The 125416-nt window shown below is 35.5% G+C and overlaps 6 protein-coding genes and 1 long non-coding RNA gene across 13 annotated transcripts; 4 read left to right on the forward strand and 3 right to left on the reverse strand.

The window, feature by feature from the left end:
* Positions 1–6401: 6401 nt before the first annotated feature.
* LOC149923465 (protein Wnt-4-like) lies at positions 6402–66360 on the forward strand. 2 transcript variants are annotated; one of them, XM_090159863.1, is made up of 4 exons: positions 6402–6576; positions 26457–26692; positions 31522–31802; positions 65126–66360. In XM_090159863.1, exons 1-4 carry the CDS (start codon positions 6473–6475, stop codon positions 65591–65593), a joined length of 1089 nt encoding a protein of 362 aa, XP_090015989.1. In that variant the 5' UTR covers positions 6402–6472; the 3' UTR covers positions 65594–66360. The 2 variants fall into 2 exon arrangements, with proteins under 2 accessions (XP_090015989.1, XP_090015990.1); XM_090159864.1 differs by lacking the exon at positions 6402–6576 and adding an exon at positions 24038–24067.
* Positions 66361–75393: 9033 nt separating this feature from the next.
* Positions 75394–77226, reverse strand: LOC149923466 (peptidyl-prolyl cis-trans isomerase H). 2 transcript variants are annotated; one of them, XM_090161140.1, is made up of 8 exons: positions 77156–77226; positions 76335–76439; positions 76199–76263; positions 76075–76143; positions 75927–75969; positions 75757–75852; positions 75605–75692; positions 75394–75544 (listed from the first exon to the last, which is right to left on the reverse strand). In XM_090161140.1, the coding sequence occupies exons 2-8, from the start codon at positions 76413–76415 to the stop codon at positions 75435–75437; spliced, it is 552 nt and encodes a 183-aa protein (XP_090017266.1). In that variant the 5' UTR covers positions 76416–76439; positions 77156–77226; the 3' UTR covers positions 75394–75434. The 2 variants fall into 2 exon arrangements, with proteins under 2 accessions (XP_090017266.1, XP_090017265.1); XM_090161139.1 differs by lacking the exon at positions 77156–77226 and adding an exon at positions 76772–76890.
* Positions 76842–80456, forward strand: LOC149923467 (protein RCC2 homolog). The gene is made up of 10 exons (XM_090161138.1): positions 76842–77114; positions 77601–77691; positions 77790–77930; positions 78008–78139; positions 78210–78298; positions 78420–78534; positions 78603–78769; positions 78828–79008; positions 79073–79251; positions 79989–80456. The coding sequence occupies exons 1-10, from the start codon at positions 76842–76844 to the stop codon at positions 80160–80162; spliced, it is 1542 nt and encodes a 513-aa protein (XP_090017264.1). The 3' UTR covers positions 80163–80456.
* Positions 80450–87577, reverse strand: LOC149923468 (NFX1-type zinc finger-containing protein 1-like). 2 transcript variants are annotated; one of them, XM_090161137.1, is made up of 9 exons: positions 87481–87577; positions 85130–87396; positions 82956–85056; positions 82556–82898; positions 82261–82490; positions 82111–82184; positions 81837–82051; positions 80981–81762; positions 80450–80908 (listed from the first exon to the last, which is right to left on the reverse strand). In XM_090161137.1, the coding sequence occupies exons 1-9, from the start codon at positions 87498–87500 to the stop codon at positions 80803–80805; spliced, it is 6138 nt and encodes a 2045-aa protein (XP_090017263.1). In that variant the 5' UTR covers positions 87501–87577; the 3' UTR covers positions 80450–80802. The 2 variants fall into 2 exon arrangements, with proteins under 2 accessions (XP_090017263.1, XP_090017262.1); XM_090161136.1 differs by having other exon boundaries at positions 80974–81762.
* Positions 87578–89106: 1529 nt separating this feature from the next.
* On the reverse strand, positions 89107–90765 carry LOC149923469 (uncharacterized). 2 transcript variants are annotated; one of them, XR_016476876.1, is made up of 4 exons: positions 90677–90765; positions 90472–90603; positions 90250–90371; positions 89107–89969 (listed from the first exon to the last, which is right to left on the reverse strand). It is a non-coding gene; the product is annotated as an uncharacterized LOC149923469 (long non-coding RNA). The 2 variants fall into 2 exon arrangements; XR_016476875.1 differs by lacking the exon at positions 89107–89969 and adding an exon at positions 90089–90176.
* A 362-nt stretch (positions 90766–91127) lies between these two features.
* LOC149923470 (uncharacterized) lies at positions 91128–94893 on the forward strand. 3 transcript variants are annotated; one of them, XM_090160176.1, is made up of 8 exons: positions 91217–91781; positions 91866–91983; positions 92064–92563; positions 92627–92860; positions 92917–93000; positions 93063–94417; positions 94485–94618; positions 94692–94893. In XM_090160176.1, exons 3-6 carry the CDS (start codon positions 92267–92269, stop codon positions 93969–93971), a joined length of 1524 nt encoding a protein of 507 aa, XP_090016302.1. In that variant the 5' UTR covers positions 91217–91781; positions 91866–91983; positions 92064–92266; the 3' UTR covers positions 93972–94417; positions 94485–94618; positions 94692–94893. The 3 variants fall into 3 exon arrangements, with proteins under 3 accessions (XP_090016303.1, XP_090016302.1, XP_090016301.1); XM_090160175.1 differs by having other exon boundaries at positions 94485–94893; XM_090160177.1 differs by lacking the exons at positions 91217–91781; positions 91866–91983 and adding an exon at positions 91128–91179 and having other exon boundaries at positions 92368–92563; positions 94485–94893.
* Positions 94894–110991: 16098 nt separating this feature from the next.
* On the forward strand, positions 110992–112735 carry LOC149923471 (UPF0415 protein C7orf25 homolog). The gene is made up of 6 exons (XM_090160170.1): positions 110992–111218; positions 111298–111544; positions 111605–112135; positions 112200–112384; positions 112451–112531; positions 112602–112735. The coding sequence occupies exons 1-6, from the start codon at positions 111054–111056 to the stop codon at positions 112677–112679; spliced, it is 1287 nt and encodes a 428-aa protein (XP_090016296.1). The 5' UTR covers positions 110992–111053; the 3' UTR covers positions 112680–112735.
* The last annotated feature ends 12681 nt before the right edge of the window (positions 112736–125416 follow it).

The following is a 125416-nucleotide window of genomic DNA, read 5'->3' on the forward strand; positions in this document are numbered from 1 at the left end:
AATTAAATTGAAATTAATTAATTATATTTAAACTAGTCTGAAAAATAATTTAATTGAAATTAAATAATTGAATTGAAATTAAATAATTGAATTGAAATTAAATAATTGAATTGAAATTAATTAATTATATTTAAACTAGTGTGCAAATAATTAAATTTAAAATTATTAATTATATTTCAACTAATCTGCAAATAATTAAATCGAAATTAACTAATTATACTTAAATTAATATGAAAATAACTAAATTGAAATTAACTAATTTTATTTAAATTAATATGAAAATAATTAAGATGAAATTAATTAATTGTATTTAAATTAATATAAAATAATTAAAATGAAATTAATTAATTATATACAAATTATACGAAAATAATTAAATTGAAATTAATTAATTATTTTTAAATTGATATGAAAATAATTAAATTGAAATTATATAGTTAGTATTTAAATTTATGTGCAAATAATTAAAATGCAATTAATTTATTACATTTAAATTAATTTGACAATAATGAAATTGAAATTAATTAATTATATTTAAAATGATATGAAAACAACGAAATTGAAATTAATTAATTATATTTAAAATGATATGAAAATAATGAAATTGAAAATAATTAATTATATTTATACTATCTGCAAATAATTAAATTGAAATTATATTTAAATAAATGAATAAATAAATATTTTTTTAATTCTTAAAACACTAAATGAATATGTATTGGCGTATCATAATTGTTTTTTAAATAACAAAAATCTGTTATTTTTTAGGATTCCTTTTATTTAATTAAAAGACAAAGTTGAAATATAGCAAAATTATGATGAGGCAAAAGAACGAGATGCAAATATTTAATAAGAACGCCAGAATAATATCAAGAACCTATGTATGCCACCAAGAACGTACGAACCGAAGCAAGAAGTACTACATGATTAAGGTTGAAAATATCAACAGGAACGTGTTTTAAAACCATTTTTCATCACGCGATTAAATAAATTAAATCGGTAAATTTATCTTCTATTAAAGGAGTCAAATTGAACTTTTACCTAGATAGATAAAAGAAACGTTTTTACTACCGATACTAGATGGCGCTGTGCAATTATTAAAATAGATGGTTACCGTTAGTGGGCCTGGAAGGTAGACTAGAACGTTCTTAATACCCTAAATAGCTTCATGATAATATTAACTACGTGTAAATACTAAGCGTTGTCTTATTCAAACAACGTCAGCACGCGTCCAAAATGGGTTAAGTTGACACAGGTGTGTCGCTTATCCTTTCAATGTGAAATAATTACGTATCGTATACAATAGAATCCCAAAATAGAATCCCACAATTCACATAAATAATAGTTAAGCAGACCGCTCTAGAAGTTTGATAAACAAAGTCTTTTAGAAATTTAGAAATCTAAGTCCAATATTTTAGATCTTTGAATCCAGTGACGGATCAACTACCACCCGGACCCCGAGGCTTGAGCTTTATCAGGGCCCTTCCTTACTATTTTATACGGGCACCCGATTTTTGACAAATTTAGGGCCTTTAAGTTTAAGCCTGTTATGTTCCGATAATGTTTGAAACGTCGGCATAAATTTAGTGTTGTAACAAGCTGTTCCATAAACTGTTAGTGTTGTAACAAGCTGTTCCATAAACTGTTAGTGTTGTAACAATTAAGCTGTTCCATAAACTGTTAGTGTTGTAACAATTAAGCTGTTCCATAAACTGTTAGTGTTGTAACAAGCTGTTCCATAAACTGTTAGTGTTGTAACAAGCTGTTCCATAAACTGTTAGTGTTGTAACAAGCTGTTTCATAAACTGTTAGTGTTGTAACAAGCTGTTCCATAAACTGTTAGTGTTGTAACAAGCTGTTCCATAAACTGTTAGTGTTGTAACAATTAAGCTGTTCCATAAACTGTTAGTGTTGTAACAAGCTGTTCCATAAACTGTTAGTGTTGTAACAAGCTGTTTCATAAACTGTTAGTGTTGTAACAAGCTGTTCCATAAACTGTTAGTGTTGTAACAAGCTGTTCCATAAACTGTTAGTGTTGTAACAATTAAGCTGTTCCATAAACTGTTAGTGTTGTAACAAGCTGTTCCATAAACAGTTAGTGTTGTAACAAGCTGTTCCATAAACTGTTAGTGTTGTAACAATTAAGCTGTTCCATAAACTGTTAGTGTTGTAACAAGTTGTTCCATAAACTGTTAGTGTTGTAACAAGCTGTTCCATAAACAGCTAGTGTTGCCTAAGCTGTTCCATAAACAGCTAGTGTTGCCTAAGCTGTTCCATAAACAGTGTTGATTCCGCTGTTCCATAAACAGTGTTGTTTAAGCTGTTCCATAAAGTATTGTTTAAGCTGTTCCATAAACAGTGTTGTTTAAGCTGTTCCATAAACAGTGTTGTTTGAGCTGTTCCATAAACAGTGTTGTTTGAGCTGTTCCATAAACAGTGTTGTTTAAGCTGTTCCATAAACAGTGTTGTTTAAGCTGTTCCATAAACAGTGTTGTTTAAGCTGTTCCATAAAGTATTGTTTAAGCTGTTCCATAAACAGTGTGTTTAAGCTGTTCCATAAACAGTGTTGTTTGAGCTGTTCCATAAACAGTATTGTTTGAGCTGTTCCATAAACAGTATTGTTTGAGCTGTTCCATAAACAGTGTTGTTTGAGCTGTTCCATAAACAGTGTTGTTTAAGCTGTTCCATAAACAGTGTTGTTTAAGCTGTTCCATAAACAGTGTTGTTTAAGCTGTTCCATAAACAGTGTTGTTTAAGCTGTTCCATAAACAGTGTTGTTTGAGCTGTTCCATAAACAGTGTTGTTTGAGCTGTTCCATAAACAGTGTTGTTTAAGCTGTTCCATAAACAGTGTTGTTTAAGCTGTTCCATAAACAGTGTTGTTTAAGCTGTTCCATAAACAGTGTTGTTTAAGCTGTTTCATAAACAGTGTTGACTGGCGCCCTCTAGTGTCTACATTTTAATTAATATTTTCTTTAAGATATAATTTATTATTATTATTTATTACTATAATTATAAATTATAATACTTCAGTAAAAATTTTGAATCTTCAATCAGACTAAGGAAAAATATCCCACTTTTGCATTTTCTAGATGGCGCTACGACTCGATTTCTTAGGGCGTTTCCATTCTGAAAAGTATTACATCATGGCATAGTTCTTAGTTACTTCAAAGCGTTCATGTTTAGATGGAGACTTTTCTCTTGTACAATTCACTAAAATTGAACACTTTATTATCCTATATCAAACTATTCGCTTGTTCTATTGGAAGAGGGCAATTGGGATCATTTGGGATACACTTGGTACTAAATTGTCCTTTTGTAGCAAAGAGAATAAAGATATTTTTGAATCAAGAAGATTCAACTAGTCATTTAGTCAAGGGGTCCGACATTTGTAAATTTTGGGATTTTGAAACTCAAAAGTGATTTCAGAAAACAGAAACTGTTTTAAGATTCGTGTTAATATCTGGGTTTTTTTAAGCTGATTTTGAGATTTTGGAATTTATTTTTGTCCAGATTTCAGGATTTTCAAACTCATTTCAAGATTTCTAAAATGATTTTTACTTTAGAGCGTACGGGATTTTTACGAATGATGATCCCCTTGCAATTAGCATTTAACGTCAGAGCAAAGTCGTACTTGGTCGCATAAGACCCAACACAAAGTGAATTTATATAACAGACTAAAATTCAGACCAATCAGACCAATCAGACGTAGTCGTTTCTTATTTACACCGATTGCAGCTACTCTTTCAAAATCTTTTACCCCAAACGCCGCAAATAATGCTTCGATCCGAATTTCAGAGTTTCAGGGGGAAGAATACAGTAAAAGCCTCTTTTTCGTTCAAGCTGAACGTTTCTGTTTTAACGATTACATAATTGAATTATATTTTTCTTATTAGGCTGAACCTTCCTCTAGTGCTTAAAATAATTTTGATAATTATAATATTAATAGTTAACGAGATATAAGGTCCTAACTAAAGGGTAGCTTGGGCGCTTGCCCAACTTGTTTAGCTCCGGGGGTCCGAATTAAAACGTAATAACTTAATTACTTTTTAATTTAAAATTGTCAAAATTATTTTAGTCACTAAACAAGAGGCTGTTCTACACTTAAATATTAATTTTATAAGTTAAAATACAAAATTAAAAGAGTTCAGCTTGAAATAGCGCGAAAGTAGACAATGGTCACTATTCCAAATTCATCGTAAACCGATAGATATAATTAATTATTTTACACATTTTAAATTCCTTTTGAAATTTTAATTTCTGTTAATTTGATTCTTTTTCTACGACACTATATATACTAAACGTATATGAGTCAAAAACTGTTCGGCTAACGGAACCTGGTCGGAATAATTAAAGTTCAAATTCAAATTCAAATTTTATTTGATGAAATATATTAGTTGGTTACAATGTTTGAGATATGCCCAATCTTAAAAGACTTTTAGGCCTGGACACTGGCTGTGTCCATTTAATTTTAGTTGAATTAATTACAGTGTTTAAAGGATCATATTTCCCTGATTAGTTTTTATATATTTTTTTAATGTCAATATATTTTGCATAGACGTTGGAAGCGAATTATATAGTTGAGCTCCAGTATAAAAAATTGAGTTTAGTTTTTTTGTTGTATTCGCTGATAAAGGCCTAGGTTTTTTTCTGCCTGTCCCCCTTTAAATTAACTTAGTGGAGCACAAATACCCTGGTGGTAGGCCAACCGCTGAACATGTTGGCCTAATTTAAAGGGGGACAGGCAGAAGAAAACCTAGGTTTTTTGACCGTGAATTATAGTTTTTTTCCGAGCCAAAGTAAATAAAATCAAATACTCGAGTTAATGAATCAGATTCAGTTTAAAATCAGATTGCTGCGGGAGGATAGTATAAAAGGTTAACCTGATCTGACTATAATCTGATTACCTTTGAATATCTGAAAAGTCGGAGTAGGCGAATAATTTCCACCAAACGTCGTTAATTCAGTGGAAGCTAATTGATTTGCTTTGTAATATTTAATTGGACGCGAATTTCCAACAAACTAACTAATCATGCATTTTTAGTTTGTAAAATATCAAAATTACACTGCATAGGAATATGTACTAATTAATAAATCATTCCGCCAATCAAAAGTTACTTTCCAAACAAAAGGTAGCGCGAATTAGCAGACAATTATTCAATTTAGTTTCTTATTTCTTTAACCGGAAGTATTCGACAGCGAAAACTATCGCTACGTCCCCTTTGGTTCGCCATTGAAACCTAGATAGGTAGCGGCTAAAGCAGACGTTAATAGTTTTTCCTCATCGTTATTCGTAAATTGGACTTCATAAATATTGATACTCGCATTTTAATATCATTATTGCATCGTTGGCTTATATTTTGATACGTTTATTTAAGAAAAAACGTGTTTATGACTTTTAATTTGTCGGTAGCAGACGCTAGATCATAGGCGCTACCTCGGAGAAGCTAGCAACGTTACGCCATCTAGACTCGTTTCGGTCGCGAATAGCTAACATTAAAACATCGCATTACATTTTAAAGCTAAAGTTGTTAGTCCTTTTTCACTCGTGAAAACTAATTAATATTTAGTCTTCGTTAAGCCTGTACGTTTAACCTCAACGCACTCCAGACGTTTGCGTTCTAACATCAAGAATACCTAGCTTAAACTCGTATCTTTATTCCGAAATGTATTTTTAAAATCTCCAACAAACGAAATCAATTTGGTGAGAATTGAGCGTGGCAATCCCTTCCAACAGAGCCCGTCTCGAAAACATCGGGACCCGGGCGAGGATCCGATTGGCCGGCGAACTTTGAAGGCAACACCTCCCCCTGCTCTGGAACACTTTTCGCCGAAAAAAAGAACTGAAAAGAGTGTAGCGCCACGATCTCTCTCCGCCGAAACTTTTAGTTCCCCAGATCTTGAAAAAAGTCACGCGAGGCGGCCGCTCCGAGTTCAGTTCCGCGTAAGGTCCACCGTGTCCACTCTGTTCCGCGAAAGTGCCGGACCATGCCCGATGTCGCTATCGCATTCGTTTTAAACAACTAATTTCACATCCACCGTATTTTAAGGAAAATTTCAATAAATTTAAATCGGATTTATTAAATTATTTTCGACCGAAGTAGAGTGGGGATGATATAAAATAGGAGCGTTTGTCTATAAATAAAAGGACCGCAGATGGTCTATTTGAAGAATCGACAATGAAACGGCCGTGTTTCCATCGCGGCTCCGGAAACGGATATCGGTGCCCGAACGCGACCAGTCGATTTAAATAACCAGCCCAAACTTGTCGCGGATAAGGTCGACACAAACCTACACGCGATCTCCGCACGTGGCTACCCCTATTATTGAGTATTTCTTTTCCAACGGCGTTTTCGATATAAATTGTTTCAGTGACGATATGAACCGCGTTGAGCTCGAGCGCGATCTAATTCATTAAAACGAATTTCTTTGACGACGTCTCTCATGTAGTGGAAAAAAAGACAACGTTTAGGATGGAACTGTTATGTAAAACGCCTCTTTCCAGGCGTTTTCTGTTTGTGGGATTTACTTTGTTGTTGCTGGTGGCGTTGGAGAGCGTCAAAGGAATACGATGGTTGTAAGTAGCCTTTGTTTCGTTTCGCTGCCGAACGCGTTCTTTTTACTATAGATGTTTCCTTGTTTTTGATGGGCGTGAAAGTTGAGGTGGCCTGGGTGGACAAGGTGGTATTACACCGTTGAACGGTCCTTTTTAAAAGGGTGTATGCCGAGATGGTGTTCTTTGATTGAAAAGTTTCGTAATAACCGCGACGGAGACTTCGTTACGCTTGTCTGATTTTTGGTTTGAGGCAAATAAGGGGTAGCGGTAGATTTAAGATTAATCAATTGATTATTTCGCGGGGGTGTCAGGATTGTATTGTTCCGTCGTAAATTTAAAGTACGTGCGCTTGATCGCGTCGATAAGACAATCTACGCCTTTGCTAAAGTTGAAAGTATCAGGTGCTTGTCAGAAATGTCCGTGTTTCAAATATTGGAGAATAATGCGTTATTAATTTCGTTAATTAATTCAAAATATACAAATATGCTTCTTACGTTTTATAATTAAGTTTAGAAGTATATAATATATTTAATTTAAACAGACATTATTAATAATATATTTAGTTTTAACGAAAAATAATGATAAATTTATTTTTAACGAATATTATTAATAATATATTTATTTTTAACGAATATTATTAATAATATATTTAGTTTTAACAAATAATAATGATATATTTATTTTTAACGAATATTATTATTATTGATAATATATTTAGTTATTAATAATATATTTAGTTAATAATAATATATTTAGTGAATAATAATATATTTAGTGAATAATAATATATTTAGTTAATAATAATATATTTAGTTAATAATAATATATTTAGTTAATAATAATATATTTAGTTAATTATAATATATTTAGTTAATTATAATATATTTAGTTAATAATAATATATTTAGTTAATAATAATATATTTAGTTAATAATAATATATTTAGTTCTTAATAAAAATTAGTGATATATTTTAGGAGTGTGGTATTCAATCAAAAAGTTAAGGTCATACTGCATCAAGCTATTGCGTAATAAGCTGCTTAATTAATTTGTATAACGGTGTATAAGTTAATTAAGAGAATCAGCTAATCTGTTTTCCTTTGAAGTACGTTTGCCATCTACTCCAAAATAAATTAATCGACTGTTTGAACTTAATCTTTCCAAAATCACGTACCTTAAAACCAATTATTCTGTTTATTTCAATGACCAAATGAAAATTTCTTTCTGAAACGCGCAGTAAAATATATTGTAAGACCGTACGAAACTATTTTGAATATTTTAAGACAATCCCAAACTATTTTGAATATTTTAAGACCGTCCAAAACTGTTAAGAATATCTTAAGACATTCCAAAACCGTTAAGAATATTTTATGACAGTACCAAACTGTTTAGACTATTTTAAGACAGTCTAAACTGTTGAAAATATTTTAAGACAGTTCCAAGCTGTTGAAAATATTTTAAGACAGTTCGAAACTGTTAAGAATATTTTAAGACAGTTCGAAACTGTTAAGAATATCTTAAGACAATCCCAAACTGTTGAAAATATTTTAAGACAGTTCCAAACTGTTAAGAATATTTTAAGACAATCCCAAACTATTTTGAATATTTTAAGACAGTCCAAAACTGTGAAGAATATCTTAAAACATTCCAAAACTGTTTAGAAGACAGTACCAAACTGTTAAGAATATTTTAAGACAATCCCAAACTATTTTGAATATTTTAAGACAGTCCAAAACTGTGAAGAATATCTTAAGACAATCCCAAACTATTTTGAATATTTTAAGACAGTCCAAAACTGTGAAGAATATCTTAAGACAATTCCAAACTATTTTGAATATTTTAAGACAGTCCAAAACTGTGAAGAATATCTTAAAACATTCCAAAACTGTTTAGAAGACAGTACCAAACTGTTAAGAATATTTTAAGACAATCCCAAACTATTTTGAATATTTTAAGACAGTCCAAAACTGTGAAGAATATCTTAAGACAATCCCAAACTATTTTGAATATTTTAAGACAGTCCAAAACTGTGAAGAATATCTTAAGACAATTCCAAACTATTTTGAATATTTTAAGACAGTCCAAAACTGTGAAGAATATCTTAAAACATTCCAAAACTGTTTAGAATATTTTAAGACAGTACCAAACTGTTAAGAATATTTTAAGACAATCCCAAACTATTTTGAATATTTTAAGACAGTCCAAAACTGTGAAGAATATCTTAAGACAATTCCAAACTTTTAAGAATATTTTAAGACAGTCTAAACTGTTGAAAATATTTTAAGACAGTCTCAATCTGTTGAAAATATTTCCACAGCTATGAAAGCAAACGCACGAGTTGAGAAAATGACCTGGGAAAAAATCTTTCTCATTTTGAGAACGAACGTTCAGAGAAAAATGACTAATATCGGGAAGAAAGTGAGTAATCCAATATCAACCGCTCGCTGTATTTGTATTAAACATTGTTTTTATACGAAGCCACTACAAGCTTTATCCATAAGTTATTACATATTTGATATCGATTTTATTATTAATATATAATATATAAAAGTCGGTACCACGAAATCGTTAACGCATATATTTTTAGAGGTTCGATTGATTTTGTTCGTGACGTCTCTTAAGAAGGTTTCGCCAAGAAATTGCCTTAAGATGGCAGTCACGACTCGAAGGCGGGGAATCAAGGGGAAGGAAAGAGGGGGTCATCTTTAGCCTTCCACTATAGATAAGATGACGTCACGCGTATTTCTCCCCCGCGTCGTCTGCTAGAGTTTTGGTCGGCGCGTGGAATGCGAATAAGGATTTCAATTTATATAGGAAGGTATTTTGAATGAAAGAAAGAATTTACGATCCAGCTAGACACTTTTTTCATGGCCCTAACCTGTCTTTCCACGTATATTCGGCGAAAAATAAAATGATATAAAAACGAAGAAGCGAAATGAAAGAGTTACTTTGGCTTCTGCGCGATCCGCTTGATGATATTCGCCCTTGTAATAAAATCACTTCGATATTTGGAATATTTATCCCCGCATCAAGCGTTGAATCTAATATTTACCTTATTTTTCGCTTCAAAAATAAAAGTTGAAAATGTGCGGATTGAGAATTCAGGTTTTAAAAAGATTATAAAACCATTAATTTAACTAAAACGTGTTATTATTTGTATTTAATTTTACAGAAAAAATATTTCAACATACTAGAATTTAGATACTATGCTTTGATTTTAGCCAAGATAATTATTTTTTCGAAATCATCTTTACCGTATTGATGCTGAAACATTCAGTGGGGTGGCGGAGTGGTTAGCACTTTCGCCTCGTAGCAAGAGGAGCCGGGTTCGTTCCGAGCTTGGGGCACTGGGTAGAAGCTAGGATAAACTCCTTCTTCGTTGAAAGTCGTCACCCCACTGGTTACAGGATTACAGGGGCTTAGCCCCGAGCCCTTCAGTTTCCCCTTTCCATAAGAACTTGTCAACCTTAAAGGGAATATAACCTGCAAAGCAATCTTTATGGAAGACCCCTTCAATTTTTCAAACTTCCCTCTACAGTGGCGCCAAACATTTTTAAAGAGAAAGGCAAGAGCGGCCAGAGCTGCAAGCGTTGGTGTTCCACACCAAATACCTGAGGTTATATTCCTTTTAATAGTAAGTGTAAGGAACTGTTGGCTCACGTGGCATGAAGGGCTTTCCACCACCCTCCTACGCATTGTAACCCGGCCAACGGAATTAATGGCTTTAAAAGTCGCTTGATGCCTAAGGTGGTACCTTGGGCTTAGCCTAGCTGATTACATTTTACATTTTTATCTTACCAAGTTTATTGTTAAATTTAAAAATAATTAATTTTTCTAATTCATCTATATATTTGACGCTAAAAGATTTTACACTTTGACTAAGCTCATTGCTAAATTTAAAATAAATATATATACAAATATATATATATGTGTTTATATTCTGAGTCATCTACACATAAATGCTTTTAGTTTTTCTACAATTATATATTACAGAATTATGCCAAAAACTAAACAGCAAAGAAAGATATATCAATTGATGTCTAATATAATATGTACTCCAACCGATTCCAAGTTCTTAAGCTCCTTTAATTTGAATGAAATAACGCAACTTCCTTTACTTATAATAAAGTATATTAATCACAATTGCAAGTACATCTTTATAAATGTTCCCTAAATTGAGAGGGTTGCGTTGAGTCAAAAAAATCCCTCGATCTGTAAAGCCAAGAATTTATTCGGGATAACAGATTATAGGCCTGCTCGCTCCGTGATTTCCCGAGGAAAAACCACGCCCCTTTGCTTTTCTTAGCGTAATCTTACGCCCTCTCTCCTTCGTAAGGGGGAAAACACTCCGGTACTGTCGCGTAGGCGGAGACTATCTCGAGGGTATCGTGAAAACGGAGACTACAGTTAAGCTCGATATTCTCCGTAAACCCGTACGCATTCTTGGTAAAGTCATAGAACAAAAGCCCACGCCTCTACAATTTTTAAGTCTCTCTTCTTTTTAGCGGCTTCCATCCCCCCCCCCCCCCCCTTCGTGGTCGGCGAATACAGTGTATTGTAAACCTCTTTTGATTCCGCGCAATAATCGGGCCAACTAACGCGCTTTCAAAAGATACCGCTTTTTCCCCAAAGACAAGCATCTAACGAAAAATATATTGAAGAGTCGGCGCTGTTATCAGCTCCATTCACGAATTCCCAACACCCGAACTTTCGGCAACATCACGATTTTGATTGCGAATAATAGTTTCGGGATATTATTTCTACCAGTAATTTTAGCCAAGCAACCATTGTCTACGCGGATGAGATAACCACGCGGGTCATTCTAGCGGGTCATCGCTGTTTTCGGGGGTTTGTTTTTCGGCTGTAACAACGCTCGCTTGACGTATCCGTTCCCGTTGGGGTCATGTCGACTTTGCTCTCTCTGAAATGTAGGCGGGATGGGAATCTCAGCGCGTTTTCGAATGACGTGGGTGGATTTGGATTATTCATATATGGGCCGGGTTTGGACGTCGACGTATATAACGCCTTATTAAACGTATTACAATACTTGTTTTTTTTGTAACTTTCGAGGCTATTCAATCAATTGAAAAGATGTTAGCTCAGCTTGCTTGTTAAACCAGTTGTTTTCTGACGGCTTATTTTTTCAGCCTGGTCGTAAATATAGTTTATCATTTTTTTAAAAATCAAATCGTGTTTGGAATTTGCAAAAGGTCGCATCTTTTTTCGTTTAATCTTTGTACTCCCTCGCGAACAAATATTTAAATAAGTTTGATCCGAATCAAATAATTTGTTACTTATTATTTCTAAAAAATCTCCATAATTTTAATATTTCCTGGTTTAAAAAGATTTGTCTATTCACGCAATAATACCAATCGTTAGATTTTTCAATATAATTATTTATTTTTATAAAATCTTCCAAAATTTTAAATTTTCAGGTTTAAAAATATTTAATTGACTTTTCATTCAATAATAACAATAGTCAGATTTTTCAATATATTTATATTTATAAAAACTTCTTAAATTAAAATTTTCCAGGTTTATATATATTTCATTGACTTTTCATGTAATAATATAGCAATAGCTATATTTTTAAATATATATTTATTTTTATTTATAAAAATCTTAAAAATTGCTTTATTTACATTACTACCGCAACTCGTACCGAATTGGTTGAAATGATATAATTTTATTTTAATATATCTTTATTATAAGATTAATAATATTACCTAGATTTTAAAATATATTTAACTTTAATTAGAAAAATCTTCCTAGTTTTAATATTGTTGGACGTGATGGACTTGTTTAAAAATTAGTTAATTTACTCGTTATATATTAATTTCTAACTAAATTTATTTTTTATTAATAATCATAATATAAAAGTTTTCAAATATATTTTTTATTAATAATCATAATATAAAAGTTTTCAAATATATTTTTATTAATAATAATATCAAAATTTTCAAATATATTTTTTATTAATAATAATAATATCAAAGGTTTTAAATATATTTATTTTTATTAATAAAAATTTTCAAATATATTTATTCAAATTTCTATTTATAATCAAAAATATCTTTCACCTATTTGGTATTAACCAAAACAAAACGGGATATAACCACACTTACGTCGTTAGTTCCGGAACTAGAACCAAGTTATTAAAATGTTTGCGGATGTAAAGTCTCTGAATAATACTGAACTGACGGAAAGTTGTAGCCTCAAAATATGAAATACTATAGGTGGATTTTCACGTGACGTCATTATCCGTAAGGTTGATAGCGTCGTACCTTCCCAAATCAGACCCTACCTTCGAGTCAGGGCTGCTACCTTCGCGAGAGGTGGGAATATAATATTTTTCCTTTATCGTGGCGTAAGTGGCTGTAAAAGACGTCATTCATATGACAAGAAGATCTCAAAACGTTCTCTAGCATTAACGTCTCAAATTAAGAAGTAACACTGCGGGGTCAGCGTCGTTCGCATTGTCTATTTGAGAGGGTCACTCCAATCGTTACCAGATGGTAAGGGAAACCGCATAAAGAACCGTTGGTCATACAAAAAATTTACTCTCGTAAAAAAGTTAAATTTTACTCTGCTAAAATAACTGACTATATTTAATTTATTATAAATATTTAATTTTTGTTCCATGGTAAATTATTTAAAATTTGTAAATATTTTAAAAAGGACTGCTACTTCATGGAGTTTTTTTAAAAACATAATTTATTTAAAATTTGGGAGCGTTCGGACCGCGGTCCTTCCATGAAGTAGCAGTTCTTTTTAAAATATTTACAAATTTTATATTTAATTTATATTTTATTAACTTATGCACAAGTAACCAAATATAACAGACTGATTAATCCAGAACTAGAAAACGTGTAGGGAAACTTGTAGCTGAGTGTAGACGTAGCTTTATTGTGTACAAACTATACTAGTAGACGTTCTCGGGTTCACGTTTTTGGAGGGTGGCTTAACCCGTCTATTCCTAGTATAGAGTAATATCGGCGTGACGTATGTCGACGTCATCCATGCATGCTTTTTCCTATAGGTTAAAAAAACTACCATAAAATAGTGGCCATATCCCAAAGCTACAGAGCGATACTACTCTATGCTGTTTCTAGAAAAATTAAATAGTATTAAAAGTTAATATCCATCTAAGCAATAAAATAAAAAGCTCAAATTTCCACCAAATCGCATCTTGACCTATCATTTACAGCGCGTATTACAAAATTTCAAGGTGTAGAGATATTTACATATTGATAAATCATAGTGTTGTTAATTTTCCGGAAAAATAAAATGCGGAAAATTTTCCGCAAATCGGAAAAATAAAAAATTGAAACAAATTACTTTTTAAGGGTTATTAATGTTTTTAACTTTTTATCGATATAAACATTAACATACTACAAAACATTAATAGTGTTACATCGTTAATCAATTTAAAGCTAGTCTAGAGGTTTAGTTTTATTTTCAGATTCGAAAAAATTAGGTGAAAATTCCGCTTTATTTAAAGTTGCAAACAATATATTAGACTAATCATGGAATGAAAAAATACGGAATATTTTCCGTAAAAAAGGCCTTGGTCATCTACCGACTTACAACGCTTCACCGATGAAATAGTATTGGAAAATCAATACCATAGATAGATAGATAAATACTGAAGAGAAACGTTATATATATATTATCTTCCAAGGTGTATATTGACAAATATTAAAAATATTTAGTAAAAATCAACGGTAGCAGTATTAGTAGTAGTATCATATACTTCTGATAGTATCTGCTTGGAAAAAAACTGCCGTAGAAGGTTCGGTGATAAGTACAGAAGTGACGTATTTATAAATGCCGGTAATTACATCGCGAAAAATAATTTTTTGAAAAATTGCCATTTTTGTTTTCTCACGGTGCGTTGAAATGGGGAATTCAAGTTTATGTTATCCTTTACGGCGAAATAATTACTCATATTCCGCGGTTGCGTTAGCCAGTCAAAATAACTCTAGAATTTCGTTTTCGCGGGAAACAGAGGCGGCCATTGTATTTGGTTCTTCATCGTTCATTTAATTCGTGGGTTGCAGCCGAATCTCGCTGGTATGTCTGCCCTTTGAAAATAAACAGTTACCCGCTAATTATAAGCGCGTATACGTACCCTTGTATTTCGAGCGAGCTGTCACTACTTTCTCGTGCCACCGCGATTCGGTTGTTATATTAGTACGCGTAGGGCAGTAGAGACGCCTCGTGGTTGGTGGAACAGCGTCACGTGGTCGTCTGCGGATCGTAGACGAGCGATTCGCGACGGTCCTTCAGTGTTTATCGTCTCACAAATTAGCGTTGGTCTCGCCACCCAGTGCGATTTCGCTTGTTGACGAGAGTCCAGGAAACGGAATAGCCTTGTCTTCCTCGAAAGCCTCCGTGCTCCACTAAGAACCATTTCAAACCCACGAACCACGTCGTCCGGGACTATCTCCAGGTGGCGGGCTTGTTTACGTTATTATTAAAGAACATATGAAATTAAATTCGTGCTTTTTTATAAAGATGATTTTATTCGCTAGTAAACTTTTAATTGGTAAATTACTATGTATCTACAGTAAATGTGCAGTTATGTGTACAGTAAATGTGCCGTATTGTGTACAGTAAATGTGCCATAATATGTACAGTAAATGTGAAGTAATAAGTACAGTAAAATTGTAATAATGAGTACAGTAAATGTGCCGCAATATGCGCAGTTATATGCACGATAAATGTGCAGTAATATATCCAATAAATGTACAGTAATATGAAAAGTAAATGTACAGTAATATGAGAAGTAAATGCACAGTAAATGAGCAGTAATATTCCCAGTAAATGCATAGTAAATGTGACAAGTAAATGTTCAGTAATATGACAAGTAAATGCAGAGTAAATGAGCAGTAATGTGCGCAGTAAATTTTGCAGCAATATACCCAGTAATGTGCACAGTAAATTTGCAACAATATACCCAGTAAATGCACAGTAAATGATCAGTAATGTGCACAGTAAAGGCAGAAGTCTATGATTATTTATGCATCGTATAATATAAAATAGTGGACGTGTAATTCGAAAATATACTACACTTTGATCTAAGTTGAACAGTAAAAAACCTTTATTATTAAATACATCAAAAAACGACTTTTACCAAGTCCTCCGTTTTGTTGTTGCAAAGGGTACAACACTTGAATATTTGTCAAACTACCAAGAACCCCTGCCCCCTATTATGAAATTGCGCAAAAAAACTATTTTATATAACATCCTGTTTAAACGTTTTATTTGGGTTTATCAAAAACGTTTTAACAGAATTACCCCAAATACTACACATCGAAGAAAGGTATGTCAAATTATGTATAACTAAAACTTTAACCTTTTTTGGAGAAATCTAGCGTTAGTTACAAAAGAGAGGAAAATATTTCGACTAATCCTCGATCTCTCGACCAAATAAAGGAGTTTTCATTTTCGACCCTATCCTTGTTTCCACCTGATTTAGTTCCCAAAAGATTCGCCCCCTCCGCAAACTTTCCCTTAGTTCTCGCGTAACCGTGATGGTGTAATTCTAACGTGCAGTTATCAAATTTGGAAACCCGCGAAATGGATCGAGTGCAGAAAGGGATCTGATTGATTTGAGGTTTGTCTCCGCGGGGAATCATTCCGTTTTGATGGCGACCTGTACGGCCATCCATCATCTGGCGAAAAAACGCGTAATTGCGATCGAGCCCACAAATTGGGCGAGAGTGTCTGTGTGCACTACAAGGTGTACTATGTTTCACACGCCTCATTCACGCGGCTGGCCTGTACCGTGATGGGCACGCTCCTCTCATTTTGAACGGTTTTTGGCATATTGGACGCGAAAATATATTTCCAAATGGAAATGAAGCGAGCGCCAATTTAGCCTCTCAAAAACATCGACCACTGAGGAACCCCAATTTAGCCTCTCAAAAAACAGAAACAAAAAAAAAATAAACAATTTGGCCTCTCAAAAACATAGAAAACAGAAAAACCCCAATTTAGCCTCTCAAAAACATCGAATACAGAATAACCCCGATTTAGCCTCTCAAAAACAACGAAAACAATGGAACTCCAATTTCACTTCTCAAAAATTCTATAATCAAAAAAACCCCAATTTATCCTCTCAAAAACATCGAATACAGAATAACCCCGATTTAGCCTCTCAAAAACAACGAAAACAATGGAACTCCAATTTCACTTCTCAAAAATTCTATAATCAAAAAAACCCCAATTTAGCCTCTCAAAAACATCGAATACAGAATAACCCCGATTTAGCCTCTCAAAAACAACGAAAACAATGGAACTCCAATTTCACTTCTCAAAAATTCTATAATCAAAAAAACCCCAATTTAGCCTCTCAAAAACATCGAATACAGAATAACCCCGATTTAGCCTCTCAAAAACAACGAAAACAATGGAACTCCAATTTCACTTCTCAAAAATTCTATAATCAAAAAAACCCCAATTTAGCCTCTCAAAAACATCGAATACAGAATAACCCCGATTTAGCCTCTCAAAAACAACGAAAACAATGGAACTCCAATTTCACTTCTCAAAAATTCTATAATCAAAAAAACCCCAATTTAGCCTCTCAAAAACATCGAATACAGAATAACCCCGATTTAGCCTCTCAAAAACAACGAAAACAATGGAACTCCAATTTCACTTCTCAAAAATTCTATAATCAAAAAAACCCCAATTTAGCCTCTCAAAAACATCGAATACAGAATAACCCCGATTTAGCCTCTCAAAAACAACGAAAACAATGGAACTCCAATTTCACTTCTCAAAAATTCTATAATCAAAAAAACCCCAATTTAGCCTCTCAAAAACATCGAATACAGAATAACCCCGATTTAGCCTCTCAAAAACAACGAAAACAATGGAACTCCAATTTCACTTCTCAAAAATTCTATAATCAAAAAAACCCCAATTTAGCCTCTCAAAAACATCGAATACAGAATAACCCCGATTTAGCCTCTCAAAAACAACGAAAACAATGGAACTCCAATTTCACTTCTCAAAAATTCTATAATCAAAAAAACCCCAATTTAGCCTCTCAAAAACATCGAATACAGAATAACCCCGATTTAGCCTCTCAAAAACAACGAAAACAATGGAACTCCAATTTCACTTCTCAAAAATTCTATAATCAAAAAAACCCCAATTTAGCCTCTCAAAAACATCGAATACAGAATAACCCCGATTTAGCCTCTCAAAAACAACGAAAACAATGGAACTCCAATTTCACTTCTCAAAAATTCTATAATCAAAAAAACCCCAATTTAGCCTCTCAAAAACATCGAATACAGAATAACCCCGATTTAGCCTCTCAAAAACAACGAAAACAATGGAACTCCAATTTCACTTCTCAAAAATTCTATAATCAAAAAAACCCCAATTTAGCCTCTCAAAAACATCGAATACAGAATAACCCCGATTTAGCCTCTCAAAAACAACGAAAACAATGGAACTCCAATTTCACTTCTCAAAAATTCTATAATCAAAAAAACCCCAATTTAGCCTCTCAAAAACATCGAATACAGAATAACCCCGATTTAGCCTCTCAAAAACAACGAAAACAATGGAACTCCAATTTCACTTCTCAAAAATTCTATAATCAAAAAAACCCCAATTTAGCCTCTCAAAAACATCGAATACAGAATAACCCCGATTTAGCCTCTCAAAAACAACGAAAACAATGGAACTCCAATTTCACTTCTCAAAAATTCTATAATCAAAAAAACCCCAATTTAGCCTCTCAAAAACATCGAATACAGAATAACCCCGATTTAGCCTCTCAAAAACAACGAAAACAATGGAACTCCAATTTCACTTCTCAAAAATTCTATAATCAAAAAAACCCCAATTTAGCCTCTCAAAAACATCGAATACAGAATAACCCCGATTTAGCCTCTCAAAAACAACGAAAACAATGGAACTCCAATTTCACTTCTCAAAAATTCTATAATCAAAAAAACCCCAATTTATCCTCTCAAAAACATCGAATACAGAATAACCCCGATTTAGCCTCTCAAAAACAACGAAAACAATGGAACTCCAATTTCACTTCTCAAAAATTCTATAATCAAAAAAACCCCAATTTAGCCTCTCAAAAACATCGAATACAGAATAACCCCGATTTAGCCTCTCAAAAACAACGAAAACAATGGAACTCCAATTTCACTTCTCAAAAATTCTATAATCAAAAAAACCCCAATTTAGCCTCTCAAAAACATCGAATACAGAATAACCCCGATTTAGCCTCTCAAAAACAACGAAAACAATGGAACTCCAATTTCACTTCTCAAAAATTCTATAATCAAAAAAACCCCAATTTAGCCTCTCAAAAACATCGAATACAGAATAACCCCGATTTAGCCTCTCAAAAACAACGAAAACAATGGAACTCCAATTTCACTTCTCAAAAATTCTATAATCAAAAAAACCCCAATTTAGCCTCTCAAAAACATCGAATACAGAATAACCCCGATTTAGCCTCTCAAAAACAACGAAAACAATGGAACTCCAATTTCACTTCTCAAAAATTCTATAATCAAAAAAACCCCAATTTAGCCTCTCAAAAACATCGAATACAGAATAACCCCGATTTAGCCTCTCAAAAACAACGAAAACAATGGAACTCCAATTTCACTTCTCAAAAATTCTATAATCAAAAAAACCCCAATTTAGCCTCTCAAAAACATCGAATACAGAATAACCCCGATTTAGCCTCTCAAAAACAACGAAAACAATGGAACTCCAATTTCACTTCTCAAAAATTCTATAATCAAAAAAACCCCAATTTAGCCTCTCAAAAACATCGAATACAGAATAACCCCGATTTAGCCTCTCAAAAACAACGAAAACAATGGAACTCCAATTTCACTTCTCAAAAATTCTATAATCAAAAAAACCCCAATTTAGCCTCTCAAAAACATCGAATACAGAATAACCCCGATTTAGCCTCTCAAAAACAACGAAAACAATGGAACTCCAATTTCACTTCTCAAAAATTCTATAATCAAAAAAACCCCAATTTAGCCTCTCAAAAACATCGAATACAGAATAACCCCGATTTAGCCTCTCAAAAACAACGAAAACAATGGAACTCCAATTTCACTTCTCAAAAATTCTATAATCAAAAAAACCCCAATTTATCCTCTCAAAAACATCGAATACAGAATAACCCCGATTTAGCCTCTCAAAAACAACGAAAACAATGGAACTATAATTTCCCCTCTCAAAAACATCGAAAACAGAAACACCCCAATTTAGACTCTCAAAAACAACGAAAACAATGGAACCCCAATTTAACCTCTCAAAAATCCTAGAAACGGAAAAAGCCCAACTAAGCCTCTCAAAAACCTTAAAAACAAAGGAGCCCCAACTTAGCCTCTCAAAATCATAGAAAACAGAAAAGCGCTAATTTAGCCTCTCAAAATCATCGAAAACAGAAAAGCCCTAATTTAGACTCTCAAAAACACCAAAAACAAAGGAGCCCCAATTTCGCCTCTCAAAAACATCGAAAACAATGGAGCCCCAATTTAGCTTCTCAAAAACATCGAAAACATAAAAACCCTAATTTAGACTCAAAATACCTCGAAAACCGAGGAGCCCTAATTTCGCCTCTAAAAATTTCGCGACCGTGAGCGGAAATGACACAAGCGGGTGCGAGCTGAGCGTTTGTCCATGATGAAAGTGCCCATAACTGTTCTTGTCCGTCTAATTTGCAAGCGATAGTTTTTCGGGAATCCGCGGTGTGATAGATTCGCCAAAATTATTCATGATAAGAAATTCAATTTTTTCCTAAATTTGGTTAAAAACAAGCCAGGACTTTTGGTAGAAAATAATACTATTAAAAAATGCGCTTATATCAAATTTAAGTGAGTCGCCATAATACGAAAATGATCCACACGGGGACTAACTTTTGGCAGGCACAACAATGGGATTATTAATGTTCTTTTATGGTAATCTGCTATACTATTTGCGGTATGAAATTTAGGTTTAGCCTGTTAAATTTATTTGTGTCGAGGAGTGTCCAAACTATACCACTTTTAAAGGTCAATTAGTTTGACCACCAGACTTGTCCAACTAATTAGCAGTGAATTGAGCAGTGTGAACAGCAAACGTTGGTGCATTTTTTGGTGGACCAACACGAATTTGTTTTGGGTAGGTTAGAGGATAGCGCCGCCGATCAAACGCCGCCGCCGCCGATTATTTAGATAACGCCGAAACGCCGCCGCCGATAAATTTAATTTCGGCAGCGCCGCCGCCGCCGAAACATTTTCATTTCGCCGCCGAATTAATTTCCATTATTAAAGTATAATAATTACGTTTTGAGATCTAAACTACATAGATTTTTCTTTTGGTAGTGCTACGATTCCTAGGCTGTTGGGTGCACCTTACTAGCGTTATAAAATTAAAAATAATTAATAATTTCCAAAAGATCTGGCACCACTGCACCGCGCGCACCAAGATTTTCTGCAGCAGATAGCTGGGGTAGGAGAGAGAGAAACTAAAATGGCTTTGGAGTTGCCTCGCCTCGTATTTTGTAATAAGTACAGAAACGAATCAGCTGCATTGGCTGCATTCAGCAATAACTATTCTATTACATTTTAAAAATTCCTTTGATACAACTAGTTTTGATGACGATAAAACCGTCATCGACTGGGAAGTGACGTCAATAACGTCATATCCTTGCAACAAGGTATCATTATGAAATAATTCTTTCAGGCACACTTCTGATTAAATAAGTTACATCTGATAGTATGTAACCAAAGTTACCTCTTCTTTGTTTTGGAAACAAGTGGTTCCTATTTTAATAAAATACATTCTATTAAACATGTATTTTTTAAATGTGTTTAACAATTTAAGTTCTAGCGGTCTATTAAAAGGCTGGCGCTATTTCTGAGGGGGGGGGGCAGTTTTTCCCCTTAGGCGCCGCCGCCGCCGATTTTTTTCAACGCCACCGATTATTTTCTGAAAATCGGCGCGCCACGCCGCCGCCGAACTAATTATCGTTCCCGCCGCCGCCGTTGAAAATTGGTTCGGCGCTATGCTCTAGGGTAGGTGACCCAATTTTTGGGTGTAAAATTTGTTTTCGATTGACAACTATTTTGAAATTCACCAAAAAAAATAATCTATTCCGTAACGTCACGTTCGATTACTATTTACATAAGTGTATAATATTGTTGCATAAGTGTGACACTTCCTATTCTTCACATTCAAAAGTTTTACTGAGAGCTATTCACAAGACAGACTACATTACGGGCTTCGCCACCGTTTTGCGTCCGCTTGCTAACGCGTCACACGTAGCCTTTGACGGCGCCTCGCAAGTCGGAGATTTTCTTCTGGTGATGACGTCACTCCGTTACTAGCTCTCAGTTAAATATTCCCCAAAGTGACAAACTCGTGGAACAATATTATAGACTTATGCTTTTTAATATTGCTATTATCGAAATAGTTGACATAAAAAACTTTGACGGGCTAAATCTAATTTCTAAATATCATATACAAGAAGCAGTATAGCCGACGACAACACAAAATACGCATAATCCCATTGGATGAAGCTAATTTGGCACCAATAAAATTGCATAGACTGAACGGTACTTCATTTAGACAAATACCAAAAGATATGTTAGATGCTATTTCGATAATATCAATATAGTAAGCAGACGATGGGTCAAAGTTTTCAAAGTTTGCCCTTGATTGATGTAACGGAGTAACTAAATTTCGTTCAATGTCAAATAGTTGGATATCTCGAAAACCTTGTATACCCAAATATCGATCATTTACCCGAAAAATGTCTCGTTGGTCCCTCACAAGTTGACCAACTTTTGCAGCTTCGCACTGTTTATTTAATTCCCAATTATTTGGACAAACGTGGAGACCAAACTAATAATCGAGTTTCAATATTCGCACCTCCATCTATTGGCTTTAAAATTAACTATTGGGATGGTACTTGTGTCAACAAAGGGAAGCCTAAGTGGACGTCATAGGTCACCGAGGTCACGCTGAGGTATGACGTCAAAGAACCATTCTCATCTGCTTATTATTGAAACTGGCTTATTGACCTTTAAGAGATATTCAATCTGAAATCCCCTTAAATGTGAATATGTTTGAACAACTTTAAGTGTGCTTTTTAAGTAGTTTGTAGAATGTATACGAATTAAAATGAAATATAGTAAAAAATAATGGTTGTCAGAGAAACGATTTCTTTTTCACAATTTTAGTTTAGATTTTTGTATCGCCCCATTTTATATAAATTGTATTAATTTACGTCTAACCAAAGCCGTTAATATTATCAATATGTTCGATTCGAGACTTCACGGATCGTCGATTTAAACGCGATTCTGTTTGAAGAAAGAGGTTTGGGGGAAAAAAACCGCTTGGTAAAAAATGGGGGCCAACAGCTCAGAACGGGAAGGTGATCTTCAGCGAGGCAGTACCACCGTGGTAGGAGGGTGCTCGAAGGAGACGCAGAAGTCTTTATTAAAGCCATCCAAGAAAGAGACGTTGAAAAGTGGGGCTATAAATATAATAGACGATGGCACTCTATTTGACTCTTATTATGTTCCATCATGCCTAACTCGTTCTCAACCAGCCGCACTAGCCAGGTATCGCTGTGAGGTTCTTTTCAGTCTCCGGAGACGCGCGGGTGGTCATTTCTTCCACGTCTCTCTCCAGCGGTCCATCCATCTTGGTTTGGAGAGCTCTTATTTGTTCAGGATTTTGGCCAAAGAGGTCGAAACCGTTCCCAACAATGAACCCTAATCATCGAGTCCTCGGAACAGCCGTTACGCTCTAAGTTATCATTATGTTTGAACTTAGCGGGGTAAAATTCTTAACCTTTTTTTCCCGAGGTACCCAGACAATAAACTGTTTATATAGTTCGGCCTAAAAATGCTCGTATCATTTCCCGAGTCGACTTCCCAAAATAGTTGGAGCTTCTCTTCGTCTTTGGCGTTGTTAGGCCTTAGCGCTCATCCGTGCGAGCCTCAGAAATGATTGCTGGTCTGACTACCGGAATCTGTCCGTTTCCCGGGGGCACGGAGCATTACCCCCTTATTACGATTCTATTTCTTCTCATTTATCATGTTTAAGAATGGTTTTGTTTCGACTAGCTCTCTCTATTTCTTTGCTCGAAGTATTTCTAATTGTCTCGTCTACTTCCCACTAAATTCCCGCGCGAACGATCGCGATAGACCTTTTTTGGTCACGTGTATCGTAGATTCAATGACGAGTTAAAGACGTTTTGGCAAATTTGGGTATAGGCTACATTTCCCATTAAGGATACGTCAGTATCAGGTGGCGATTTAACGTAAACACGAATGTACACGCTTCTAATGAGTTTTGTCATTTGGAGTCGTATTTCGAGACACGTGCGTGCTTTCATACACTGGCGAATTCCAAAATGTTGCAAATGATCTCGTCCAGCATTTGGACCTATTAAGGCGCGGTATAAAAGCTATTGAGTTTTAATTAATTTGATTATTTCTGATTGGCTTTTGGTAAGTGGTTTTTGGGTTTGACAACTTGGGGTTGGGTCTAGTAGAGTGGGTTGTATTTAGTGCTCGGATTTCGATTAATTTTTATCCATGAATAAAATAAGCCCGGCGTTATTTAAATAACCAATAGTTGAATAAAAATGATAAAAAGTTTGAATAATCGCGAGTTAATAAGCCTATTATTTAAATAAAACAAACAATTATTTAAATAAATGCCTCTTTTTTCCAAATAAATGCTTGGTTGCGTAAAAAACATAATTAAATAAGTCAAAATGAAATCCTTTTTACCAACGTTTGTTAAATAAATCGGAAATATTGTGAATAATGAATAAACAATTCCGAGCACTAGTTGTATTGGGCTCCTATTAGTCAATAAAAGTAATAATTTATGTTAATTTATAATTTATTATATGTAAAATTTGTTATTATCCATGGTTAAAATTGTAATTAAGGTAATTTAAAATAGAAGAATTACACATGGTGGCATTAAAAAAAATTAAAAACCTTTATTAATGTTGTTTTAAAATCATAGGAGCTTTCGAGCTCGAATGAAATTTAAAAGGAAAATGGAGACCCCATTGTAAATTCTGTACCGAGCAATGTATGTAAAATTAAAATATCCCTCAGTTGATAAAGCGCCTCAAGCTCCGATGATTTTAAAACAACATTAATAAAGGGTTTTAATTTTTAAAAATGCCACCATGCGTAATTCTTCTATTTTATATTGCCTTAATTATAATTTATTAGTTCGTAACAATTTTAGACCATTAAATAACAATTAATTTAATTTCAATTTATGTTGCTACTCCAAAAATAATTTTTCAAATAACCAAAATGAACATCAACGTGTAATGTAAATAAGAATTTTAGTGGTTCAAAATTCGTTTGAAAATTAAAAAGTTATTAAATCAAAACCGTTAAAGTCTGTGGCATCGGTGTTAAAATTATTTTGCTATAAAGTTTTATTAAAATTCAAAGAGAATTTAGCTTCCTTGTGAAGTGGATATTTCGTCACTTTTCAAGTTAGGCATTTTTTCCTCTAAGAATATACCCCGTTTCCTCAGTGTCTTCCGTATGATTAATGTAGTTTTAATTTCCGCCTTGGTATGTGTTGTGGGTGTAACTCGTAGATGGAATTCTTACGTAGGCCGATTTGTTTATTAAAACCTTCTTCAAAGCTGTTTTGTCTGAGCTTTCTTATTCATACATTTATAACGTTTACGAATTTATGGGTTGTTTAAAGTTAGGGCTTCCAACGAACAACTGCTCAGTTATTCAGGTCGTAATGTTCAGATATCTGAAGATATTCAATTAGTCAGATAAATTTTACGTTTTATACTCCCCCACCAAGCAATCTGAACTCATATTGTATCCCATACCATAAGTATATAATATTTTACATAAGTGTGACACTTCCTATTCTTCACATGCAAAAGTTTTACTGAGAGCTATTCACAAGACAGACTCCATTACGGTCTTCGTCACCGTTTTGCGTCCGCTTGCTAACGTGTCACACGTATCCTTTGACAGCGCCTCGCTAGGGGGAGATTTTCTTCTTGTGATGACGTCACTCCGTTACTAGCTTGAAGTAAAATATTTCCCAAAGTGGCAAACGTATTGAATAATATTATAGACTTATGATTATACTATGTAAACAAATAAAGTCATTAAAACGTAATTGAGGCATCTGAGGTGACTTCTGTCTGTCAGGTTACTTTTAATCAGTGGCGTAGCGAGGATATTTTGCGCCCGGGGCAAAACACCAAAATTGGCCCCCATCGCCTCTGGAAAGCCACATTATTTTGTTTTAATAAAAAAAGTGTACTTTTCAAGATTAAAAAAATGAGTTAAATATATAATCCAACAAAATCCATTTTACATGTAATACTTGGGGCGCCGCATGACCCCTCGCTAAGCCTCTGCTATGAATTCGAATTAGTTTCCGGTTTGCATTTCGATATTAAATCCAAGTAAACACCCATTAAAATTTCGAAAGACAATCAAACGCAGATTATACAAAGTTCGTAACTGTGAGGATGAACTTAGATTAGTTTAGGGTGTAAAATATCTGGTTTGCATTTTAACAAATATCAAATGATCTGAAAGTATTTGAGAGTATATACGAATAATTTTGATTTATAGCAATTATTTTCTAGGTTAAGATAACGCGAATGATATCTGGTAATCGGTTGGTAATAGTTAGTGTAGGGAGCTGTTGGCTCGCGTGGCATGCAGGGCTTGCCACCACCCTCCTACGCATTGTAACCCGGCCACCTGAATTAAAGGCTTCAAAAGTAGCTTGATGACTAAGGCCTAAGGTGGTGCCTTGGGTATTAGCCTAGCTGATTATTATAATCACTATCTAAATGTGTCTTTTCATTTTGGTACTTAGGTCCTTGCTCCGAACGGCCAGCATCGCGTCCCAGGACCGAGACACGGTGTGCAATACCCTGGAAGGACTGAGCAAAAGACAGGTCAAGATATGCAAGAGGAACATCGAAGTGATGGACAGCGTCCGGTTGGGCGCCGAGAGGGCCATTAGAGAGTGTCAGTTTCAGTTCCGGAATCGACGGTGGAATTGCAATACACTCAACGGAACCAAAATCTTCGGGAAAGCCCTCAACGATGGTAATTGCTTTCTTTTTATTCATACCATAATTAGAATTGAAACAAAACCTGCCCTTAGTTACGTGGACAATGGTGCCATAGACCAGACGTGCACAAATTTGAAATTAAAAAGACCAACATATTAAAAGGTCGATATCGCCCTTTTCAAGGTCAAAATCTCCATGTACTTAAATAAATAAATTCTATGACGAGAACCATAAGTGGTGTGCGAGAACCTTAAAAAACATGCTAGAAATATTCTATGACGTAAATCGTAAATAATCATAATAGTAAAGTAAATAAATTCTATAACGAAAATAATCATAATAGTAAAGTAAATAAATTCTATAACGAAAATAATCATAATAGTAAAGTAAATAAATTCTATAACGAAAATAATCATAATAACGAAAATAATCATAATAGTAAAGTAAATAAATTCTATAACAAAAATAATCATAATAGTAAAGTAAATAAATTCTATAACGTAAATAATCATAATAGTAAAGTAAATAAATTCTATAACGAGAACCATAAGTGGTATGCGAGAACCTTAAAAAACATGCTAGAAATATTCTATGACGTAAATCGTAAATAATCATAATAGTAAAGTAAATAAATTCTATAACGAAAATAATCATAATAGTAAAGTAAATAAATTCTATAACGAAAATAATCATAATAGTAAAGTAAATAAATTCTATAACGAAAATAATCATAATAGTAAAGTAAATAAATTCTATAACGTAAATAATCATAATAGTAAAGTAAATAAATTCTATAACATAAATAATCATAATAGTAAATAAATTCTATAACGTAAATAATCATAATAGTAAATAAATTCTATAACGTAAATAATCATAATAGTAAATAAATTCTATAACGTAAATAATCATAATGGCTAAGTAAATTCTATAACGTAAAGAACCATACTGGTAAATAAATTCTATAACGTAAAGAACCATACTGGTAAATAAATTCTATAACGTAAATCATCATAATAGTAAATAAATTCTATAAAATAAAGAATCATAATGGCTAAGTAAATTCTATAACGTAAAGAACCATACTGGTAAATAAATTCTATAACGTAAATCATCATAATAGTAAATAAATTCTATAAAATAAAGAATCATAATGGCTAAGTAAATTCTATAACGTAAAGAACCATACTGGTAAATAAATTCTATAACGTAAAGAACCATAATGGTAAATATATTCTACAACGTAACGAATCATAATAGTAAATAAATTCTATAGCGTAAAGAACCATAATGGTAAATATATTCTACAACGTAACGAATCATAATAGTAAATAAATTCTATAACGTAAATCATCATAATAGTAAATAAATTCTATAACGTAAATCATCATAATAGTAAATAAATTCTATAACGTAAATCATCATAATAGTAAATAAATTAAATAACGTAAATAATCATAATAGTAAATAAATTAAATAACGTAAATAATCATAATAGTAAACGTAAATAATCATAATAGTAAATAAATGATATAACATAAAGAATCATAATGGCTAAGTAAATTCTATAACGTAAAGAACCATAATGGTAAATATATTCTACAACTTAAGGAATTATAATGGTAAATAAATTCTATAACATAAAGAACCATAATGGTAAATAAATTATATAACGTAAAGAGCCATAATGGTAAATAAATTCTATAACATAAAGAACCATAATGGTAAATAAATTATATAACGTAAAGAGCCATAATGGTAAATAAATTCTATAACGTAAATATTCATGACAGTAAATAAATTCTATAACTTAAAGAGCCATAATGGTAAATAAATTCTATAACGTAAATATTCATAATAGTAAATAAATTCTATAACTTAAAGAATCATAAGAGTTAAATAAATTCTATAGCTTAAAGAATCTTAAGAGTTAAATAAATTCTACAGCTTAAAGAATCATAAGAGTTAAATAAATTATATAGCTTAAAGAATCATAAGAGTTAAATAAATTCTATAGCTTAAAGAATCATAAGAGTTAAATAAATTCTATGGCTTAAAGAATCATAATGGTTAAATAAACTCAATAACGTAAAGAATCATACTGGTAAATAAACTCTAAAACGTAAAGAATCATACTGGTAAATAAACTCTAAAACGTAAAGAATCATACTGGTAAATAAACTCTAAAACGTAAAGCTCCCAAAAAGATAATAATGTAAAAAAAAGTGTCCAATTTGTCGTAACGCGAAGTGAAATGGTCTGGTCGACGTCAAACGCAAACGCGAAAGTACCCCTCCCAGCGCGTATTATAACTAAATCCGTCATTCGAGTCCGCTGCAAATCCCAAATACGTGACAAAATACTTGTCAGCCATCAAATCGGTAAAATAGCTTTAATGTCTTTCCAATAGACTCCCTTCCCCCTCTTCACTTCCCCCTCCGGTGATCACGAAAAAAGGGAAAATATGAATCCTATATATCAGTCTTTCCACTCTCCATCAATTTCATTAAAAGGTGGATAGCCGTAAAGGTGGAGTTTTTATTAAACTCGCGAGGACCGTAGTGTGGCGAAGGTGGTAAAGCAGGCTGTACCCCCTTCATCGCCTTCCGCTCAACCGCCTTCGTAGCTCGGCCGCGGACTGGGATGGGAGAATTCCGTGTATGGCGTCTTTGAAAAATGAAATCCCCGTAGTTTCGTTGACAGACAAGCCATCGATAAGGCCATCTTTATAGTTATTTTTCTCCTACTTTGGCTTGTCCCCGCTTTTGACTTCATCGTCGCAACCAGCGGATTCTTAGCCAGATTACGCCAGAGCGAATCTCCTAAAGAAAAACTAGAGAAAAAAAGTTTTTTTTTCTCTCGGGGATTATCAAATCCCCCGCGAATTCTCCAAAAGTTAAAAAGGAACCAAAATTCAGTTTTTTTTTTAATATTTGGAAAGACCGCTTTATAAATCGAATGAGAGAATGTTTTCATTCCAGGGATTTGTAGCGGCTGATATTGTGAAGATCAGCCAAAGTACCCACTCGGGGTTTCCTCCCAAGTACTCGCCGAATTACCTTGTAAAAACTCGCCCTTTCAAGTTCCTCTTTTATGGCTCTTTTTGCTTTTTGCACTCTTTGAATGAATGTAGGTTTATTTACTGTTGCGTTTACGTAATTGGTCGTTTAAACGATTGTTTCCTTTTTGCTCTTAAAGATATATTATTCCTAGTTATAGCCCATAAAATATGTACTTGGGAACGAAATTAAGTTAAAAGTAATATTGCAACGTTGTAGCATAAGTAACATAATAAAAATAAGTATGCCAATTAACGAGATTTACAACCAAACTGGTTTTCATATTTATTGCGTAATCAAGATGTTTTCTCAGCACAGAACCCTCTAGTGTCTAAAATACGCGAGACTTCCGCTAAGCCGAAATATCTGGTTTCCGATAGATAGGCGGAAAATATTAGGCTAAAATGATAAAAATTAAAAAACGTTTTTCTCGGCGCCACGAGCTCATGTTTTTTTATCACGCGTGATTCGCACGCGGGCTCCGAAACAAAGCCAAAGCCCCTCGCGACTCCAGAACTTGCTCTCCGATATTAGGCTTAAATTTTTATCAAAAAGTAGTCATCCAAAACGGTAAGTCGCGAGTCCAAGTCACAGCTTGAAGAGAGTATCAGTGCCGAAAAAAGGTTCGGTTAGAAAACTAGCATTAAAGCAATAGGAAGTGTCATACTTATTGTCAAATTTGTTACTTATGGTTGTAGCTATCGGCTTGTGCCAATGCATTTTTGTAATATCCCTAAAGACGAAATTTGTTACCTTTGATTAACTTCCAATATCTTATGATACTTCATAACCTAAGTATTACCGTAAGCAACGTAAAGAACGGAAGTATGACACGAAACTATATCCGTTAATGATAATCTGTCGAGCTGTGATTGCGTAATCGGAAGTTTTGAAACCGAAAATTAGTCATAGTCTTTGATGGCGAAATTACTGCCAGTGTGATGGCTGTAAATAATAGTGAAATCGTGTTCAGGTCCTGCATTCGAAACTAAATACCTTCCGATATTTAAAATATTACGTTCCGATTCAATAACTGATCATAATTTTGCCCTGGAAATAAACGTTAATTTAGTTTTGAAAGTGTTCAATTTCTCGAACACCCGAAACGTTCAAAGACTAGTAACAGCACTCCGAATGTTCTCAGTCCTTAACGACGTAATGATTTATATGGTCATTGGCGAAACAGTCTATCATTAAAACCAATTAGCGCATTGTAACCCGGCCACCCCTGTTTAAGGCATTAAAAGTCGCTAGATGACTTGGGCCTAAGGTGGTGCCTTGGGTATTAGCTTAGCTGATTATTATTATTTATTCTGACTACGTTGCTTCCGTTATTATACAACAAATCCTATTTATAAACGCATATCCTTGAAAATGATATATCTATAAATAGCTTTTCTTTCAACAAAAAGACCGGAACTAATGTTATCTTTATAATTTGTATATTACATTGTCTCTCTATGCGAAAGGCAAAATGAAAAAAAAACATTAATTGAATTTCCGTTTTGCAATACCGGAAAATATATTTAACTCGTGAGTTTTAATTTTAGTTTCGGAATATCCAAATTAACAACATCGTTAAAACTAAACCGGAAAGCGACAAGTAGTTTAAAAAAAATCTAATTTTCAAAGACGCGTTTTGAGAATTAGCGTCATCCTTATTAAAACAAACGGAGCAATCCGTCATAACGATGAGTCTCGCTTGTTCGTTGTTTATTTTCTGAGACGCGTTAATTAGAGCAATTATACCGCGGAGTGTTTATTGTTTTATTTTCTATTTAAAGAATTTGATTCTGGCTTTTAGGAACTCGAGAAGCTGCCTTCGTCCACGCCATCTCGGCGGCCGGAGTCGCCCACGCGGTCACCAGAGCCTGCAGCGGCGGTCAGCTGGAGAGGTGCGGCTGCGACGGCACGGTCAAGGGGATCTCGCCGGAGGGCTTTCAGTGGTCCGGCTGCTCGGACAACATCGCCTTCGGGACCGCCTTCTCCAAGTCTTTCGTCGACGCCCGGGATGTCCGAGCGGCCCGAGGAAGGGCCAGTCCCAGGGCGCTCATGAATCTCCACAATAACGAAGCTGGACGGAAGGTAATTGACCATTCTAACGGATGTGTTTGCAAGTTCTCTCTCCACTGGTTAAAGGTGTTTTCCCTCAAGCTCTTCGGTTTCCCCTTCCACAAAAACTTGTTGAGGTTAACGGTAATAGTTAGTGTAGGGAGCTGTTAGCTCGCGTGGCTTAAAAGGCTTGCCACCACCCTCCTACGCGTTGTAAAACGGCCACCTGGATTAATGGCTTTAAATGTCGCTCGATGACTTAGGCCTAAGGTGGTGCCTTGGGTATTAGCCTAGCTGATTATTATTATTATAACATTCCACGTTATAGGCCAGGGGTGCCGGAATTTACAATTTAAAAGATTGGCATTATTATAGGGTTGAGCGATTAGTGATTTTAGGCAATCGAGTCGGTTATCGAGTATCATTTTTTTTCATCGAGTATTCGAGTCGAGAAATATTGAAGTCGATTCGACTAATCTAGTACTTGATTAATGGGAAACTTTATCTTACAAAAAAGTCGGCTTATCGAGTATAGGAGCTGGTTTTATTCAAGAAATTATGAAATTAAATTTAAAAGGAGTATAATGTAACTTTTAATGGTGAAAAATATTCTTTTACTTTAAATGAATCACAGTTTCAACAACTTTGTAGGTACCGTTTATTGCCCCCCAAAAACTTGTAAAAACCCCTCTTTGAACTTTGAAGCAACGAGGATAGAAAAAAACAAATACTCGACGAGTTTAGAGAGCAGCTTATTCGAGTAAACTGGTACTCGGTAATCGACCTCAAAAAGGCCGAGTACTCGATAATGTTCGAAATGGGCCTGTTTATAGTAGTTATTTTTTTAATATAAAATTTTAGTATATTTTCGAGTTAAAAACATTTTGAAAGTCGAGATCACCATTTTCAAGGTCGAGATTACCATTTTCAAGGTCGAAATCGCTATTTACTATATATTTCCCACTTGGGCGCTCTTGTTCTGGAGCAAGAAATGAAGTTTTAAGCATACTCTAAAGAGTATAATTGCTGCATTAAACGTTTTCTATAGCAAATACCTCCAGAAGACCGATTCACGCTAAAGATATTTTGTAAAGTTATAATAGACAACTCATTTGTAATATTCCTCTTAATTGGTGTAGCTTTAATTGCTTTGTAGAAATCATAAGAAAGCGCTTTTCTCTAAAGGAAAAATATGAATTATCACTTGAATAATCCATCCTGTGACTGGTGTTAAATCTTCGACGAATAATTATTCGTCCCAGGTTAAACGTCCGCGAAAATACCCTTTAGTAATTCACCTTACAACGTTACGCGATTGAAAGACGGAGAATTAACCCAGATCTTAAAAGTGGTTATCGTAACTCCCCCGCGTCCAAAATAACTCATTTCACTCTGTGAATAACGAAGTCGTGTTTATTCGAGCAGCTAGTGTTTAAAACCATTGAGTTTAAAACCCCGAAGTGGGCACCTTCCTTCCAGGAGTCACTCGTAAACAAGCTTTTTTGATTATCTGCCAACTGTCTGAATCTCTTCAGCCCCCTTTTTCAAATACCCTCTCTCGTGTCTGGCTGAGTGGTTCCGAATTAAATTGCTTTATAGTCACTCTTTCATTTATAAAGATGTACTACGAAAATGGGTTGGAATCGGAGTGTCGACGAGCCTAGAATTGATTACCATTTGCCGATTAAGATGGACAAAATTAATGGTTTCTATCAAGAAGGTTTTCGGGCTAACGATCGTACCTTACTTCCCCCTTAAACGGGGGAAGGGAGTAAGATTACACCAGACGAGGAAATCATGATACGAACAGAGCTGCTTCCTAGGTATTCTCTTGGCAGCGTTGTCAAACATACGATAATTATCGTACGTGTCGATAATTTAGAGCTAATTTGTGGGACGTACGATATAGTAAGCATTTTTCGATAAATCAGCTTGCGCGTACGATAATGTACGATACTTTTTTATATTGGCTGAAAACCCGTTAAAAATTGTGACTTTTAAACATGAGATTTCCATCGGTTATTTAAAATTTTGATTTAGCGTCAATATTTCAAACCAAATTCAAATTTACCGCCAGTTTTCAGGCGTACGATAATGTTTTTCTGAAATCGATAACTTTTTGGCTCTGTTACAATAATTTGAGTTTCACGAACTGACAACGCTGATTCTTGGTATTGTGGTCGATCACGCGCGTCTAAAAATTATTTATATTTATAAAAATAAATTTTTTTGTATTCATTTAAATTCGTTTATACAGAATTTCAGTCTGCACTGTCGGTTCAATTTGACAAGGTAATTTTTTTACCCCAACGTTTTTCAACGAAAGCGTTAATATACATCTTTACATTTCTGTATAAATTTTCAATAGGGTTTAATCTACAATCGTTTTAATGAAATAATTACCAGTAGATTTAAATTGTTCATATAATCTCAGAAATCGTGGATATTGACGAAAAGATAGTACGCAAATTCATTCATATTTAATCGTAATTCAATAAAAAGTTTCGTTACAATTAAAATCCGATAAACGGTGCAATTGGCATAGGTTAACGTCACGATTTCGACACCTCGCAAAAAAGGCAATAATTTGAAATCGGTATCCGCACGTGGGAGTGGGCTCGATTAGAAAACAGGGAGAGGCTCCCCGACCGAAAAAAAACTCCCAAAATAAACCGAATACGAAACTGCCGAAAAGTTTAACACGTAGTTTATTGCCATCATTTAGGGTCATAAATTTTCTCAATGTGGACCCCGCAACGGATTTGAACTGGCCGCTCCAAGAATTTAGACATGAACGGGGGGAGGGGTAGCAGGGTGCCCCCTCTCTCCCCTCCCCCTCGTGCATTCGATTCGATCGGGGGAACGGGGCAAATCGAAATAGAAGAACTAAGAATAAAAAAATATAGATACTCATTGCGATACGGAAGAATTTATATACTATATTTTTTATCGGGACTGTACATGTCAAAACCTAAAGTACGAAATTGTTCCCGAAGGCCCCCTGGGCCATCCTGCTTCAAGTTTTACCCGCTTGCGTCCCCTTTTGAATTTATAAAAGCGCGTTTAATCCGATGTTTGTTTCGCCGTAATAATTGCAAACAAATAAACTAGCAGTTCGCCGTACACGCTTTATTGTGGGGCTTAATCTCTATCATTGACCTTTCAAATTTGTTTCATAAATAATAATCAGCTAAGCTAATACCCAAGGCAACATCTTAGGACCAAGTCATCAAGCGACTTTCAATGCCTTTAATTCAGGTGGCCGGGTTACAATGCGTAGGAGGGTGGTGGCAAGCCCTTCAAGCCACGCGAGCCAACAGCTCCCTACACTAACTATTACCGTTAACCTCAACAAGTTTTTATGGAAAGGGGAAACTGAAGAGCTCGGGGGAAAACCCCTTAAACCAGTGGGGAGAGAACTTGCAAACTTAACGCGGAAGGAGTAGTTCCGAGTTTTCACTCAGTGCCACAAGCTGGGATCGAACCCGGCGACTATTGTTGCGAGGCGAAAGCGCTAATCACTAACAACATAAGTTACATATCAAATAAGTGTGTCAGTTCCCAATCATGGTCTTGTCACATTTTTATCGAGAGTCGTTTCTAGAATGATCAACACACAAGGAGACTACCCGAGGTGGTTATCTCCGATTTGGTTCAAACTCGGCTGGTAATTAGACCTTCATGTAACTTGAAAATCCCTAAAAGGGTGGACAAGAATGGGCTTTCGTTTTGCCATGGCAACTAAAAATGTTTTTCACAACTTAAAATCTGATTTTCTCTATGAAAATTAACATGGGAAAACAATATTTTTAAAAAAATTAAAAAAGGTTCATCAATTAGATACATAATTCAGATCATGGCTAAATCTTGTACATTTGGACCAATATACGTCAATTTTGGTAAATATGATAAAATATACATATATTGGAAAGACCATTCTTGTCGTTTATTCCCATTCGACCGAAATCCCATTCGACCGAATCCCATTCGACCGAAAGAATTTTAAAATGTAGCCCAATTGGCGGGGTGATTTGGTATTTTATTTATAAGGTATGTACTATCGAAGATCCATGTTTAGGTTAGGTTAGGTTAGGTTAGGTTAAAAATAGCAATTTGTATCTTTCTTTTTATTAAGACGGAATAAATAATTATTATTGATGTATAAATACCCTCCTTTATTAGCTATCCACTCCATTGCAAACGACTTCAGTAACTAAATTGAAAACATAGCAAAAGCCAATTTATATAGCACCGTTCGGTCGAATGGGACACATAAAAGCGTTCGGTCGAATGGGACACATAAAAACCGCACGTTTCGGCGGAATTCGGTCGAATGGGACACCTCAAAAACCGCCTTCGGTCGAATGGGACTAAAGCCATTCTTGTCCTCCCTTTTGGGAATTTTCAAGTTACATGAAGGTCTACTTACCACCCGAGTTTGAACCAAATCGGAGATAAACACCTCGGGTAGTCTCCTTGTTAGTCATTACCTCGACGTCAAAGTTAGTTAAAATTTATTTTTAATTGGCGTAGTTTTCTCAAATATATATCAGTAATTATTCATAATAATGTAATAAGGAACCACAAACGCGTAAGTAAACTAGTGACTTGTAGAAACCAATTACCGTTGGCCGGGTTAAATTGCGTACACCCACACTTATGCAACGTAATTATAGACTTATGTTTGCAATTTATGGATTTGTTACCTTAAGACCAAAATTGGAATGAAAACAAAATATTTTTACGTACCATGGTAATATTTGCAACCCAGTTTCAGTGAAAAGTGAAATCTCTGAAAGCGTTCGGTAGTTGTTAAATAAACATTTCCCGTGACGTATACAAATAGGCCGTGTTTTTTTAACTTAGAAAGGTTCCCCTAATACATTCTTTTTTATACTCGTGGAATATCTACTATAACAAGAACTCGATTAATAGTTAATATTCGACCCTACTGTATTAATACGGTTACTAAAGATGGCCTAGACCCAGATTTGACTTGTCAAAATAGAGAAACCGAGCCATTTTTCAAAAAGATAAGGCTTAATACGATTACAATTTAAACGTTTTTAAAAGTCACATTTTTTACCGTATGTCAAAAACAAGAATACCCAAAATTCCACAAACACCGTTAAGTTCTATTAAAGTCAGTGCTACTTTAGAGGTACAATCGTAAGTAACATAAGTGAAATAAGTTTACCAATTAGCAAAAAAAAACTATCACCGAACTCAAGGTTTAGTACTAGTACCTTTAACAGCTAGTGTTGAACAGGGTTTTTCAAAATACTTTTTTTTTTCAAAATGCAAAATGCCAAATGCATTTTGAAAATTGGTTTTTCTAAATGCAAAATGTAAAATGGTTTTTGCAGCTCGAAATAAAAATACGAAATGCATTTTGAAAATCGCTTTACAAAATGCTAAATCTTCATACTAATGCACTCTGTTTACTCTTAATTATTTATATTTTAATTATTACTAATAAATTACTAATTAATTATTATTATTAATTAGTAATTAATAATAATTACGTAGAGATTTCAAAACCACAGATAGCGTGGGAAATAAAGCGGTGGCACTGTACGAATGTTCGTCTGCTTCTGAGGAAGTGAGTCACTGAGTATCGCCATCTAGGATTACTTGGTAGTAAATAGCAGACGAACTTTCTCTACAAGAGTAACAAAAAATTTAAAAAGCGCTTTGAAAATGTTTTTCCACATATCAAACCCACAAAATGTAAAATGTAAAATGCAAAATAGTTTCCTAGAAACTCAAAATGCAAAATATAAAATTCAAAATACTAAAAATTCATTTTGAACAACCCTGGTGTTAAATACGCGTAATCCGTGTACAATCCATCTGACAGTTATTATCCCCTCACTAAGTATGCCAAAGACTAAATATACTACTAACAATGACGGTAACGTATAACTGAGTTCGGCTGCGAGTTCAAGTTGGAGCCTGTCGGTGTCCCAAAAAGGTTCGGTAATAAAATTACCATTAAAACAAAAAAGTATCGTACTTAACTAGGTAATTACGTTACTTATGGTAAAATCCATATGAAATAAATTTCACAAAAAAAACTCACAAGAAAAAAATAAAAGATATAAATTTAAAATACTTCTGCGCGTTCAGGTTTCCGGGATGACTAGACTAAAAAGTAAAAATAAAAAAAGTGAAAATTATTTGACACTTTATTGAATCTCTTCAAGTTGGTACCGCAAGACAAAGCGAGTTCTGGGTGGCCTTTAAAAGTTCCTTCAGCTTTAAAAGGTCGTTTCATATTTTAGATATAAAGTTTTTAAAGAGATATTTATTTCTGACAGTTATTTCTAAGAGAGACTTCTCCCAGACTTCTACTATTTGAAAACGCTACCCACGTTAGCTGCTAATCGCGACATCGGCGGGGTGAGAGTAAAGTTTGCCTTTTCACGGGTTGGTTGGGAACGTTACGTGGGTTGTCTCTCGGTAGTGTCTTTCCATCACGGCCAAGTACCTCGTAAGTTAAGGTTGCTTGTACGTTCACTTAGAGCTATTTATTCCCCCAATGAACGATTAAAAATATAAATCGATGGGTATCTCTCGATATCACTTCTCAGTTGGGATGCTCCAGAGCTCTCCTATACACTAACACAACCTGATTATGTTCATTTGAGATAATACGGAACAAGCGCGTTGCGGGATGGCAAAGCGAGTTTCTCACGTCATTACATTATGACTTGTTTCAAATCAAATCATTTCAATTTCTTACAATATATTTTGTCGTAAGAGGGCCAAGTCAGCGTGTGACTTATAGCCCCGAATTTTTTAGGTAGCTAGGTAATAACAAATAAATAAATAAATGAAAAATAACACAATATTAACATAAAAACTTGTAAAGTGAACAATTAAATAAAAAGTTAAAAAAAAAGTCAATATATAGTTATATAACGAAGAAAATAAAATAAAAAATAAGCACTTGTTTGAGATAAATAAAACACTTTTCAAAAACTTTTTTGAGGTGTATGTTTTCACATCTTTTATCGTTTGATAAATTTCATTATACATTTTAACACCGCGATAAAATATTGAATTAATCGTTTTTGATGTCTTACTTATTGGTAATTTTAATAAATCATTATTTCTGGTGGTAGTGGCTGTATCGGTAAATTTAAATAACTTTTCTTCGTCAGTCGTGATATTTTTATGTATAAAATTTAAATTTGCGTAATTGTATAATTGGGTTATATTTAACAAGTTACTTTTCAAAGTGTTAGCCGGTTTACCGTGTCTAGATTAGTCTAGAAAATGGTTTTAAAAAGATCAGTGAAGTCCTGGAAATTTTATTATTTAAATGTTCAGAGCGGTCGAAGAGGGGTCAACATCTATTACAGTCAAAGCAACCCCAAGGGCACGGACAAGTAAACCCCCTTTGCCAACGACACTGCCATAACTCGATGATAAATATCAATAAGGCGCGATCGCAATACTAATTTTGCTGTCGTGTGACCTTAAAATAGACTAAACTATAAAGTACATTGGTACTTAGCCAACTTGTTAAAATGGGGGAAAAAATCACGTGGCTACCATATCACAGCCAACTTCGATTCGGTAACTTGTGTTCATAGTTGGCCGTTAGATGGTAAAGAAAAAATTATTCCTAATTCCTTCCGGATGCTGCAGACAGCTAATTAACTTCTACTCTTTATATTACAAGATTTTTAAATAATTATAATATTTCGATAATTTAGATGAATCGATCAAAATTGAAACCGACATTAGCAAAATAAAATGAGTAATAGTTCGTATTTCTTAGGATAGATGGCGCAGCAGTTCTCCACAAAGTCACGTGACTACCATCTTTTCAGCCCCCCTGGACTTTACAGTTTCGCCTATTGGGCATTTGATTTCTCTAAAACCTTAAAGGGAATATAACCTCAGGTATTTGGTGTGGAACACCAACGTTTGTAGCTCTGGCCGCTCTTGCCTTTGGCTTTAGAAATGTTTGGCGCCACTGTACGGGAAATTTGAAAAATTGAAGGGGTCTTCCATAAAGATTGCTTTGCAGGTTATATTCCCTTTAAGAGAGAAAAATGGTAAATGCTAAAGTTCCAAAAAATGTCGTTCAACTTGAGACCAAAGCTAGGGTTCCAACATTTGCAAACTTTTGCGGAAGGGATTTTGAATCTCAAAGTGATTTCAGAAATCAGACACTAATTTTGAAATTTCAGAGCGCAACAGGCGCTTAAATAAAACATCTTCAACGAAATCACCAAGAAGTAATATTTCCGAGAGCCAGGACTTGCAAGTTACTGCTTGTTGAAATAATGGAATCTTTTCCAATGTAAACAGAACGTCGTGTTTTTGCTAAGCCTTAATATAAAAAAAATACATCGTTTAAAGGAAACAGTTTTGTTGGATACCGTACAAGTGGAAAGTTACCATTATTTCAACAAGCTCTATATAAACGGTAACTTTTAGGTCCTGGTTCTCGGAAATACTACTTCTGGGCAATTTCCTTGAAGATGTTTATCGAAGAGTCTATTTTCGTGTTGATGATTGGTTCTTCGGGTTTGTTTTCTAACCAATTTTGGCCCAGATTTCGGTACTTTCAAGTAGATTTTAAGATTTCTGAAATAATTTTTCTCTAGAGTGTACGAGATTTGTATGATTTCAAGTATATTTAGCTTGTATCGTTTATTTTGGGATATTACATTGGAAAATTACATATTGAAGGTTATTAATTAGGTAAAACCAACAGTAGCGTAAGACCCAAAAGTGTGTCAGTACGGTATAGGAGTTAATGAGAGTTTGTCGCAAAGTAAAACAGGGAAAAGAAGAGGGGTCGGAAAATACGTCATCAAAATCGAGGTACTCCAGCGCCGCCGAGTGAAGCGTTTTAGAACGTGTGTCTACGGGCGAGAAAATCGAAGAGAGACAAATCAGACTAAATATAATGTTGCTAGTACTATTCCAACTTGTAGGTTATGTAGTCTATAGTGTGACTAGGTCTCACTAGAAATGTTAATAGGCGTGAAGGTACAGCTGACACACTTTTGGGTATTACGCTACTTTTGGTAAAACTCAACTTTTAAAATCCATCAAATCGACCCTGCATCCCATTGGTTGACTAAAACATAAATCTTATGACGCATTGAATCCCTCGCGCGTGACGTTTGACCATCCCCCTCTAAGCTAAACCAAAATAGTCATTATCCCTCAGTAGTAATAAATACATTATTTCTGAAACCTTCGGAACCCATTGAAAACCATAATTAATCCCAGAAAATCAATAGTCGAATATTTTCGTATTAGGAAGCCCTCGAAATGCGCGACATACTTTAGGTATATTATCTAACTTGAATAGGTCTTCAACGATGCCAAAGAAATACTGAAGCCGGCGCAAGAATAACATTTATATCGAATGGGGTTGACGGGGAAGTTTCGAAGCTAGAATACGTGTTTCGTTCACTTCTTTATAATATCTTTATAATGTTGCCCAATCTTTTTCTACTTATCCGAGCAATACAATAATAGTTTAATCCGATTAAGGATTCCGCTGGCACGGTGGTCTGAATGGCCGCGTCACCATATGTTGTCCCGTCGCACCAATGGCACGCTGAAAGCCCCACAATTTGCCACATTGGTGGACACCTTGTCTGACAAGCCGGCCTTAAAATGATAAAATATTCCCACTTTTAGTTTACTAAGTATTATTAAAAGTATATAACCAGAAGAAAATAGGGGGAAGTACGCTTCTAGTCAGCTTTGGAAAGGCGTCACTTTTCACGAATTTTCGCGCCAAAACGGTTTGGCGGGAAATCGCGGATGAATACATCGTTTAAAAAGTCATTTTTCTTAAATTGAACAATTGTGACATATTGCCCTTCTCATTCTCTGCTATTTGAGCTAAGGCGTATTTGCTTTCGTCGATTATAGCCGTGTTGAATCAAAACAAAAGTAGGACTACTTTTTCAGTTTGGTTTATTATGCGTAAAAAGGCGTTTTCGTGGGTCACACGACGACTTCTACGGCTCAAAGCTACAGATACGTACTTCCCCTATTTTCTTCTGATATAACGTATCTCTTAAGAGGGAAGTATCCATTTTCACCATATTAATCATTTTATACGTGCACGTTCGCAAATTCCAAAAACTAGTATGGATCTTAATACGTCATCAAGAATGTATTGAAGTTACTAAGAATTGACGTCATAAAATATTATTACGGAAAGTATTATTTGTAATGAATTTAATATTGTTACACCAGGCGATGATGAAATGGTGATATCGACCTTCAACAAGGCGAGCTTTAGGATCGAAAACATGGATACCCTTGCCCTATATAGTGTTTTCCCCGCGAGCAGATTGTTAGGAAATTAAGCTGATTCATTGAAACCAGCGCAAAATTACTTGTTTCATTTTTAAGGTCTACACTTATACTTATCTCTTGAGCGATAGATATATACTTCTGATATCATCCATTGCTAAAATATTCAACGCTTTCAAAATGAATGTCTTTCTATTTATGAGTTTGACGCTTTAGCGCCTTGGTTTAAAACCGGTTTCTAATTTGGAACGTCTTTAAAAAATTATAAGCCTTTGTGGTTAATGCACCATGCATTTAAAAAGTTATAAATTAAGGCTTCTGTTCTGTTTTCCGTCGAAAAGGGTATGATTGTTCTACACGCTCTTTTGAAACATACCTCTTTCTTTTTACTTTTGTTCTTTTTGTATTTTTAACTTTTGCTTGGCATATAAGGTCGCTCCCTACTAGAAAAACGTTTAACATTTTCGGGGAATGAATATATTGTTGAGGAATTCTAAAATAGATTATCGCTTAGCTTCTATCAGAAATTCTAAATTTAAATTACATTATCCAGGTTTTAATAAAGCAAATATTCTCAAGCCGTAGCTTAAAATTAAATTTCCAATTATTTAAAAGATACATTTTATCTTATGATTTTATACAGTACTGCAATTTTCACGATTGATATCGTAGCGTATAATGCTGTCATCTTATAATTATAAGATAAATATTACCATACATAAAATAATCGCTCATAAGTATACCATAAAAGCCTTTTCATTAATAAACCTTGTTCACTAGATACGACGTAATTTACGTCACTTCCAACTCTGTGACGAAAAACGCGTTATCATTTTTTCTGATGGGAAACGCTTATTGTATTTTCCGTGTGAAACAAGGTCTAGAATTGTTTAAGGGGGAAGACTACACTGGCCATTGTCTAATTTCGCGCTATTTCAAGCTGAACTCTTTTAATTTGTATTTTAACTTATAAAATTAATATTTAAGTGTAAAACAGCCTCTTGTTTAGTGCCTAAAATAATTTTTACAATTTTAATTTAAGTTAAGTTATTACGTTTTAATTCGGACCCCCGGAGCTAAACAAGTTGGGCATACTACCCTTTAGTTAGGACCTTATATCTCGTTAACTATTAATATTAGAATTATCAAAATTATTTTAAGCACTAGAGGAAAGTTCAGCCTAATAATAAAAATATAATTCAATTATGTAATTGTTAAAACAGAAACGCTCAGCTTGAACGAAAAAGAGGCTTTTACTGATTCTTCCCCCTTAAGTATGGAATGTTGTACAGAGGCATACTTATGAATAATTATGGTCAAGTGGTTAATAAGAAATTAAAATATCTAAATTTAAGTTTTTAAACTATTTATTTTAAGCCCCATTTTCCTTTAGACTAGTAACGTAATATTTCAATTTGCAAGAATTGGTGAATCTTAATATTAATTTTGCGCGTGAAAATACGCCACCATGTTAGGATATAATAGCGGGTAAATATGCCTGCAATACCTCGCGATGTAAAGGTACTGTCACGCGTAAAATTTTGAAATCAGTCAATACAACCGAAAAATAGTTTTAAAAAATGATATTTAAATTTTAGTAAAAAAATATTTTTGCGCTATTAGCCACATTGACCAGTAAATTTACTACCGTCCAAGGTTGTATATTTTCCATAGTATATTCTATCTCGGAACATTCACTGACCAAGATCAAAATGAGAACCCGACCTTCCCAATCGACGGAGCTTCGATGGTTTTTAGCATATCGGAAAAGGGTGTTTCCAAGTTCTTCCAAGTTTTTTTTGGCGTTCTGAGAGGGCGAAATGTGTCTTAATAGTTTTGACACTTCATTACGGGTAGGCCTACCAGGATATACCCATCCCTTCTAGAAAACTGTAATGCGTGTAATTCCGACTCTTGGAATGGTCGTTCCTCGGGGGTGGATAGGTAATTTCGTACACAATCAACTCTAAAACTAACACGGTACGGATAGTTCTAACTGGCGACCGTCAAATTCCGTACACTAGTGGGTGTGCGAAGTTCGTGGCGGAAAAATATAGTTTACGCGGTACCAAATGCTGTCTTCCCTCGAAGGCCGCAAGCCGTACCCCATTTTTCGCTTTTATCAGTACTTGGAGGTTAGGCGCGAAGTGTTTCGGGCGTTGGGTAGGGACGGTCGGCTTCTTTAATTTCTTATTTCTGTACCGTGGGATTTTTTTTCGATCGCTTTTAGCCCGGTACCGAGCTCAGTTTCACACCTATTTGATGATTTTTTAGTACCACGGGTAGTGCCTGGTATGCCGCGGTATTTTTTACGACAGGATATGAAGGTAATTTTATGATCAAGGCCATATGTTTACCTTTTCGTACCAGCTGCCCAAGAAAAATAGGTATTCTTATCTGTGGACGCGTGAAATAGTTTGACAATTTTGCCTTTATAGCGCTAACAAAAAACCTTTTCGCGAGTCTTATTAGGGAACCACCATTGTGTTAAAAGGGATTTTTTTTTATCTTATCTTGAAAATTCTCTTCCTCTATTTAAAAGTTAGATTTTCGCTTGTTCAGAATTCTGTAAGAGAATTAACGAGACCCACTTTTGGGCTGGAAACAAACCATAAATATGACATTGAAGTAATGTGAACTTCGGCAAAAGGAAACTCGTCAAACCAATTCCTCTTCTTTGGCAAAAGTACTGAAAAGCTTCTATAATGGCGAGAAATACGAGCGAAAACCCGACAATAAATATTTTCAGAAAAGAAGGGAATGTTACAATAATCAAATTATGTTCACAGCCGTAAATTTACCATTAGAGAGGTTAAGTCAGCACCAGAAAATGTCCAAAAAACCGAGGGGCAGGTCACTTCCTTGATTAACGACGCACCCCTCAAAAGATTAAATCCGATTTAATCGTGATTATTTTGATTAAATTCAATTTAATCACGATTAAGTTGATTAAATCACGTTTAATCATGATTAGAATGTTTAAATCTGATTTAATCATGATTTAATGATTTAATCTGATTAAAATGATTAAATCTGTTTAAAATTATTAAATCCTGATTAAAAAAATTATATCGTGATTAGTATGATTAAATCGTACTTTAGTTTTGATTTTAATGATAAATTCTCTATTCGACCGATTATATTGATTAAATCGTGATTAAAATGATTAAATATAATTAAAATGATTAAATCTAATTAAAATGATTAAATCTAATTAAAATGATTAAATCTAATTAAAAAGATTAGATCATGATTATAATGATTAAATCTCGTTTAAATGATTAAATCCTGATTAAAAAGATTAGATCACGATTAGAATTATTAAATCTCGTTTAAATCGTGATTAGATTTTCTAATCTTGATTAGATTTTTTAATCTTGATTACCCTGATTTAATCACGATTACCGTGATTTAATCATTTTACTATGATTAAGACACACCCAAAATGAAAGTGACCTGCCTCTCGCAAAAAACGTGTAGATGGAACTTGTAAAAGGTGCAGGCTGTACACACAAAGGTACGTCTACAATCCTAAAAGTTTTCCCTACACGTTATCGGGCGCTGGCTTAACCTGTCTAATATTTGTAAAACTAAAGTGTTGTTAATTATCCGTAAATATAAAAAAATTAAACATAAATTACTTTTTAAGGGTTTTTAATGTTTTTAACTTTTTATCGATATAAAATGTCTAATATCAGTAAACATACTACAAAACAGTAACATTGTTAATCAGTTTAAAGCTAGTCTAGAGGTTTTGTTTTACTTTCAAATTCGAAAAAAATGAGGCGAAAATGCCACTTTATTTAAATTTGCAAACAATATATTGGACTAAACATTTCTTTATTTGTTTCGGCAAAATACGGAAAATTTCCGACTTACAACACTAAAGTAAGCTTTATTTGCACTGTTTAAATTTTCAGTAAGTCTTGGATAATCCTGCAAATAGGCTGAGATTTTTCGGGAACCGTTTCAAAATTCCGAAGACCAGAAATAGACTACTAATAAAAATTATTGTCAGAAGACTAAGACAATGCAAATTATTGTCAGGAGACTAAGACAATGCAAATTATTGTCAGGAGACTAGGACAATGCAAATTATTGTCAGGAGACTAGGACAATGAAAATTATTGTCAGGAGACTAGGACAATGCAAATTATTGTCAGGAGACTAGGACAATGCAAATTATTGTCAGGAGACTAGGACAATGCAAATTATTGTCAGGAGACTAGGTCAATGCAAATTATTGTCAGGAGACTAGGTCAATGCAAATTATTGTCAGGAGACTAGGACAATGCAAATTATTGTCAGGAGACTAGGTCAATGCAAATTATTGTCAGGAGACTAGGACAATGCAAATTATTGTCAGGAGACTAGGTCAATGCAAATTATTGTCAGGATAATAGGAATTATTATATTTTTATTTTATTATTTAGGCCTACCAGGAGTTAAATGTATTTAATTTCATTTTGCATAGGGTGAATACTTTTCACCTGTTCTGGAATTTCAGAGTAGGGTAAGCAGAGTAATCCTATGATGTCATGTTACTCCAACTTTGTCGTGGTAAATAGATCGGGTAGGGGTAAAAAGGTTTTCCCCAAAATGGCTGCCTGTAACCATTTTAGCTAAAACAAGCGCAAAACCAAGCAGCAGGGAAACGCGAACATTAAGGTTTGGGTTCATGTGATAGGTAAAAAAGGACTTCGTAAACAAATCGAGGTAACCAGCGTAAAAACGTAAACTTAAACAGTATTTAAAGTCCCTGCTACTTGCAGCCTACTTCCATGGGCTAGTAGGCCACACTTTGAAGCTCTCTGGCGCTCTTTTAACTCATCGTAGGGAAATGGGGAAAAACAGGCATACTTCTCCCTACCACTCCTTCAAATTTTTGCATAACCTTTTGAAACACCCTGTATAACGTGAACTATTCGTCAAGGTCAGAGTATTGAGGCTACACTTTTTACTCCTCCTTGAAAGCGGGAAAGTTGACACGTCGTCTGCTGTGAAAACCACTACCTCCAAATCAATAGCTTAGCTTGCGTACCCATTGTCCGAGCGCTGATGTGGTCCCCATTCCTATCAATGGCGGACACCTTGATCGAGGTCGAAATGGCCGTTTCTCCCACGGACAAAATATTGTTTATTTCAGTCGCCGATGTGGGGCGCTGCTGTTTACTTCTATTTCGTCATTTTCAGGCAAACAAAACAGACCATGGAAACTAGAAGTCGCTAACGTCGTAAAACATTTACTCTATATTTGGGAGCTTTTTTTTCACACGGTAAACTCCGGAATATCAGCGCCTAGACCAATTTCGGACGTACGCCTAAAAGAGCGCAGACTTTACTTTAGGCTCCGTTGAAAAAACGACCGAGGTTATAAAATTTGCTTCGCTATAAATATACATTTCCGTATGGAAAGAAATGTCCAAAAATATTCGTTGACATTTGGCAGACATAATGAAAAGGTTTTAATGTCCCCTGCGGGAAAAATACGAACCTCTAAATCATTGCTTTTATCGCTCGATTTTTTTGTAAAGGTGTTTATGTCGGCGATCCCAGCACCGCAGATGTTCAATTTATTGAATTTTAAAACGACGCAATCAATCGGTAAACATTGAGTCGTTTACCCGATTTGAATTCGAAATTGGTGCGACTATAGCGTTCTCGAGATCGGGTTAAAGGGCCATAGGATCGTTTGAATTTTGGTATCTTCCCATTGCGCCGAGTCCCATTAGACCGAATTCCGCCAATGTTTTTGATGAAACTAGCCCAAAGGCGGGATTTGTATTTTTCTAAACGACCGACGCAATATTCACAATTGAGCGACCGCAAAAAAAAATAGTTTTTCTTTCTACTCCTTTTGATTTTTTATGGTAGCGTTTTAATATATTTTAAGTTAGGTTAGGTAACACTGCATGCTGTTCTGAAATCAATGTTTCGGTAAAATAAGGAAAAAAATCTTATTTTTGTTTTAAGTGGTCAAAAACATTTTCAGTTCCCATGACAAATCGAATGGGTAGTGCAACGTCTCCTTTTGGGAAATTTCATATCTCATATAGGTCTACATTACGCCCGACTTTGAACAAAATCGGCAATAAACACCTCGGGTACTCTCCTTGTAAGTAGATAACGGATCAAAGTCCACGTGTCAATGACATCACGGAATAACTCAATTTCATTGGTTTAATTTAATGATGGGTTTCGGTCACCTTCACGAAAAACTTTGCGTGTTGGACTCACCTTTTGCCGCTCGCGTATTTAATTCTTAATTAGCTACACAAACGTGGTGGCCAAACTAATTGTTCTATAGTCTGAAGCCCAGTTCACGCTATACAATTAATTGGGCCACTTAATTGAAATCAACTAATTGTAAGCGAGAAAATTGTACAGTGTGAACAGAAAAAGTTGAAACAATGCTTACAATTTTTCTGTTCACACTATTCAATTTTCTTGCTTACAATTAGTTGGTTTCAATTAAGTGGCCCAATTAATTGTATAGTGTGAACTGGGCTTTAGTTGGTTTCAATAAAGTTGCCCAATTAATTGTATAGTGTGAACTGGGCTTGAGCGTTACTTGAGAGATTCCTAGTAACAGGTATCAATTCTTCACATTCCAATTACCCAAAGAGTGTTAAAGAACAATATGACATAGGTATTTTGTCGTCCACGATCGCCGCGTGGGGTCCCCAGCAGCGTTTCGCAGTAGCCCTGTTTTCCTATGACGTAGTCACTTGGAATGCGTAAGGCAGGGTCGTAAAAGCCCATCTCCCTCAAAGTCAAGCCGATAAGATTAGGGGAGCACTGGCACCATGACGCAGACTGCACCACCATCGACTCTATTCGGCGAAATCGTCATCGGGAGGATGACGCCAATAGATCTACGTGTCGTTTCGGGTCGAATAAACATTGTAGCAATCTTGGTTCTGGTTTTTCCGCGTAACCATGTGGCCTTTTCTTCTCCGGGAGAGGATGCCACAATTTATTACACTGGCGTTTACTAATCCTCGACCTAAATGACCATTATAGACGCATTCACATATTGCCAACAGGGAAATATGAAAAAAGGGGCGAAATCCACCCGAGGTATCTTCCTATTTAATAATGTTTGAGGTAGATGGCGACACTATAAAGTTTATGAAAAGTACACTTTTTTAAAATGTTATTAATTAATTACTAAATTATAGTACTTTAAATTCTTATTAAAAATATATAATTTTTGTAATTTAAATTAACAATTAATTTTAACAGTAGTTAACACTCTCCGCCATAGATGGCACTATAATACAATTTTAAACTATCCAATCAGGGAAGATAATTTTGTATTTTAAATCTCGACAAAACCGTTCTGCACTAAAAACTGAAAACTTTCAATCAATCGTTGAAAATCAAAATTATGACGTCATGTTACTATCAGAGCGCCATCTAATAACAAATAACGCCATCACCACGTTACCTCGGATGAATTTTACCCTTTAAAGTCGTCTTTGCCCGTCAAAAATTGTAAATCGATCTATAACTTAATGTATTTCCACTTTCATCTTGGATGCTATGCTTTTTGGGATCCGGATTTAATTCCTATGAGCTGGATTTGAGATGACAGCTCAATACGTCTGAAAAAAATATATAAGCATAAGTAACATAAATGATAAGTACGACACTCAATAGGTGGGGTGGCGGAGTGGTTAGCACTTTCGCCTCGCAGCAAGAGGAGCTGGGTTCGATCTCAACTTGCGGAACAACTAATCCTTCCGCGTTGAGTTTGCAAGTTCTCTCCCCACTGGTTTAAGCGGTTTTCCCCCAAGCTCTTCGGTTTCCCCTTCCCATAAAAACCTGTCGAGTTTAACGCTAATAGTTAGTGTAGGGAGCTGTTGGCTCGCGTTGCACGAAGGTCTTGCCACCACCCTCCTACGCATTGTAACCGGGCCACCTGAATTAAAGGAGAATTGTCACCACCCTAAAATTGAATAAAAACTTTTAAAAGGATAGAGGATGTCCGAAAATGGTTATACTAAAAATTTCCTAAAATATTTTCAGTATTTGATTTATTATTAATTAGCAACCAAAGTTCGTATTTTATCCCCCTCGACTCGAGAGTCTCAAAACCGCTTGGTCAAACCTACCTGTTGCGCCATCTCGGGAACGAAATATTATTTTCCCGGTTTTATCGTTTTCAGTCGGAACTGTCGTCTGCTATGACATTCTTCTTGGGTTTTTACCCGAGTTATATTCGTAGATTGTAGTTTTTCGTGTTTTTAAAATGCCTTACCGCCGCTGTCCGTTCTCAAAATTTTTCCGCTTCACTCATTTGGCGCTGCACGTAGGTTCAACCGCGATTTCTGAAATTTTTGGCATTGAGTTGGGAATAAATAGAGGTAGAACTAAATCTGGCTGGCGCGGGACCAATTTCGTTCCATAAGGGGACTTTATCAACTTTATCGTTCTACCGTGGGGGTATCTGTCTCTATTGGTGGCAACTATATTGCAATTGAATTTTTTAGAAAATCTGATACGAAATTGAAATGTATGATTTATCGTAACAAACAAACATTTGAAGTTGTTTAAAAATATTTTTATTCTGTCAACACGATCCTTTTTAACTCAAGTTACGGTGAGTTAGCTAATAATTATTTATTTTTAGCCATATAAATTTACAATATATAGATGGCGCTACCACCTAATTATAAAGATGAATTTCATACAGTCTTATCAGATTAGGTCCCGCGTAACCATGGCAACCGAAATCGTAATTGTAATTCTAGCAGTATCATTCCCAATTCAATGATTTTTGGAGTCGCTTGATGTAGGTTGCAGAAAAAGTACCATAACTTTATAAATACTTTTCCAATAACTATAAAATTTCACGGATATAATCATTGATATATTTTCTATCTTTCTTTAAAAAAACCTCGTAAATTTTGGATTTGGTGACAATTCCCCTTTAATGGCTTTAAAAGTCGCTAGATGGCTTAGGCCTAAGGTATTCATAACGATAATTTTGCTCCATCTATTATTAGTTTTTGAAAGTGTCAGGTGACTGAGCTATCACCTATTTCAGCCAACTCTGCTTTAACAAAATAAAGACATTATTTAATAGGGGCATAAATTTGACTGTTATAAATAACTGTTTGATTTCAGTGTCATACTTATTTCTGTTAGGTTTCTTATAATATAAATAATAACCCATCGCCAAAACTGCGTTTTTAACCGTCATTTTATACAGAGCTTTAGACACTAAGGTAAAGTTCCCCGTTGACGTTTTTCAGTGCTTGCTTAACCTATCTAAGGCCGCCAAAAAGTAATTAAACAACCAATTTCTATGTACCAATGTGCTACCAATCCATTCCCAGATACCACTTGCCTTATCTGAACCGAGAAAATAGTTGTGACAAATAAGATATCAGATTATCCGCATTTACGCTCAGATATTATCAGATCAATTGATACGGGTCAAAGTGCAAACCTGATAGTTTAAACCCGAAACTAATCCGAATTCATTTACTTATTACATTTCAGATACCTCGGTTACTTGCTATAATTAATTTAATATAATGTAATATAATATATTATAATATAATACAATATATTATAATATAATATAATGTAATATAATATATTATAATATAATACAATATATTATAATATAATATAATGTAATATAATATAATATAATATAATAATATAATGTAATATAAAATAATATAATTCAATATTATAATATAATATAATATAATATCATAATATAATACAATATTATAATATAATATCATATCATAATATAATACAATATTATAAAATAATATAATACAATATTATAATATAATATAATACAATATTATAATATAACACAATATTATAATATAATACAAAATTATAATATAATATCAATATTATAATATATCCCTGTAGCCAATTAGAGTCGGGCCGACGTCGGCAAAAAGTACTAAACAATAAAGTCGGCCGACCTTTGGATTTAGGGTCGAAATGTCCTAGGGGTAAAAGGGTCGGCCGACCGTCGGCCGCCTACAAAACATCGACTCTTTACCGCCTTTTAATAGACCTAAGAACTGACTTCGAAACGACGTCATCCCGACTTAGAATGTACTGTAAAATTACGTCGAAACGACTTACTTTTTGATATTTTAAGTGACTGAGAATGACCAAATAAAACCGTAAATATAGCTATATAAATAGCTATATACATGTATGTAGTTGGTCAAGTCCCATGAACGGGAGTGAAACATTGAGTTTATTTCCGTCTATCAGAAAGCTCTTGAGTCTAGAGTACAGAGTTCTGGAATTTCTTGGGGCTTAGTAAAAGTAATGAACAAATCTTCATTAAAAATATCTTAGCCTAACATATTTAGCTATACGAATGTAACCTACTTGAGCTGAGAGATTTTTAATAAGGAAACATTCTCAGATTGAATATATAATCTTTTTCGAAAAAATATAATACAGAAAGGAAGTTATTTTAAAAATATTTCAATTTGTTTTATTAAATCGCCTAAGTTTCACCGTTTTGAGCGATTAATTGGCAAAGCGCGACCTTAAATCGACTCTTTGCGCTACAGGGGTAATAATTAAATGTAAGGTCTATTTTAAGTCGGATAATGGTCGGTATACCGACCATAAATAGTCCCAAAAAAGGATTTACGGTTTTAGTGTCGAAAAACGTTCGGACGTTTTTAGGTCGGCATTTGGTCGTCGACTATAAAGCGACTTTTCGACCGTACCTCGACCCTAAAACGACTTCATGTGCTACAGGGGTAATACAATATTATAATAAAATATAATATTATATTATTAGAAAATACACTATTATAATAAAATATAATATTATATTATTAGAAAATACACTATTATAATATAATACAATATTATAAGAAAATACACTATTATAATATAATAAATAAACCTGATCTGACTAACTTCAGATATCCGAAAATTACGGCTTTTGCAAATCAATAATTTCCCGCCAAATCCCAAACTTTTTGAATGCGAACTAGACCATATTTCGTCCATGACGTAAGCACACATCAGCGTTTAAAAGCGCGGCTAGCTCGTCCCAGCCGTAACTTCTCTTTTTCGCCAGCCTGCCAAAGATTGCACTCTCGGAGCACGCACAAATATCGTTAATTGCCGTCACACCTGATGTTGATTACCTGGGAAGTAGTTTGGCCCCCGAGGGAGGATCGCCACCACCTTCACCACCACCTCTCTCTCTCTCTCTCTCTCTCTCTCTCTCTCTCTCTCTCTCTCTCTCTCTCTCTCTCTCTATCTCTCTCTCTCCCGATGGGCGCATTCTAAGCGTGTCGATTGCCCTCAACAACATTTTTCAAAACCATTTCTCACATCCTTCTTTCCCTTTTGAGATTCCGATCACATTGAGTAGAATTTTATAATACGTTTCTCGTGCGAAACGCCGACAAATATTAAATTTTTTTATAACTCTCTCTCGGTGGTAAAATGCGCGTTTAGCGGGAAACCATTTCGGGGTGGCGTATCAAATTGATGTCCGTGTCTGTCCGTCGAGAAAGTAGTGGTAGCTCCAGGTAGGACAAGTGCGTGAGACCCCTAATTTTATTTTAGGGGTTGGGGCCTTTAAGAAGGATTTTGGGACACTTTATCATTTCATAAAGCTAGAAATGTTGTGTTTTCCAGGGAAAAAATTAAATTTTTACACTTTCTGTCATAAATTGTAGTACAATTCTAATGAATTTAAAAGCTATTTCAAAAACGTTTTTGTTAATCAGTGGCGAAAATGTATGGTCATACGTACAAATTCTTTTATTTTTTCCTTTTTTTTCAATGATGTGCCCCCCCCCCCCATCGAACTAAAATCCTGGCTACGCCACTGTCGTTAAATTAATTTTTTTCGGTACCTCTCCCCCCCCCTAAAATGGATCAAGGGGGGGAAGTAAATTTATATCAAATTGGTTATTAATTATTATTATTATTATTATTTTCATTTCAACCTGTAACATTATATAAAGTGCTTTTAGGCATGTTATGTCATAGGAAATAAACATTTATTGAATTGAATTATTATTTTCATTATTACCTAATTGCTAAAATCTTTGGTTACGAAGCTAAAGGTTTTCAAAAGACTCATTCGTGTAATTTAACTATGGACAAATAAACTACTGGACCCGCGTTGGCTCTTTTAAAGCAGCGCCGTTTTGTAGCGCCACGGTGGTGGATATTGGAGATATTTCCACTCAAATATTGAATTCAATGCGAACGAAGTTACGCCTCATCATCGAAGGTTTTTAAGTGCACGTGCGCGATTTTTGTGTGGAAATATTTCGCGACTCTCTCGGCGATGCAATTTGCTTACGATTCGGGTCCAGTAGTTTATTTGTCCAAGATATAACGTAGGTAGTTTAAATCAGTTTTGTAATCTCACTTTTGGCAACAGCCGGGGACTCCTTGTTCTTGGCTCAGGGATTATAAAAGTTATTATTTTAGCGGGAAAAATTGGGATCGAGCAATTTTTCTTATATTTTTAAGATTGGCCAAGATTCGACAAATCTTTTCTACAAGATTCGACAAATTGATAAAAAGTGTGGAACCCGGCTTGAAATAGATTTTTTTGAACACTTTGCAACAAAAAAACACACAAAATCGCGATAAAATGTATGAATTACGTCATGAATGGTATATTTCTGTATATTAAATATTTCTTTTTCGTAGAGGCGCCCAATTGATGCGGTGGCAGATAGCAGAACCCTTTTTAAACGTCTGACGTCACCGCAATATAGACTCTAAATTAATCTGTTATTACAGATCGTAGACAGATTAGGCCCACCCTAGAAAACGCGTAGGGCGAACGTGTAGCGAAATAGACATACCTTTATTGTGCACAGACTGTGTAACCTGCGCATTCTCCCTTCACGTTTTCTAGCGTTACTTTAAGCTTGTCTATAAAGCAAAGAGAACGCGTACTACCATAAGTAAAGTAATTACAATAAGTATGACAAATATATAAAATGACTATTCAACTGATTTTCACTGTTATTGTTCAGTCTATAGCTTTAGTTCTGCACAGCGCCCCCTAGTGTCTAAATATGAACAAGGCGAAATATACTACTAGCAAGGACTATAATATACTACCCATTTCGCTTGCAGATTCAAGTTGGAACTGGGTACACGTCCACTCTTCCCGTTGTCTAACGGGGACTTAACCTCTCTATTATTAAAATTTAAAGCGGCATTTAAAGTCCGATTTGTCTGAAAAGAAATACTGCGTTTTTTTGGTATTTATCAATTCTGTGTCGCTACACCCAATAGGTGGATACGTTTCGTTTGTTCTGGAACAAAAAGAGTACACATTTTACGCTTAATTAATCTATTCGTTTGTTCTGGTGTAGATAATTACTCTACACCGTGAACTATTCGTCAAGGTCAGAGTATTGGGGCTACACCTCCAGAAAAGGAGGTGTAAAGAGAGTAAAATGAGAAAATCGTCTCTTTATCCAGAATTTATCTGCTAAAATGGCCACATGTGCAGTGCGGAGAAATAGGAGAAACAGGGGTACATTGTACCCTTCTAGATTTCCAGCGGGGTACAATTTAACTTATAAAAATGTCCTAAAACACATTTTGGTCTATAATTTTCCAAAACCCTCAGAAATAATAATTACATTATACAATATATAATATTATATTCATATAGTTATACAACATAAGAAAGTGATTTAATTAAATACCGGGGTCCATTTGGAGCCCACGTTGAGTTAGAAATTTAACCGCGGTTAGGTGAGTAAAAATTTACAGTTATTTTTTGGTTATTTGGTTTTTGGTTATATTTATCATTCGCGAGGTCTACTTTAGGTGAAAAGTATTTTTGGAAATAATTTGTCAGAATCGGTTTTTAGTTCTTCACATTTTTGCGCAAATATGTTTGATAGAAAATTAAAAACTAGAGTTGTTAATTTTTCGGAAAAATAAAATGCGGAAAAAGTTCCGCAAATCGGAAAAGTAAATTGAAACATAAATTACTTTTTAAGGGTTTTTAATGTTTTTAACTTTTTATCGATATAAAATGTCTAATAATAGTAAACATACTACAAAACATTAATAGTGTTACATTGTTTATCAGTTTAAACTAGTATAGAGGTTTAGTTTTACCATGGATAGTAGATTTTAGAGGATCGGTAAAAAGCCTGGTTTTTAGCCCCCGTAAGACAATCACACTAAGGGAGTCGTCCAAGGTTATTTGAAAAAAAAAAAACAAGTATCGCTAAGAGTGGACGATACTGTTCGAAAAAAGAAAAAAGATAAACACGAAGTACATTTTTACGTCAAAATGTATTTTTTCACGTTTTTATAGATTAAATATGATATACTAAATATCAGTTGATAGTTTTTATTGAATTAAAAAACCAAAATTACGTAACAATATCAACCGCATTAGATTGCCATTTTGAAATTTTGATCACGTGGTACAAATGACCTTGCAAGACTCCCTCGGAGTCTCTCGAGCTGATTGATACGCGGGGATAAATAAAATGCACTGTGGAAGGCTATCGAAAACCTGTCCTCTTAATTTACTGTCCATTTTTTTACTTTTAGATTAGAAAAAATTAGGCGAAAATGCCGCTTTATTTAAATTTGCAAACAATATATTACAATAATTAGACTAAAAAAGGCCTCGGTCATTTTCCGAAAAAATTTCCGACTTACAACACCATGAAAAACAATATAGTCAAGGCATGATAGAGTTTTACATTCCTTGGCAAATAGTTCACTCTGTAGAGTAATTATCTCCACTAGAGCAAGCGAATAGTTTAATTTAGCGTAAAAAATGTACGTCTCTATAGATATTTTATCAAACACCATTTAACAGACGACAGTTTTTAGAATTAATCATTAATGGTTCATCAATTAATCTAAAGATGGGGCCACGTTTGCGGCTGTCACGACAAACGATGGGATCGGCCTATTGACAGCCTTCTCATGTTACTGTTTCAATTTTTACCTCACTGTCTAGCTTTAACAATTCTTCGAGCGCGTGCCAAGAATATTCTAATAAAGTTCTGTCTTCTGACGTAAAAGCAACATTTTAACAAGTTGGCTCAGATCACAAGTTATTTACAAAATTAACTATTCGTGATCGAATCTAGGTGGCGTTACGGCGCTACCGTCTCCGAGGTTGCGCCTATAATCTAGCGTCTGCTACAGACAAATTAATAAGTCATAAGAACATTTTTCTTAAATAAACTTTTCAAAATATAAGCATACGATGCAAAAATGATATTAAAATGCAAGTATCATTATTTATTAAGTCCAATTTACGAATAACGATGAGGAAAAACTAATAGCGTCTGCTTTAGCGCCTACCTATCTAGGTTCCAATGGTGAACCAAAGAGGGCGTAGCGTTAGTTTTCGGTCGTATATTCGTCCGCTAAGTATACGATTGGCCATTTTAAAACCCAAAGCGTCTGCTTATCTAACGAACTTCCATCAACTGCACGAGCATCTAATATTGAACGCTAGGTGGCGCTACGCTAACTGTTACAAAAACCACTTTCACGTCCGTGAAAACGGCTCAATCTTAAGTTGACGTCCTCAACAGGGAACAGTAGTTGCGCGGGTCAAGTTATCCTATTAGCGCTCGCCTGATCTTGCGGGTTTTGGCTTTAACTGTTATTTAGCCATATTGAGCGCCGCGAAGGGTAGGGGGGGGGCGGAGGCATCCGAAAACAAATAACATTTGCCGTAAGGGCGAGGTTGGCATAAGCCCCGCTGGGGTTTTTGGTGTCACTAGGATCGTTTCCTCTCTCAGGCCACCGACCATCGCCCAATCACAAACGGGAGGCCCCACAGAATATCTTTTTTTATTTCTTACACTTTAAGTCTTTCCAAATGAAGTCCTTCCCCCGGCACCACTCCCCCCCCCCCTCATGTGATAGAGGTTCAGTTCGCAGTACGTACCCATATACGTCACGCCAGAAGATTATGATAAAAGCAGACTTCGGGGAGAAGTATCTGAGGGAACCTTTTCCTTTGAACTGAGGGGATAGTCACTTTAGTTATCAAGTGCACAAATCCTAGGTAATCATTTTAATTGACTTACGAAAATTACTGTAAATTACTGTAAATCACTGAAATATTGTGAGAAATTCCTGCAAATTACAAAAGTAAATTATAATTCACTGGAAAACCGACTATTTTTGAGAAATCACAGAAAATCAGAATAGTGGTGAAAAATAACTGCATATCACAAAAAATTATTTGAAATCACAAAACACTCAGAGAAATCTCTGAAAATCACGAAACGTTATGATAAATCACTCAAAATCACACATACATTGTGATAAATCACCCAAAATCACACATACATTGTGATAAATCACTCAAAATCACATATACATTGTGATAAATCACCCAAAATCACACATACATTGTGATAAATCACTCAAAATCACACATACATTGTGATAAATCACTCAAAATCACACATACATTGTGATAAATCACTCAAAATCACAGAAAATATTATAAATTAAAATGCATTGTGCCAAATCACCCAAAACACAGAAAATTATTAGAAATCACAAAACATTGTTATAAATACCAAAAAAGCACAAAACATTGTTATAAATAACAAAAAAGCACAAAACATTGTTATAAATAACCAAAAAGCACAAAACATTGTTATAAATAACCAAAAATCACACATACATTGTGATAAATCACGGAAAGTCATAGATAAATTGTGAGAAATTACAGAAAATTATTATAAATCACAAAACATTGTGATAAATTGGGATAAGTCACCCAAAATCACACATTGTGATAAATCACTCAAAATCACAAAATTCTGTGATAAATCACAAAAATCACAAAATATTTTGATAAATCACCCAAAATCACACATACATTGTGATAAATCACCGAAAGTCACAGATAAATTGTGATAAATAAGAGAAAATTTATGATAAACACGTTTTTCAAGTGATTATCCCCTCACTTGCATCCTCTAGACAAACTGTGAAATACAAATTGAAATTGACTGAAAAACTGCAATAAACAATTCATAACCACGAATTCACAAACGTACACATTTTTTTAACAGTCATTTAAATACTGCCACTCTAGAAAGTGGTTTACTATTAACTTCTGATAACGCGTTTGGGGTCCGTCCCGTATTGAAATAGCATAGTTTTATGATTATGCGAACGCGTACAATTTGGTCTTGCAGGAAATAAGAGTCCTCCTGGGAAACACTTGTATAATATGATGGATCTTTGTTGGAAGTTTTTTCGCTAGTTCTGTCTGCCCCCCTTCGTGAGAGAGTTTTTGGCGAGTGTCGGTAGGAGCACTTTGGATCCCCTCAAAACGCATTAACGAGAAATCGGTGGCTGGCCCACTCATTGCCAAAACATTGACAAGTAACGGAATTCGGTGTCTTTGGCACCCCGCGAAAAAATTAGGGAATACTCCCTGAATATGGAACAGTGAATTCACATTTTCACTTTCTCAGATTAATATCTTCCCTTCTTCCTTCGAAATTTTTAATAGAAACTCGGTATGATTTGATGCTGGTTTTTTATGGAGGTCTTGACAAGGATTTTTATAGCCGACTGAAATACCAGAAGTACGTACAAGTTGAGCTCGAAATTGGATTATTTTCAACTTCTCCATAAAGTGTTCGTACTGAAAATTATGCTCGAAATTTCCAAAATTAACGGACCCGAAATTTTAAAAAAATTATACTCGAAAATTTCCAAAATTAACAGATGCGAAATCTAAAAAAATATGCTCGAAAATTTCCAAAATTAACAGACTAGAAATTAAAAAAAAATTAGATTAGAAAACTTTCAAAATTATAACGAAGCTCGAAATTTATAAAAAATATCAGATACCAAAATGTTGCTAAATTTTTAGACTCCACCATTTGGCATGATGATCAAATTCTAAAAATTACCAAAATTATCAGATTCTAAAAATTACAAAAATTATCAGATTCTAAAAATTACCAAAATTATCAGATTCTAAAAATTACCAAAATTATCAGATTCTAAAAATTACCAAAATTATCAGATTGGAAACTTTTACAAAACGCTTAGACTCGATCAATTTGCAACATGATCAGACTTGAAATTTTCAAAAATTACTAGATTCAATAATTTAAAAAACATCAGATCCTAAAAATTAACAAAATTATTCTAAATGTTAGAAAAATTATCAAATTGGAAACTTTTAGACTCGATCAATTTGCAAGATCTTCAGAAAAACTACTAGATTCGATAATTTAAAAAATATCAGATTCTAAAAATTACCAAAATTATCAGATTCTAAAAATTACCAAAATTATCAGATTCTAAAAATTACCAAAATTATCAGACTCTAAAGTTAGCAAAATTATCAGATTCTAAAAATTACCAAAATTATCAGACTCTAAAAATTACCAAAATTATCAGATTCTAAAGTTAGCAAAATTATCAGATTCTAAAAATTACCAAAATTATCAGATTGGAAACTTTTAGACTCGATCAATTTGCAAGAAGTTATCGGATTCTAAAAATTTGGGAAATTATCATTTTGGAATTTTTTACAAAACTTTTAGACTAGATCAATTGGTAAGATGTTCCGACTAGATTTTTTTTAACTTACCTGATTCGATAACTTTAAAAATTATCGGATTCTAAAAATTTTCAAGATTATCAGTTTGGAAACTTTTACAAAATATTTAAGACTCCACAATTTTCAAAATTATCAGTTTGGAAACTTTTACAAAATATTTAAGACTTCACCATTTTAAAATCATCAGTTTGGAAACTTTTACAAAATATTTAGACTCCACAATTTTCAAATCAGTTTGGAAATTTGTATCAGCTAGTTGGAAATTGTGGTTTGATCCTTTACGCAAATCAACGGTATTTTAAAAAGCGCTTCTAAGAGTTCTTACCCATCTTGTTTAGCATCTCAATAAATTGAGTGGGTGGCTTTTTCTGTGGAAAGATCCACCGGCGGATTTGGGAGTTTTCGCCTTGAAAAAAATGCCAGGTCTTTCCCCGGTTTTTACACGCTCCGCGTAATAATTCCGGCACGAATTCATCATACTTTTAATCGAACCTTTGGACTAAAAAGCTTGTCAGATGGGGGTTCCGAACCAACCATCACTACGTTCGTCAAGCGGGGGCTTTTAGGGAGGGCGCACGCCCAGGCGGGCTGGATCAACTCCGCTGTTTCGTCACACACCAATCGTGATAAGAAGCGGGTGACACCTCGCTTGATTTATGAGTGGCCTTAGCTCCCCCTCTCTCTTCCTCTATCTATCTTTGGTCGGGACGGCACCCCTGCCGCCATCTAACGGTCGCTATTCATATCGCGATAGATTGCTCATTTTGATATAATAGGGGAAAAACGACAGATTTTAAAAGTTTTCCAAAGGGCTATTTTACTGACGCGTTTTTTTCTTCTAATGGGGAAGAACCTATTTCCACTCCAATGAGGAAATATGTGTCCAATCTTGGAAAACATTATTCATTCTCCGGAGAGTTTTTACCAATTTCTTGAAAGTTCCCCCCCCCCTCCCCTTGTAAAAGTACTTTTTAAAATACGCCAATGAGAATGTTATTGAAGTTTGCTAACGTATTCTCTACGGAGCGCCTGTAAAAGTGTTCCACACTAAAACCTCCGGTGTTCAGGGAGAAGCTACCTACGAGGGTTGGAATAAAAAGGAGAAGGTTTTGTTCTAATAAGGTACATTTTCCAAAATGTTTGTATGTTACCAAGAATGTATTTACTATGAATGTATACTCCGAGAGAATGCTATACGAGTGATTTACTTCTTAAGCCAATAAGAACGAATTCGGAAGTTATGTCATTTTAGGTCAAGATCTTTTACGAAATTAAGAGAGCAGAGTTCTGAGTTCCCGCGAATTGGCGAAATGACTTCTCACGGACGGTTCGCGCTATTTGGTTAAAAATAAGGTTTGAAGTTATAGAGATTTCTAAAATAAAAATACAAAATGTAACTCCGGTCTTTTGAAAACGATTCTATCGAGTGCCTGTGAGGTTTTTAACAATTTAAACCTACAAACAATCTCTGGAACGCTAAGCCTCGGTGATACTTTGGAAGAAAACCAGAGTCAGTGTTTGCCATGTTATTATTAAAAAATAAATGCTGTTAAAATTTTATTATTATAATAAATATTATAATAATAATAATATTGAATAAATACATGATAATTACTGTAAAAAGGAAACCTAACCATATTAACTAATGTTTTGACTGCTTAAAAATAACAGCTGAGATCTACTACGACTACGTCACTTTAAATACTAATAATCAGCTAAGTTAATACCCAAGGCCAGTGGCGTAGACAAGGGGGGGGGGGTTCCGTGTCCACCCCCCCCCTTGGGCCTACCTTTGACTGTACTAAATTCCCACCCCCTTCTCGACCTCCCTCTTAACATTCACATATTTCGACCCCCCCTTGAGGAATTTCTGGCTACGCCACTGCCCAAGGCACCACCTTAGGCCTAAGTCATAAAGCGACTTTACAGGCGTTGGAGGGTGTTAGCAAGCCCTGCATGCCACACGAGCCAACAGCTCCCTACAGCCAACAGCTCGTGGAAAACCCCCTTAAACCAGTGGGGAGAGAAGTTGCAAACTCAACGCGGAAGGAGTTGTTCCGAGTTTTCACCCAGTGCCACAAGCTGGATTCGAACTTTGCTCCTCTTGATGCGAGGTGAAAGTGCTAACCACTTCGCCTTAGGTATTCCAGCATAATAAGTCGCTAGATGACTCGGGCCTAAGGTGGTGCCTTGGGTATTAGCCTAGCTGATTAATAATCATGGGTGAAATAGATTCATGTTTATACTTAGGGATAATAACTAATAATTCCGATATCTCATTGGTTCCATAAGTCTAGAGGACTAGAAAACCATGCCCGTGGATTGTCTCAACTTTGACAATCTTCCTAAGTTTAATTAAATACGATCTCTGTTTATTAAGTTACCTAAGATTGTTGCGTAAGCATTTCGTCCTTTACTGAGAGCTATCACTACGCCCTCTTTTGGTTGCCGTCGAAAATTACCAGACCCAGACAGTACACTCTTAAAAATATTGGGTTGTTTTTGACCCAAATTGGGTTGTTTTTTTACCCATTGTTGGGTCAGTATTTAACCAAACAAAATATTGGGTTGTTTTAGTTTTCACCCAAAAAGGGTTATTTTCATAACGCTATTTTGGGTTAAATTTATAAGTTACCCAAATATGGGTTGAACATTAGCCCAAAATATGGTTAATATATGACTTAATTTTGGGTTATAATTGAACAATAAATTGGGTAGTTTTTTTAACCATTGTTGGGTCAGTATTTAACCAAAAAACATATTGGGTGGTTTTCGTTTTCACCCGAAATGGGTTATTTTAAATTTATAAGTTACCCAAAATATGGTTAATATATGACTCATTTTTGGGTTATAAATTAACAATTAGTTTTGTTTATAAATTGGATCACACTGGAAAGAATATCGTAGGGCCTTGGCAATTTGCAATAAATTTAAACAAGGGAGCTCTTTACGTTCTTCCGCTGAAATATCAACACAACATAAAACATTAAAATATTGGAAAAATTTAAATTATAAATAGTAAATTAAATTAAAAATATTCTATACCTTTATAATCAAAAATTAAGAATCCTTTCAAGCACTCATGGAAACGATGCAAGAATGACGCAATTTTTTTAATTTCCAGTCTTCCAAAGACTACAAGTTCGATGAACACATTTTGATGCTCATATCGTCTTTGGCGTGTGGGAACTTTAAATTTGATAGTATGATCCAATTTTGGGTTGCTATTAAATGATCTAAGAAACAACCTAATTTGGTTTAACCCAAATTTTGCGTTTCAAGATTTTCAACTACATTTGGGTTATGTTTGACTCAAAAAGTAGTTAAAAATGAAATAACCAAAATCATTTAACCCAACGTTTTTAAGAGTGTAGTGTAAGACTTTACACGTATTAAAGGGGTATGATGGATGAATATACGCTATAAAAGGTTCACATTTTACCCTATTCCGTGTTTCCTCCATGCATGATAACACGTTGCAAGTACGACTCCCAGATTTAGCGAGACAATAGGAACTTGGCAGCATGATATCACCTAACAAGGAGACATCCCGAAGTGTAACCCACCGATTTTGTTCAAACTCGGGGGATTGGTAGACGTTCATGTATGATGAAAAATGCTAAAGGGAATTTATTCAATGGGCAACCGTTTTGCCATGGCAACGAAAAGTGTTTTTGACAATACAAAATATTAAATTTTCCCATTGAAAATAACATAAGATTTTGACCTCAAATTGATCAAAAGTTGATCAATTTTGATGTTTTTATTGTCAATTTTTATTTATTTTTTTGGCATTTTCGAAATTTTGAAATTTGTTCAAATTTTTCACAGGGGGACCCTAGGAATCGGTCAGAATCCCATGTTATTTTCAATGGGAAAATTTCCATTTGTTGTTGTCAAAAACATTTCTCGTTGCCATAGCAAAACGGTTGCAGATTGAATAAATTCCCTTTAGGATTTTTGATGATACATGAAGGTCTACCAATCCCCCGAGTTTGAACAAAATCGGTGGGTTACACTTCGGGATGTCTCCTTGTGAGAGCAACAAACACAGCACCCCAGATGCCACGTCGTACCTTTGTCCAGGGACGTCATGCTGGTAATCGTTTTTTCCATTTGGAAAAAGTATGGGTGACGCATTATATACGTCACACTGCCTAGTCCCTATAGCAGACGCTAGATCATTGGCGTTACTTCGGAAGAACGTAACACCGCAGCGCCACCTACACTCGTTTCAGTAGCGAATAGAATATGTTTACTAAATAACTCTCAGTACAAATTGCGCGCGTAAATACTATGAAAGTGTCATACTTATGTAATGGTATTATAGAATTACGTATGTTCTTTATGGATAACAAGATGGACATATGAGCCTCTTCAACCAAATAATATTTAAATTTTGACAAAAAACTAATGTTGCTCTTTTTTTTGGGTATAATTGGTCCAACCCTGAAACCAAATACAGGTAGTGGAGCATAACATGAGGGTCGAATGCAAATGCCACGGCGTCTCTGGCTCTTGCGAGTTGAAGACGTGCTGGAAAGCGATGCCCTCCTTCCGAGAGGTGGGAGCCATCCTGAAGGAGAAGTTCGACAGCGCGACGGAAGTGGTGGCCCTCAAAGTGGACAAGAGGAAGCAACTGGTCCCTCAAAACCCGCATTTCAAGCCGCACACGGACACGGACTTGATTTATTTAGACTCGTCGCCGGATTTCTGCGAGCAAGACGAGCGCACCGGCTCCTTGGGCACCAGAGGACGCGTTTGTAACCGAACTTCGAAGGCCATCGATGGCTGCGAACTGTTGTGTTGCGGGCGCGGGTACCAGACCCGCATCGAACGCGTCTCCGAGCGTTGTTCTTGCAAATTTCATTGGTGCTGCTACGTCAAATGTCGCGAGTGCGAACGAGACCTCGAAATTAACACTTGCGTGTAGAGGAGGAGAGCTCTCGCCCGTCGCGTCACCAGCCTGAACATGACGTATGGCGATCCTAGCGACCAATCGGCTTGTACGATCTAAGGTAGCTCGATCGAAAACAATTGAACGAAGACGCGGTAACGGCGTATCAATGACATTTAAAACGTTTCATTCAGAAAATGGCCTCATTTTATTCCGCGCTTTTTGTATTTCATTTTTTTCTGAAAAACGAAAGTTATTTTTAAATTAATTTAAATTTTCGGAAGTTTGGCCGTACTTAAGAGTCTGCTAAAAGCGAATAGTAGGCCCGATTTGTCATTCCATAAAGATAAAAACTCCTATTATGACTGGAAACAACGTTGTGATTGGCCGAATAACGTAACCCGCGTGAAAAAAAGGCCTTTTGATTACTAAAATTTGCCGTTTCTATTATTATAAAAAATACACGCGTACCATAATAGCGAGAACGTATTTAGGGCCTTAAGAACCTTGAATGATAACATTGGCTCCTCCTACCAGGCTCTTATACTTTCATAATAGTCGCGTCCTAAAATTTTTGGTATTGAATGACCTAGGTTCAAATCCCGGAAGTTATAATATTTACTATTACATATGTGTAATTACATTTAAATATTTAAAATAATTTTTAAAAGCGTTTAATCGAAAACTACATACAGGTTTTAGGGCGTGACCATTCTGATAAGTTTAATGTTCTTAGATACGTAAATGCGATCTAATAATAGTAATAATAGATAGAACTAATTAGTTTTGTAGAAATCGTAATTTATTACCAATAATAGCGAAATATTTCAAACAGTACTGAAATAAAGTAAAAAAAAGTGTTTAGGAAAGATGACATAAAATACTGTAAATAATTATTGGGAAGCCGTTTGGCTTCTCCAGTAATTCTTATTCGATTAAAAGGGAAGAGTTATATCAATGTTTAGTCAATTCTCTGTGGATAGGCTTAATAAAGGTTTAAAAATAACGATTCCCCACTACGAAGAATCTACCTCTCTGCAAATTGTTTATTTTTGCAATGTGGCCATTTTTCAACCCTCTGTATAAATATAGGTTTGCCATAAAATTTCGAAGGAACTGGAGTTGGAGGAAGTCAAGTTTTATTCGAGACTGGCATGATGGCATCTGCCACCGATTTTAAAAGTAAATATAACCTACACTTAAATGTATTTCTGTTGAAGATGCAAATAGGCATATGGAGAATTGTTTATAATAACAAGTTAAAAATTAAATAATTTTAGGCTCTCACTATCTGAAATTAAGTATTATACTTGCATTAATTCTCAAAATGGTGATTTATCAAAATTAAATAGAAAATTCCGTCTAAACCGAATATTTCTGGGATATCAACTGTACTTGATTTTATGGCAGAAAATTCTAAAAATCTTGGTGCTAACAGCGTACCATCAGAAATACATGAACCGAAGTTATCAGCGAGCAAATAGGCGGAACTATAAAGTCCAGGGGGGCTGAAAAGATGGTAGTCACGTGACTTTGTGGAGAACGGCAACGCCATCTATCCTAAGAATTACGAACTATTATTCATTTTATTTGGCTAATGGCGGTTTCAATTTTGATCGATTCAATGAAATTATCTAATTATTGTTATTATTTAAAACATTTTGTAATAGAAAAGTGGAAGTTAATTAGCTATCTGCAGAATCTGGAAGGAATAATTTTTTTCTTTACCATCGCACTGCCAACTATGAACACGAGTTAACAAATCGAAGTTGGCTTTGATATGGTAGTCACGTGATTTTGTTTTCCTATTTTAGCAAATTGTTTATAACTAAATTTACTTTATAGTTTCGCCTATTGTTCTCGGGCCTTGTTAATTTTCCGCCTCCCGCGACTACAGGGAAAATTTCGAATGTACCACCGGTAACTAGCCCGCCATCTAGTGAGGTTAAAATAAATTATTTAATCGAAGAAAATCGTGGTCTGCAAACCAAGGCTTAGCCGTGTTGTGATCATTGAGTTGGGAATATTAATCTAGAGGTCCAATCGAAACGTCGGATTTCAGTATTTCGCGAAACAAGTTTTTAAAAATAAGAATACTGTCGTCTGCTCCCATCGGCGTCCCAAATGACGAGAAAACGTTATCATTCTACCCGTGGCGCCGTCTATCTCTCAATGATTCGTTCAAATAAGACGCGTTTTCAAGCAAAAAGATTTTTTTTCTTCAAAATAATGGATGGCGCCACGGGTCATATGATAACGTTTGCTCGTCATTTTAGAGCAGACGGCACATTCGTATTTTTCAAAAACTTGTTTCGCGGAGAGCAGATTTGATTGGATCTCTAGATTAATATTCCCAACTCAATGGTTGTGATATTGATGAAGGTCAGTGGAAGGCGGTAGCTGCAGCAGCAGCGCTGTCCAAAATGGAAAAAGTAGATGAATTAATAAAAACCTTTTAAACTAGTTTTACCAGACCATTAATATATGAAAGAACAGAAAAATACTTAGTTTTATTAGAATCAGAAAATATACAGAATTACTTAATGGAGCTACTTAAGATATATGAAACCCAGATAAAAATATTTAAGCTTGCAGTAGCAAAGAATATGGGAAAAGCAAAGAAACAGAAGGCTACGGAAGAAAAAGAAACTGAAATAAGCCATGAGTAAAGAACTATTATTTCATTTACCAGTAAGGCTACCTTTGCGTAGCTATTCCGTTTTATATTTCAAATAAATCAAGTACAATTTTTTTTCTCAATAAAATACAAATATTTATTGTTTTTAATTCTAAACGTAGTCAAGCTAGTCTAGATTTTATTAGCCGTTAACTGGGCTTCGTTAATGAAAAGCAACTAATCACGATGATATTGGTTTGAGCTATTCTTTCCTCGAACGTTTCTTCTAATAGTTTCAGCCTTTCTTGCACTGACATATGATGCACTGGTAATTTTATTTATTTATTTATTTGTTTTTCGAGAAAGTTTCGCTAAGCCGTCGCCAGGTAGCGTATTAAAACCTTCGCAGCGGAAGTTTTCTTTTCAAGGAGGGTAAGATGACACGACGCTGATAATTTCAGTTCATGTATTTCTGCTACCATTGAATTGAGAATAGTACCGCTAGAATTACAGTTTCAATCTGCCTTCTTCGAAACAAATTTATAAAAATTGAGAACTTTATCATTTGTCGGTGGCGCCATCCACTGTTAGCGGCGGGAACTATATCCTATAAAAATGGCTTTTTCCAAAATTCCACCTGGAAAGTGATAGATGATAGAGTTGACCATGACTCCCGAACGCGCCTATGTAATTCTAGAGGTACTATTCCCAATAGAGCGTTCTATAAAATCGGTGTGGTGTGCTTTCCCCCTTTTGAGTTCGGAGGAGGTGAAGGTTTGGCCGGTTTTCGTGTGAGAGAAAAATATTTATCTGGCAAACCCGTAAGAAATTGAGCGCAGTCGATTTTTAGGAGTAGCGAGTTGCTAGCCTAGGCTTCACTAATTTCCGGCTTTCCGCGCCGTTTTTCTTATTTTAAATGATTTTTGTAATAAATGTTTGATGGCAAATAAGCAAAATACTAGCAAGGAACTTGGGTCATGAAAATATTCTTAACCCCAAACATACTTCAACACCTAGGGTCCCTCCTACAACTCCTAAAAGGACGTCTCTAAAATATTCATATAAAGACAGGATATAAGCCGAATTCTCTTAAACCAAAGAATAACAAATGTTGTTTGTCCTGCTGAACTATAGTGAGTTGCAGGCTAAGAAAGACAAAATATATAGTACAATCGGCGCAAGGATGCCTCAGATTGTTTCCGGTCATTCCACCGTGCGAAATTTGAATTTGGCCATTTTACGGTCAAATTCGAATTTTGCTCTTTTTGTCGTCTTTTAGCGCCATCTAGAGACCGAAATTGGAATCTTTATTTTTTAATTTCATCATTGTGGTGGCGAGCAAATTTAAAAGATAAGGCATTCCTATCATTCTTAAATTTAAAATACTATGTATAATTATTTAATTTTGTAAATTTATTTCTACGTCTTACCAGTTAAATCGGCAGTTTCTTTTAAAATAGTTACCACGCTTTCTTGGGGGTAACGTTGTCTTAATGAGCTATAGACGTTTAAAATTATATTTTTATCTTTACCTGTTAACAATAAACCTTTATCACGCTTTTTATAGAAACCTCTTGGGCTATTTAAAATATTTGGAGCTTCAATTATCGAACCTTCTTTAGCTGCATTCAGTAATGAAACTCATGACAACATGAAATTAAAAAATAGATTCCTATTTCGGTTCCTAGATGGCGCGAAAAAACGATGAAACTCACGAAATTTGAAATTGACCGTAAAGTGGTCAAATTTAAATTACGCGCGGTCGACTGGCCGGAAATGGTCTGAGGTATCCTTGCGCCGACTGTACTATATATTTTGTCTTTCTTAGCCTGCAACTGACTATAGCTCTATAGTATGTATGAAAAGTTTGGCCGGTTTTGGGCCGATTTTATAGAACGCTCTATTCAAAATAGCTTACATAACGGCGTGAAAAAGGTATTGTAAGCTAAGACATTTCCCGCTAGGTTCGTGACAGACGATGGATTATTCGCAATACAAATCTCGAGCGTTGCTTAGTTAGAAAACCGCTAGCTTGGTGACGAATGTAGCTTATGTGACTATCAGGGTCGTCGAAAGCCGGGCTCCGGTGAAATATAAATTTTGGACCCCAAGAGCTTGGAGGAGAGAAGCTGTATTCTGGAGGCGGTATTTTTACAGTTCCTCCAATCGAAGAGAGCCGTTACTACTGGATAGAGGCTAGAGCTATTCTTTTCCGGAGAGAAACCCGGGATAAGTATACATGATCACCATTACAATCCGTTCGACCAGGACGTAAGACTGCCTCGAATAAATGGCGCCTTAAAGGTCTCTGTTTTCTGCGCATTATATTCCGCTCATATAGAGCCAAAAGGAGTTGATGTTAACATGGATTAAATAACCTTACAGGTATAGTTCTCTCTAATACATTTTACTATACTACGAGTTGAAGATGTTTGTTTCAAACGAGGCTACCAGATATTTTGCCGTCCCCTCAATTTTACCTTTACCGATACAAATCCGGAACAAGATTTCTTTACACGTCACCATCTCGCGGCAGCTTTCGGTGAATTTAATATTTTTCCAACGGTTTGTTTTAATATAACATTTGAAATTGAACTATTCAATCGTGGTCAGTACCTTAGTGGCTCTGGAGCTTCCTGGTTAATTGGGGGAAATAAATATTGAAAAGGACCTTTTTGATATTGTTTTTAAGCTATTTATGTATATCACCTAATTCTTCGTTTAATTGTTTATAGGCTTTCAAACTGTAAACAAGTTTTCAATAGATAGGCCTTGTAAGGTTATTTAATCCATGATGTTAACAAACCGTATTGTCACGTTTTCGAGTCTTAACTTGTAACCTCACCTTGAAAGCCTATCGGCCGAAATACCGCGTATCGGTTTTTTAATAAATTAATAAATAAATATATTTTAGTTTCCCCAAACGTTGTTGGTCTTTTTTACCTTTTCGGCGTTGTTTAACTTTTTCGAGAGCTGGTTTAGAAATTTGAAAAATAAGAATTATTCAGTTGTAAAATAGGCGCTTTAATAAAACATCTTCAAGTAAATCGGCAAGAAGTAATATTTCCAAGAGCCAGGACTGGAAAGTTACTGGTTTAAATAATGGAAACTTTTCACTTTTTTAAAATATTGTCTACTAAATCACGGCCAACTGCGGCAGCGCGAAATCAAAGTTGGCCGTGTCTAAATCTACTTCCTTAATTCTATTCATCAGCTTCCAAAATCCGCCGCTTGGAGGAAATAGGAATAACGTCCATTTAAAATTTGGACTCCCTTGCAATTGATTACCGCAAGAAATCCTTTCTTATAGCGTTTTCCATTTGGCTGCTCTCAATCGATTTAGATCGCTCCGATCAACATTTTATGTTCCATTTGGGTGCTCGGATCTGCTCCGATCAAGTTTCGCGCGTTCATTTCCCGCTCTCGGGTGCTCCGAGATCGCCCAAAACCGATCTTCCGATTTCGACAGATCAACGGATCGAGTTCGAGATCGGAGCAAATTTTTGCGTGTTCCTTTTAGATTTTTTTGGCAAAATGGCAGACCACAAAGCGCGGTAATCTGTTCATGGAATGTTCCATTTGCGGTTTTACACTAGTCGATTGGGGTGAGATCCATGACGTTAGAGACAGATTCGGAGCGAATCTCGAGTAATCAAATGGAAAACGCTATTAGTCTATGAAGAGACTACAGAGATTCTAAACCACACCCTTGTATACTTTGTGACAAAAATTCGTAATTTGATTTTTCGTGGCTTTTTCACGCCATCTATGTTTACGTTTTGATATTAATATGCTATTTTCCCCATATTTTTGGGTACCTGTATTTTATAATTGGTTTTATTAAATTCCTCTTTGCAGTTTTGCAGTACCTATTTTTCTCCAATAGGACATGTGGATGTTTTTCCAAAAAATTACTTCCAAAAAGAAGAGTTGAATCCGAATGAAATCGAAAAGTAAACAAACCGAGAAATATTTAACATTTTTGACAAACATACCCAATAGGCGCACTAGGCCTAATACCTACAAGTTAGTTGTCAGTACAGTGCACTCCTGTACCATACCGTTCCTATGCCACTGCTCTGAAAACCATGATTTTTTAAACATAAAGATTTATTTGTTTTGATTTATTTCGAACTATTTTAGAATATTTACAAGTGATATTCAGGAGAATAGATTAGAGACGTTAATAACTCAATAACTAAACAAATAGGTATCAAAAATAGGTTCATAAAAACCCATAGAAATCTCATAGGTAACTAGAATGCTGCCGCCTACGGCCGAGCTTGACGCCAGTTCGCCTTGAACCTTCAGCCAATGAGAGGCCGTAGAGTGGTTCCGCCAAGGAGGATAATAATCCTCCTTGGATCCGCTACTATAGCGGGAGATAGGTGACGTCATTCTCTCTGGTGACATTAAATTCTTGGCAGAACCACTCTCTGAGCTCTGATTGGCTGAGATCTGGCTATCGTCTGCCACGGCGTTTGGCCCATTTGCCAGTTACACGGCAGCATTCTAGTTACCTATGAGATTTCTATGTAAAAACCAAAACGTTTTTTTTCCGGCCTAGGAGCGCGCAAAATTTCAAATTTGAGGTCAAAATGTAACTTCATAAGGAAAACGCCTCCAACATGGGGAGTATAGCAGTCTGATAACTTCGGTTCATTTACTTCTGGGACTATCTGATAATATCCCCATGCATTTTGCAGCCAACTTCGTAATTTTCGCAGCCCCGTCAATTATTCACCGGATTTACTGAAGGTGGGGCCCTAGGCATATTTTGGTGGGGGCCTATGTAAAGAAAGCATAAAAACGCAAAACTCACACGTCCCGAATAATAAAGCAATATGTTTTTCTCTTAAACCAAATCTGTGAAAAATCGATTGATAGGCCTGTGCTTAGTAGGCCTAGTCCAAGTGCAATTTATCAAAAGTCGGGGTTGGAAATCAGCTTTTATTTGACTCGATTTTCTCATCATTTTCATAAGGAAAACGCCCTCCGATTCTGAGCGCTATTTCGATAACTTGGTTCATTTACTTCTGATATTATTAAGTTTTGGTTTTGGTTTGGAGCATAGCCGTCTGTAATACAGGCCATATTATGAACATTATTTTTTTTAATCTGGTTCTTAGCTTCCGCATTTGATAACCGCCAGATGTCGGTACGTAGGAAACACCCGTGTGATGTCAGCTTGATAGTCAACTGATGCTACCGGTGGCGCGTGTGATTTTTCAAACGTTTTAATACATCAAGCTAAGGCTTATTTGTTTACTTTCTATGATAACGTTACGCATGTAATGCAATTGACATGAAAGAATTGTCTGTTTTTATTTAGTTCCAACATGGTTCATTATTGTTTGATAAAAAATTGCTTGTCGACTAAAAAGTAAACTGACGATGCTTTAACTAAAGTTAGTTTTCACAATTTCCTCAAAATGAAAAACTTCGACGGAAATGGGAACGGACAATTTTAGAGAAGATTCCTAATGACAATGAAAATAAACCAGTTACCTTGAACTTAGACGAAAATCAGCGTATTTGTAGTAAGCATTTCCTAATTAAAATTTTGTACAAACATGCGCTGTGTTCACTTGTTAAATATTTTTAAAATCAAATATATTAACTGATAAAGTATTTAGTGATATTTTCACAATCAAAAATGCTTTAAGTGATAAAGTACTTTGTTATACTTTCATAATTACATTGATATTTTAAGGCTTAGGGTGAAACAAAATTTTAACTTTGAAAATTCCCGCTTCTTATTTTCCCCATATTACCGTCATCTGTTGGATTTCAAAAAACCGTAATGCCGCCCTCTCGAATTTCTCTATAATATTTGTATTGTTATTTTACTATCAATTAGTATAATTAGGCTAGTAACATAGTCTTTTATATCCCACTAGTCACTAAAGGGGTTACTAAAGTTGTGGAAACTGTGGTTCATTTAAATTAAAGGAATATTTTTCAGCATTGAAAGTTAGTTTATACTCATTTTAAATATAATTTCCTAATGACTTGAATAAAACCAGTTCCTAATCAAGTACTCGATAACACGACTCGTTAAAAATATTAATCGAGGTTTTTTCTGAATTACTTGACTCGAATAAGAGAAAATTTAAGCTTAATCCAGTCCTCGATTACTCGACTCGACTTCAATATTACTCCACTCGAATACTCGTTGAAAAAAATCTCGTACTCGATTGCCTAAAACCACTACTCGCAATAGGGAAATATCACTCCGTAGCTTTGAGCATGGCCGCCATTGTGGGCGGAAATTTTTTATCAATAGGAAAAAGCACGGGTGACGTAGTGGCACGTCATACTGTAAACTCCCTATGGATAGATAAATATTTGAAAAGGCCGCCTATTAAATTTGGGAAAAAGAGAGAAAATATCTGCTTAGAAACGGTAACTCTTGTAGCGACATCTACCAAAGATGAAACAACTAGTATATTGCTTAGTTTCATTTAATTGGTTTTTGGATTTCATATGGTTTGATAATTTTATTTAGTTAAATTTTTTTTTTTTAAATATCTACTATTATGGTTATTTGAAAAATTAAAAACAATTTTATTTAACAAAAAAATCTACATTTCCCCACACTGGAAACTGTGGTTCATTTAAATTAAAGGAATATTTTTCAGCATTGAAAGTTAGTTTATACTCATTTTAAATATAATTTCCTAATGACTTGAATAAAACCAGTTCCTAATCAAGTACTCGATAACACGACTCGTTAAAAATATTAATCGAGGTTTTTTCTGAATTACTTGACTCGAATAAGAGAAAATTTAAGCTTAATCCAGTCCTCGATTACTCGACTCGACTTCAATATTACTCCACTCGAATACTCGTTGAAAAAAATCTCGTACTCGATTGCCTAAAACCACTACTCGCAATAGGGAAATATCACTCCGTAGCTTTGAGCATGGCCGCCATTGTGGGCGGAAATTTTTTATCAATAGGAAAAAGCACGGGTGACGTAGTGGCACGTCATACTGTAAACTCCCTATGGATAGATAAATATTTGAAAAGGCCGCCTATTAAATTTGGGAAAAAGAGAGAAAATATCTGCTTAGAAACGGTAACTCTTGTAGCGACATCTACCAAAGATGAAACAACTAGTATATTGCTTAGTTTCATTTAATTGGTTTTTGGATTTCATATGGTTTGATAATTTTATTTAGTTAAATTTTTTTTTTTTAAATATCTACTATTATGGTTATTTGAAAAATTAAAAACAATTTTATTTAACAAAAAAATCTACATTTCCCCACACTGGGATATTATAACAGGAATTTTTGGTTTGTTATTTGGTCCCGTTGGTACATTTTCAATCTTGCGCATCACGAGTAAACCATCCAAAATCCTCCCTAGAAAGATATGTTCCAAATGTTTTAAAAATATTAAAATTATATTAGAGTCAATCTTACCAAATACTACGTGTTTCCCATCAAGAAAATCACATTTTGCACATGTAATGAAAAACTGGCACCCATTTGTGTCTTTCCCACTGTTAGCCTACAAATGAAATTAGTTATCGTAACACATTAAGCGTTACATAAGAGTTAGATGAAAATTATACCATTGATAATAAACCCGGAGCGTCATGTTTCAAATTGAAATTTTCATCCGCAAATGTACTTCCACCAAAAATTGACATCACTCCCGTCCCATCTCCCTTATTTTTGATTCAATATTAATTAGAAATTAAAAGAAGGAATGTAGAAGAGGAGAAACCATCAAAATACTGACATTTACGAAATCTCCAGCTTGGATCATAAAATCTTTAATCACTCTATCCAAAGTTAAGAGATAATTAAATAATTAATAAATCAATATCCTCATTAATAAAATAATTGGTTAATTATATTGCTTGTGATATGGGGAATATTCAACAAACCTGTGGAACATGCTGGATTTATAACCAATTGGAACACCATCTCTCTTATATTCCCCCGTACAAAACTGCCTATAGATAAAATGTTACTAATTGTCTCTTAAACTTGATAGAAAACAAAATGTACCTGAAATTTTCTGCGGTTTTGGGTACTGTATCTGCAAACAGTTCCATTTTCATCCTACCAACTTCCTAAAAATTGGGTTTTAAATATCAATATTTGGAAGTGTTTTATGTTTACTTTAAGAAAAAGAATAAATTACCGTAGTTCCTATAGTTATGTCAAAAAACACAACCGGATTATTAGGATGCCTTAATTGCCCTTGAATTTGATTCCAATTCATTGTAAATTTAAAGAAATGACAAAACTACAAAAGAAAGAGCAACATTGCCTTAATTTTTCAAAAACGGGGACGGAAAACAACCTCCCCCCTAACTTATTTCGCGTTAAAAGGAGGGGGGATTCGATAGACCCCTCTATCCGACACGGGAGAAGAAGTAGCTTAAAAAACTATGGGGGAAGAAATCAAAAAAGATCTCTCGCAGTTGTATGGCACCCGACGTAATTCATCCCCCGTCCCCGTATTTTGCAACTGTCAGTGTTCGGCCGAGAGCGGGTCGGTCAATACCATACCAACCCCACAAATAGGCAATTTTTTTTATCGGTTCTGTCTTGTTACGGCGTCTTAACAAAACTTACCTCCGTCGCGATATTTACCGCACCAAAGTTATTACGAGCTGGCGCTTTTTTGTTGTATTTAGATTAAGGGATGGCTAATAAACGAAAAGCCGAAGAAGATAATAATGAACACAAAGGGGAAACGGACGAAAATTCGGAAGAAGATGAAGCGGTGAGGGACGCGGTTCCTGACGCCGACGCTACAGCTTCTACCCCCAAAGATGATCCACAAAAATCGGACAATGGCGTCAACCCCAGTGAGGCCAAAAGGCCCAAATCATCCGATAATCAGGGAATGGAAGATTGCGATGGGGAGGACGGGGTTTCTTCCAACGATGACGAAAAACAGGAAAAGAAGAGATTCGTAAGGCGATTCTTTTTCCATTTTAATCTACAAAAACTCACCTTCAAAAATTTGGTTTGTCGAATCGAAATCGTTATTGTTATGCTAATTGATAGGCCTATGATTGTCAGATTTGGGTTTGTCCAACTGATTTTGCTTAATAGGGCCGTGGCAAACGCTGTCAAAATCCAGACTTCCCTCCTTTCCCTAATCTATATCAGTTTCTTGATTAATTCATGGGATGTTCTATAGAACAATGCCATCTACTGAATTAACTCTTAGAATCAATATAAATTTAACCTAAATTTCCTTATTGATTTATTTTAAAATTAATTTTGGGGTTATTTGTCAGTTTGTGTTCTAGTATTTAATTGTGGTATAGTTATTTATTTAAATATCACACTTATTCTAGTCAATATTTTAAGCTTAAAATAGAGTTAAGTACTTAATAGAAGAGTGATTTTATTGGTTCTGTTATTATAATTGGCTGATAATCATAAATTTCAGAAACTTACACCACCTGAAACTTGCGGAACTTTACTAATGTGTGGTGGTACAAATTGGGACTTAATTGGCAGAAGAGACTTACCTAAAAATGGTATATTAAGTGGGGAAAAACTTCCCTTAAGTCTTTGAAAATGAAACTGAGGTTAGGTTTCAGGCTAGATTTGATATTATACTATTCATTATTTGTAGCCAAAAAAGCTACCGGCCGTAACTTATGGGGTCCTCACCGACTATCAGCGTTGAAAGGAATAAGGGTCAGATACGCTGTTGCGGGCAATTCCGCTTGTCATACTGTTATTATTACGGAAGAAGGCAAAGTTATGACCTGGGGTAAATATAATAGTATATATAAATTGCACCACTTTTCAACACAATTAACATTCTTTTGCGTATATACATTAAACCAGGCAGAAATGATAAAGGTCAACTTGGTCTCTGTGATTTAAAACGGCGGGACAATCCAACACTTGTTGAAACTTTAAAAGATGAAACAATTGTATCAGCCGCTTGTGGGAAAGCGCACACTCTATTTATTGATGGTCAGACTCCGCTTTAATATTTGTATTAAAGATTTACAAAAAAGTTCACACCATTGTCTATTATTTTTAGATCGTGGTGACGTATACAGTTGCGGGGACAATAAAATGGGACAGTGTGGAATTGGTACTCAAAATTCCGCCATCAATGTTCCAACTAGAGTAAGTCCCAGAAATAAATTACATGGTGGAATATAAATGTTCCATACTTTGTTTCTGTTGACAAAATATTTTGAAACCCAAAATTATGCAAAATTTTAAATGTGTATTCCTAAATTGAAAGATCTCATTCAAAAGACGACCAATTGTGAAAGTTGCTTGCGGAGGAGAATTTAGTATGATGCTCGATTTCAAAGGCAACTTGTTCTCATTTGGCTGCCCCGAATATGGACAACTTGGTATTTTTATAAAAACAAGTTTTTCTAGCCTTAACTTTCCAAATAACTCTCTTACCATTGGGTGATAGGCCACAACACTGATGGACGTTACTTTGTAAGTGGCAACAAACTTTCATTCCAATGCGAAGTTGTACCTCGGAGAGTTGGCTTCTTTGTTGAGAGACATAAGGAAGCTATTGTGAACCAATTTGACAATATTGTCATTGTCGACGTTTCATGCGGGATGAATCATACAGTAAGGTCATCCTCCGTATCTTGCAACTATTGCTTTTCTAACAATTTTTAACTTCCAGATAATGGTAGATGCTCAAAAAAGGTGTTTCACTTGGGGTTTTGGTGGCTATGGACGTCTTGGCCACGCTGATCCCAAAGATGAAATGATACCCCGTATCGTTAAAGCTTTTGATCGACCCAATCAGGGTATTAAAAGCGTCTATGCAGGGGGAACTTATTCTTGCGCAATTGATATCCATGGTATTATTATTTGCCCTCGCAAATTTTTTTTAAATTTATTAAAAAAAAGGTTTTCTTGTCATAGGCGCTATGTATTTTTGGGGCCAAAACAAGAAATCTGGTGAAGCCACCATGTATCCCAAACCCGTTCAAGATGTTTCTAGCTGGCACATAAAACAAATTGGTTGTTGTTCGAGAAGTATTGTTGTTATTGCTGAAGAAGGTTGTGCTTCTTGGGGAACTACTCCAACGTATGGTGAACTGGTAATATGTTTTTTCTACTTTTAAGTTGTAAAACTATTTTTCACAAATACCAAGAATTGCTACATATAGCAGGGTAAATACAAAGTCAGTGTTCCAAAAATACCATTGGTATATATCAGTATATTGGAAAATAATAATATATTTTAATATAATGCTAATAAAAATTTTAAGCGAGTGGTGTCTCCTAAGAAAAGCACTGAAGCTTTTCCATATAACACCAAAAGTATCTCTCCCTATCTTAGCCACAATGGGAAATATTTTAATATTATTACCTGATGCTCTGACGATTTCTCAGTTTAACCAGTGAAAACAATTATTCTTAAATCTTTCAAAAATATGCATATTTAAAGTAAATTTTGTTCAGATTATAATTTTATGATACGTTGGTGCACGTGGTCAATTTGCTGGGTTGTTATTCAAGTACTAGTATTTCATGCCCTGTGGCAAATATGCGGCTGTTATTTAGTTCCAGTCTGTAAGCTTTGAAAATCTCAAGCAATCTGACCAAATTAAATAGCCAAAGGACATCTATTGTACCATCAAGGTACTACAATAGAGTCCTCACTTGCTTTAAAAACTAATCTCACATTACTCGGTTTCTAATAAATGTGGATTTGAATTATCTACCATATTTACCACTTTAAAAAAAGAAAATTAACACCTGTTAAATACCACTTTGGAACACTGCTCTAAGAAGCATAAATACCTAAAAAACTAAATTGGAGAACTTAATTTAGGGCTACGGAGATTCCAAACCAAAGTCCTCCACTACCCCTCAAGAAATCAAGCCACTTGATGGTTTATCCATTCTCAGTGTGGCTTGCGGTTATGGGCACAGCATCTTCCTCGTACAAGATGATGATGGTGAAACCAAAAAACGTTTAGAGAAGTTTCCCGAATATACTCCTTAAGAAAAATTGGGAAAAAAAATATTCTTCTTTTCTTTGGGAGTGAAAATATGAGGGAACACAATAACCCTGGAGTTTGAATCAGCTATAAACTCAACAAAGTTCCACAAAACAGTGTAAATTTCAACTTAGTAGAGTAATGAGTAATCTTTTACGGAAAACACTTGTTTTATATATGGTGGTAAGGCAGTGAGAATAAACAGGCCTGCGTTTTACATTTTCCAAGGAAAAACAATGTTTTTAATTCCATGTATATTTATTTTTCACTGAACCTTTCAATTAAAAACTTTAATTCAAGTTTTTTTTCTTTAAATTTAACATTCTTCCAATATCAAAAACTGGGAAATTTTTGCCAGTAAAACATCTAATAAAATCGAACAATAGCAGTAACCAAGTCTCACACCATCCTTGCCAAAAATCCCAAAATTGAGACTAAGTATGTAAACACAGGCTTAGATGCCTTCCAATTTTCTTAGCTACCTGAAGTAATTATTCCCCTGATTTACAAGTTTGCTTTCAGAATCTAGACTTCCATCAATTTAGTCAGAAAGTTCTGCCCTTAATTCCAAATTAGAATTAACAACTTCAGACCACGCAGAATGCTGGGCACCATCCATTTCAGTTGCAACTGCATTGTTGGCTTCTAGGGCATGATTAGTGCCTCCAATCTTGGCCCCACATTCGTTACATCGGCTAACTTCCATTGCACCTCCACATTCACCAATGCAATAGACGTGTCCATTAGGGCACTGAAAAAAAAAAAGAGTTCCCTAAATACCGATTGAATTTCGTTAACTTGGCACTTGATGTTTACCTGATACCAATGACCTTGTTTAAGTCCAACGGCTGTGATAATGACTTTCCTCTCCTTCTCGTTGATACCGAGTGAGGCTAATCCTAAAGATTTCTTCAATTCGGTTAAATATGCATTCGCTTTCTCATACATTATGGTATCCATTCTCTTGGGTGCCAAAAGAAGAGACAGTCCACTTTTAAATTGCTTCATAGCTGATTGATTAAGCTCCAATTTTCTTAGTCCTCCATCTTTGTGAGCGCAAATACAAATTTGTCCAAATAAATTTAGCCGTTTAAGCTCGCAATTGATATCATCAACTTGTTGTTGAGTCGGTGTTTTCTTGTTACAACTATCAATCATAAAATCCACCAAACTGGTCTGAAGGTATCTCAAATGTTCCTTCAATTTAAAATCATATACTTTGGTGCGCTCTAGAATATCATCATCAACAACCCATAAAGCTTCATCCATAGTATTCATACGTTCCACAAAGTTGATATAGTTTTCCATTGCCACTAACTTTCCATTATCTTCAGCCGCTTCTAATAATGCCATATTGATGGCATTACCAATTGCTTTAAAATTGTACCCAGAGTAGGAAGACAGGTTTACAAGTCTGTCAGAAAGATTTGTGGCTGCTATTTGAAGTTGCTTCAACTTCTTCTTATTGTTTATCCTCATGCCAACAAATTTTTCCTTGACTTTTTCTATTTTCAACAACGCGGATTTGATGTATTTTTCCAAGAAATTACATTGGTATATTAATTTAAAACATTTGGGGCACCTTAACATCCTTATGACGCTTTCCTTAATAATTTATAAATCAATATTAATTTAAATATATAATTAAAAATAAATAATTTCTTAAAAATAAATGATACCTTAGATATTTGAATCTTGGCCCACTTCTCTAAGCCATGTGAATCAAAAATACATCCACAATCTAACTCTACAAATTTCGCACCTTCACGATCTTCTGTTCCAAAAAATGTTTCAGTAACTTCTTCATTATCACAAATTAGGCATTTCTTTGGGCATTTTTCTCCACAAAAACCTATGCATGGGTGCTTGCACTTTAATTTTTTTGGGCATGGTTCTGAAAGATTAAAGCAAGTCAGTTGATTTGCATTTCAATAAGACTTAATTAACCTATACCTAAGCAGGGTGTGCGATTACAAAGCTCTCCACACAGATTAGTGCACTTCTTATGTTTGCATTGCCAGGCACATCTTTCATGAAAGAATGTACCAAAAATCATAAGAAATTTCTGCTACGAAGGATTGCTCCATATAAATTTATACTTACTTCATAGAGCATGGTTCGCAAGGTATTCCACATAGTTTGGCACACTTACTGTGAAAACAAGCAACACCACACTTTTGACTACAAGGTGGACAAGATTTTGCACAAGCATGTTGGCATTCATGCCCGCAGACATTAAGCCTTTTGCATTGGTTTTTTTTGCAAGCTTGGTGTAAAGAACCTTGTTTACAGTTACCACATCGACCACTGCACTCATCTCCGCATATTAATTCCTATTGAAATAAAATAATTTAAAATGTATTGCAAACATTGTTTTAATTTGGTAGATAACTTTTACTTTGGAACATTTATGGTTGCAGGATCGTAGTAATTCAAATCTATCACCACTTTTATTGCATTCAATTTTAACAGTATGGTCACAGGCACTGTTTTTCTGTACCAGTACAGTACATTTAGAGTCGCATGGTTCAGAACATTTTTTTGAACACAAATGGCCACAATTTAATGTTTTTCCACAGCTCAACTTGCATATTTCCTTTTCTGGGTTCTTGAAACAAGGGATTTTATATTTGTGACCACAAGGCATTTCTTTCAGTACGAGAAAAATGCATTCGCCACAGCCCTTTTCTCCTTGACATTCAAAACATTTCTTGCGACACAGATGTCCTTCTTTGCATGTTCTAAAAAAATATAACTTATTATAAAGAAACATGTACTGGCATAATATAGGATCTTACTTTTTATTACAGAGCTCCTTGCATTGAATTAGTTCATGTTTTTGGTCATATGGATGACACATTCTGGGGCATACATGTCCACAAAACATTCTGTTACCACACAGTCTTGTACATCCACCTTCTGGGACTAGGTCAAAGTCTTCCGCGTGTCTAACTTCCACAAACGTTTCTGGGTGATTTTGACATATTAATTTTAAATCAGCTCCAATAGCTCTTGTTTCATCTAGTTTCTTAACAATATCCTTCCATAAGTCACTTTTTGATGCCAGCATATCAAAATTTCCAATACAAAATAGACCTTTTCTGGCCCTTGAAAGAGCAACGCAAACTCGATTGTGAATCTTCAAAAATCCAACCATTTCTTTGGCATTGCTACGAACAAATGATATCAGAATGATATCATTTTCTTCCCCTTGGTAATTGTCAACAGATTTAACATCGATTGCCATTAAATTAGCTTTCTCCATTTTTTTCTTAATAACATGTACTTGAGCTGAGTAAGTTGTAAGAACCGTAATTTTTTTGTGATCGTATCCTTGATTAACAAAATATTTGGCTAGTTTGGTGATAAATTCAGCTTCATGCAAATTAATTCGACTAACGCTGTCCTTTTCTTGGGTCTCGGCGTAATTATGGGTAACAAAATGCATATCAGTAGCAACCCCTTTGACCCTTTCATATTCCAGCACAGATTTACTGTTATTCAGTTTCTTGTAAATAGTTGGTACCAGCAGGTTTGCTATGCATGGCTTCATGCGATGTTGGCTGACCAGAGTTTGGAAATTGACATTATTTTTTACCATTCTCTCAAACAATGAGATGTCAATTCCATATTCTTGAGCCAGTGAATAAGAGGCTTGATTAGGCCTCAGTTGCTGATGATCCCCAATAAGAATTAATTGCTGAGTCTCCTCATTCAGGGCAGTTATGATATGGGATTCACTTACTTCAGCTGCTTCTTCCACAATAACAATCTTGGGCTTCAGTTTCTCCAAAAGTTTTTGGTTTTTAGCAGCCCCCGTGGTGGTCATGCCCAAAATTTTACATCCTTTTATTATATAAGCATCTTCCTCTATTAATAATTCTTTCAGCAATTTAATTTGATTTTCATATTGCTCATGAAGCTCATACATTTCCTTGTAATTCTCATCAACAAAATTACTGATCCAATATAAGTATAATTTCCACCTTAAGTCATTGCTTAACTTCCATACATTTAGCACCTTTTCAGCTTCAGCCTGATCCATTCGCTTCATTTTAATTTTTAGACGTGATTGTAACATTTTTCTTCTCTTTTTTCTTTGGACTTTGGAGTCTGGATCTAATTCGCTTTCGTCTTCCACATCCTCTCTGGGAACGTTACTGATTTTCAAAATTTCATTTTCAATTTCTTTCAAATTGTCTGAGTCTTCATTGTATCCCGCTGGATCCTCAAAAAAATCCTCCACATCATTTTCAGGTTCATATTCAGGTTCGGGTTTTACAACATGGGCAGCTTCGGAGTGTGAAAGCTTTGATTTCACGGTGGAGTGGCCAGTTTCGATACTAGTTTCTTCTTCATCGTCACCCTCATCATCTTCCAATTCTTTCTCATACTGTCCCCTATATCTCAATTGCAACCATTCCAGGATCAATTTACCATCATTTTCAGAGTTTTGCGGTTGTGGCATGTCACATATTAGACTCTTGAGATGTTTTTCTGAAATAAATTTTTGCAGCTCTTCCTCAGTTATAATATCATGAAGGGCTCTGCTAACGTTCTTGTCCGCTGTATCAATTTTTCCATGAAGGATTGATAATTTGGAACTAATTTCCCCCTTGTTGGTACGAATGTGACGGGGAGTTCTGCCAGAATCTCTAAGTTCTTTCCTCTTTGCCATAATCCGGTAGTTTTCAAGCTCTTTACTATCGCAACGTCCACCAACCCGAATCATGCTACGTGTGAAATGTAATAAGCCTTCCAAAAATTGGTCCAAGGCATGGTTTGTGAAGCAAACTATTAAAATTGGAGCTTCATCTGAACCAATCCATGATTCGGAATTAAATAGTAACAGTTGAACGATTCTTAATCCTATATAGGTTTTCCCAGTGCCTGGAGGACCTTAAAACAAACAAAAATTAATCCCTAAAATCGGAGAGTTTCCCTGTACATGGAAATCGCTCGACTACACTACCTTGAATCATGACAAATTCTTTGGTCAAAGCCAGCTGTAAAGCCTTTAACTGAAATTCATCCAAGTTGAGGTCATAATAGGGTGGCCATTTCTTCTCATCCAGTATAGGTATCTCTTGGACATATTCTTGTAATGGAGTAAACTTGTAGATATCTCTATTGTCATTTATCTTATCATCTTTGAAAAAATCTTCAGATGGAGGTTTTTTTTCTGGAAATGGTAACAAGAGGGGTCGAATATCATACTTCACATTCCCAGTTAAATATTTTGGTGAATTTAGTTCTTTCTTAACATAAACAATGTAATCTTTTAATGGTAAATTATGTTCATTAAGATTTTGCATGGCAACCAAATTGTGGTAATAAGCTTCGAAAAAAGCACTCGACTCAATCATTATAAAGTTGTCAGAAGGAGTCAATTTCTTCACTTTTTCATTTCTCATTTGGAAGCGAATGTTAACTGTTCCTCTTGCTAATAAATCTGGATCTCTCTTGGAAACTGTTGCAAAAAGTATGCTTTCAAAATTATCTGATGAAAGACAAACTAGGGATCCAGGGAAGAATCTTTTGGAACTCCTCCAGTCAACATGACCAAATTTAGATACGTCAAATTTGACTGCATGGTTTATTCCTTCCAATCCACATTTGGGCTCCGTAACGCGGACGTTATCGTAGATATACACCCCTTGAATTTTAATTTTTCTTCCTTCAGTTTCCATCTTTTGAATTTTATATTCTCTTATTCCTTCGCGTAAAGGACGAACAAAATCCTCTCTCATTAGCCTGAATTGAGTATCCAAATAATGTTCCACATTTACGTACTGCCCATCTTGTATATTACATCTCAAGAAAGGTTTCTCCAAACTGTTCAGTTCTTCCTGACTGGGGAAAATATTTAAGTGATTGTAAGAATCGGGGGGCTCATTTGCATGTTGGCGTTCTGTGGCAGCTTGCTTCTTCAAATCTTTATTTTTATATTTACTTTCCAATTCTTTTAAGCAAGCCTCTAATTCTGATATTTCATCTAAAATACCTAGATCTAGCTCTACTTCTTTATCCAGCAAGCAATCAATACAAGTATTCAGCTGAGGTAAAATTATAGAAAGAGATTTCAGTGAATACACTGGCTGATACTCTGGCAGGACAGATAAGAAATTAACCAAATTATTTAGTGCTAGGATCAATCTGGGGTTATTTTCGTACGCCCCGAACTTAATTTCAACTAAAAAATCTGGAATGTGTCTAGCTAGAAAATTGGAATCTGAAACCAGCCCCAATAGGTGTAGTAAATTAAATTTTTTGGAACTTCGACACGCTTTTTCCAACAACTCCAGAATATCAGCAACCATGTCTACAGCTATGCTAGACTCTTGAAGTAGTAGGCCAAACCCATTGATCTCAGATTTTAAGGTCAGCATAATTTCATCAGCATCAGTTGCTTTTTCGAGAAGATTTTTTAACTTCCAGGCTGACATTTGGTTAATAGTTTTTTCAGTATTTTGAAATTTCTTTGTTTTGCATACCCCATTGTCTTCTCTTTGGCCTTTGTTTTTTCTTCCATCCTTATAGTTACGGTAACATTTATTATTATCAGTTTCAGAGTCAGTAGGGTAGTTTCTTGGACCATCTTTTTTGCCCCTGAAATTTCTACCATTTCTGAAATTATAATCAGAATGGCAGTTGTCAGTTTCAGAATCAGTTCTATAGTTTCTTTTGAGATTATTATAGTTTTTGAAAGACTGGGTGCCAGTATTTCTTTGTCCAGAGTTGTGATAATATGATCTTTGCATGCCATGTTGATTGTTGTTGTATTCTTTTTTAACTCTCCCCCATTTGTCTATTTCTGTTCCAGAATCAGACTGATTCCAGCCTGCGCCTTTTCCCCTACTTCTTGAACTACCTCTGTAGTTATCAGTGCCTCTTTGTTGTCCTGGCCTCCTATTATATTGACCACATCCTCTTTCACTTTTATTAAATGTGGGTTTTTCTCTTTCCAGAGCGAGATTTAACACATCATACTCATCCGAAGATGGTTTATTTTCTGGGGCTCCTTTCTTGGACCAGTGATATTTGTCAGCATTGTTTTGGGGTTTGTCAGTTTTGGATGGGAAGTTCGGCAATTTCTTAAAATCATCACTATCATCTCCCCAATTGTTTGATGGTGGGCTGTTGCCCCAAACTGATGAACTAGAGGACTTTGGTTCCTTTCTTCCGGTTGAAGTAGGTGGAATATCCCAGCCACTACTCGATGTAGGATCATAATTTCCACTAGATACAAATATTAAAAACTACATTAAAGATACACACTCAAATTACTTCATTATATTTGAAGTAATATAATTAAGTACTAACCAGTCCCATGCTTCTGCCATTATTTTTTAAATGTTTAAACCATTTTAGCAGAAAACAAAACTAACCTAGGAATATAATACTCCGTAGTCCGTACTACGAATCTACGATCCGAAGTGCTTGGGTTACGTAACAAAACTAAAAGTAAAACCAAACCACGGCCAACCACGGACTTGCCGTGGGCCAACTTTAACCTCGCGCTAACCAAAGGGAAAATCGGTAAGGCAGGTTCATCTCATAGGTAACTAGAATGCTGCCGCCTACGGCCGAGCTTGACGCCAGTTTGCCTTGAACCTTCAGCCAATGAGAGGCCGTAGAGTGGTTCCGCCAAGGAGGATAATAATCCTCCTTGGTTCCGCTACTATAGCGGGAGATAGGTGACGTCATTCTCTCTGGTGACATTAAATTCTTGGCAGAACCACTCTCTGAGCTCTGATTGGCTGAAATCTGGCTATCGTCTGCCACGGCGTTTGGCCCATTTGCCAGTTACACGGCAGCATTCTAGTTACCTATGAGATTTCTATGGATTTCTCGTAACAAACAAACCTTTGAAGTTGTTTAAAAATAATATTATTCTGTCAACATGATCCTTTTTAACTCAAGTTACGGTGAGTTAGCTAATAATTATTTATTTTTAGCCATATAACTTTATAAAATATAGATGGCACTACCGTATAATTATAAAGATGAATTTCGTACAGTCTTTTCAGAACAGGTCCCGCGTAACCATGGCAACTGAAATCGTAATTGTAATTCTAGCAGTATTATCAGAGAGATGCGAAACTCCGTCGAAAACCTGACAAAAAATGCAAGCATCAGCGCCGCCCTTCGGCCGGAAGGAAGCGCCCGTTTCAAGCCGAGAGACGCAAAAATTGTAAACAACGGTAACAATCCTAGGATCTCTGCGATTTCTCCCCACGTACAGGCGTCGCTGCGATCGGCAAAAATTTGAAAAAAAACTGGTTTGCTTATAGCGATTTCCACTGGGGGATTTCGGGCGCTCCGGGAGCGCTCGTGATGAGATTTCGTCCTCCACTGGGAAATCGAGAGCAGCTCGAGACGAGATCCGTGACTTCCACTGGCAATCTCGCTCTTACCAGAGATACTGACAATATAGAGATATGAAACTCCGCCTGAAAAGCGACCCCCGGAATTTTAAAAAAATCCTGAGCGGAGCGACGCCTAACGGCCGGGAGAAAGCGTATTTTTCGAAATCCCAAACAGCGGATTTCAGACGCAAAAATTTATATACGCGTTTTGGCTTAGAAATTATCATCTTGAGGGTTTGTATCAATAAAGAAATATGCCTGGAAGTAATTGTTCTGTAAAATTTTGTAACAGTTCCAAAGTAAAGCAAAGGATCTCCTTGTTTAAGTTTCCAAAAGAGAAAGAACGGTGGGAAAAATTAATTAATAGCTTTTGTTAGGCCTACCTTTAATATGTGGTTTTTCACCTGATAATGTCGGAAGAAGCTATCTTTATTTGAAAGATGCGATACATTTACATCATAATAAAATATGCGCCCTACATTGAGGATTCTTGTTTTATGAATAGTAAAACCAAAAACAGACTGACATCAAATGCTATTCCAACAATATTTTCAAATGAATTTAAGCCAACAAGTAAAAATTGAGTTTTAAGTATTGTTTATTTATAAGTTAATTTAAATGAAACATATTTCCCAAGGGAATGATAATTTAGCTAGTTGCTCAAACGTAAAGGTTCCGGAGAACTTAGTAGAAAATGATATCAAGGACAATCATAAAACAACTGGTACGATGAAATTTATACATTGGTAATGGGGTCATATAAATAGAATCTAGTAAACTGTCTGTAGAAATGGTGGAAGAGCGTAGGAACCAGGGGGGGGGGGGGGGGGCAAGGATTGCAATGCACCTCCCTAGAATTTTACTGGGAGGGGAAACTAATGTTATTCCCCCCTCTCAGTTAAAATCTTCGCAAGGCTCAAATTATCATTTTAAAAGCATAGAAAGCTTATAGAACCTCAACTGTGTTTAAATTTCAGTCTTTTCCCGCCAATGTATATAGTAGAAAAATGTACAAATGCATTCAGAAAAGCTACACTCCATTAAAAATTCAAAAGCATTCTCCAGACCCCTTTGGGTTTCACTTTGCCCCCTCCAACTTCTAGAACGTTCCTACGCCCCTGAAGAGCGCAACAATATTATCAGTTGCAGCAAGTTCCAGCGAAACTATATCTACAGAACAGGATTGTAAACAGTTTCATTCAAAACAACTATTAAATTTTAACATGATTTTTTTTATCAGTGGAAATTCCTACAATTGAAATTCAGCAGGCTACTAAACCTAATATCGAGACAAATTCCTTCTTAACATTAACTTATATAAGACCCATATAATAATTCCAGATGATTATGATGAAAGTCTTCCATCAGCAAATAATTATTATCCCAGGGCATGTTCGGAGGAAGACTTTCAAATTTGTAAAAGTTCACTTGAAAGCCAAGGGCCTGGAAAACAAAACAAACTATCTTACATTTCAGGATATGTCTTATCTCGTTGTAATAAAAACCACAATTGTGAATAATGCAAAACCAAACTTGTAGATGAAAAACAAACACTCAACCAGTCAAATATATTAGTATCATTTAAGTCTCGTGATACATCAACATTCAGTGGCTTGACAATACCAACTGAAAGATTCCAGAGCAACGTATCTGAGATCAAGGACAAGTTTGATAAACTTTTCCCAATGGTAATACAAATGAATAAAGTCAAAGAGAGGATTACCAGAATTATTTCAAGAACAATCGATCAATCTTGGTTTATTTCAAAAGATGAGATGCATCAGCATGTTCCATGTGTTGATTACTTGAAAGAAATAATCAATTTTTTTGTACAACTTTCCATTCCTAGTACATTGGAAAAACATAATTTAAACCACAAGTATGACAAAGCCCAGAAACATCTAGATCGCAAATTACTTAAGGTTCAACATTAACAAATACAAACCAAACATTTGAGTCGTTAACCATTTCGATAACATATACTTGGATTAATAATATTCCAATTATTTATCCCAGAAATACCCTTGGATTAATGATCATTAATTTAACCTCTGGCCCTGATTCAAGTAACAAAGGTCTAAAATAACATAAAAAATAGTTAATATATGAACTTTCTTAAAATAATTAAATATAATTAATTAAAAACTTACTTTTTATCTTATCTTAATAAATTGTATTGAAAATCCTCTAAGCAATCGTATTTCTTTATTAAAGCTGCACATATGATTCATTGAATTTCATTCAAAACGTAAACCTACTACAAATAAACATGGGAAGAAAAAGCTTTCTCCCGGTTGATAGATGGCGCCGACCTTAACGAAAAAAAAAAGGGGTCGCAGCGATGTATAGGGAGTTTCATATCTCTATATTGTCAGTATCTCTGCTCTTACAGCGAGCGCTCTGAGAGCGAAAATTTTGATCCGAGAAATTCGACGGATCGACAGATTTCGAGCGGTTTTCGTGATTTTTAAAAATGGCAGAACTAGATAGGACAATAAATATTCGGGCTGCTTATTTGTTTATAGAATCGTCTTCGGATAGTTCCGACGAAGAAATAGAGGCAATTCTTTTAAGGCAAACGCTGGAAATAGTATAAAGGCCTAAAATAATATGATAAATAGAGGATGTGGTTTATTCCTACTCTGAAAATGAAGTAAGTTCTTATTTACGCCTAGGCCTAACCATGGGTGATTAATAAAGTTTATGGAATACAATATTATTGTCCGGCATGACTTTCCGCGTATTTCACTGGAAAATGCTCGCCCCGAGAGTTGCTCTTAAAACGAGGTTGTATTTCACTGGGAGACTCGCTCGACAGCGATCTTTGGAAATCTCGACACGAGCTGTGACGTCGAAATTGATTTCGGGGCGCTCTCGGAGCTTCCCAGTGGAAATCGCTACAATTATTCCCATTTCCCAATTCAATGGTGATAATTTAGCTCAGGCTAGTCTTATTTTCAAAGGCGGTATTTATTAATTTGTTAGTGATTTAACCAAAGATAATTTAAACTTCGTACCCTAGATTCGAAATCACTCTCTCGCGCGTTGCCGATAGCGTTTACCCACTTCCCGCCGGAACTCAGAAAAAATTCGCTTCAATGGTGGCGCACTACTGCCATCTAGGGATAGAAACTAATTTTTTTTTTTGGAAGTTGCGGTGCGTAATTTGACGCGTTTTGCGTTCAACTCGAAGTTTTAAAACATGATGGACCACAATTATAGCAAATAGAAAGAAAAAACCTAGACTTACTAAAGGTGAGTAATATAATCTTACAAGCGATTCAAGCATAATTTGACTAAACTTAATAGTTCATTCAATTTCATTTACCATTTTAATAGGATTCGTGTTTAACATCGACATTCTTAAGGAATATTTGCCTGAAATTTTAGAAATTCTTCAAGATTGGCATCATTACCGAAAGAAGATATTCAAGCACCAGAATTACCATTTGTTAAAGTAAGTTTTTATTGGAAATATATGATTTACAATTAAGCGTGTTTCTATAAATACTCTTGTTTTAAATAAAACAAATCTAGGCCTAAATATGGCGCCTTACCGCAACCGATGGAGCCGATTTTTCTGAGGTCACGTGCCGGAAGAGGGTAAACGCTTCGTAAAAAAACCGTGAATGGGAAAGCTCTCAGTATTCGAATCTAGGGTACGAAGTTTAAATTATCTTTGATTTAATGAAGTAACGTGGAATTGCGGATATCAATCTCGCTTGTCCGTGAAAACGAACATGGTAAAAAAACAGTGCGAATATTCCCTCTGTTGGAATCGCGAAAACTTTAAAAAACCAAGGCCTAATAATACAGCTGTGAAATATTTTCCTTTTCCGAGACCCAAATCTGATCTTGAAAAATGTACAAGGTGGATATCTGCTTGCGGAAGATTTGATAACAAAATTACAGTAGAGAAAATTAAGAAAAATACTTATTATATTTGCTCTAATCATTTCGTCGGAGGTCAAGGACCAACCTTTCTTAATCCAGATCCCATACCATTTAAAGAAACTCAGGAAACCCTTCAACTAATGGTCAGTTCTAAGTCTTTATACATATATATTACAACAATTTTAATTATCATTTAAAATTTTTAGTTCCCAAATGAGGATTTTTATTCAAACCTCAATCCTTCCCAAAGAACAGCATTTGTTAAAGAACAAATACATACCACGTCTTTAAACACTGAAACCTCAGACACGCAAGTGATACCCATGGGAATGTCAGAAGACATGTGGGTTGATGGAAATAGTACATCTATCTTATATAAGCTTCTATCAACTAGTTCATCATCCTCCATAGACTCTACTCCGGGTAACACAACAAACTCGGTAATAGTATAGTATGTCTCTACTTTTTTACGTGTTTGTAACTTATATCCATCTAGGTTAACACAACAGACTTTACTCCGGAAAATGCAACTGAGTCATTTCCTTATAACGCAACTGGCTCATCTCCGATAACAGACTCTGTAATAGTGTTGTATATCTTCACCTTTTTTTTGTTTATAACTGAAATTATATCCATCTCTAGGTTAACACAACAGTATCCACTCTGGATAAAGCAACAGACTCATCTCCGGGCAATGCAACTGGCTCATCTTTGGATAACATCACGGGCCCAAGTCTAGTACTAACAAGAGAGCCACATCTAGAAGTATTTCATGTGAAAAATGAATCTGTACCCAGCTCGCTTTTACATTTTGGAAATTATATTAAATATGTGGTAAATGGAAGAATGTACACCGAACATTTAAGACAATCTCTCGGGGGAAATTCAATACCAAGCGGATGGGTAGCATCTACTTCAGGCGATAGTGTTATATTTTTAAAAATGGATAGGGAAAACTGCTTCGCTATTAAGAATTTTACTATCAAAAACTACGATAAGAAAGGCATCCTCAAAATTTATGGAAAAGATGTATCTGAAATTCCATTTATAAGAGATTCACTACCTGATATCAAGAACGTTGCATCATTGTTTATTTTGTTAGAAGTGATAGACTCATTTAACTTGTGTAGTGGAATTTGCACTCCTGAAATTGTTAATCTTTTTGAAAGCAAAATAAAAATGAAAGGTGTGAAAAATAATTTTACAAACACTGTTCACGCAAGCGACTGCCAAATTGTTCATCAAAAAGTAACAAGATATAATGGAAAGAGCCCTGACACTCGTGATTTATGTGAAAACTGTATGAAGTACAGGAGTTCACTAATAAAGGGTGTTATTCGAAACAAAAAAGGGAGTGGCGAAACTAGGAATTGCTATATGTCAAGAGCCCAACTACTTAAGAAGATTAAACAACAAACCGTCACAAATTCTTATTTGCGTCAAAGGATTAGAAAAATGAAACTTCGAATGAGAAGCCAGCTTAAAAAATGTGGACACGTATTGAAACCCGAAGACACAACTTTTTTTTACAAATTTATTGAACCACCATAAAAAAAATTAGCCGATGAATTTTTTTCATCGAGCAACAACTTTCCGCCCTTGAAGCTAAAAACAAGCGATTGCGACAATGGCACCCAAAAGTACTGCAATGATGGATACATTTCTACAGGAAGTCTCTTGCGTCATATAAACTTATGGTATCCAGTGGTGTTTTATAACTACCATCAAAGAGGACTTTACATAACCATTCAAGTCACATAGGACTATCATCAACCTTCAACAATACTTCCATCCAAAAAGCTAAAGACCAGCTCTACCAAGTGTGTCCTCAAGAACATCAAAGATACGCGAGTCTGATTTTGGACGAGATGAAAATTAAAGAAGATATCATCTACAAAGCGAACTCGGGAGAATTAGTTGGGTTCAGCAACCTTGACGATGTTGGCAATAAAATTCTAAGGTTAAGGCAAGCGGAAAATGATGATGCAAGACTAGAAGTAAGCGAAGTTTTCACAGTTGTTATATTTAAAATGTGATGACTGATGGCAATGTTTTTTTTATTAGTGGCTGGAACACACCTTCATAAGTTACTTTGAGGAATGGCAAAATGAATTGTCCCAAGCGAAATTCCCACCGGCAGAATGTCAAAAAAAGATCCTTATCAAAGAGACAGTGGAAGGTTTGACCATGACAGCTCGGTCAGTCCCAGCAGTTGTCCGATTCTTATTATCTAAAGGCGCTTCTTTCATTTTAACATTCCACTTAAACCAGGATTGCTTAGAGCAAAAATTTGGAAAGCACCGAGCTTCCTGCGGGGGTAATACGAACCCTGATGTCCTACATTTTGGTCAGAATGTTGACAGATTCATCAATTTAGAAAATGAAATTTTTGCTCCATAATAGTTTTCATCAAATTCTTCTTGTTTCTTTTTAATGGTAGTTATCCTTTATAAAATAAATTGTTTTTAGCGAAGGGTTGACAACTTATCTTAATAATACTCTAAAAAAAGTTAATTTTTTATTTAATCAAAATTAAATAGCTAAATCACATAAAAATGTTAATAGAAAAATTCTCACTTTCCTGAGTATGAATGTTCGTTTCCATTTTACTTTAAAATTAATACTTCCAAAAGTGATATAATTACCAAAAGTGTGTAGATTGGACCTATTTCTTAATGATCCCCCCTGTGAAACATTTTACAAAATTTAAAAAAAAATTAAAATACCAAAATTATAAAAAAATTGATAAAAATTGACGAAAAAAATCAATTGATTTCATTTTGATCAATTTTGTTAATTTTTTCACAGGGAAATTGGTCAAAATCCCATGTTATTTTCAATGGGAAAATTTCCATTTTATGTTGTCAAAAACATTTTTCGTTGCCATGGCAAACCCGTTGCCCATTGAATAAAATCCCTCTAGGATTTTTCAAGTTACATGAAGGTCTACCTATCCCCGGAGTTTGAAAAAATCGGTGTGTAACACCTCGGGTAGTCTCCTTGTAATTAGCACTGGTCAAAGCAAAGATAATTTAAACTCCTACCCTAGATTCGAATACTGAGAGCTTTCCCATTCACGGTTTTGTTAGGAAGCGTTTACCCTTTTCCGGCACGTGACCTCAGAAAAATCGGGCTCCATCGGTTGCGGTAAGGCGCAAACCATGGAGCGAATTTTTTCTGAGTTCCAGAGGGAAGTAGGTAAACGCTATCGGCAACGCGCGAGAGAATCTAGGGTACGAGTTTAAATTATCTTTGGTCAAAGTTAGTGTATTTTTGGATTTTTCGTCGTTCTGTGGAGATGCTATCGCCATCTACCTACGATATAATACAATAGACTAAAAAAAGATCCAGAAAGGCGACAATAAATAGTTGTTATGTGGTCGATCTCGAATCGAGCATTCATTAAACCTTCAGCATACGAAAGTACAGGGATCGTCACACTTTTAGTAATTATGTCACTTTTGATACTTTTAAATTTTCCAAACCGCTCAAGACACGAGCCATTTTGCATTTAGCGCTGCCTCTGACTGCCCGAAGTTCCGGTACGGCCGACTACTTTCCCTGCTTTCACTAACACAAAGTAAGCCGCAAACGGACAGTGGGTGGGGTCAGTGCCGTAACTAGATTTTCTTGGGCCCTGTGCAAAGTTCAATTTTGGACCCCTCATTTTTTGGGTAACTTACTAAGACAAACACAGAACGAATTGCGCAGGGAAAATAATTCTGATCGGAATTTTTAGGAAAGTTTGCATAGAACCACCATTTTAAATTGTAATATCATTTTTAACCGAACTCCAAGTCATTTGGAGCCTATAAATTCAAATTATAGAGGTTAATATTTCCATTTACTAATTTAATTGCCCTTTTTGGGTATTTACAGATTTAAGTAAATATTTGACATTTATTGGCCGAGTGAGCGAGGTGTTAGGCTTAAATAATATTCATAATTGATTTTCAAGGGCCACACCTTGGCACACCGACGTTTACAAAAATCTGGGTTAAAATTAAGTAACTCCTCTTGAGCATTTTCGAACTTTTACGAAAGGGAAATCCGTGGAGCAGATCGCTTTATTGATTATTAAGACATGACTAAAAAATAATTAAATATAGTTAAAATCAAATCTTTAGCTTTACAAAAAGTAAAAATTATTATTAATACATTATTACGTTGACCTGCATCTCGGGAAACCTCTGAAACTCAAACGACAGCGTTCCACTTTAAAAGTCGCCGTCAGCTCGGTAAATTTAGTTTGCAGCAAGTGTAGGCTCATGGGAAAACTATTGCCCATGGTCGGCTCTAGGTGAAGTAGCTCTTTTTTCAACAGATGTCGCTAGCGTCGAAATCAAAACAAGATGCTGAAGCTACATTTTGACACAAAAGGCGGGACATAAAAGTATGCTTCGCGTTGATTGGCTCGTTTGCAAATTTGTCAATAACTTCAATTATAGTAATTGTTTACAATATATTTTATATGGGATATATAATTTAGGTTAAAGTTCACTAACAAGGAGACGACCCGAGGTGTTACACACCGATTTTGTTCAAACTCGGGGGATTGGTAGACCTTCATGTAACTTGAAAAATCCTAAAGTGAATTTATTCAATGGGCAACGGTTTTACTATGGCAACGAAAAATGTTTTTGACAACATAAAATGGAAATTTTCCCATTGAAAATAACATGGGATTTGGACCGATTCCAAGGGTCCCCCCTGTGAAAGATTTTAATAGATTCCCATTAATAGATGGCTCCACGCTCTCCACGAAAGTAATTTTTTTCGAAAATTCGGATAGATTCATAGCGATCTCTAATCAAAGAGTATATAGGCCTACGGGTACCCGTAGGCCTATATACTCTTTGCTCTAATAACAGGGGCCTTTTCATAGTACAGGTGGCAATGATAGAGCCGACAGTTGCTTTAAAATTCATTGAAATGTTTAGCAAAGGAAAAATCTAAGATGACTATCACCCGCGTAGAAATTGAATTTCACAGATTTAGTTACGAATGTGGTGACGGTTCCGGGCAAATTTTAAATTATTTTACTAGATCAAAGATTATTTTGTTCTTGGAAATTTACCGGTTAATATTTCGGAAAATGATTAAAAAACATGTACTATTCGTAAAATTTGAGCTTTTTATCGAAAAAATCGTCGTTTTTCCGATTAATTTTACAAATTTATCAAAAAATTAATCGGATAATACAGAAATATAAATTACTTGATCAAAACGTTTTACGAATAATTTTGAGAGCTTTATCTATTGAATAAAAGTTAGCCATCCCCGAGCTCTAATCGGGTCTTAGGCATATTAGCGTACCTAAATTCTTTGGGCACTCTAGTCACCCTTAATGAAAAGGGCCCCCTAACTCCAAAGGCCTGCTGTACCGTCGCTACACCACTGCCTAGGCCCTGTCCTAACAAATCAATTGGATACCCGGGCACTGGTAGTTAACAAAACAATAAAAAATACGACGATCAAGAGAAGTTTAATTGAATCGAAGGAAATAATCAAAGGCTTAATGATGTCTAATGTAGAACTGAAGTTAAGTCGTAAATTACATGATACATTAAAGGGAATATAACCTCGGGTATTTAGTGTGGAACACCCACATTACCCGGTTCCTCTTATTGGTTTAGATATTTTGGCGCTCCTTCGTTAATAACAGCTCAAATATTTGACAATGTTTAAATTATCAATTTTGTCTCAAAACAATAATAATAATAATAAGGTACCACCTTAGGCCTAAGTCATCCAGCGACAATTAGCTTCATCTCCTGCTACTATAGGGCCCTATGTGGTCCAGTCGATTTTCAGTGACGGCTTAATGTTTATTTGAAAGGCGGCCTAAAAAATTAAACTAGCATTTTAAAAATTTAAAATTTCCAAAAAAAATTGACATATTTCTAGACGATGACCCGCCATTTTAAACTTAAACAATAATAAAAATGAGGGGACTACTTATTTCCAAATAAACTCGGCGCCACCACCGCTTCGAAAAAATAATTTTCTAAATTGGTTTTTAACCTCGTTTATGGGCCCCCCTTGGCTTCTGGGACCTGTCGCACCTGCCGAGTTACGGCACTGGGTGGGGTACCTAATAACGCTACAGTAGGTTGGTTTCATTCGATAAAACTCTTTGACGCGCACACAGTGCCATTAATTTCAGCCCCCTCCGACCAACCCCCTTAAAGGGAGAGTGATCGAATGGTACGATATCGTACGCCAAGAAAATTGTAATACGCCCTACAAATTGCGATGAAATCATCGCACTGACGCGTCTTCAACTGATTTCCTATTTTCCGCAAAATAAATTCATCGGTATTTTTTTATGAATTTGCGAATTTACATGACTTTTGGTGCCTAAACTACCCAAATGTTTGATATCAATTTTCTAAAATAAACACATTTGAATCCCAGTTTAAGAATTTTTTCAATCATATTTCCACCAATTTCAATAATTTAAAAGAATTATGTTCGTCGTGTTTGCTTACCTATTTCACCTTTGATACTTTCCGTCTATCTAACGATAGGGAATCACATGTCCTCAACAGCTTTTGTATTGGTTTGCCCACCCGCGTATCCTGATGGTGGGTGGTGCCCACTCTTTAACATAGAATGGTAAATTATACATCAAACAATAGTAAATCACATGGGCTCAACAGCTTTTGTATTGTTTTGCCCACCCGCGTATCCTGAGGGTGGGTGGTGCCCAAGTTTTATTCCTTCAACTTAGGACTGTATGTTATATATCTAACAATAGGTAATCATATGGCCTCAACAGCTTTTGTATTGCTTTGCCCACCCGCGTATCCTGAGGGTGGGTGGTACCTAAGTTTTAATCCTTCAACCATATGTTACATATGTTTGAAGGATTAAAATTAACAGTTTGTTTCACAGATATTGCGTCACCGTACCCTACGTAATATTTGACGTCATATGTGACGTCATCGAATCTCAAACATAGAGATAGAAAAGAAATATAGGGAAGATTACTTCGTTAAGGCACCCCTGTTATTGACCTGGAAAATTCATCCCCCCCCCCGCGCATGTACGAAAGTGGAGATGGGCAGATTTAGCAACGCCATCTATCCTTCCTTTGTTTACATCAAATGACCGTTGATTTTCAAAAAGGCATAATGTATTTCATTTCACCGCGCGTCGATGGCGCCACGTAATCTGCCCATCTCATGGCTTCCTACATTGGCGAAAAGGGGGTCGGCACTCGCGGTCAACTTCTATCTCTATGGCCATAACAATAAAAGTTAAAATTATTATTAAATATATCTACAGAATATCTTGTACATACTGTAACTAAATAACACATAAAAACCACTGTTGTACGATAAAAAGACTTTTTATTGTACAACAGTGGTTATTATCAGTGTTTAAAAGCGTAGCAAATCGTAGTCATAGCAATGCTAGTTTTGACTTCATAGCATTTCAAAGCATAGTAAACACTATTTCGAAATTAAGTTTGCTATATTTTGCTATAGCAAGTTCAGTTCTTAAATGGTATTCGCTATGCTTTTCTATAGCGTTTTTCGTTTGAAAACTGAGCCCACTATACTATGCTATAGCAAATGACGATAAACATATCTGTTTGCAATAGCATTTGGTTTTCAAAAATTAGTTTACTATGCTATGCAGTAGCATTATACGTATAAAACTTTGTTTGCTATGCTATGCTATAGCATTTCGTATTAAAAAACTACGTTTGCTATAACATTTTGGGTTCAAAAACACAGTTTGCGATACTGTGCTTTAGCATTTCACGCACGAAAATCCGTTTTCTATGCTTTGCTATAACATTTTACGTCGATAGAACTGATTTTATGCTAAACTATAGAATGTATATTCATTCCTGGTTTGCTAAAATACAATGTACATTTTTAGATGACATTCCTATGTTAACATACTACTCTAGATAAAAGACCTGTAAACGCAATGAAGCCATTCTAGGGGTCTCTTCTATAGGCTTTATTAGGCGCCCAAAATAATTTTTCGAGTTCAGCTTCGTCTTTGGTTCACCTTTTTTAAGATTCGGGTCCCAAAGTCTTTTCAGCCTATTGGTTATTCCGCCACTGAAATCTGATATTTAATGTGATTCAATTTTGAAAAACAAAACTTTTATATTATACGTAATGCAAATGATATAAAAATGTATCTCATTGGTAATACCGCTGAACCGATAAATATGAACGATATGTCAGTGGAAAGTCATTAAACACTCTGGTTGGTGATACGCTGTCCTTGATTTCATCGCAACTGCTGATGCGAGAAATATACACGTCAATAATTAGGATATTTAAATGTTACTGGGTCGCGATACCCGCTCGCTACACTTTTCTTGTCATTTGGAACTTTGGCTATTTCTCTAAGCATTTACAACACAGAAATGTTTGAGTTGCGCAACCGATACAAAAATATAATAATTGTAATTTTTGTTAGTTCCGACTATGATTGAGGGGGTCTAATTTGTAATATCGATATTTAGTAAAATATTATACACATATAATACAATAATATTATTTCAAGATTAAACGCAACGAGAAAGTCCCAGAGTATTTCCACTTCGTTAATACGAACGCTGTCCACAACCACGTTTGGAATTTAGTTTCCCGCGTATAACTGCGGAAATTGGGCTAGAAAAATATGCTTGGGATCAGTGTTGGGCATTTTCGTCAAAGATCCGCTCACGCTCACGTCTTATTGAGCGGTAAAATTTTCGCTCCTCTCTTTTCGCTCTTTTTTGAGCGGTAAAATTTTCGCTCCTCTCTTTTCGCTCTTTTTTGAGCGGTAAAATTTTCGCTCCTCTCTTTTCGCTCTTTTTTGAGCAGTCAAATTTTCGCTCCTCTCTTTCAGCTCTTTTTGAGCGGTAAAATTTTCGCTCCTCTCTTCGCTCTTTTTGAGCGATAATAATTGCGCTCTTTTCTAGCATACAATTAACTTATGAAGCTTTAACTACATCTTCATCTACTTCCTACACACAATCCCTAGTTATGTAGGGGCAGTAGCGTATCTACCAGGAGGGCGAAAGGGGCCCCAGGTGCAAACTTATAAGAGCGGAGGGCGCGTTTTGAATGGTCGGTCGCAGATTATCACGTGTACATTTTTATTCCTTGTATATCAAACTTTCAGTAAAGTCTTAAGTTTAATTTCAATGTTTATTACCAACGCAAATAATATTTGTAATTCATTTGCCATAATAATGAATTAATTCGTCAATTAATTAATTAATACTTGAAGTCATTCAAATTTTTATTAATTAATTAATATTAATTGTATGAGAGGGGGCTAAGGTTTTGTCTTCCGCCCCGGGCGACCGTAAGTTTAGTTACGCCACTGTATAGTGATTGTCGTGTACTAGTTTCACGTATTGAAAACCCTCGTCGCCATTGCTAATTATTTTGAAATCGGACACCCAGAAGACAGAAGTTTAAGCGGAAAATTTTTCGCTCCTCTCTTTCCGCTCTTTTTTGAGCGGTAAAATTTTCGCTCTTATTTTTCCGCTCTTTTTTGAGCGGTAAAATTTTCGCTCTTATTTTTGCGCTCTTTTTTGAGCGGTAAAATTTTCGCTCTTATTTTACCGCTCATTTTCGCTCATAATAACAAAACCGCTCACAATGAGATGAGCGGTGCCCAACACTGCTTGGGAGACGAAAGCTCAGCAACGAAGTTAGCATAATAACTTCTCACGTTTAAATTTCACTATCAATTTGAAATAAAACTGAAGTATTATAGGCGGCGAATCCAGTAATTTTTCGCGTTACGTTTCTAAAACTTTACCTAATAGGTGAACGTATATTTAAATTTTACGTTCCCTGAAAGTAGACAAATTTGAAAAACAAGGAGAAAAGATGAGCGTATTGACATCAAGACACGCATCCCCTCAATGTAGTAGACGAACAGTAGCTAGAATCTCTACTCGAAATCAATGTAACCTGAAACAAGAAAAGGGGTCGCCATTTAACATTCATCTGCGTCCGGGAATTTTTTTCACTTATCAATAGATGGAGGTAGTGTTCTGTCGTTACTTTAACGTCGATATTTCAAAATGGTAAAACCAGAAGTCTATAACAACACAATTTGGGGGGGGGGGGGCGTATGGAAGCTGCGTAAAAACGGAGTTACAACGTGGTACTAAATACCTGTGGCGGACGAGTACAGTTTTTTACGCATTGTAACCTTGCGTGCGACGTTCTAGTCGTTGCGTACGTTTCTGTCCATAAAGTTACCCACTTACATAGAGTGGAAGGCTAACAAAAAACGTGAAACTCGGATCAAATAGATCTTCGAGTAATAAACTAAATTAGAAAAAAAATAAAATAATTTAGTGTATTACTCGAAGATCTATTTGATCCGAGTTTCACGTTTTTGTTTGCTCGAAGACCTATTGGTACGAGCAGGAGTCAGTAGTAAGTTTTTAAATTTCTTCAAATTTGTTTTAATTATGGACTTATCTACTTTTTCGCGTATTTTATCAAACAACAAACAACACTTAACGACATTCCATCCATAGCAATAGTCCCACTTCGATATTTATATATCTCGATGTGGAACTAAAAATGGCATCGAAACGGGGGCCAAATAATCCAGTGTGGGCTCATTACGTCGTCAATTCTAAAACTAATAAGGCAACGTACGACTCGAAACGGTCCAATAACTTGAAACAACATCTTCAGAAAGCTGCTCACAACATCTTCAGAAAGCTCACAACATCTTCAGAAAGCTCACAACATCTTCAGAAAGCTCACAACATCTTGAGAAAGCTCACAACATCTTCAGAAAGCTCACAACATCTTCAGAAAGCTCACAACATCTTCAGAAAGCTCACAACATCTTCAGAAAGCTCACAACATCTTCAGAAAGCTCACAACATCTTCAGAAAGCTCACAACATCTTCAGAAAGCTCACAACATCTTCAGAAAGCTCACAACATCTTCAGAAAGCTCACAACATCTTCAGAAAGCTCACAACATCTTCAGAAAGCTCACAACATCTTCAGAAAGCTCACAACATCTTCAGAAAGCTCACAACATCTTCAGAAAGCTCACAACATCTTCAGAAAGCTCACAACATCTCAAACTCCAGTCTCGCCACGAACAGCCCGCCAATAATTTCCTCAGTAAGTAAAAATAATTAAAGAAGAAATTAAAAGTTGAAATGGACAAAGCCACGGCCGAAACTAGGTAGGTGCGCACAGGGCCCACGACCCAGATGGGGGCCTATAAATTGACTTCCTGTGATTTCTATATAATGGTTAGGGGGAATCAAGTCCTTGCACAGGGCCCAGGAAAGGCTAGTTACGGCACTGGACAAAGCTACATTGATAAGAGCATGTATTGGATTAGTCACTGAAAATAATTTCCCTATAAGTTTGATGAACGAACCAAATTTTCGAGCGCTTACAGATCCCTATTGTGACTCTTTATCGGATAATGATTCAAGTACTAAATTTCGAATTAATTCTCAAAATATTGCTTCGGCCATTCAAGTGAAGTAAAGCGTCGTTTAATATCCCTGAAAATAGACTCGGCGTCTCGATTATCCCGCAGTGTCTTCGGTGTTAGCGTTCAGTTTATGGATAATGGTAAAGTGTCATCGCGCATGCTATCTATGGTCGAGCTAAAGGGTGAGGGATCCAGTACTTCCGTTAAATTAGCTGATCAGATTATTGAGACTCTAAATATCTACGAAATTAACTTGGATCAAGTAATATCTATCACCTCAGATAATGGAGCAAACATGTAAAAGACGTCAAAATTATTATCTATGGGACTTGTGAGCGCTAACGACTTTCAGGGGGAGGAAAATAACGATGAGTACTTGCGAAATATTCAAGAATTCGTCGAGAGTTGTCCGGGAACGAATTTGAAACTAGGGCTGCTTCAACCTTGTTGCTGTGCCGGCCACACAGCCCAGTTGTGTGCGTGTGATGTAACTAAAGTAAAAGAATTTAAATCATTCTTATTTCAAAGTCGCAATATTGTGGAGTTTTTGCGTTCCAACTCCAGTGGCTATAAACCGCTCTTTGAAGCCAATTCCCTCCGTTTGCCAACATTAGATTGCGCCACTGGATGGGGTTCAACATATTTGATGATGTCAGATTTGTGTCAAGCCAAAATAATTTTGAGTGGCTTACACTCTATTACCGCAAAATCAAGCGGTGAAGATTTCGATATCACAAATGACTTTTGGTCCTTCATCGAGAGTTATTGTTCCGTTTTTAAGCCCCTGCAAGACATAATTTTGAAATTTCAAGAAGAACAGTTAGGAGATTTCTACGCTGCGTGGTTAAAATGCAAGTTGCTAGAGAAAAGAATTGTGGATGATCGACTACAATGTGCCAGTGTTAATCAAGATTTTGACTGGGTGTTTCTAATCGGTTCGTCCCTCCTCTATTCGTTTGATAAACGTGAACCAACTCTCTTGAGCAACGATGGTTTTTACGCGTGCCTATTTTTGGATCCTAGATTTCAGTCTTCTCTAAAGCCTACTCAAAGACAAATCGCGAAGGAATACTTCAAACAGTTATGGAAACAAATTCGGAAAATGAACCCAGATGAAATCGAACCGCATTCAGCCACACCTAGTATTTCAGATCCACGAAACAATGAAACTACGGACGACGACATTTTAGACATTTACTTGTCTAAATTTCGATCAACGAACAAAAGGAGAAACTTAAATGTTATGTCTCAAATCGATAACTTAAAACTAGAAAGTGTAAGTAGTAAAAGCGATGTTATCAAATACTGGCAAGATCTTAAAGAAAGTCACCCGGAAATATTCACACTATTTGAAATTGTTTTTGCAATACTCCCTACGCGAGTCACTGTAGAAAGGGCTTTGACAACTTAAGAGGACGACTTAAAGCGGATTTACTAGAAGACATACTTCTAGTAAAATTAAACAGTGGTTTTATAGACGAAGCTATTGCAGTCCTATTTCAAGAGAGGTCTGAAAATTCAGATGAAATATAAACAAATTGTGTTTAAAAGATATCATTTTATTAAAAAAAATTAGTTTTTTATTTTGGTGAAGATAATAAATTTCCAAATGTGATATATAACATTGTTTTTGTTATTTCTGTTATTCAACTTTGAGATAACTAGCTCAGAAGACTAACCAGTAGCCATAGGAGTGTTCCGAACTTTGGTCAGGTGAGGTCAACTTATTTGTTTTACACCCTAAATCATCGCACCCCCTATAATATCAATATTCAAACCTGATAACAAGGGCTCGTTAGTTACATTTTCAATGTGTTAATATCATTTTAAATATGGTCGTCTGCGTGACAACGCCTTTCAAAATCAAAATTTAAATGCTGAAGCTCCTCGTTTCTAATAGCAATTAATAGCAAAGTTCAGCATTATAAAGCACTCAATTCTAAATAGCATAGCGAAATTAGCATATAGGGAGTTCAATTTTCTACGAGTGAAGCATAGTTTAGTATTTCTAACCTACTAGTTTTAAGAGCCTAGCACAGAAAAGCAATTCAGTTTTTTATTTCTTTAACAGTATAGCACAGTTTAGCATATTCAAAATTAATAGCAATGCGCAGTTTAGCATATTCCGTATGAAATATTTTGTAGCAAAGCGCAGTTTAGTCTTTTACTGCAATTTTTCTTTTACAGCATAGCATAGCAAAGCATTTTGAACGTTTAACTTTTTACAAGCATAGTATAGTTAAGCATTATATTTCTAACAGCATAGAACAGTTGAGCATTTTAGTCTAAACCTTTCTCATAGCAATAGCAAAGTATAAGCATAGCATTTAAAATTAGCAAAGCAATTTAAACCCTGGTTATTATGCTTTATTTAGTTAAAATTATGAAATAAATATATTTTTTATCTTATCGCCTCGTCGGAACAATTTGATCACCCGCCATATTTAAAAACATCGATAGCAAAGTTAAAAATAAAAGAGATATTGCCAATCATGTGACGTAATGTATAAGTAAACTCAAACTAGATGTCATACTTTACTGGCGGTAGTCGCTCTTTGAGTCCTGATTGGTTGATATTGGTCGATCGTCTGCCACGGCTGTTTGGTATTTCTCAGTTACGCGGCAACATTCTAGGTACCTATGAGATTTCTATGATTTGATCATAGACAGCTAAGAAAAGAAATAGATCCACCTTGGAGGAATAACGTTATTCCTCCAAGGTGGATCGATACTAGGTGCTTTTTTCGCTTGTTCGGGGATAAAAAATGTAAACTTTTTACCTTAAAACTCCTCCTCGAAAGCCCCTTCAGCACACAGGAGTTGGCAATAGGCGATATTATAAAGTCAGATATGCTTGTTCAACTTGTTAAAATGGGATAACGAAATAGTATAAATAAAGCCTACGGATGAATTCATAGGCTCTTTGGTGGGAAAGCTAATGGAAGCATAGTGGAAGGTGGCCTTTCTCATCAAAACAATAGGGCCACGTTACTTTATTATATCGCCTATTAAGCAGCGGCGCGTTTAGGTAAATTGTGGCACTAGGCGCAGTTTGATTTTGGGGCCCCTTTTTCCACAAGGCCATTTAAGCCAAGGGCGTATCCAGGATTGCATTTCGGGAATTTTCAGATAACGTATAGAGTAGCTTAGTATGGCCTGAAAATTTTATTTCATGTTGAAACAAATGTTGTATGTAAATTAATAATTATTTATTTTTATGAATTTAATTTTGTTTAAAATATTTATTACGAAAAATAAAGCTACTTCCATGTAGCACATTTAAACATTTCTAATGGATTTCGGTTTTTCGGCTAAAATGGGGCCCCTAGAAATCGGGGGCCCTAGGGCGCGCGCCTCGTGCGCCTGTGGGGAAAATCGCCACTGCTATTAAGTCGGCTAAGAGTCGGCGGGTTGGGTAGTAGTCGGAGTCGGCTAATGAGTACTACCCGACCAAAAAGTGTTATGTCGATTGTATATAGAAGTTGGGCCTTCTGGACTTCCGACCGCTTCCGACTTATTTTCTGGTAGTCGAAATTCAGAGTCGGCGAATTAGCATTCCCCGACCTAATAGTGTTGTTTTGGCAGGGTTGATGACCGACACATTTCCCTATTATTTCTTTTCGTGTCTTAAATAATTAAAAATTTAAATTTATAAAATTCATCCATTTGTATGGAAAATTATTAATATGTTTAAATTTTATTTGTTTAAATTGCAAAATTAATTAACCATTTAAGGATGGGCGCTGGTGTATAACGCTGCCCCTAAAGCTAGCTTCAAGCCGTTCAAGGTCAAGGTTAGAAGCAAAGACTACATACTAAATATACGCTTTCGCGAAGCGTATATATATAGTCTTTGGTTAGACGAGAGAGAACATTCGGGAATTTTGGGCGTTTATTCGGATTTCGGCGCGAGGGGATTCGGCGGGAACGTTAACCACTGCAAGTAATATAAGGAGTAATCCTGGTAATATTTTAATTCAGACTACTTTTTTAAGACAAATCGATGGAAAATAGCTTCAGATTGCATTATATTTTAAGTTATGCTGTAGTAAGCTGTAATACTTAAAATAATTGTTTTGTATAATCAATTTTTTAAAGAAAGAATTTGTTATTTCTAAAGCTGAAGTAATGTAAGATGTGATAAATAAAAAAAACTTTGTTTTACGTAATTAATTTTTATTAAATTGCTTTTGTTATTTGAATTGACATTTGTTTTACTTGAATGAATTAATAGGCATAGGCAAATAACATTACAATTGGACCAACCCTTTCGCCAACAGCCTAAAAGTAGTAGGGCCAATTACAGTAAAGTATTTGGGCCTACTCTTTTGCCACCTACTAGAATGTGGTCGGGCCAATCACAGTAAAATAATTGGGCCTACCGTTTTGCCAACTACTAGAATGTGGTCGGGCCAGCCACAGTAAAATATTTGGGCCTACTCTTTTGCCAACTACTAAAATGTGGTCGGGCCAAATACGTTGGGCCAACCACTTTTTGGATGAGTTGGCAAAAAGTGACATTGACTACCTGAAAACGTAAACTTTTCCTACTGTATGGCCCGACGGTTTTCGACTCAGTTGGGCCCACTTCCCGGTGCTGATGGGGAGGTGTAGAGGGTGCCTTTTTCTTTTACGAACCTTGGTGTAGAGGGAGTAAATTAGCTTTGTCGTCTGCTTAAATTTCCTTTCACGAAAACATGACGGGGTTAGAACCTCTTCACACGAGGCAAGCTTTTTACCTCTCCGAGGGGACAAAGTCCCCTAGGAGGGGTTATACAACGACCGTGTCTGTCTGTGGGTGGGTCTGTGGGTGGGTCTGTCTGTCTGTCAGCACTGCGAACGCGTTCGCATTTTCGGTGCAAAGTGTAATCACTGCGTACGCAGTTTCTCAAAGGGTTGGCAAAACCACCGTGTGACGGTGAGCGTTAACGGATGCATTTGCGGCTTGGTTTGGATGGTGTTTTTTCGCTCACCGTCGTGACGGTTCGGTGTATTACGTTTTTGTAATGTTTATGCGTAGGTTGTGAGTGTTGAATTTGTTGTGTTTGTGTTCTGATGGTTGTGCATGTTGAGTCTGTTGTGTTTATATGGGCGTTTTCTCTCCAACTTCTTCTTAATGACTTTGGGACGGACCGAATGCTGAGTGTAATGCTACCTCTCAACGTCCAATGGCAGGGTTTCCACCAGTTGTACACGGTATTCGTCTTAGTATCAATTTGCGATCGCATCGGGCGGGATTTGAACCCGAAACCTCCTGATTGAAAGGCGGACGTTCTACCACAGAACCACCGACACTTGTTACGCCTTATTGAAAATTAGACCTTCAGCTTTATCGGAAGCGTATTTAATAGAGTACGAAATTTTGGTTTAATTGAAATAGAATTGAAATTGAAATTATTGTATCGAAGAAATTCTAATTTAGCGTTTCTCTATTGATTAAAAACAAATGCGCCACCCAGGTTTCGAACCCAGACCATTCGGCTTGGCAGTCGAGCGCTCTACCACAGAACCACCGATAGCTGCTTAGATTCACTGAAATTAAGACAGGCATCGTAAGCATAATAGGTAATAAAGTCTTTTTTTATTAATGAATTTATGAAGGCCTAATCTGGTATTTTTTAAAGGTTAAATCTTGTTTTAGCGCAGTCAGCCGAGATTAGAGGGTTAAAGGGTAGACCCTGTGGGTGGTCCACTTTCTTAACGACCTATATATAGTTCTGTTAATTCAAAGGAGATAATTTAACGTTAATTGCTTTAAGAGGTGGCGGTTAGTCAAGTGGCTCTCTGTGCTTTGTTGATGGTAAGGTTTTTGCTTCTTGTAAATACATTTGGTGTGGATATTTGGATATCTACGATTTCTAACGCAGTCAATGATTTCTTGGGTGTGCGAGTCATTATATGATATTGGAAATTGGACGGCATTGGTCTTTTTCATGTGGTATGCGTCACAACGTCAACAGGAAGTGAACGAGTCGTCCACTACCAGATATCTACGGTATCTTCATCAAGGGCGAGTGTTGAAATAAAATGAGCGTTAAAGATGCGGCAAGTATTTCGTAAGCGAGTAATTCCAAAAAGCCTCTGTAGATATTTCTTTCATTAAAATTTGCTTCGTATTATATTTAACTGATAAACTTGTTCTGTAAAAGGGTTTAATTCAATTGTGCATTGTTATAGTACGTCTAACTTACTGTTGTAACTACTTAACTTATGATATTCTGAATAAATTAAAATTGGTCGTTTCGTCTCAATTATTTTAATTATAATTAAAATTTTATACCGGGCGGGATAGAAATGGGTTAATATTTTTAACAAATAACTCTAAATTGCGGAGATATATCTTTAAGGGTTATCTCGAGAAATTAATACCACTAGGGACAATTCTACCGAGGAGAGGTATATTTTGGCTTGCCAACTTGTTATAAATAACCTTTAACTACTCCCTTCTTACTCCAACAGAATTGAAGTAAAATGACGTCATCCAGAACAGGCGAATGGGTATACTATAATTTTAACCACGTACTATATAGTACTCTTTTTCGATAATTCGTTATCGGCGTACTATATAGCATTCTTTTTTCGATAATTCGATATCGGCGTAGTATAAATTCAATAATTTGGTGGCCGAAGCATGGATTTACTGTCCATGGCCGAAGGACCGATTACTTTTTTTTTTTCACGTTTACTAACTTCGTTAGAAAATGCGGCAAAGAAGTTGAAAGAACCACATTCTGAATTCCTTCGTTACAATTTCGGGCAAACATTGCGAGACTTCGACTTCGTCGTCTCCAGTCCTTTTTTACGAACCTTGGTCTCCAGTAACCTTGTTCGTCATCATCTCGTCACACGAGTCGACTCAACGTTAGGTCACGTGACTCACAGACTATAGAGTATTGGCAGTGCTACGTCACACGACGTCACCCATGCTTTTTCCTATTCATAAAAAATTCGCGACCACAATGGCGGCCATGGCCAAAGCTACGAAGTGCTACTACTCTATTATGATTATAGCGCTCAGCGTTGGTTACGCTGGGTTTACGGATGCAAATTTGAATTTTCCGCCGAATGTTTTGGGTACTATAATTTGGACGGAAAATCTATAATTTTTAGTCATTGGAACGATAATTTTATTTTGTGAATCTGGCAACGCTGCTGTGCAGACGAATTTAGCCGTTTTTTAAATATGACTGATGCAATTTACATGGTAAATGATCTAGAAAAGACTTTATTTAATAAAATTTCGGAATGCGGGCAGCTTTTAGATGATGCAAAAATTCAATTAAGTGGCAAAATTGGAGCTAATCGTCTTCTTTCTAAAATTATATCAGAGAAGAGGTTTCTTTTGAAGGTATGTTACGTTAAGCCTTAGCTCTATGGTTCTTTCAAAGTTTCATGTCAAGGTCTAAACCTATGTTAATATTTGATAGTTATCGAAAACTCCCGAGACAATTAAGGAGGAACACATAAGAAGTACAAATTTGACTCATTTATCTTCTATTTTGAACTGCATTTCTCAGTCCAGAAATGTATCAGAAGTGTTAAAACCATTAATGTTTGAAGATGAGCAATCCAACTTTGTTAGACAAGTTGTGATAGACGTACTCGCTGATCAAGGAAAAACCTGGATCAAAGTTGTAGCGAGAAACCCGCAGTCAGTGTACTTAAGTTCATTAGGTAGTTTAAACAAATATTTTTACTTTTAATATCAATAACTAATATTTTGATCATTTGAAGGAGCCACTGGATATGGGAAACGTTCCCTCGTGCATCAAGTTAAAGATTTAGTAAAATGTGCTAAACTTAATCCTTTTATGTATGAAACACCTATTGTTAAAGTTTGGTTCGCTGCTGGGGTTGCAATTCAGCTTAAAAAAGCTTTATTGAAAATAAACGTAGAGTCTATTGGAAATTGTGTGGAAGTAGAAGAGCAATATGTAGATGATGATTATTCAGATGAAACAGAAAGTGGTGAAGATACCATTTCTGATAACAATAGCGTTAAAGCAGAAGATATTTGTTCTGAAACTAGTTTGGTTGAAAGTTTCATTCATAGTCCATATTTGGTGAAAAATAAGAATTTGCTCTCTTTATCTCAAATTCCTAAAAAATCAGTGTTGAATTTGGACGTATCCACAATGATTGCTTACGTTTCTTCCTTAACAAATGGCCGTTGCAATTTTATATTTGAAGATGTTATATTATCCGATCAAGCTACGAGGGAAAGAGCTAATTCTGTTAAACCCATTTTAGATAAACTCTTTGAAGGTAGAACGCAACCAGAGTTATAATAAGAGAAAATATATTAAAGAAAAGTGTTTTACTTAAACAGGGCGTAGTTTAATATGTTGCAAATTAGCGCATCATTATTTTCAAGAGATAATTAGCACAATTGGTGGTAAAAATGAACGTGAAAGGGCGGAAAAGCTTCTAGAAAGAGTATCCATTGTTCCTGATGATCCTTCGGACAAAGCTATGGCCTTAAATATTAGTAGCAAAGTTAAAATTCGCACAAGAGTAAGCCATAATTTAATAACTCAACACTGGAGTTACAAAAATCAAGAATTATTTGTTCATTTTCAGGTGATATTTGGTACAGGTGATAATTTAAAAGCAGTTACAGTTACGGCTAATCAAGGATTTTTAAGAGCTTGCGAAGGACAGGTGCTTTATCACTAAATAATTCCCAAGGCAATTTAATTCAATACAGTTACATTGTTTATTTTTTATTCAGGGTGTAAAATTTGTCTCTTTTCTTCACGAGTCTCGGGCTCTAACTGAGCTCAAAGAAGCAACCGCTAAAGAAATATAAAAATCAGATTTAATAAAAGTTACAAATTATTCTATTAAAAAATTGTGTTGAATATTTTAGTGAAGTTTAAATTAAATGATGTGAAGGATAAAAATAGGCCAAACATCTTAAATATTTTGATTAAGTTTAAAACTGATTGGTTGGAGGGTAGTTTTTCTCTTACTTAAAGGGATCCATCACTCACAATGTAAAATCCAGACTTGCAGGGTGCTTGAAAACCAGTTTTTTTGTGACCCCTATGCCTTCCTCTGTTGTGAGTGAGGGACCCTTTAAACATGGTCAGTGGTAACAGCTATGGTTTTTGGGATAAATGGTTACTTTATAGGTTTTTTTTATAGAATTGAAAGGGTAAAATCTAGATTGACATAGGCAATGCAGTATTGATAGAAGTAAAATAACCTTTGTCAAATATAGCCAAGTTTTTAGGCTCATGGTGTTTGGGGCAATCGCGGCCACCACAGTGCTTAAAAATCACAAATTGGTTTAACTGCTCTCTTAAAAGCTTTTTGGAGAGGATTAGTGTCTCCCACAAGAATTTGGTTCAGTTTATTTTTAACAAAATGGATTAAGTAAACGTTGTTGAGGAAGGTCTTTAACAGCTGACATTTTACGATATATTTCTACTTATAACGATTCCTTAAGATATTGAGCTCCTTCAAATACGATGTGTGTAGCCATAAGTGTATAACATCCAACCATAAGTTTGACACGTTCTATTCATATTCATGAAAAGCTAAGCACAAGAGGAAGTGGTCACTTAAATGTTACAGCACAAACCATAATTCTATTCTGAAACCTAAATTAACAATAGTTATAATGCTATGATTTTTTATTAAAGGTAAAATAAATAAATTTATTCCAAAAGAAATTTAATACATTTATAATTATAAATCAGGGGTTTTTTTTTTATTCAAGGAAGAAAGGGCTGATTGAGTCTGAGAAGACCGCGAGCCCGGCGAAACACCATCTGATTAATCAGGGCGAGATATGTGTAACGGCCACGCCAACGGGGGGATACGTGGGGACAGGGGTGGGGACACCCGTGGCGGAAGTATTCCGACCACCCGTTGGGGAATTGGTAGTCGTCCTCACACGACCATCCACAAACTCTGCCTCCCGGACGCCTGGGATTACAGGAGTGAGCCACTACTCCCGGCATAAATCAGGGTTGGGTAATTGTTATTAATTTAGGAAATTGAGTCTTTCCAATTGTTACTGTTCGTTACGAGGGGGAGGGAAGTTCTGAAATGTGAGGACGTCAGCTCCAAGACGGGGGGGGGGCAATTAATAAAATAAATTATATACAACGGACATTTTATAGGGCCATAAGTAACATAACACGTTTAAGTATGACACTTCCTATTCTCCACCGCGTTTTTTTTAATGATAGTCTGTAGCGCCAATGACCCCATAAACTTCAACGTGGGCTGACTAAGGACTGACAACCTCCGCTATCGTAATTGGAATTACAAAGTGTACACACTAATTGAATCGGTTTCTTGTTCGATAACAAAATTAAATTAAAAACAAAATAGTATCGTATATGTATATGGTAATATAGGAGCTTCAATAAAACATCTTCAAGGAAATTTCCCAGAAGTAATATTTTCGAAAGCCAAGACCTGCAAGTTACCGTTTATATAGGGCTTGTTGAAATAATGGAAACTAATAACTTAATTGTAAATATTTAAAATGATATAATTAACAAAGTTAAAAAGAGGGGGAATTTAAGGAAAGCAAGCCTGACTTATGGGTGCCTTAAATAACCCTGGGCTGCGTTCAGCAACGCTCATCGGACCCACCGATTACTAATCGGTGACATCGGTTTCCTACTGTACGCTTTTTCGCGTTTCCGGTTTTAACGTCACGATAGTCATCGGTTACTCACCGAAGTCATCGGCTGGAAGAGTCGGTTTTTCCGATGACTGACGTCATTACTGACGTAAAACTACTATAAAAGCTACGACATTTTAAAAAACACCGATGACTGAATAAAAGCGTTTAGCAACTTACGACGTCATTATGACCAAAAAGCTCATCGGTGGAAAATATCTGCTACTGAACGTAAACCTGATTTTAGCAATGAAAGGGGGAAGGATGTAATGAGTTTCCTGTTCCAAAACGTCCTATTTCGCAATAACATTGCCACACGAATTTTTAAGTGTTACACTTATGTGTATTTCGTTACTCATGATAGTACCAATATAATTTTATTTCTTATGAATACTTATTTCCTTGAAATTATACCCGGCTCCCCTTCATGTTCAATCAACTACAGGCGGCGCACTATTGGCTCCCTAAATATGACGTCCTCTTGACGCGATTGACGTAACATACGTATATCCGCTTCGAGAGACGCCTTAAATAAGAACGCCTCCTTTTCCATTTCCTCCCCCTTTAGTTGATTCCCCTGGTTCATGATGCGTCGCGACTGACGGAATATACACATTCTCTCTATCTATAAATAGATCAATTATTGGTTTTACTATGAACGCATTAATTTCTTCCACTATTTCAGAGGCTAGGATGAGCGGAACCTTTCTGCGACTAAGGCAACTAGCGATGGGGTGGCGGAGTGGTTAGCACTTTCGCCTCGCAGCAAGAGGAGCCGGGTTCGATCCTAACTTGTGGCACTGGTTGAAAACTCGGAATAACTCCTTCCGCGTTGAGTTTGCAAGTTTTCTCCTCACTTGTTTAAGGGGTTTTCCCCCGAGCTCTTCAGTTTCCCCTTCCCACAAAAACTTGTAGGGGTTAACGGTATTAGTTAGTGTAGGGAGCTGTTGGCTCGCGTGGCATGCAGGACTTGCCACAACCCGGCTACCTGAAATAATAAATAGTCGCTTTATCCAGTGGGGAGATAACTGGTATACTCAACGGGGAAGGCGATGTTGTGAGGGCCACAAGTAAATTCTACGCGTGACGTCATCATTCACGCCAAAAATTTTTAAATAAAAGTTTTATAATCTTTCCGGAAGCATTCGAACATGGAACTAATAATAAGTTCCATGATCCGCAGTCCAAAGAAATACCTGTATTGCTACAAATTTAGTTGAAATCGTAACTAGCTTTATATGAATATTAATATTTTTACCTATTTTCGTATTAAAATTTTATGAAATAAATTTCGTTCTTATATTAGGTTAATGCACTAAATGCAGTTTGATATTCGTAGTACAAATGAACACTTTCGTGTTTTAAAATATTACATAAATAAAGAAGGGGGTTTCTCCGAGTTCTTCGGTTTCCCCTATCCATATAAAACCTGCAGAGGTTTGACATTAATAACATAACATGACACTTTGTATTACCCAAAGGCTTTTTTTAAATTAAAGGGAATATAACCTAACGTATTTGGTGTGAAACACCAACGTTTGCAACTCTGGCCGCTCTCGCCTTTGGGTGTAACAATGTTTGGCGCCACTGTACAAGGAAATTTTAAAAACTGAAGGGGTCTTCCATAAAGATTGCTTTGCCAGTTATACTCCCCTAGGGGCGTCTTATTCATAGTAAAATGATTAAATCATGGTAATTGTGATTAAATCAAGGTTAAAAAATCTAATAACGATTTAAACGATATTTAATCATTCTGATCATGATTTAATCTTTTTAATCAGGATTTAATCATATTAATAAGATTTTATCATTTTAATCAGATTTAATCACGTTTTAATCATTTTAATTACGATTTAATCAATCGGTTGAATCGAGATTTTATAAGTAAAATCAAAACTAAAGTACGGTAACTTAATATTAATTATTAATATTGATAGTTCTATCGCAATTGTGTTTGATTGAAATGATTGGATAAATAACTTATCACATTTTATTTAAACCATCAAAAACAACACAGCTCTGTAACAAGTTATCACAGCTTTGTAACTTTTTTTCTTTTTGGATTTTTTACTATCACATTTCTTCAGTGATTTAAGGAAAAAATTTACATTATCATTTAATCCGAGTGAAAATCGCGAGAAAAGAAAACGAGATACGAGATCGCGGTAAATACAAAAAAAATTCTAATAACATATTAAATTATTCTTATCCGCTGGTTCTAATTACGCACAATTATAATCATTCGAATCACCAATATAATCATTCTGATTCTCGTTCTAATTTCTAATCGCGATTTAATCATTTCAATCAGATTTAATCAGATTAAAACATTCTAATCATAATTAAACGTGATTTAATCAACATAATCGAGGTTAAATTGAATTTAATCAAAATAATCACGATTAAATTGAATTTAATCAAAATAATCACGATTAAATTGAATTTAATAAAAATAATCACGGTTAAATTGAATTTAATCAAAATAATCACGATTAAATTGAATTTAATCAAAATAATCACGATTAAATTGAATTTAATCAAAATAATCACGATTAAATTGAATTTAATCAAAATAATCACGATTAAATCGGATTTAATCTTTCGAGAGGTGCGTCGTTATCAAGGAAGTGACCTGCCCCTCGACCCCGAAACATAAAACGCCCGACTTCATTTTTTATCTTTGGTATCGGGGTCGGGAGAAAATGTCGGGGGTTTTTGGGGTCCCCGTACGAACCCTAAATTTTTCACTGATTCGGTTTAATTAGAAGGAAGACCCCATCAATTTCCTTTATTCCCTTCACATTCAGCGATTATCAGCGCCGCAGGTGTGAAAAGTCATGGGAGGCAGCGGACAATATTGGAACCCTCGGAGGGCGACAGAAATACCAGAGGTTATATTCCCTTTAAGAGAAAAACATACCAGGCTTGTTGCTTTTTTATTTGAAAAATCATTATTCTCGTGACATCCGCTCAGCTTCGGGACACGCGAGTTTTGCGTTTTTATGCTTTCCTTACATAGTCCCCACCAAAATCTACCTAGGGCCCCGCCTTTATTAAATCCGGTACTGACACCTGTACTACTATATATAACATAATTAGTGATAGGTAATAATAATAATAATCAGCTAAGCTAATACCCAAGGCACCACCTTAGGCCTAAGTCATCAAGCGACTTTTAAAAGCCATTAATTCGGGTGGCCGGGTTACAATGCGTAGGAGAGTGGTGGAAAGCTCTTCATTCCACGCGAGCCAACAGCACCCTACACTAACTATTACCGTTAACCTAAACAAGTTTTTATGGAAGGGGAAACCGAAGAGCTCAGGGGAAAACCCCTTAAACTAGTGGGGAGATAACTTGCAAACTCAACGCTATTTTAAAGGCTACCACGAAAATAAATCTAGTGATCACGATGCGTAATTCTGATCGTTTTCATAATCCGCTTTACTAATTTCCGTTTCCCTTGTATAAAGTTGATTTTCGTAACGGTGTTGGAAGTGATTTAATACAGGGTTCGTACACGACCTGGAAAACCTGGAAAAGTCAGGGAATTGGAAATTTTTCCAAAAGGTCAGGGAAAAGTCAGGGAATTTTAAAAGGTTTCCAAAAGGTCAGGGAAAAGTCAGATAATTTGAAAATGTTTCCAAAAAGTCAGGGAAAAGTCAGATAATTTGAAAATGTTTCCAAAAAGTCAGTGAAATTTAAAAGGTTTCCAAAAGGTCAGGGAAAAGTCAGGGAATTTGAAAATGGTACCAAAAAGTAAGGGAATTTTAAAATGACCCCCAAAAAAATCAGACAAATAAATTTTTGAAAGAAAATATTTTCAAGATTTTTACCTCAAACCATTAATTCATTTATTCTAGAAACATGGTCAGGGAAAATTTGACAATTTGGTCATGGAAACCCTGGAAATGTCCGGAAATTTTGTACGAACCCTGTTAATATCCCGTGAACACGTCTTCATTAAAGAAAATGCTTTTATAGCAAAAATTATACGACACCATAGAAAAATATCCAATTTCAACGTCAATGCAGTTCAACTTCCGATCCCAGGGCCAAACCTTACCAGAATGTTATTCAACCGCAAGAAGCTTCACTTGACCTTGGAAAGATGTTCTCCTCTTGGAACTAACAGCCAAATAGTATAGATTCGTGTATCGCAACGAAATTACATTAAATGTCGTTACAACCGCTGTATCAGGCGGTAGTCGTTACGAGTTCAGTGATGATTTTATTGACTTTAACCAAGCGCTATAAGGCGGTAATCGTTACGCGTTCAGTGGAGATTTTAATGACTTTCACCAAGCTGTTATAATAACAAAAAATACTGAATCAACTGGGTTATACACCATTTAAGGAATTAAAATTTGTCGCCAAAAATTCTGTATAGGTCTGAGTAACCAATGCTGTCACGGAAGACGTTATTGGAGTATATTTAAACTCGATCGATCGCTCTAACTGCCTTCATTTTGGTTAACTCGAAAGGCTAGATAGTGTCCGTCATCATGAAATTCTTTATGGTGACAGCGTTAGCGGTTTTGGTGATCTGTCAAGACTTGGTTTTTGGTCAAGAGGCAAAGCAAAAACCAAGAACGATTTCAATGTTTCAAGTGGCGAACAGCGCTTTCCTTTGCAGTAAGTTAAAAGGTGTATTCGACTATAAATTCAATTAAATATTTAAATTACAGAGGATGAAAAAATAAACGAGTGCATCAAGTCAACGGCTACGGTATAATTTTGACAGGTACCTAAAAATATGGGACAATAGCATTAGTTTTGTATTTTTTTCCGCTCGAGCGCCATTAGCAAACATTTTGTGCCAACAAAAGTGACATAATTACCAAAAGTGTGACAATCCCTGTACTTTCGTATGCTAAAGGTTTAATGAATGCTCGACTCGAGATCGACCACATAAAAGACTATTTATTGTCGCCTCTCTGGATCTTTTTAGTCTATTGTATTAGATCGTAGGTAGATGGCGATAGCATCTCCACAGAACGACGAAAAATGAAAAAAACACTAACTTTTACCATTGCTACTTAGTTCCCCCGTTCCTCACTACGAGGCGTTATTTGTTGGTTTTAACTTTCCCTTCTCGCCTCCCAACTTGTATTTCGCTCGTAACATTCATTACGAAATAGGTCCGATTGACACACTTTTGGTAATTATGTCACTTTTGGTGGCAGCCAGCTAAATTCAACGAAACCAGAATATCCCTGCGCGTTAATGAATCCATGATAAAATACGCGAAAAGGTAGATTAGTCCATAATTAAAAGGGATAATATAACTAAATCCTAAACAAATTTGAAGAAATTAAAAAACTTACTACTAACTCGTACCCAATAGGTCTTCGAGCAAAAAACGCGAAACTCGGATCAAATAGATCTTCGAGTAATAAACTAAATTAAAATTAAATAAAATAGCCAGAAATTCCAACGGTAGACCGGTTTCGTTCTATTTGGAACTCATCAGTACCGTGCGGGAAATCTGGCTGGCGACTGTTAAATCTAAAGGAGAAACTAAGCCTAAACCTTATCTTAATGAATCCATGAGTCTAGAATCTCCGCAGTCCCTAATTCTTAGGTACCTGAATTCATTCTTGATATTAATGAAATGGTAAGACAATCTGATAATTTTAACCCGCAGTACGCTGAAATGAAAGGTATCTATGACAAAAATCCAATGTCTCCAGTCATAGAAAAATCCATTTGTAAAAAGAACGAAGTAAGGATATGTTATATCGCTGCTCGCTGGAGGTCGCTGGCGTCGTATATGTGCGCTAGCAGGCGACAGAGGCGGGACCAGAAATTTTTATTCAGGTGGACCATGTAAGTGGGTCCCCCTATTTTTATTTTTCGACTCATTAGAAGGATTTTATTTTCTCAGTGCTAGTAAAATAAGATTATTTATTTATTTATTTCAATATAATTGTAAAAAATTCAAAAGCTAATCGCAGGGACCCCAGAGGTCCTATAATTCCTATAAAATCCTATATTTTCACAAATGTCCTATAACATCCTATATTTTTAACAAAATCCCCCAAAAGTCCTATAAAATCCTATAATTTTGATATTTTGCCCATTTTAAATCCAGCCACTCAGTTAAATTCCTATACCAAGTTATTCTAGTCTATACTTTGGTTATTGTTAACATGGCTAGCTACTAGTATTATATTTTGTGATAAAATGGTTAAATAGTTTATATTTTTTAAGTTAAAATCAAAGATTTATTTCTCAAAATATAGATTTTGTTTTTAAATGCATAAAGTAGTAAATTAAATAGCATATATAGTTCTATAAAATCCTATAATTTTGTAAAAATAGTCCTATAAAGTCCTATATTTTTAGAAATATAATCCTATTTTTCCTATAAAAAAATTGAAGATTTGAGTGGGGCTCCCTTTTACATTTTAGGCTAGGCCATATCGCCTATACCAGTGGTTCCCAAAAGGTGTTTCGTGGAAGGGTCGCAGGGGTTCCATCTTTCCTTGTGTCAAGAGTCTTTTAAAGGCCAAGGTTTTCTTCTGCGTGTCACCCTTTAAGTTTACTTCTCGCCGAACAAATACCCTGGTGGTAAGCCAACCGTTGGCCTACCACCAGGATATTTGTTCGACAGGAAAGTAAATTTAAAGGGTGACAGGCAGAAGAAAACCTAGGCCTTTAAGATAAATGAGTTGGGGTTCCGCCAGAATTAGGTGGATAATTTAGGGTTCCATAGCAAAAACAAATTGGGAACCGCTGGCCTATATCGCCTCTCCCCGTTAAGGCTAGTTCCCACTCGGCGAATTTTCGAGACGAATAAAATTTTCGCGCAATGAAAAAGACGCGTTTTTTCGGTCGCTAGGGAAGCGGTTCTCACTTTAGCGCGAAAATTTAAAAACGCTGAAAATAACTCGTGCGGGTTTTTAGTAATGTTTTAGGCCTAACATAAAACATCCGTTCAAAATGAACCAAATGGATGTTCCTGTTGATAATTTCAATAAATAAACGATTCTATTCGTGAGATAATTACCTTTACTTCAGTATCTTGGTCAAGTTGGCTGAGCCGCTTTTCTAAAGACCTAGGCTTAATAAGTGACGGACGGGAGCGGAATAGGTCGAGGGAACGCGTTTTCTGATTGGCTGAAACTTTTTATCGCTAAGGTGTTGACGTCAAAAAATAGAACATTCGCTAGATACCGCGGAGACGCGACTTTAGCGGCGAATTTGAAACAAATCTCAAATTTTATTCGCGAGCGTCAATTTTCAGCGCGAAAATTGGTTCTTTCGCTAAGTGGGAACTAGGCTTTACGCGGGTACTGGAAAGCGACGCGAGCGACCGCCAGTGCGCCGTGGTTATGTTCATCCATTTAAATTAACCACTGTATTTAGGAAGTGAAAGCGGAGCATCAATTCCTCGTTAAAATTCAAAAGGATACAATGGATACGTTTGTACGTTTTTCAATAAACGCTTCAATAAAGCATCTTCAAGGAAATCGCCAAGTAGTAATATTTCCGAGAACCAGGACCTGAAAGTTACTGTTTGTTAATATAGTGCTTATAGAAATAATGGACACTTAATAATAATAATAATCAGCTAGGCTAATACCCAAGGCACCACCTTAGGCCTAAGTCATCAAGCGACTTTTAAAGCCATTCATTCAGGTGGCCGGGTTACAATGCGTAGGAGGGTGGTGGACAGCCCTTCATGCCACCTAGGAGCAACAGCACCCCACACAAGGAGAATACAACCCGTCAAAAGTCGTGCATTTTCTTGCGTACAGTTTTCATTGGTTAGACGCTTTAGCGCCTGCTGCCTTTGGAAGGGGGAAATTCGAAAATTGTCTTCCCCCTTTCCGTAAAACGTTCAGCGTAAAGGTTCGTCCAATGAATTTTGTACACAACACTGCGTTAGCGTGTTTAAAGGCTAGTGGCGTCCTCCTTGTGTTTGTTGTTCCTTGATGCCACGCGAGCATACAGCTCCCTACACTCACTATTATAGTTAACCTCACTTTTAACCAGGTACCTTTTTTACTTTTTAACACCTCTTTAAAAACACGACGTTCTGTTTACAGGTGAAAAGTTTCCATTATTTCAACAAGCAGTAACTTGCAGGTCCTGGTTCTCGGATTCATTACTTTGAGTGCCTATTAGAAATTAGAATTAGACCATTCTATAAATGCTTAGCTAAACCGGCCTACAACACTGACTAATCCATGGTTTTAAAATTTTTGTTTAATCATTTTATTAGTTGGTATTTTCTAAAGCGTCAGCAATAAGATGGATTTTGTATCATTTAGATAGCTAATGTAACCTCCGGGAGGAGATAATATTATAACAGATTATTAAAAAAATATCCTTCACACTCAAAAGGGGAAAAGCATTCACAGGGGAAGTTATGGAATGGTCTATTTTATGGTTTCAGCATAAGTAACGTTGTAAGTATAAGTATGACAAATGGGAAATATCACCAATTAATTTTCAGATTTATTGCGCAATGAAGGTTTAGTTCAACCACGGCCAACTTTGATCTCACGCTATAGCGGCCAACCCATTCGCCGAAATTCCGTGAGCAAGGATTTTCCCGCTATAACAGGCTATAACAGGCGCTTCAACTTTTCAAACTATTCTAAAAAATATTCCGCTAGGGCGCTCAAATCATACAGTCTCGTAGGTTAACATAGAAATTTCATCGAATGGGTTGGCCACTGTAGCGCGAAATCAAAGCTGGCCGTGGATCAAGACAGAGCCCCCTAGTGTCTAAATATGCCCAAGGCAAAATATACTATTACCAAGGACGGTAATATATTACTCAGTTCAGTTACAAGTTCCAGTCTGAAAAACATTTTCGGTAGGATAATAAGTATTGAAACAACAAGTGTAATATTTATAGGTATAATGTTACTTACACTTTCAATAATAACAAAAGTCTAATAATTTTTATATTGATTATTCAAATTTGGACGAACAGAAGAAAATTAAGGTATGTCGGTGTCGTTATTTTTATTAGCTGTAAACACCGTTAATTTATTTAAATTCATAAATTTAGAAAGACGAATTGGAACCTATCGTGGTATTGTTGCATTGAGATTTTGACCTTTTAATAATAACTGGATAATTGGTTTGGCCTCAAATTCGTAACATTCTGCTTTACAGAAATGCCTCACCGCACACTTCGCTAAAGGCGCTCGAAAACCTAAAAGACGGTAATTTTATATAAGCGACGTTCGATTGTACGAGCAAGAATAGAATACTGTGTTTTTTTAAATACACACGAATAGTATCAATAAAATACTTCGAAAGACACTAGCCTCTCTTTTTACATAGTTTATACACTACGTTTTAAGACCAGTGTTGCTAACTCCCCAATTTTTGAAGAGTTAGCAATTTTTAAATGTTTTTTTCAGTATTTTCTAGTGTTTTAAGTCGGAAAATTTTCCGCGGAAAATTACCGAGGCCTTTTTTCCGGAAAATTTTCCGTATTTTTCCGAAAAATATTAAAAACGTTTTCATTTCATGATTTGTCTAATATATTGTTTGCAAATTTAAATAAAGCGGCATTTTGACCTCATTTTTTCTAATCTAAAAGTAAAACTAAACCTATAGACTAGTTTAAACTGGTTGAAATGTAACACTATTAATGTTTTTTAGTATGTTTAGTGATATTAGTCATTTTAAATCGATAAAAAGTTTAAAACATTAAAAACCCTTGAAAAGTAATTTATGTTTAAATTTTTTATTTTTCCGATTTCCGGAAAATTTTCCGGCAAATTTTCTGGAAAATTTTCCGCATTTTATTTTTCCGGAAAATTAACAACCCTAGACTATTTTCCAAATCAAACAAGATAAATTCGCTACGCCCATGGCAATTGCATTAGCCTCTGGCAGTCCAGCAGCTCAAAACTCTTTGGACTGCGGACAACTCGGGAAATACAAAGTTTCTGAAATTAGGTAGAGGGAGATGATTTCCAAATAAGTTTATCTGCTTTTTAATCACTGACCATAACACATAAATGGTGATCGTCTGTGTGAAAGAATGTTAAGAACTTTCGTTACAAAATAAAAGTATGCCTTCCCATATTCTTGGTACGAGTCAGTGGAATTGCTGTAAAAACAGTTTTAGTATACTTGTGAGTTTACATCTGAAATATCGGCCTCCATCGGTTGCAGTAGGGCGCTAATTAAAGCTGGTTACCATGGTAACCATAGAGATAATATTTTCAGAGTTCCGGCAGGAAGTGGATAAACGCTATTGACTACGCGCGAGTGATTTCGAATCTAGGGTACGAGCATGGAACAAATTGTACGAGGTTTGTATGGTCTTCGGCCAGATCAGGCAGACGAAAATGGTGACGGAGCCCACTATTAACTATTATTGCCATGTAGCGGTGACCGCATGAAGTTCATAAACTTTTGTATAATCGTTGCTTACAAGACAGAAATCCAGTTGCGACTTTATGTGATATAAAAAGGCTAATAGGTGTTTTTATAAATTAACGTGGCCTACTTGTTTGAATGTAGCTAGTACGTCACAGCTTTAACTTTGGTAACATTACGAGAGCATGCAAGAAACTTACGAGGAGACTACCGGAGGTGATAATCACCGATTTGGATGAAACTCGGTGGGTATGTAGACCTTATGGTAACATGAAATTTCACCAAGGGAAAAATTGCAATGGGCATTAGTTTTGCCATGGTAACCGAAAACTATTCTAATAAAGCTATGACATCGTAACGTAAGAGCCACATAAAATTAAGTTCGGCAAGCGTAGCTGAATTTATAAAAAGAACTATTGAGTTTGTTGCTAATAGTTGCGCGTGAGGAATAAAAATTGTAAAAATCAGTGATCGATACTATTTGCGACCGAAACGAGTCTAGGGGGGCGATTCTGTAAATTCGATCTCGATACCCTATACCATGTCGAAA

This window comes from Leiobunum rupestre, chromosome 10 (genome assembly GCF_980474605.1).
Source record: "Leiobunum rupestre chromosome 10, qqLeiRupe1.1.hap1, whole genome shotgun sequence".
Lineage (NCBI taxonomy): Eukaryota > Metazoa > Arthropoda > Arachnida > Opiliones > Sclerosomatidae > Leiobunum > Leiobunum rupestre.

Excerpts from the sequence above, each read along its gene's own strand:
- LOC149923466 (XM_090161140.1), bottom strand. The coding sequence starts at position 76,415 with ATGAATTGGAATCAAATTCAAGGGCAATTAAGGCATCCTAATAATCCG. Across the intron at positions 76,264-76,334 it reads ACATAACTATAGGAACTACG|GAAGTTGGTAGGATGAAAAT; the intron begins GTAATTTATTCT and ends CCCAATTTTTAG. Across the intron at positions 75,853-75,926 it reads AAGCTGGAGATTTCGTAAAT|GGAGATGGGACGGGAGTGAT; the intron begins GTCAGTATTTTG and ends ATCAAAAATAAG.
- LOC149923468 (XM_090161136.1), bottom strand. The coding sequence starts at position 87,500 with ATGGCAGAAGCATGGGACTG. Across the intron at positions 87,397-87,480 it reads ATGGCAGAAGCATGGGACTG|TGGAAATTATGATCCTACAT; the intron begins GTTAGTACTTAA and ends ATTTGTATCTAG. Across the intron at positions 81,763-81,836 it reads CCAAGATTCAAATATCTAAG|GAAAGCGTCATAAGGATGTT; the intron begins GTATCATTTATT and ends TAAATTATTAAG.
- LOC149923470 (XM_090160175.1), top strand. The coding sequence starts at position 92,267 with ATGGTAAAAAAACAGTGCGAATATTCCCTCTGTTGGAATCGCGAAAAC. Across the intron at positions 92,564-92,626 it reads AGGAAACCCTTCAACTAATG|TTCCCAAATGAGGATTTTTA; the intron begins GTCAGTTCTAAG and ends TAAAATTTTTAG. Across the intron at positions 93,001-93,062 it reads CATCTCCGATAACAGACTCT|GTTAACACAACAGTATCCAC; the intron begins GTAATAGTGTTG and ends ATCCATCTCTAG.
- LOC149923471 (XM_090160170.1), top strand. The coding sequence starts at position 111,054 with ATGACTGATGCAATTTACATGGTAAATGATCTAGAAAAGACTTTATTT. Across the intron at positions 111,219-111,297 it reads AGAAGAGGTTTCTTTTGAAG|TTATCGAAAACTCCCGAGAC; the intron begins GTATGTTACGTT and ends AATATTTGATAG. Across the intron at positions 112,385-112,450 it reads AAGTTAAAATTCGCACAAGA|GTGATATTTGGTACAGGTGA; the intron begins GTAAGCCATAAT and ends GTTCATTTTCAG.
- LOC149923467 (XM_090161138.1), top strand. The coding sequence starts at position 76,842 with ATGGCTAATAAACGAAAAGCCGAAGAAGATAATAATGAACACAAAGGG. Across the intron at positions 77,115-77,600 it reads AACAGGAAAAGAAGAGATTC|AAACTTACACCACCTGAAAC; the intron begins GTAAGGCGATTC and ends CATAAATTTCAG. Across the intron at positions 79,252-79,988 it reads CTCCAACGTATGGTGAACTG|GGCTACGGAGATTCCAAACC; the intron begins GTAATATGTTTT and ends AACTTAATTTAG.
- LOC149923465 (XM_090159863.1), top strand. The coding sequence starts at position 6,473 with ATGGAACTGTTATGTAAAACGCCTCTTTCCAGGCGTTTTCTGTTTGTG. Across the intron at positions 6,577-26,456 it reads GTCAAAGGAATACGATGGTT|GTCCTTGCTCCGAACGGCCA; the intron begins GTAAGTAGCCTT and ends TTTGGTACTTAG. Across the intron at positions 26,693-31,521 it reads CGGGAAAGCCCTCAACGATG|GAACTCGAGAAGCTGCCTTC; the intron begins GTAATTGCTTTC and ends TCTGGCTTTTAG.